General features: G+C 44.6%; 1 protein-coding gene and 3 long non-coding RNA genes across 9 annotated transcripts; 3 read left to right on the top strand and 1 right to left on the bottom strand.

Moving 5' to 3' along the window:
* Nucleotides 1–18875: 18875 nt before the first annotated feature.
* Nucleotides 18876–21653, bottom strand: LOC308190535. The gene is made up of 3 exons (XR_013947302.1): nt 20856–21653; nt 20209–20660; nt 18876–19376 (listed from the first exon to the last, which is right to left on the bottom strand). It is a non-coding gene; the product is annotated as an uncharacterized lncRNA (long non-coding RNA).
* On the top strand, nt 20655–25247 carry LOC308190534. The gene is made up of 4 exons (XR_013947301.1): nt 20655–20799; nt 22488–22522; nt 23062–23106; nt 23433–25247. It is a non-coding gene; the product is annotated as an uncharacterized lncRNA (long non-coding RNA).
* A 9808-nt stretch (nt 25248–35055) lies between these two features.
* LOC308190176 lies at nt 35056–39731 on the top strand. Of its 3 annotated transcripts, XR_013946972.1 has the most exons (4): nt 35056–36387; nt 37996–38294; nt 38835–38919; nt 39007–39731. It is a non-coding gene; the product is annotated as an uncharacterized lncRNA (long non-coding RNA). The 3 variants fall into 3 exon arrangements; XR_013946973.1 differs by having other exon boundaries at nt 38835–39731; XR_013946971.1 differs by lacking the exon at nt 37996–38294 and having other exon boundaries at nt 38835–39731.
* A 1337-nt stretch (nt 39732–41068) lies between these two features.
* On the top strand, nt 41069–121053 carry ST3GAL1 (ST3 beta-galactoside alpha-2,3-sialyltransferase 1). Of its 4 annotated transcripts, none has more exons than XM_080580717.1 (7): nt 41069–41259; nt 94712–95496; nt 104021–104217; nt 107401–107580; nt 112871–112916; nt 115415–115534; nt 117469–121053. In XM_080580717.1, exons 2-7 carry the CDS (start codon nt 95185–95187, stop codon nt 117640–117642), a joined length of 1029 nt encoding a protein of 342 aa, XP_080436843.1. In that variant the 5' UTR covers nt 41069–41259; nt 94712–95184; the 3' UTR covers nt 117643–121053. The 4 variants fall into 4 exon arrangements, with proteins under 4 accessions (XP_080436843.1, XP_080436845.1, XP_080436846.1 ...); XM_080580719.1 differs by lacking the exon at nt 41069–41259 and adding an exon at nt 60372–64147; XM_080580720.1 differs by lacking the exon at nt 41069–41259 and adding an exon at nt 80128–87857.
* The last annotated feature ends 13056 nt before the right edge of the window (nt 121054–134109 follow it).

Below are 134109 nucleotides of genomic sequence, written 5' to 3'. Positions count from 1 at the left end.
GGTCCAAGAGGCAGCACACAGAGAAACTCTGAAGCTATAGATCAGACAAGAAGAAATGCAGAAGTTAAACAGACACCTCTGGTGGCAGCTTAAATGACCCAGAGTCAAGTCTCTAGAGGCAACAAAAGTGTCTGCTGTCACAGGTAAAAACATCTGAGTATTAAGATGCCTTTTACATCAAACTCTGATCTGGTTCCTGCATGGAGAGGTCAGTGGTGTCTCAAGCCACCGGAGAAGCTGCATCAGCAGAAAGTGTTCTGCACCAGGGAAGGCTGGAAACATTAAACGTAAGAAAAGAAGCAGAGATGGAGATTGTTCAGAAGGCAAGGTTGATAAAGAGTGATGGGAAATCAAAGACTGAATTGGTGTGGGGACAGAAAACCAGGGTGAGATAAAAGGCAAACTTAGAAAAAAAATGAAAGGATACTGAAAAAAGAGAAAATGGGGCAGGAGAGAGGGGCAGGGAGATGAAATTGGAAGAGTCTGAAGGAAGTATTATGAAACAGAACACTGCATAAAAAGGAGATGGGGAAAGGAGCAGAACACAGAGGACCAGACAGGAAAAAAAAAAAAAAGACTTTCAGAATAGCAAACCTATCCATACAAATAAGAGGTAAATGGAAAGGGATATGGACCCTTCCACCTGTACAAGCTGAATTTGTATAAAGATATGCCCTACCCAGGAGTAGTCCATCAGCAAGTAGATGGATAGCTGGGACCGATTCATCAAGTGTGTTTCCCTCATGGAAATGCAGATGTTCCCACGTGAGACAACACCTATCCTGGGAACAAAGCAATCACTCTTAGAGAACATGTTTTAGCCTCATAACTCTAAGAGACAAGGATCTGAGAGGGAGGGAGGGAATGAAATTAAAAAGCTCTTTGCCCTCAGCAGGAATACACAGACAGCTTTACCCCAGAAGCTTTTCTCCCAGCTTTTACGCCCAGTTAGGGTCATAGTGGCAACAGGATTGACAAAGTTGGTTGACACCCATTGTTATTCTATCTCAGGTGATGGTTTAATGTCTTGCAAACATTTTTAATTAGCATTTCTGGGAGGTGAGTTTCTTCAGGGTGAACTTCCTTGCTAGCTTCAGTAGTCTGAATGTTAGTGGGAGCCTGTTTTCCCTATGACTAACACTATTTCCATCCTTCTCGTGCATGACATTTCTGGTCCTTCTTCTTGCGCACATTTTCCATCTTTGGTAGTTCTGGTAGGAAAGGTGAAGTAGAGACCTCTCTCTTCACCTTTGGTGGCACTTCTCCCATTCTACCACACTCACATAAAATGTATGGCATCTCAAAGCTTGTTCTCTCTTGCATCTCAAAGCTTTGTAAATAACAAATCTCACACACCAGCCAAGCATGCTAGTCTACCATCTACATTTCCTGGTGGCTTTATGATCCTTCTCCCTTTGAAACTTGTAACCTGATATGGGAACCGAGTTATGACGGGTACCCTCCAACTTGGAGCCCCAAGTCTGGTAGATTTGTCTCTCCTTTCCCTTTTGCAGCTCAGCTCTGCAACCCGAATCAAAGTGCATCACAGCAGCAGAAGTCAAAAAGAATCTTCCACTGTAAATTAACTGGTAAGTTCCATTACCAAGAATACCAGTGATGGCTACCTACTATTCATACAAATAGGTTCTGTCATATCAGTTCTTCTTGAGGTGATCTAAAGAACTGCTTTTCTCCATCCTTTTTTTTTTTTTTTTAACCTACACCCCAAGGCTGCAGCAGCAGCACATGAGCTGAACACACAACCAGAAGCACATCCTTTCCCTCCTTCCAGCAGAAGTACCACCAGGCTGATGGTCCTTCCATTTATATCATCCAGCAGTGTATAGATTCTATAGAAAGGAAATGGCAGCCTGTCAGTCTAACTGTGGAAGTAATTAGGTGTTGGATGATGGTTTTAAATAAAAAGGATCACTGACCAAAGTATTTCCAGAAAACAAAACTGAACAGGATCTGTGCCCTGGGAGGTGTAGGGTTTCTCTCTGGCCTGGTATAGGAAATGCAGGATGCATTAACATACTGCAACACATCCTTTGGTAACATACGTTGCTATCTAGAAAGAAGGCAACACAGTGCAGGTACAAAGGAGATAATTTAAGGAAGAAGAGTGGCCAACAGGGGACTGCTGCTTTCCGAGTCACTGCATCTGATCAGTTAAAACAGCAAAGCAGAGCTACTTTCTTCTATAAACACCTCATACATCAAGTTTCAGTTCTTTCACCCTCCTATCTCTTTTGCTGAATTCTAGTTGCAGACACTGACAATTTCTCAGCCATTTTTTTTTTTCTCACCATCGGTTATGATTATTTAGGCTACCAGCTGCCTCTGGAATAAATATACCTTGTCTTGTACTTATTAAAATAATTAAACACATTCTCTTCACTCCTATTCCTATCTTTATTTATTTATTTATTTGGGTCTGTGAAGGGATTGACACATAGAACCTTTTGAGATTTAAATTTGCAACCAGTTTAGATTCAGATGCTTCAAGATGAAAAGTCTTAAGGAACTGGAAAAAAGTATATCTGATTTTCATTGCAGATTCTGTCCTGACATCTCTCTGGCAGGAGAGGCATATGGTTATGAGGAGTATTTATGTACGGAGTGGAATCTGTAGCATCCTGGATATACAATGGCCATAGAAATTAAATTAAATTATATCTTAAAATATGTAACTCAGGTACTGGGCTTTATCTAATCTGGTTAAGAATAAATAAATAAATAAATTATTTGTGTTAAAATGGATGCAGAACCTAAATAGGATTCTTTGTCTTCCTGCCAGTTTGGATGTTTTGGGTAGCAGAAACCAGTGAGTCAAGCCTGCTGCATCCCACCCTGCTAGAGCCATTTTCTAGGTAAAGAATGTGTCAGATTTACAGTGCCTTGGGAACACACGCAGTAGACTTTTCATGACACAAGCCCCATAGGAGATATAATTGGTTTCAGAAATTATATGCAATAAATCCTTCTGGTTGGTTATTACAGTTAATTGACACTTCTCATAATAACACTTAGTAGTGCCTCCAGTGCCTCCTGCCTGTGTTGTTGCAATGGAAGTCCAAGTTTTGTGCATTGGACTGTCAAAGGCATCAGCAACCCTGCAAGCTCAAGTAAGAAAAGACCAGTGTCTCACACTGAAGCCAGCGGACAGAATTCAGGAGAGGTCAGAAAAAAGCCCTGCACCTTGCTTCTGTGCTGTGAACTGTACAGATGGTGAGGCAAATGATAAGGTGTTTCTTATTTTAGGAAGGCATATGAGTACGCTGTGCTAGAAGCATTTTTATGAAGGGGGGAAGGCTGGTTGTTCTCATTTGCTGATATTTCCACCGACCATCAAAGCAGAATTGTAAAGCTATTCACATTCATGGCTCCCTTTTATTTCCCTCCAGCATTAATTTTTTAGTAATTTCCATACAGAAAATTGCTGTGTACTGCTGTAGGCTGTGAATGGTCAGGATAGGGGGCTTGCCCATAGACACCATTTTCCGAAAAGCAACCAAACCCTCAACATGTACTGTGCATAAATGAAATCTTGTTAATCACCTTTGGACTCTAGTTGCAGGATGATTAGGACACATAGGCTGGGCAGCAGATGATAGTGCTGCGTACTGCAGTTCAGATGATGTTCTCAGGGAAGATTTAACACATTTTGAGGATGCTCCGTGTCAATAGGAAAAGTACTGTCCCTGTATATATTTACAGGACTCAGATGAAAGCACCTGGATTTAGCACATCTCACACGATGTCATCTGCATCCCTGCCATTGCCATCAATTGATCCAAAAATGCATTAGTCTCAACCTTGACACAGGGTTATTGGATCGCATTGTCTGCATCTGAACACAGAGTGAAAGCACATGGAGTGGTTAGAATAGGACAAATGCACATTCCCTCGAGTCTAGCTCCAAAAGGATGCCTGTCATATGCACGTTAGCATTGTTGGAGAATGGCTGTGCTACAGACAGAGAGAAGGAAGGAAAGAAGGAAAGAAGGAGGGAAGGAAGGAAGGAAGGAAGGAAGGAAGGAAGGAAGGAAGGAAGGAAGGAAGGAAGGAAGGAAGGAAGGAAGGAAGGAAGGAAGGAAGGAAGGAAGGAAGGAAGGAAGGAAGTTAATGAGCACGTTTTATCATACTTGATAAAATACTTGCGTATCATATCAATAAAACACATATCATTGTATTTGTGGTAGCTTATAAATACCTTAGTGCCTCACAGACACTGGTGGTATGTCAAAGCCCCAGGTCTGGGTCCTCTCAGCAAGGCTCAGGCATACTATAAGGCCTGAAGGCACACCTGGATCCCACCCCAGCACAAGCTCAACCCCATGTGAACAAACAACAATGTTTACTTGCCACCAGGCTTCACACGCAGGCTGAAAGGAGTGATGAGCAAACATAGGCTACTGTCTGCTCAGTAAGGCTTAGATATAGCCACTGTCACAGAACAAAACTATAGCAGTCACAGTTGTCTTCAGATGAAGAAAGTGTGGCTTTGTTACAGGCTTAGGCCTTTCCTCCACGATGAATACTTCTCACTCATCATTATATCAGTAGGGAACTCCATCAGGGATCAGACAAGAGCAGTTCTGCGCAATTAGTTGACAAGGAAATCTCTTACCCAAACAGTGGTTTAGTTAAGATTTGGATTTAAAACAAATGCAATGAAATGTAAAGGTCAGGCTCAAGAGTATTTCCCCAAAAGCTGGTTCCACAAAGGTTTTGAGTATCCTGTGTTAATAAATCACTTTTTATTTGTAACCTTCTGTTATGCCTATAGCGCATGCTTTCCAAATTTAGACTAAAATGTGGTATATATTTCATAAGAAGTTATGACAGGGCAGGCAAAAATTGGATTTTGGAGCTTACAGTGAGTTACAGCCTTGGATGGTTTAAAAAACACCAGAAGATAAATGGATGATACATGCCTACCATTGTGCATCGATCACTGTGACCCAGCTTTGGGAAAGGGTCTTGCCGTCTTTACTTCATTCCCTGCAGCCCTCTTTTTTTCGAATGCTGCACCGCTTCTATGTGCAATAAGAACCATCCTCAGTGATAAAACAGCAAGAATTTGACTTTTCAGAAATCTAATTTATGGCTGCCAGTGCTGCTCTTTTACTAGTGAATCTTTTGTTTAACTTACCTTGGAGAAGAAAGAAATCAGCAGGTTCCTGTGCTGCTAAACACATCTTTGAAAGAGGGAAGAGGGGAAGGGAAGGGACTGGGAAGATATGGGAAGGGACAAAATCAAATGAAATTTTGTCTTCAGGAAAGGTATATTAGGGAAGTAATCTCTCCAGAAAAGAGCTGAGGGACCTTACTGGCAAAATATGAAAGACGTGTCCTCTCCTGTTCCCCAGTGGTATATGGTTCTTCAGTCTCCTTTGCAGCTCATCCAGCATTACATTCATTTTTAGGAAAAGTCATATAGCAGCAGTCACATATTCTCCTTCAGTATCAAATGCTTTTCCTTTGGGCCTTGAGGCACGTAGTTTTCATTTGCTTGCCGTATATGACTTAAATCACCTAAATGTCTCTCTGATGCTTCATTGTGAAGGGGGCTGGAAAGACAGCCTTCAAGCAAATGAATGTTAGTGGGTGGGCTAAGGACTTCTATCTGACTTGCATACAAGACTTCCATATAGCCTTGTGGTATAACTGTGCAATATGTTTGGAAGTGAGTTGGAGATGAGCCAGAACTGAAAGGTCCTGACAGGATCCACCTTCAGCTAAGAGAAGAGACCCCCCTAAGGAAGATCTAAATAACCTCATCACCGAACTGGAAACAAGACAATTGCTCCAATCTTACCTTCAGCATACTGAACATGTATTAGCAATGGCAAAGGATCACAAATGCCTGAGCTAAATTCAGTGGTCATGTTGTTCATCTGCACCAAGTGAACTTGCAGAGACAAAACCTAACCCACTTGCTTCAGCACTGGCACAGGTTGCCCAAAGAGGTTGTGGAGTCCCCCTCCTTGGAGAACTTCAAAAGCCACCTGGACATGGTCCTGGGCAACCAACCCTAGGTGTCCCTACTTGAGCAGGGGTTTGGACCCCATATGACCTCTAGAGGTCCCTTCTAACCTCCACCATTTTCTGATTCTTTGAGGGGGCTGCAGACAGTCCCTGATGCTTCATCTCCTTCACGGTCCTTCTCTGCCCCTGCTCCCCATGGGGTCCCTCCCACGGGATGCCGTCCTGCCCGAACTGAGCCTGCGGGGGCTGCCCACAGGCAGCAGCTCTTCAGGAACTGCTCCCACACGGCTCCGTCCCACGGGGTCCATCCCCCAGGAGCAAACTGCTCCAGCACGGGTCCCCCACGGGCGGCAGCTGCCCCCAGACCCCCTGCTCCTGCGTGGGCTCCTCTCCACGGGCTGCAGCTCCGGCCCGGGGCCTGCTCCTGCGGGGGCTCTCCATGGGCCGCAGCCTCCTCCAGGCCACATCCACCTGCTCCACCGGGGGCTCCTCCACGGGCTGCAGCGTGGAGATCTGCTCCGTGTGGGACCCGTGGGCTGCAGGGGGACAGCCTGCTCCACCAGGGGCCTCTCCACAGGCCGCAGGGGAACTGCTGCTGCCTGCCTGGAGCACCTCCTGCCCTCCTGCTCTCATGCTGCACTCACCTGGGGGGCTGCATTGCTGCTTCTCACTCCTCTCTCTCCCAGCTGCTGTTTTGTTGTTGTTGATGCTTGCATTTTTTTTTTCTTTCCCTTCCTAAGATCTGCTCTCCCAGAAGCACAACCAGAAACGCTCACTAGCTCGGCTCTGGCCAGCAGCAGGTCCATTTTGGAGCAGCTGAAGCTGGCTCTGATCTGACATGGGGCAGCTGCTTGGCTCTGCTCACAGAGGCCACCCCTGCAGTCCCTCTGCTACAAATTCCTTGCCACGTAAAGCCAATTAAATGTTTAAAAAAAAAAATGAAGATTTAACCAAGCCCAAAGCAGAAGGGTTTTCTCTGGAGACCTGTCAAGTCCGGGTCCTTTCTTTACAACCACAGGAGCAAAGGAACTGCCAAGTGCTGTCATATGCACCTGGAATCACATCAGCCCGCATCGCTCTCAGCATGTGCCTCCAGCACCTGAAGCAAGCAGAGCTGTGGGTAGGTGACGTGTAAGCCTCTGTCTAATGAGACTTAACAGCAGAGTGCTCCATTTTCTTCAGCCATAATCCAATTTCCACATGAGAATAATCCACTCCGGTTTCAGATGGAAACTTTATCCATCAAGGGGAAGAGAGAGGAGCAGATTATCGCCTTACTGAATGAAGTGACCTATTGCTCCCTAAATAGTCCCTTGCCCATGTATTGCTTTAGCTGTTGGCTACATATGGGGAACAACACTTTGTCACTGCTGCTCTCCTTTAATACATATCTATACTCCCCCTCCACTATGATGCTACTCTTACCTGTTCCCCAGCTATCTTTTTAATGTTGCTGTCAGGAAAGTGTGTGATTAAAAAGCAGAATTTGGTTTCCTAATCAAGGAAAGCCAGGAATTTACTTCATCTAGTTTTGCTCAAGACAATTAGCAGAACTTCATTTATGTACTGTCTAAGAGCCTTTGAAACGCCCCAGATTACTGAGGTTAAAGATGAAGTGAATCTATGTTTACAATTTATGAGATTATTTTATTTCCTAGGAATGTGTTGTGCATCTGCTGTTCTTGTGGTGCAGCCAGTGACAACAGAGATCGCTGCATGTCATGGAGTATTGAATTTGTACTGAGCAACAGGCAATTACTTATAGTACAACACATGAACTGTTATGTATGTATCCTCGCTCTGCACAGCAGGATGTATCACTAGGATGTGAAGAGTGGTCCAGGATATTCTTCTTGACAGAGTTTCAGTGGTTTACAACTGCCAGGAATCATCTCCAAGAGGCTTTGCTATAACATTTATAGCAATTAAGACAAGGGACTGTACTGCAGACAGTTCCCATCCTGGCAACAATTGTGGACATGTTTCTGGGGTCTATTTTAAGCTGTCCAAGGACAGCTACACCAAGGCTACTATATAAAGTGCAAGAACTATGACCTTGAATCAAAGGGAGCATAATCCAGGTTAAACTTGCTCTTGGGAGCCTCCTTATGAAAATATGTCATACATTGTTGTTCAGATTCTTACTCCAATCTGCATCTACCTCCCTGAGAACAGAAGTCTGTTGTGTTACTTTCCAACAGTTAAGCTATGCTTTTTGAAAGAGGAGAAGCACACATAAACTTGGTTTGGACTCTGTTGGTGCTCAGTATGAAATTTAGTAGTGAAATAAACACAAAAGTTATAGACAAGGTAACTGGATATATAATGAATTATGGAGAGATATACAGAGATAAGAGCTATATGTGTATATATATTAATGTGTATATATACGTACACATTTCTTGTCAATGATTCTCATTAATTTAGTACCAAAACATGAATCAGATTATCCTCAATTCCCCTGTGTTATAGTACAGGCTGAGACAAAAGACTTGGGGAAGGAAATAGGGAAAAAAGAGTGCAGATTTAAGTCGTGTGCTGGAAGACATGCAGAGAGTCACTGGCAATCCCCTACTTCTCGCACCTTGCTAACAGGAGGATCACTTTGTTCACAGAGATAATGCAGATGCAGTTTATATTAGTAAAACTATGTTGTGGTTGGTGTTTCTTAGTTCCACCCTCTCCTGGTCCAGTGGTGGTACATATGAGTAACGTAGCCTGACAACCTAAATTACAAGTGAGAATATTCTGCCTTGATCCATGTGCTATTATTCACATAAGAACATGCTCCACGCAGAGTCAACAGAGCCCAGGGCAGCAGTGGAAGCAGCCCAGGCAAGAGTTGTAAGAGGAAGATTAGATTAAATTTAATGACATTTTGCCTTGTAAAGATCACACAGATGGAGAGGCCTGTTTTTAAGGAAAGCTAAAGGTCATGCATTGCTAAGGCAGAAGTGAAATTTGTCCATTCTGCTAACCTTAAAATTAAACTGTTAAGAATGTAATAAAATTGGACTTAGAAATGGAAGCATTTTGATTATTTTGAAATGCTTATGCATGAGCCATGTGGGATGCATGTACAGAACCAGGGAAACAGGGAATTTACATAGTGATTAAAACCATGAGTAAGAAGACTGTAAAGTTTACAAGATAGAAACCACATTGTTGTCCCAATGTTTATTACTGAATTGCCCTGAGTTTAGGACTGGTACCTCTTGAGACCACAGTAAAAGCAATGTCTGTAACCTCAGAAGAGTGGGTGCATATGATTAAATCACTGAAATTGGGAAGGATTATAGCACCTTACCCACTGACTTCAGGGGGCTTTGGAAAAACTCTTTTTAGCTTTGGTATGATATATTATTTTTTTCTAATTAAACTCTCTGGTAGATAAGAGTTTGGATAAAGAAATAACACAGTCATCTGCCCCCAAAGGAAAATATACAACCCCATATCTGCATCAGTTTCAATTAGTCTTAAAAAGAAAGGTGAGTCCCTCTAAAAAACTGACCAAGGAGTGCTTCTTTCTCTGTAATAGATAATGACCATGAAAGAACTCAGAACTCACAAAATTAGAGCAGCTCTTTTTTTCTGAGACAAGTATTTACAAAGATGCAAGCATCATTTTAGCCATGCATGCACAGCCTGACCTGATGGATGTCTCTGTTTCACACGCCTACTCATCCTGCATGCCTCCTGCTGAGCCTAAGGCCAGTTAACAAAGGTGCAAATGGCACAGGATTTGGTGTGAGAACCACCAGCACAGGTGTCATACAAGTGCCACCTACCTATTTGCAAGACCTATAGGGGATGGAAGAGTAGGAGATCTTGGAACAGCTCTCCTTGTCATCACAAAATACCAAGCAGTCGCCACGTGACGCGCGATGTTTCCTTGAAGGTTATCAGTTTAATATGATATTTTGACAAGACCACCTGCTGCAGAAAAACATGCTACATATATCATCAGAACAAACTTCTACCCTAAGGGAGGCATATTGTTCCCAGTTGTTTGAAGAAAGTGTAGCCTAATGCCAAAATAAGTATTTTAAGGACTTTTAATATACCAGCATGAGATTAGGCCCCATGGTATTTCTTTGGTGTGATACAGCAATCGAATACTGAATCATTTTCATCCCCTATGGACTCTGATGGAAACTGAGGGTCTCAATTGTCTTCAGAAGCTCAGTGCAAGTAAGGAGGAAAGCTACCAGAGTGAGGACAGACATATGCTCACTATGGGGCTGGGGTCACCAAATAACAGAAATTCAGTTCTTAAATGCATGAGACCTTTTCATACATAAGCAGAACTTATCTTAATCAGGACTTGAAATCCATGCAGCAAATACCAATGAGATAAACTTGGGAGTCTTGTCTTTCAGTGGGGTTCACATACAGCATGGCAGGAAGGAGGGTGATGTTCTGAGTGGTATAGAGCTGCTTACAGCGGGGCTTTCACAAATCACTCAACTATGGGGAGACAATTTACTTCTCTTTCATTGCACTGTGTTTGATCCTGAACTCTAAGATTCACAAGGAGTTACTTCACCATGCATGAAAGTAGAGTGATAAAAATCACAGGCTGTTTCATGAGCTGGTCTTATGTGAAATCGTGGTTGGGATTTGGGCAGTAGAAAAGACGGCATCCCAAAGCATTTGCAAGCATTAACAAAAAAAAGTAAAGAAGGAACTATACATGGGTAAGCCAGACTGTCCCCACAGGGTGTGGCATGAAAAGACCAAGAAAATGGATGTTAAGTACACTTTAGGCTTTTCCACCCTTTTATCTTTGCAATATAGTTGCAGAACTTATTAGAAGACTTCCCACACAGAACTTCAATCCGCAGAGCCCGGAGAGCTTTGCTAAAAATGTCTCACATTTGAGAAGGAACCTGCAGTAGCGTAAGGCAGTGCTCTGCACTCACTGTGTCTGCTCTGCATCCCTGCCACCTCCCCAAACACGCAGAGCTCCCTTTCAATGCAGTCTGTCTTTGATGCGCACCTGACAAGAACATCAGTCTGGTGGAGAACAAAAGATTGGAGGGCTTCCAGGCTCAGAAATAACGGTTTGAATCCAGGGTGCAGCCAAACACACTAAAAGCAAAAACAAAGACTTTACAGCCAACAGGAATTCTGCTTATCAGTTGGCTTTATTTATCAGCTCTTCCGTATCGTAACCTAGATCTTTGCCCATAACACAATGACACTAATAATCATCTGCCAAAAAACTGACACAGACAGCATTTAGGTGTTTTGCCAGTTTATGGGTATTTTTTTTTGGGGGGGGGGGGGGGAACTCTCAAACTTCTAAACTGGTGTACTGGTCTTGACTGGGATAGAGTTAACTTTCCTTATAATAGCTTGTGTGGTGTTATATTTTATGATGAAAAGAATGTTGATAACACAGTGATGTTTTAGTTGTTGCTGAGCAGTGTTTACAGAGCATCAGGGACTGTTCTGCTTCTCACAGCACCCTGCCAGTGAGAGGCTGGGGGTGCACAAGGAGCTGGGAGGGGACAGAACCAAGACAGGTGACCCAAACTGACCTAAGGGATATCCCATACCATGTGGTGTCATGCTCATCTCAGGTTAATGATTGCCTTTTATGTCACTTATTCTTGAGTGTTTTATTTGTTTGTTTACTTAATTAATTTTCTTTCTCTCAACCCATGAGTTTTCTCTCTTTTGCCTTTCCAGTTCTTTTCCCCCCACCCTGCTGGAGGGGAGCGAGCAAGCAGCTGTATGGTGCTTAGCTCCCAAGCAGGGTTAAGCTACAACTATCAAATTCAGAACGAAATTTGAGTTTATTCAAGACTGTAGGTTGCTTATATGGTGGAATTGTTTTAGTGTGTGTGCCTGGTTTAATACAAATAATTCCCTTTGTTTCGCTGTTCCCAATGAGGCTTTTTGCCTCACAAATACAACTGGCTGTAAGGAAATCAGAAAATGAATTCTTCAGTCTTGTGGGCAGTTGACAGTGCCTGTACAGATACACCAAAAAGCCTAGAGAGAGGAAAGACACATTCCTCTTTTCACAACTCATTAGTCCTACTTTGGGGTGGAAATAACTCCTCACATGGTGTGCTGTGCCAGAGCAAAGCCTGGGCTGAAACAGTTCATTGCCAGAAGAAAGGACTTCTTGTAAAATAGGGCTACCTCCTTGCTCCCTACATCTCTATTCTAGTGGGCTGATTGCTCAGGAGCATGACCTGCATACAAACATACTGACCAGCAACATTTTTGCACCCAGCTGGCCACTTGATCCACTTACCCCTTTATTTTCCCATACTTGCTCTTTCCCAAACCCGTTATATCCCTCCCTTTCCCTGCGTTGGTTCCTCCCCTCAACATCCCATAATAAGTTTTGTGCAGCCCCACATGCTCTTCCCTTGAATCCCATAGTGTGTCCAATACCCCAGGAAGTGACCCGGTTGGATCTGTGAGGTGTCCCATAGAGCTGTTCCCACCTCACCATGCAGTAGGACAGCCCCAGTCTGGCCCAGAGGCTTGTGTCCCTGGCTGAGATACTGGGGACTCCCCCAGTGCCCTTGTGCCTCTGGGTTTCCTTCTGTGTGCGATGAGTCTTTAATCACGCAACCTAACACAGTCCTTCCAAAACAGTTCACTTTGGCTGAAGGAAGATCTCAAGAACAAAGTACTGGAGGTGTCCTAGTGCTCGCTGGGCTCTGCAGCTGTGCATGGCAGTCTGTTGCACATGATGTGTGCCACAGTACATCATACAGTGCATGAGCATGAGTGGAGAAGGGTGATGACGTACTGCCTAACTTTGCAGAATGCAGTAATGAAATGCAATTTTTTAATGGCTGTGTGTTATTGCAAAGTCTTGTTTGAAAAACGGCTTAAAGAAGGGAACACTGAGGTATGCCAGAAATTAAAAGAAAGGCCATAGGCTGGACCGTCCTGAGAGAAGGATACTTTCTGGGGGACTTGGAACATCTGGGTTCAGTTAAAAAGTTCTTGGAAATCATGGTCATATGGAAATGATCCATGGTCCCTGCATCATGGAATAAGCCTCTGAGGGGCATGAAACAGTATAGGGTCAGAACCCTGGACCCGCTCTACCACGTGTTATCGCGCACTCTTTATCCCACACTTTACAACTTTCTATACCAGCCTGAGGGGACTGTAGTCTGTCTATCTTCCTCAGTTCGGGCATTAAACCTAAGTATTGATCCTTCTTTTATCTTCTCCCTTGAGTCCAGGTGGAAGTACTACTGCATTTGCTGAATTCATCACTGTGTGCAAACAATATTTACATGACAGCAAATCCATACAACTTTCAGCTAGCAAAAAAAGGAAACTTATTAGGTCCTTGCTGGAGGGCACAGTAGTTCCCTCTTTCTCGTGGTTCAGCACAGATTCTTTGCCCTACATGAAAATGGCCACCACAGCAATTTCCTTGCTGTTTGCTTGCATGTTTGTTTGTTTTTGTTTGTCTCTTTGTTGATTGTTTGTTTGTCTGTTTTTTAGATGGGAAAAAAAATGGATTCTAATAAGTGATTTTTCTCAACAGTAGTTCAATTTTAACTTGTTCTATTTACAGTCAGTCTGGTCCTAGCATATATACCGTATTTCAATAATCCATAGGTTTACATAAATAAAGCAAGTCAAAGGGATGGAAAAGAAAGATAAAGCCCAAGCAGATCTAGTAAAATATTTAAGGGATGGAGGAGGTATCTTGGTCTATCCATGCCTTTCAATCATGAGTTGATGGCACAACACTACTGTGAAGGCTTTGAGCAATCCATTGGTGTGTTTGTAGGGGGTTGGAAGTAAGAGTTGTCCCAGATTAGCAATCTAAGACCATCTGATAGCTCTAGATTGGAAGCAGGACTAGTGGATCTCAAATTAGACACCGAAAACACTTCTCTTCCTGGGAGACTCATAAATTCCTAGAAGACTTCCCAGATTCCCTAGTCGTTGGTCACCTTGTTTTTTGCATACCATAGTGTAGCCTTTAGAGGGATGGAGCTCAGTGTTGTAACTTGAGGACACTCAGGAAAGAAATCTATAGTCTATGTAGCCTATAGAATTTAATTTTGCAGAAAAATACTGATTTAAGATGTTCATGGAGATGTGCCAGGTGCAGTAATCTTTCATTAAACTATAAATTTTCTTGGTGCCTTTGAGGCCTGCTGTGGAACCCTGGGACCCCCTGGTGGGATGGGAGTTTGGAAACCACATGAGGTTACAGGTCTCTCTACTGTAATGGTAGGTGTGAAAGATATAAATCAAGCAGTCCCAAATCCTCAAAACGATGTCAGAATTTTGGTATGTTTCCCAAGTCTATTATAAAGGTTTGGAGGACTTGAGAGCTCCAGGTCGACATAGGATTTTCATACCTTCTATATACGTTCTGAAGTGGAAGGAGGAATCTGGAGAATAAGAGACAAGTTAGCAATATTAGGAACTCTATAAAGAGCCCAAACCAACTGTTGTCTTTGTATAAGAGACATTAGTTCTTCCCATGTTTTCTGGCTTCAGGCAGAGCCCTCTCAGGAACCTGGTGGGAGGAATTTTTCAAGGGTCACAAATGCACCTGACAAACTCATTTGGTGGTCAGATCTGACCAGATGATCACTGAAGATCCTCTCTTTCTAGAACATCACTTGGCAGAGAATTTGAAAATAAAAATTGGAAATATCAAAGAAATTGGAAATTCAGTTTCAGCCGGCAGTATTTCAGATCTTCCTTGCATCCATTTTACTTATGTTGAGAAAGTCATTCCTGAGGTCACGACTGGGGAGTGATCAGCAAGGAAATCCAATTAGACTGGCGTTGATTAACCTGAGTATTACTCTGATAATCATGTTTATTATGTAGCATGGCATTTCTGAACCCTTAGATTGGATTGCCAAATCCATCTCGCACACATATTGGAGGTATCTGAAACAGTCCATCTCCCCCCAAATTTAGTAACCATATCTTTACTATTTTTCTCATACCACTTTATGGGAGAAGATGCTGTCAGGACAGCAAATGTCTGGCTGTGCAGAGGAAAGCAACAGATGTAGTCTGTCTGGCCACAGATCCCTTTTCTGCTCCCTGTTGTCTTGCCCACATCTCACAGCTCAGCAGAGGAGTCCCACACTGATGGGATGAGGCATAAGTCTGTTGATGACCAAATCTCTTCTTACCCAATAAGAGGAACCAGAGCCATTTTTTTTTGTTGTTGTGATTTTAGTATCTAAACATCCCAACAAATCTCCCCTAAGCGTTATTCAAGCTACTGTGACAAATGAGGCTCAGTGAATCCAAGTGTTATTTTTGGTTCCTGTCACAAGCCCCTGCCCTGTCCCCTGCCAGGCCTGCCCCAGGGGACCCTCTGCCCCATGGGCCAGGGGTCCACTCACCCCTTGGGGCAATGGAGCAGCTCTCCAGATCACCTCACTGACTAAGGAAGATCACTGCATGGGATATGGGACACGTCATGGGATGCAGGGGAAGAGCATCTGGGGATTGCACAAGGCTTTTTATGGGATGTTTAGGGGAAAAACCAAAGGCAGGGGAAGGGAAGCATTAGCAAGGTTTGGGAAGGAACAAGTGTCAGAAAATTAAGGTATAATGGGATAAAGTGTCTAGCCAAGTATAAATAGTTTGCTGGGCAGTACACTTGTCTAGTCACACCATTTCTCATGTGTGCAGCCTGTCCTGTCTTTTCATTAGACCCCATTTCTAACTCTTTTCCTGGGTAAGGGACTCTCTACTCTGTGTGTGTATCAGTGTACTGGGGGTCTGAGTGCAGCAACTGGAGTGGGACTAGGGATCTTGGGGCCCACACATCCGTGGTGCAGCAACGGGAGCCAGTGCAGGTGTGTGAACGAGTGTGAGATTGGTAGTGAAGATCAAACTGGACCAGCTGTCAAGCAGGTGACATGGTCTGGGACCAAGTTGGGTGAGTGGGTCTCTGAGGGCATGACCAAGGTTGGAGCTGGCTGGTGGAGGGACCTGGAAAGCCCTGGGAAGCTTTGTGTGTGAGTTTGTGGCAGTCTGTATGAGCACCTGGAGTGGGGCTGTGGCCCTGGGGGCTCATACTTCCAGATGTTATCAGCTGTGGAGACTGGGAGCCAGGGCCAACTACTACACAGACTGCCTGAGCCCAGCTGCTGGAGGGATTACACGTTATGTATGTGTGTGTGATGACACATTACATATGTGTGTGTATACATACTCCCTTCTGCTCAGCCAGAAAGGGGAGCAGGATGAGGTTGTTGGTGCTGTGCATGTTCATGTGTGTGCTCTGAGAGTTTGTTCTGTGTGGCCAGCCATGCCTGTATGTATATATGTGATGTACAGGTGTGTGTGCGTATATGCCTGCCGGGAATGCGTGCTCAGCCTGGCCGCTGGTGGGACCTGGGCTGGGAGCTGCTCCAGCCTCACCTCTCCCAGGCTGCTGGATTCATGGAATCACAGAATCACGGAACAGTTGGTGTTAGAAGGGACCTCTGGAGGTCATTTGGTCCAACCCCCCTTAACAAGCAGGGACACCTGGGGCAAGGTACCCATAACCCTGTCCAGATGTCTTTTGAAGATCTCCAATGAGGGAGACTCCACAACTTCTCTGGGCAGCCTGTGACAAGGCTCAGTCACCCACACAGCACAGAAGTGCTTCCTGATGTTTAGACAGAACCTCTTGTGTTCCACTGTGTGCCCACTGCCTCTTGTCCTGGCACTGGGCACCACTGAAAAGATGCTGGCTCCATCTTCTTTGTACCCTCCCTGCAGGTGTTTGTAGACAATGAAGAGGTTTCCCCTGAGCCTTCTCTTCGCCAGGTTGAACAGTCCCAGCTCTCTCAGCCTTCTCACACAGAAGTGCTCCAATCTCTTCTCCATCTTGGCGGCCCTCTGTTGGACTCTTTCCAGCATGTCCATTCAGCCTTGCCCTAGCTGTAACCACCACCACTGACAGGACACCACCACCAGATACAGCTGGGAGCTGCTTGGTCCACCTCTGGCAGCCCAACGTCACTGCCCCAGCAGAAAAGGCCAAGGAAAGGAAGAAAGGGAAAGCACAGTGATAAAACCCAAGCTGTGGTGGCAGCTGCACACATCAGCCGCAAGCCCATCTGACCTATGGATTTCACAGCCTCTGTTCCCTTCTTTTCTCCTCCATTACCATCCTAGAAAGTTCCTGCTTTCATACAGGAAAATGTGTAATTACTCCTCAAACCTAGCCTACGCTTCTTCCCTACCTCCTTCTCACCTTCTCAAACCTAATCTGTGATCAAATCCACCCACAAAAATCAGATGTCTTTCCAGGGATGAACCTTCACACCACCTTGGAAGAGATTTTCTAGTTCTGTTGTTGGTGAGAATAAAAAATGAATGCAGCTTGTTCCGTGTAGAAGCATCAGTAACACGCTGCATGTACACCAGATTCACAGGGTCACAGAAATTAGAGATTGGAAAGCCCAAGGGAGATAGCTGCTCCAGCTAAGGAGCTGTGCAAAATTGTTGTCTGCACCACATTAAAGCAAGGAAGAGCTCTGGGCATTCCTGAGCTGTCACGTTGTCCTTGTTTTCTTGTCACCTTCTTCCTGAAATGTATGTGCGGGTATTGTCTTTTCCAGAGAAAGTAGTTTATTAATTTTAATGAGCAATCAAAATGTGTGCAGTTGAGCAACAAGCTTAAATTAAAATATTACTCTTATGTAATGAAACATGGATCTTTCACGGTGACATTTAAAGAGCCATGTCTTTATTTTTGGTTACTAAAATTTTAGTGCATGGAGCTGACATGAGATCCATCAACTTACCTGTCTAAGGAGCTGACCCAGGTTAGATATATTTGATTCAGTTTTCAGGCTAGTATGTACTCTTTCATTGTGGATCTAGCCTTAACGCCAATTAAAAGCAGTTGGAAAATCTCTAAATGGCTTTGCCTGAGTAGAACTAGACCCCTTTCAGACCATGTGCTTAAGGTCAGTTGCTGCTCTCAGGTATAAATCCAGCAGAGTGCCACTGAAATCAGTCCAGACGCAGCTGATTTATTGACATGACAGTGGGAGCAGCAATTGACTCATTGCAAGAGTCTGTCTGTGGCCTCAATCCAGCCCTGAGCTCCCAGGCTCCCCATCCCAGGCACTGAAATCAAAGCAAAGAGAATCCAATCTGTGGTTATCTGCTGACTCTCGTTTGAGTTCTTTCTGGTTGAATTTTCTAACGAAGCAGCCATAATGGGATTGAAAAGTGTCTTGTTCCTGGTAAAATTGTTGCCCTGTGTTTTCCTTGCCCTATGCAAGTGGCCAACATTGGAAAGAAAGTGTCCTCCTTCACTTTGCCTTCCTAGCTGAGGGTCAGCCAAAGCACCCCAGCAGTTCTTCACGAAAACCAAGCCCTTGCTCTGTGGCTTCAGCTGCTCCCTCTGTTGCCACCTCCACACTTCCCAGCGCTGGTTATGACTTTGCTGCTTGCTTTGTTTGTGTCCCAGATTCACCCTGCTTCATGGAATTAGAAGTTCAGCAGAGGAGCAGCCCCATACAAGGATTTGGAGGGCTCCTCCTCTGCTGCAACAGATCTTTCTCTCACACTTAAAAGTAGCAGTGCTGGACATTAGAAGAAATCCACAAGGGGCAAGGAAAAGATATTCATTAGCAGTGACTTGCTGATGATGTGGTTTCTCTGTCAAAACCTGTGACCTGAATTACTGCCTGTGCTGCCAGAGGGATTATTGGAAAGAGGATAGCTTCACTGGGAAAAGAAATCAGACTGCTGGGCAGAGCATCTATTAAAATAAAAGGGAAAGTCTTACTTATATCTCAGATAAGCAAAGAGGACGTGATCGTAAGAACATCCTTAATGCTGGACCAGGCTGCAGAATGCAGCTGGTTTATGTGAGCCACAAGTCAGGGATGCTGCAAACTGCCTTAATGCCCTCTTCAGCCAAATCCCCCAAAACTTCGCTCCCCCACCTGCAGTTATTTAGATGCTGCTGTTGTTTCCAACAAGCTGACAGAGATCATAGCCAAAGAAGTGGCATGACAGAGGGCTGTCCTCAGACCATCTCCCATCTTTTGTGGTCATCCTCCAAATGGATTTCTGTGGAGGTTTAAGGCTGCTGGAAGCCTGGAGTCCTCACTCAGATGATGGTCCTGAGGCACTGCCCAAATATCAAGGGTGGATGAACTTCCAGAGCAGCCATGAGCATGACAGCTTGGGTCCTGCCCCACTTCTGGATGGATGCGTTGCCAAGAGGACTATTAACTGGCTCAGCCACGCTGTCTTTGGGTGACACAGGGACAGGCCTGGATGCCCTGCCAGTCCCATGGTATAAAAGCCATTCAGTCCAACCTGGAGAGCACTTTTACAGTCAACAGCAGTAGTCAGTAAAGCATATTTATCACTGTGGAGTCACATATATTTTGCTGCAAGAAAAAACATATTCCTATGTTTTATTCCTAAAACAGATGTTCCTATTACTTTTCCCTTGTTTTGAGGAAAGTAATAATAACAAATAATAATAATAATAATAATAATAATAATAAAACACAGCATTTAAGAATGACCTATTCACGTTGCCTTGATTTATTCTTCCCTGGAGTTCAAGGGACTCCTTGGGCCAGAGGCTCTGCATCTGGCTACAGAAAGTAATTTCACTCAAACTTCCAATGTGTCCCATTCACAGAAGATATTTTGACTACAAATATGTAAGAAACATCAAGAAGGGAACTAATGAATCAACTAATGAGTCAGTCCTGAAGCAAGCAAAGAAGCTGTAAAAGGGCTATTAATGTAATACTAAGTTTAATTAGGCTACAAAATAGCATTGCCTTGCCTTTGATTAATGCTTGTTACAATGTCCTGTCTGCCAGCCCAGATCCCAAAACTGCTTCTCCTGTGCATAAATATTTATTGGCTATATGATATTGTATATAAAGAGTCTGGGGAACAGGGAGAAGAAAAAGCACAGGGAGGTCAGGAAACACAGGTGTGGATTTCACCAAGCAGTCGGCACTTGGCACATGAGTTTAGTAAGGTGGACCCATCAAAGCCTTTTACCTGAATGAATCATTTTAATGACGGCACTTTAGCAATCTCCATATTTATCTTGTGCACCATCTTTCAGGATAAGTCCCTTACTATCCCCAAAGCAAACAGGAAGCAAATTATCAATTCTGCCTTCCTTTTGGCTTCTACTTTCTTTGAGAGCACTGTGAAGATGTCCCAAAGCCTACATTATCAGTGAATTAAAGATACCAGCGTAGCTTTAGGAAAATCCTTAGAGACAGCATCACCGCCCCTTCTAATCCTGGTGAAGGGTGTTGTCAGGGTGGTGGCAAGGAGGCACAGTGATTGAAGCATCTCAGAGGTCCTCTTGCCTTCTGCAGACAGGCAGGCATTGCAAAACAGCCCTTGGGCTGCTCTGCAGAAGCACTGATATCAAACTGCTCAACCTTATCTACTGCAGGCACCAGGGCATAGCATGTCCTCGCTTGTCTGCCTTGTCTCTCAGGTGCCTCTGCGTGTTTCTTTGCAACATCACAGGGACAGCTGAGGAGTGATGGCAATTAATAGTTTTGAAAACTTTGACTGAGAAAGAAAATAACATCAAACTCACCTGAATACCGCTAATGAGTTTGTCTCAAACAGGTGACCCAGGGATATCAAACACTGCAGCTCTTCAAATGCATTTTAAAATCACTGTAAGACTGGAAGTGGATTTTGTTAGTTTATTGCCTTCAATTTTTAGCTTAAGTTTTTATTTTTCTTGCATATAGCATCACTTGATGATCCCCAAAGTTTAGGATACACACTGTGCACAATAAAATCCACAGCAAATATAATCAGGTAAGTCATTAACATGGGTGCTTATGCATCTTTACTAATAAATCACCACTCCTTACCTCAAAGACTTTAACCTATATACAGATAAAAAAGTCTTCTCAGATCATTTTCTCCTCTGATAAATGGAGTCATTAAATATCAAAGGTTTCAATGTTTATCTACTGTAACATTTCTGCCATTGTGCTTCTGTAAATTGGATGCCAATAGGACTCATGACTTTAGCAAGCTGCAAATCTTCCCTCGTGATGTTACCCTTTATAGAGATATCAGAATGTGTTTTCTTTGCTCTTGCTTGTAGAAATTCTTGTTGACTCTTCAAATATTGTGGCTGACTTCAGAAAGGAGTTATATGGGGGGGACAAAAAAAAAAAAAACATTTTTCTTTTGGTGCATTTTGGCATATTTCAACACACTGCCCTGAAAACAGACTGATGGGCATTGCCACTTTTTCCCTCTGTGGTTTTGGTTCTGATGGTAGTTTATTTATACTGAAGGTTTGTCTATAATGGGAGATTAGCTTTGATCTCAGCAAGCCATCTTCCCTTGTCCTTTAAGACAAATCCCCATTGCCGAGTGAGTGCTGGTGTGATGGGAATCAATACATTTGATCCTTCAAATACTATTGCTCTCCTAGTAAATACTATGTACACTACCTGTGCTGATCTAGCACTTTCTTGCAGACCCTTGCACAAAATCCTGCTGTGAGCTGCATCCTCCAATACCAAGTTACACATACTCAGTATATGTCCTGAAGGCATGTGCTAGTTTTTGATACATAGGTTGGTAATGGCCGTAGCATAACTCCTTTGCCCTACTGAGACCTGGGCTAATCTCCAGTACAAACCACCGGTGACATTTTCAATGGCATTCAAATGACACTTTTTAAAGGCTTTAAATCTTTATGGGTACTGACTTAATTGGTCAATATGTAAAAACTTTTATTGTTATAGCTACACACATAGAAACCTGTAACAGTTTGGCTCTCGGTGACTTTAGAATTCATATCTTATCTCTAAAAATGAAAGGCACTGACAAGCTCTAGTATCAGTGAAAGCCTGATACTGTGCTTTAAGTTTGTAAATTCAATAGCTGATTTGATAACTTGACCTAGGAACCAGTAAAGAGATTCACATGAATTCCCATTACCATCTCCATGCATATCAGTTCTTCTGTCCTTTCACTATCTTCTTTTCAAAAAATGTCAGATTCTAACCTCTGTACTAAATACTCTATCATCACTCATTCTCTACTCTGTCTTTTCTGATTAAAATCTATTTATTATATCTATGGAAAACAATTTTGTCAAGATCCATCCACAAATACATACAGAGAACAAACTGCTAACACTAGAATTGAAGGTAAGATAGAACAATTATTTTTCTCTTGCACCTGTTGATTTATTTTCCAAAATATATGCTCTTATTTCAAATTTGGCAAAGTGTTCCAGCTGACTAATGTACATGTGTGTATGTGTGTATTTATGTATATATGTATATAATAATTGACTATTAATAAGTTTCTCTTCTTTCCTGTCATCATAGGTTATAACAGCCTCACAGGCTGTAGGATAAAAATGTTCAGTTCAGATCCTCTAGAATAACACCCCAACTGTAAAACAACAGTGCTCCATATTTTCCGTTTTGCTGAAGTCGGTCTATTCTGCATAAAACATTTAATTTTTTTTTTACTAGCACAGCAACAGGAACCCAAATGGCTTACTGCCCAGGTGAGTCTCTGAGTATCTGACACTGTTGATCCCTTTCTTCCTTTCCTTCCCCTGTTTTCTAGATCACGGAATAATTACCTAATTTGTGCAAAAAACAATATTATTAAGAGAAATAGTAAGAAGAAAACAGATTGCAAATGCATCAACAGTATCCTGGGAGATGTGATCCAAGGAGCAGGTGAAACCTAAAACATTGTTTAAGCTGGCTTTTTATATCACTCTCTGTTGATTATATTATCATAAATGATATAAATACATTAGTAATATTATTATATTACTGTCTGTAGATTGGCACATGTACATGAGGGTACAGGTTATCTGGAAATCCGGGCTATTCCATGGGGTCCTCTGTGATGGACACCATGGGCACCTTTCCTACCTACCACTGGCCACTGGGCGTGCTGGTGGAAGGGAATGTGATGGACTGGGATTCTCTCTCAGAAGGACACACTGCGAGGTTGCACAGGTGCAGAAGCTCAGCCCGGTTATTATGACAGTTCCCTGTAACATACATTCACGCTTTCACTTGCTCTCTGCAGATACAAGGCAAACTGAGATTGAAACACAGGCGATGGCCACACTGAGTAAGTTTCTGGAGATAAAATAACCCAGGAAATAAGGTGATTTGTGACCCCTGTTGGGAAGTGGCAGTTGGCATCAGCTAAGCCTGCCATGTCCACTGATGCCCTGATGAGCAAAAAGTGATAATATGTTGTTCTGTTTATCTGGGGAGATAGGCAATGAGACAGGCTGTAAAAACTGTTAACAGCTACAATGCTGTTGCTGGCAATTCCATCCTTACCCAAAAGTGTATCAGAGGCTAAGTCAATATTTGGACAATCTAAGCCCGTTCATTACTACCTTCTGTAAACCCCCAAAAGCAACATTAATGCATTTACTTTTTCCTCAGTGATTTAAGAAAAAAGAGAACAGAAACATGAAGAGGTTTCTCACACGCTGTATGCTGCATTCAAACTCCATGAAGGAATTCTGTCCTGGTTAACCACTACAGGTCATCATCCAGTGTCAACCTTTCCTTGAATCCTTCACCAACCTTTCCTTGAATCCTTCACCAACTCAGATTAGAGAACAGAAAGAGAGAAAAACTAAGGATAGGAAATTGAAAGGGTTTGTGAGCTACAGCTGCTGGAGCATCCTGGAGGCACAGAACAAACACCTCAGCACCACCTAAATTGCCTTTCTGATGTTTGTGTCTGAGCAGGTCATGTGTCTGAGTGGTCCCCTGTAGATGTTTCCATCAGCTACAAAGGGACTTTGGATCAATGTGAATGACTTCACTAGACGTAACTCATGTAAATGGGTTGAATTCTGCCTCTGCCCAGCTCTAACCCCAACTGGACTGTCACTGAGATGAGACAAACTTCCCTTGCTTCATCCTTATCTGTGACAACCTCTAGGGACCTCAGAGATCCCAACAGCATTTCTTCTTTTGATCTTCTTCCTTCTTTTCAGTACCTTTCTAGTCTTTATTCTGACCCCTAGGTTCTTGGATTAGTTGGACATTAGTTCTTTTCCTAAAGATGACAGGCAAGACTTGCTGTTGGGACAGGAAATGGCAAAACCTGCTAAATTCTGCTCTCAGAACCACAAATTTTGAATAACTGTCCAGTACTGTAGACGCTTGTTCATGTTATGGTTAGTCCTACATGGCTCAGAGCAGTGCTGTGCATACCCAAGCCATACCAGGACATACCAGCTCACATAGTGAAAGCAGCCTAGTCATGCTAGTGATGTCTTTCACCCAGGCAGTTAATCCTCCTGAAAAGCAAGATAAATTAGGTAGGAAAGCCTGGCTGTCTTACTCAGAACTGTTGCAGTATCTTTATGTGTTACTGCACTGCTCTGTGTAGATACCCTTTGACTTACAAGCTTCATTTACTTCACTAAAATTAATGCATCAGCATGCAGTTACTATGGTGATGTGGGCTACCTAACTATCTTAGGCTACGTCCATACTCATGTGTGAGCTGGTTCTTGCTGTGTCTGAAGTTTGCTGGCACCTGACTATAACCAGACTGCAAGCCAAACTGTAAGCATGGCTGGATGAGCAGAGGATATGAATATAACTTAAATAGGGAATTTTGCTCTTCAGTAGTTAAGTAATTGTTTGGGTGTCCCTATGTACCTATGTGCTCCATGTGCCCATAGGGGACAACCACAAAAAGACCTCTGATAAAGAAAGCAGAGACACATCCCCTGTATCCCAGCCCCATTGCTTGTGCACCAGTGTATGCTGCTTTCATTTCACCAGGCTCCTGCCTTAACACGGGAGCTAAGGGTGCTTCTGGGTTTTACTCTCAACTGGAAAAGACAAGACTTCAGAGAAGATGGAATTAACCCAACGGCAAGATCCTCAAAGTCTCTGGAATACCTGGGATGATGAGGCGTCCTGTATCTCCAGGACTTCATGAGATTTAACAGATGCACAATAGTTATATTGGCCCTCCGCATTATAGGGCTCAAACTGTAAGTACCATAAGCAAGAAGAAGACGTCCAAGGGCTTTGATGATCTGTTTGTGGCTAGGAAAAAGGTGAACATAATCAAAACCATGATTTGCTCTTAGTCACCTCCTCAGCTACCGACGGTGTCTGGCTTTACTCTGCTGCTTGTTCATAGTCCCTGGAGTCTCAGATACCCGATCATTGCTATGGTGATTTTATTTCACTGAACCTCTTCTTTAGAAATAAATCTTTGTCCACTGATGGCTTAGTCAGCAATTTGCTTGCCTGATGCAGCTCACTAAGACACATGGCACTGTAGCATATTCTGATAAAGAACAGAGATGCTCTGATTTGCTGTAATGAGGCGAGTCTCCCTGCTATGATGGCACAGAGGTGTTTACTCTATTTGGAGATCAGAGGACATCTGTAGAGCTTCCTACTGACAGCAGTGTTGCTGCAGCAGGCTGTTTGCAGAAGCACCCTATCATTACCCAAACTATCATTACCCAGTGACATAGACAATGGGATCGAGTGCACCCTCAGCAAGTTTACAGACAAACCAAGCTGAGTGGTGCAGCTGATACAACAGAAGGAAGGGAAGCCATCCACAGGGACCTGGACAAGCTTGAGAAGTGGGCCCATCTGAACCGAATGGGGTTCAACAAGGCCAAGTGCAAGTTGCTGCACCTGGGTCAGGGCAATCCCAGACGTGAGTACAGACTGGGAGAAGAACTCATTGAGAGCAGCCCTGCAGAGAAGGACTTGGGGGTTGTGGTGGATGAAAAACTCAACATGAGCCAGCAGTGTGTGCTTGCAGCCCAGAAGGCCAACTGTGTCCTGGGCTGCATCACCAGAGGGGTGGCCAGCAGGGGAGGGAGGTGATTGTGTCCCTCTGCTCTGCCCTTGTGAGGCCCCACCTGGAGTGCTGCGTCCAGGTCTGGGGCCCGCAGCACAAGACAGATATGAATCTGTTAGAGGGGGTCCAGAGGAGGGCCACAAAGATGGTCAGGCCGAGAAAGCTGGGGATATTCAGCCTGGAGAAGGCTCCAGGGAGACCTCATTGCAGCCTTCCAGTACCTTCCAGTACCAGGGAGCTTATAAAAAAGATGGAGAGAAACTTTTTACACAGGTAGAAAGTTATAGGACAAGGGGGAATGGTTTTGATTCTTTTGATTCTTTGATCTGTTTCTGACTTACCTACTGCTTAGGCCTCTAGTCTGGTTTTGGCCAGGATAAAGTTAATATTCTTCCTAGTAACTGGTATGGTGCCGTGTTTAGATTTAAGATGAGAATAATGCTGATAACAGGCTGATGTTTCCGTTGTTGCAGAGCAGTGGTCACCCAGAGCCAAGGACTTTCCAGCTCCTCTTGCTTCCCTGCCAGCAAGGGGCTGGGGGTGCAAAGGGAGCTGCGAGGGGACAGGACCAGGACAGCTGGCCCAGATAGACCAAAGAGATGTCCCACACCATGTGGTGTCTTGCTGTACAATAAAACTGGGAGTTGTCCAGCCGGGGAGGAGGTGCTGCTGCTTGGAGATGGGATGGGCATCGGTTGGTGGGTGGTGAGCAATTGCATTGTGCATCATTTGTTTTGTATATTATTTTTAATGATAATAACTATCATTATTATTGTTATTATTACTATTTTCCCTTCCTTTTCTGTCCTATTAAGCTGTCTTTATCTCAACCCACGACTTTTAACTTTTTTTCTGATTCTCTCCCCCATCCCACTGTGGGGGAGTGAGTGAACAGCTGTGTGGTGCCTAGCTGCCTGCTGGGTTAAACCACAACAAACACTAACCAATGTTGGACCAATACAAATTACCAGTCTGGAAAAAAACATTTTGGGGTAGATTTTGAAAAGTTTCTGTAGATGCAAAAATCTTTCCAATATTAGAAAAAAAAAAAAAAAAGTCTAGGGGGATCAAAGGAAGTTGGATGCCTAAGCAGTTGGGGATTTTAAAATCCCACTTTCTGCATTTTTAGATATTGAGTAGCTTTGAAAAGCACTGCTGAGATTTATGAATATCTTTGAGGACTTTATCTATGGAGATACTTTGGATATCTTTGGATATTCTTCAAATTCCCAATGAGTCTGAAGCACCTCAGGTGCTCTCTGGCAGCTGAGGAGAGAGCGCAGGGTGCTGTGAGCTGCAGAGGCACTTGTGAGAGTCTGAGAGAAATACAGCTCCAGAGTTATGGCGAAGAAGAGGAATGAATGGCTTGAGACATTTTAAAGGTGTTTCCTGGTGATGGGACAGGGGTGAGAAAGTGCAAAGCCCGCAAAGACAGGAGGCTTCCAAACACCGAGTTCCCTACCAACATCAAGGCAACAACTTCAGGATAAATTAGTAGATTGTTTTAACCAGCCTAAGCAAGCACAGTGGTCCTGCAGCACCAAGCCTGCTGGGGCGTGCACTGATGTATCTGAGCTTTCAGCTCTGTCACACCTCTGCATTTCCAAAGGAACTGTCTCCCATGAAACCTCTTATTGCACAGGATGGAGCAGCCCCAGATGGTTAACAACGCTGGGTTCCCTCACATGGGCTTTATCCTCATCCTTCTTTGTTTTGCTTTTTCCTTCAATGAAAGCATTTCTTTTAATGCCATTTAAGCTAAAGAAATCTGGCAGCTACTCCTGTGTGCTGTAAATCTGCTGCCCTCCCAGTGCAGCACAACAATCCCCACCCGCAACAGCAACGGAAACCAAGAAAGAAACCGAAAAGGAGATGAGAATAAGACCTGAACTGCACTAAGAGGTGTAAGTTTTTAAAAATCTTGTTGGACAGTTCATTTTCCAGCACAGGTTACCTGCCATTAAAACTGGAAAGGAATTTCTTCTTTTCTCTAACACAGAGAAGTAATTTTTGTCTCACTGAAATATAATCCAGGTAACTGCCCAGTTCAAGATATTTACTTGCTCCCAATACTGCAGATCATGAGCTACTGCTGTATTTAACTGTTTAAGCAAAGAAAGAGAAAAAAAGTATTTCCCACAATAAGTAGAAGCAGAAGAGTGGGCTTCCAGGCAAAACAAAACAAAACCAAACAGAACAAAACAAAACCAAAAAAAAAGCAAAAAGCAAGCAACCAAAACAAGCAAACAGAAACATCCTGTGCAATCACACAGTGCCTCTTGCTTTATCACTGCATGTCGATGTTGTCTCAGTCTGAATGGCACAATCACCAGTTCACATCAATAATACAAAAAATTAGGTAGCTGTGACTCTTCGTGTTCATTGACCTGCCGTCCAACCCACCCACATTAAGGAAGAACCAAAGGGAGGGTTTGGTTATTCAAAGCACTTCATAGCTGCAAAAGCCTGAACTGGAATAGAAATGCTCATTTTGGGGTGCAGGAACCAAACCACAGCTGGAAAGGAAAACACTTAAAACCCAGAGCCAAGCAATCCTAAATCTTTCTCAAGACTGATGGAAATGTGATATTGAAACAAACAAACAAGCAAAAAAAAAAAAAAAAACACAGGAAGGTCTGAGGAGCCTTGAGTCAGGCATTACGTAGGACAAGAAGAAGAGTAATAGTGACAGTAAGGCTAGAAGTGGTCCTGGTGGTCATCTCTGCTGACCTCGTGCATACTGTACATCAGTGTTTCATCACTGCTTCCCACACCAAGCCCATGGATCATGGCTGAGCATCTTTCAGATGGCACAGAATTGTCTTAAACTCTAAGCTTTGGGTAAAGATGGATAACACCTCACTGCCCTCAGTAAAGGGATGTTAGAAGGTGGGCTTGGCTTTGGCCTGGAATACCTCCCATCTCAATACTCTCGTGTCCAAATTATAGCACAAAAATCAGCACGATTCCTACCTCGGAGGGAAGACGGTGGACCTTGGACTTGCTCAGAAGAAATACTGTCGATTTCTCTCTCTTAGCCAAGAGAAAAGAGAACAAAATAGAAGAGACATAAAGACTCAAGTGTGTTATGCAGCCTATCCCTAAGGAGTTAATTCACCTCATGGAGGGTGTGCGAGCGCATAGGAGCAGGGATCAAGGTCTCCATCCAGCCTGTGCTGAGAGCCAGCAGCTAAAGGCACCCTGCCACGGCTGCGCGAGCCGCTGTCCATACGGAGGGTGGAACAAGAGCTTCTTGGCAAGTACACCAACCGTTTGGTAAACCTTTGCTCTCCTCCTTTTTCTGAAGAATGTCCAGGCCTCACCAGGGCAATAAGGAGTGTTGTAAACAAAGTCCCAAGACTCCTAAGCACCGAGCAAGGCATGAGTCAGGACGCATGCATACTCTGCACCAAGGGTAGGTCTAGCTAGCAGCATAGCTCACTGATTTGGCCTACTTACTAATTGGCCTCATTGTGAGAAACTTTCGTCTTATTTATGTTGTAAATATGTTTAGATTCACCTTCCGGGTACCAGTGAATTTGGGGTTGTGCGCAGGTGGTATAATACGAGCCGTGCCTCCAAAATCTGTACCCATACCTGCACTGGGAGTGGTGCAAAAAAAGGTGGGTTAAGGCGAATTAAAGAGCTCCGAGGCAAAATCTGGTTTGGCCGGCAGGATGCACGAGGTGGACGGAGCCCGATCGCCATCTGATGTGTCTTCTGCTTCTTGACTGCAAGCTGGGCAGCTGAAGCCTCTCGTGAGCACCTCAACATGCTGCGTTCTGCAGGCATGGCCAGCTGCCTGCAGCACCGGTCAACTCAAGTGGACGGCAAATAGCAGCGAGGGCTGGGAATCGGCCCCGCTGGGGGCACCCGCTGTGGGTTGGGTGGGGAGGAAGCTTCGCCACGCATTGTTTTTTCCTCTTGGGTTTAGTCAAGCCAAATGTGCTCCAGAGATTCTCACTGATTTTCACAATAATGCCAAATTCAAAACCCATGAACTATGCCATCCCCAAATCCCCACATCGATATTAAAATATTTCTTTATTCAATACTATAATAAACGTTGGAAAGTTTTTATATGCCTTCTGCTTTCTAAACCTTTGGGGAACATTCAGTACACTCATCAAAGCTATAAATGTGCTTTTTCTCCCAAATAACTAGATCTTCCCCAAATCACCTATTTCCAGAAATGAGGGATTTCAGTAAAGCACTAATGAGAAGCCCATGACAAGACAACACTTCCGATGCACTGTGTTTGCTCAGGTAACAGCAGATTTTTTTTCTCCCTTCTATTTTGTTGTAAATGAAGCCATAGCACACACCAGTTCTACAACTACCACAAAAATATTGCACGTCACATAAGTAATTTGAATGCTTGGCATTCAGAAATGGCAATTCAGCTTTCTAAAGCTGGGCATTAAAAACTAAAAGCTATTTCCAAAAGTCTGGTCATAACTGGTGTAGCCAATGACACCCACAAATACAGAGTCAGAGTTTAAATTTGAACTCTGAAGTCTTTAATTTGTAGAAACACACTCAGCCTCTGCATATGCTACCTTGGGAGATGAAGATCCATCTGAAAAAGTCTATAAATTTGAAAAATAACTCTCATAAAAACTAATGTGATTTATGTAAGCACATTAAGGGGAAAATACCCTGAACAGTTGGTTTGAGTGCTTAGACTTCCTAAACTTAATATTTCCATATGGTTACATTGTAATTTTAGATTTTTAGTGCCTTCTTACCCTTCTCTGTTAAATTTGAGAAACAAATCAAGGTACCAGCACAAAGAAATTAAGATTAAGGAACAAAAATGCCTGCAATGAGTATTTGATTGTTCCCACATGAAGCAACGGTTCTTTCTACAAATTTCTGTAATCCTCTAGGAAACATTATTCCAATTGTCATAGGATTGTTTGTATGATGTTGTGAACAGATGATTATAAAAGTCTTTTGATATAAATAGAAAGCAGTAAAATAAAGGGAGAAGTGAACACCATTTTTTTTTTTTTTAATGCAGGATTATATTAGCTAAGTAAAGATTAGTTTCAAAATACCAGACATGGTTGGAATTCTTGCTGAATTATTTCACGCCTCTAACACTTTCATATTTATCCCACAAGATTTTCACTTTTGCCGAGTCCTTGGCGGCTTTGCAGTGAACCACCCCTAAGCGTGTTTCATCTGTAGCACCAGAACTAGCTTATGTTCCAATTTTTAACTAAAGGTAACAAACATCTTAAAAATGATTATTTGAGCCACCACAAACTGTTGTGTGAACCTTCTCAAATCGATCGAAGCCCACGTTATATCAATTTAACTTAGGTTGATCCCTATCGACTAAAACTAAATGGATATAAGTCACTCACGCAACAGCACAGAGGGATCTGTGTCTGTGTGTCTGTTTGTGGTCTCAGCTCACTGACTACAATACTGTGCAGTAAAAGGTAAGAAAATGCAATTCTTTGTAAGGAACCTCCACTCTGCTATGATTCATTCTTGCCTCCCCAGCCCCGAAACAGAAAACCAACCAAACGAAAAAAACACGGTATGAGCATGTGAGGATGCAACACTGTAAACAGTACAATCTGCCTTCATTGTATGTATGGGACCAGTTTACAGGTAAAGATGAAGTTGATGAGAAACAGCACAGGAAGTCTAGGCTGCAGCTCAGTTCTCTAACATGGCCTGGGCATCTGTGGGGATGCAGATGTAGGTAAAAAAAAAAAAACAACAAAAAAACAAAACAAAACAAAAAAAAAACCTTCTTCAGAAGTGCCACCCGTTTTCCTGAAATTGTCTGCAGCCAGAGGTAGTAAACACAACAGAGAGGAGAAGACAGGGATGGAGAGAGATTAGGGAAGACAGAGGGGAGAGAGGGACAAACCAGGAATGGGGCATGCCTGAGCTGTTCCTACAAGTTGTGGTAGAAGACCCCCAAAGGGAAGAGCAGGGTTCTGATGGGGAAAAACAAACAAAGAAACAAAACAAAGAAACAAAAAGCTCTTTTCATTTCTCCTAGCCAGCAACACATTCAAGTTCCTATTTAGCCTTGCCTGCTGCCCAGGTGAGCAAGCAGCGTGTAATTATGTAAAAGAGATAATATTTATCACATGAGAGGTTAAGCAGGGTTAAGTTGTTGGTCAAGAGAAAAGATTTGCATTACTCCTTTTCTTCAGACCTAATAAAACACTATGGAGTGATGGTTAACACGCTGACATTTAAATACACTTGATTTAAAATAAAGGGAACCAGCCCAGCTACATGAATGCTTTGTCTTTTGTTTCAGAGATTGTGTAATTCTTTGGTTGTCTTCTTCAACTGGAGGAGGAAAAAAAAAAATTAAGGATGGATTCATTGCTCTCTGCTGCACAATTTGACAGATGTTAGTATTTATTTAAAAAACACACATCTGGCAGCTGTCTGGCTGGGCTAGTGGCTGAGCTGGTGTTATTAGATACAGCTGATGCTAGAAAACCAAGTTGGATGGAAGGAGCTGAAGTCTGTGATGCTGCAGGGGATGTTAATATCAGAAAAATGGAAAATGGATATGGAACAAAAATATCAAGATTAGTATTTGCATAATCTAGTCTATTTTTCCAGGAGGACCCTAAGTATTAAGGTGTTTTCTCATTAGTGCTGCGTGTACGTCATCAAGAAGGTACGATCAGTGAAAAACGCAGACTGTGGACAACATGCATACTGAAATCCAGCTATATATCCCTAACCAAATTTTCACTGAACCACACCACTGCACAGTCCCAGGACTTAAGAGGTAGGCGTCCTCATATATAGGAATTAAAGTCCTGCATCTGCTCGAGATGTTTCTAAGTCTCATCTGTGTGAGGTGCAGAGGGGAAAGCCAAGGAAATGATTCAAAGCTGGAAAAATGACTTAGCTGGAGAGTCAGATCCATCTTGCCTAAATACAAAGGTCTTTAATACAGGCATTGACACGGGAGGCAGTCACCACAGGCTTCCTTTGCTGTTGCTAGAGAGAAATAGAAATGCTGTGAGGGACATTTATCTAGTCTGTTTTAAACAGCCACTTTAGGATGAGAGGAACTTCATTCTGGAAAGACTCATTTCTCTGTGCTGCCTGCAAAGGGAGGCAATGGTGAGCAGCGCTCTGTAGCCATCTGTTGGGAAGAAGTTCACATCTGGTCAGAGATATCCCACCTGAAAAAGCTCAGTGTTCTTAATCCATTACAAGATCACAGTTTTAACTTGATTATAGTACCGAGGACCTTCAAATGGAGACATTTATTTCCAGTGGGCATTGTTGTCCAGCAGAGATAAATAAGGATTAACAGCTGGAAGCTGAAACTACCAGATACCTCCAGGTAGTGTTTTATTTATTTATTTATTTATGTATTTAATTTATTTTTGTACAGTGATTGAGAAAGCCTGTTGTCACATAGTAGCAGGAGAAGAGAGCACTTCTTTGTCTCTTTGAGCCTTTGATGTCTTTTTAAAACACCTGTTCAGACCAAAACTCTTTGTTTGACTTAATAAGGGCTAACTGGGTAAACTCCTGTGGAGTATGCTGCTCCAGAAATCAGATCAGATGCCTCATCCAGACCCTTCAGCTGATCCCTGTCTTAAATTTATTTTAAAGGTTGCATACTGAGAAGTCCTTACTCCCTTGCACTCTGCTGGGAAACAAACACACACAAAGAAAACAAATAAAACGGTCAAAAAAAACCAAACAAAAACAAACAAACAAAAAAACCCAACACAACCAACCAGCCAGCCACCCAAACAAAAAATCAAACAAAAAGAACACATGAAAATGTAGTAGGTTCTTTGGTCTACTCAAAAAAATAAAATAAAAAAGAGATGTGATCCTTTTTGACCATAACTATGCCTTACATTATTGTGGGAGTGATAACAAGGATTTGGTCTGCACATTTAGAAACAACTTCACAAGCAGAAAGGGCCAAGTCTTCTGAGGTTCCACCCCTGGAAGCAATGTCTCCTTACTCATATCTCCTTTAAGTGACAAATGAAGATTTGAGGGACTGAGCGTGTTCAGCCCCCTTCAGCTGGTACCAGCGCCCTTAACCATCTAGTTTTTGAGATAAAGAGAGATATTTGCCCTGGGCTATGAGCTTCAGGCTCAGTTCCGATCTTAGAGGATTCAGTAGAATATCTACTGCCTCATGTGGCCTGGTGCCAGCCAGCTCCTCTGCCTCCTGTACAGAGCAGAATTACTGCAGCAGGCAGCTGGGAGATAGAGTATGAGCTGCGCTCAGTCCTGGTGTCTTTATCCATGGTGGTTCCTGCTTTGCTCGTTTTTCTTGGTCTAAAACAAGAAAATATTTTGACTGAAGCTGCATCTCTCTTCTCTGAGCCACGAGAGCACCCCATAAGGGTAATATCTCAGCTCTAATGCAACTGCTCCTCGGGGAGGAGTGGCTGGAGTATAAGGCAGCTGCAGCAGTAAAAGTGTGTGCATACTGGCTAGGTCCTTGATCCATGATGGGGACTGCTAGGAACAATCTCAGTATGAGAGATACAGATATTGCCCAGTGATGGCAGCACATAGGCTTTGATACGGCACAAAGAAGGGAACAGAAAACAGCATTTTAAATGCGACAGGATGCGTGTATTTCTGAAGTCAAGAGGGGAAGGATATGTCGGTGAGAAGATCTATGGAGATACAATGGGAAAAAAAAAAAAAAGGATTGTAACAGCCCAGCATTTTTTTTCCTAGACAATTGCTTATTTTCAGCTCCTTGCTTATGATCTGCATTCCTATGATGTGTACTTTACATGGGGCTGATACTTGGATGGAAATTTTAATAATGTGGATGGCAGAAGAAAGCAAAGACAAAATGAGTGTCCTACAAAATAAAAGATGAAGGTAGATCCCTGCCTGATGCAGATCACCATAGACCTATGGAAGCTGATAAAAAAGCTGATTTACGCTGAGGATGTAGCCCTAGTGTCTGCAGTCATTAATGGGTCAGGTCTCAGTGCTCAGGCACATGGTGTGGGAGCAGCCTCCACCAGGGAAAAATGCTTTCTTGGAATAATGGTGGAAGAGTGGGGAAATTGCAAAGGCATTGCAGCCTTGTATGAATTCATGAAGCTTACTTTGAAGCACATCCTTTTCTAATTAGCAGCGGTGAACCTGGAATGTCAGCCAGTACTGCAGCAGGGTGTTTTTTTTCCCCCTCATATCTTGATCAAAACTTCTTTTGACTTCTCAAACTGCTCGAAGTACAATTGAAGGAAGGAAAAAGACAGTAAAGATAAAAAGTACATTCAGTGACACAAACTAGCAGTAATGAAGGAAACTGAACAGTAGCTCATGTTTTGCTTTAAAAACACTACTGCGCCATACAAGCTGGCCTCATTTTCATTTATTTATTTATTTATTTATTTATTTTTTCATGAAAATCTCTCTTCTGCCAAAACTGAAGTATTTAGAAACTACATTCTGGAACAATAAATCTGTGGGAAACTTTAATGTTGCATAGAATGTGCTTGATTATGCGAACATATTAATAATAACAGATCTCAATAGCACTTCCTATGACAAGCAGTTTCCTATTCGCAGCTTTCTTCGGTCTGGTCATAACCTCAGTGCTCTCGTAGGAGTAAACCAGACATCCCTTTGACCATCAGAGAAGTTAGGAAAGGGTCCTGGAAGGTGGCCTTTGCTGGGATCAGCAGAATCTCTGCCAGGCTGTGTAATGTCTTTCTTACTCTTTTCAGAGCAATTAAACGGATGCCACCTGCTAGTGATGTACGTCCTTGAGCATAAGCATCATCAAGCCACATTTCCTTATATAAGGAGATTTAAGTCTGATTCATTAAGATCAGTTGTTTACTCATACAGGAAACCATATCATAAATTTTTCCCTGGGAATGCATCAAGCCCCATATGTAAACATCAGCGAGTTTGCTCTCCCTTCTCCAGTAGAGGCTTTATTTTTTGCATCAGTTTGTCTTTTTACATACTGGTTAATAACACTATTTTAATTTACAGCCCAAATGTATTCACCTGCAGCTGATACTCATTGCTCCTTTAGCTGCTATGCATTCCTCACTTCCCTGACATTTACTTCCCAATTAATTGACAGCAATCGGGTTCTCCCTCAGCTTTCATTTTGCCAGGCTGAGCAAATCTCATTTGCCCATTTCACGGCTTCATCCGGCTGGCGGCTTAGAGTCATCTTGTATACCAGAATCTTCCCCCTCCTTAATTGGAAGCAAACAAAGAGCTCCTATCTCAAGGCAGATGGTTTTCTTCATTCCTAAGGGTGTGTTTCACTTCACTTCACTTGGTCTAAAGTGCATATTGTCAGCTTCCTCAAATTTGCTGCTTTCCAGCCATGAAGCAACCCCCAGCCCAGATAAGTCTTCCTATATGTCCGAGAGCCATGTATTAGCTAGCTAACTCCTCTTCCTCAACAGTGGGCTTCTCCTTTAGCTTACCTTGGATGACAAGACCCTCTCCAGTTGCATGAAGACATGCTATGCAGCCACGTTTCTGAGCACTGGCTGCAAGCTCTGGATCAGCTGGGAACTGAAGGTGAGCACCTTGCACCAGGCCAAAGGGATGTTCCCAGAGAGATGGAGAAAGCTGGGGACAGTGCAAAGGCATGATAGCCTTGGATGAAGCTTATTTTGAGCCACTGGTTTCTTTACAATGCAGGATGGGCTTTCTTCCCTATTTCTTCACAAGAAGCTATTTTGAGTCCACTTTTACATAATGTTTTGGCTCTGTCTATAACTTCTGATAGCTCCTGCTCAGCATGCACGCACTTTGGCCTATCGGTCTCATTCCACTCTTAGCTTCTAGCAAAACTACCAAGAGTCCAAGTAGTACCACTCCACCTGCTTCATCAAAGATAAATACAACCTACTACGAATCTTCTCTTGAGAATCACTTCCTGTCTCAAATGCACTTACAAATTATTCTTGTTTAATCTCCCGTTGGTAAATACAGGTTGCTTTTTATCCCATTTTTCCATTTATCTCCAGATCTTAAATTAATGTTTCCTCCTGAATTTGTTCTATATCACGCTGGTTTAAGCTTAGATTAACTGTCTTCTCATTTTCTAAATAACTGTCTGTTCAACTTCTTAGATGTAGATTATGATCTGAGTGCAGCCTCCATCTAGTTTACAGAAAGACCATCTTCAAGTCTTTGAGCTCTTGTGTCCACCTCTCATCTCTAATCATTAAAGCAATTCCTTAGTTTACCCAAGTTTGGCCTTCTGAAATCAGGAAAATGTAGCTGTAGTCTTGCTTATGTTTGTTTATCTTGCCATACAACTTAAGAAGAAAAAAGTCATGATCAGTTACTCCCCAGTCATCTTTGATGGCAAGTTCCTCTATAATAGCTCATTTGTTACTATCAGATCTAAAACAGCATTGTGGATGACTTACTGCTGCTTTAGTGAATAATTCTACTAGCTTTTGCTCACAGAAATAATGCAACCTAAATATTTTCCAGTCTACATATGGAAAACTTAGTTTTTCTAGACCGTTACAATTGCTAGATTTTTTTTTTCTCTAGTAACATCTCAGACACTCTGCCTGACGTGGATCTCCAGCCCTGTGGGTTAATGGGAGCACTACCCCAGCACAACGCTCACCTGTCTTCCCTGGAGCAATCCTGTCCACCCCCATTTAGCCCTGCTCAGCTTGTCCCACCAGCTGTAAGGGATTGTGCAATGTTATTTCAACCTTTACACCTGGCAAGAAAAAAAAAATATTTTCTATCCTATGTAGCTTACGATACTGCATTTCTGCCATTGAACATAAATGCCATTCCCCAGTAAATTAAGCTGTGACTAACATCTGTCAGGTGTGGTTCATTGTTTTTCTCATCATTTACCCAACGGATGACTTCCACATGCAATTAGTGTGCTGCTTTGTTAGCGTGTTTAATTTAATATAGCATGTAGAGCCCTTCGTATGTGTGCGCTGTCCTTTGGGGGAAAACATTTGTCTCAAAAACTGCATGGTGGCACAGCTTGTGTGCTTCTGTGACATTCAGGAGAGATGAAACAGTTAGCTGGTACTGATCAGACAAGCACATAAGCCTGACTTTGAAAAGGTTGTTCTGCGTTACTATATTTATTTTGTTTGAGCCACAGAAAAATGCTTCCTTGTCAAAATGTTTCTTTAACAGGCTTTGCTTGCCATCCTTTTTGTGGTCTGGATACTCAAACACAAGTCTAACAGACACTCCAACCTCATCAACATTTGTTTTCTGTCTCTAAGACTAATCTCACCTTCTGGTTTATTCCTGATTATCCTGGGGGACAGCTGAAATGAAATAAAATGAAACGATGCTAATAACAGCACAATCAGTTAAGGCACAAGTTTTTAAGTCTTTGCTTGGGAAAAGCTGAGGATTTGCAGCTGAAGTGGCTGGGAGTAGACAGTACTCGAGGCATGACAGGATCAAGATGCACGAAGATAAATCAGGTGAATTTTACTGCTGTGCCTTTCTGCAGGTGATACCTGCACTGCCTAGAATGGTCACTGATGTTGGGGAGTTTGTGTATGTTACAGGTGTACAAAACACCCCAAAAGTATACCACGTCTGTCCCTCTTTGCCATATGGTTACTTATATTTACCCTCTTTTTTATGTACTTTTGTCATTTGTTTGTTTTGCAGTAAATTGCTTGTGGCCAATGAATGTTTCTACGTGAATTTAACTTCCTGTATCCTGAGAGATGTACTATAGTTTTATCTATTTTAATATCCTCACTGTGTTTTATTCCTATTTCGTGTTTATTATTCCTCTCAGGCTTTATATTGTCCTTGTAGGAAAAAAAAAAATCATTTATCTAAGAATATAAAAGCAAAGCAGTATTTCATTGCTGGGATTTTTTTTTATGTGAGTTTGCTAAGGGCTTGGCTTGAGCTCCAGACTTGCTGCTTATTTCTGCAAATCAAGCTTTTGGTATTTACTGTGTGTTTTTATGTGCTACAGCACTGAAATGTTTTTCTGCCTTTCCCAGATATTTATTGAGAGCAAGTTCTGCCATATCACAACCGCCACCCACAGCGGATGCTCCCATGTCCAGCACTAATGAGTCCTAGAAGGTAAAAATGTGTCACTGTGTAATTGTTTGGCATCGAAGGAAATCCTGCACTGATGTAAAGCTCTCTCAGACACAGTTCTGCATCTAGGTGCTGTGAAGCAGATGCTGAGAGCACTGGCCGTACGTTCAGTCCCACCGAGCTCTTCCATCTCCTTGCCATACAAGCACCAACAGCAACCAGAGGAAGATGCTGCATGCTTTTTTGGGTTCTTTCCTCCTTGATTTTTAAAGCACCTTAACCCCGGAGTCAGATTCTGGACACTGTGGAGGCTGCTGAGGACCTGATCTAAATACCTGTTTCAAACCTCTGAGCAGTTCTCAGCTGCCACAGCAAGCTTAGGATCAGAGGACACCACGGCAGTTCTGAGAAATCTGAACAGATAGGACAGCAGTTCAGTGTTTAGTTTGCAACATAAATAAATAAGTAAATAAGGCAAGATGACCTAACTGGCTGAGATCAAACCATCTATCAAACATGGCAAAGTCAATTGCTATCAGATACCTTTATAAAGTTCACGTTCTTGTTTTCACTACTTATTACATTGTTCTAATGAAGACTTTTGTGTAAAGTAACTGCAGTGCCTCTTGCGCATCTAAATAAAGAATATTGTTCATTTTCTCAGCAGAAATAACATATATGTAGATGACCTGTCTCTCTTACCAGTCAGAACAGAGTTCAGAGTTCAGTTGTGGCCAATAATCCTAGTTTCACGGTTACAAAATTTTTTTTTTTCAGAAGTATTTAATCTGCTTCACAGGCAGCTATAGCAGTCAATAGGTGTCTCTGTACAATACCTAACAAACATGTATGATCAGCTGCGATAAGAAGACAGATTTCCCAGTAAGCCCATCTACATGGAGTTTGGCCTTGGAATGGGGACAGCATTTATATCGCTCTGGCAGGGTCAGCAATCGCTCCCATGATGCTGGCTGTGACGGCACGCAGCCATTGCAGTGCATTTCAGCGTGCACGAACACCTTGGGTCTTATTCAGCCCAAGTATTGGAGGATCTGGGGATGGGGCATCTGTTGGCCATGCTCCCACCCGTGCCTCCTCTTTCCCCCTGCGGTGGTACGGTGATAGCGCTTAGCTTCCCCGCGAGTCTTTCAGAGCAAGCCAGCCATTGCTGAACAGCAATTTATTTACACAGGCGAGGAGAAATAGCTTCTTGGCAACTGCGTACACAGCAAATGCTGATTTTTCTATTTTAACTTCTGCTTCTTGGCCTAGCCGCGATGGCAGTTGGCTTGTTTGGAGGATGGCAGGTTACCTACTGAAAAGAGAGCAAATGCAGGGAGGGCAAACACCAGCCCAAATCTGCTCTCTCCCCTTGGGGTGCCCATTGTTACATCTTGCTGAAACACTTGACACTGGTTTTGGCCTCAAAGAGCTTTCAGAATAATCCAAAGGATTTCTTTTTTAATTGCAATCCCGGAGTTAAAATAGAAATGAAAAGCTGGACAATCCAGAGAAGTGAGGGAGTGGAAACAAGTCGGTGAGGCTGAAACCTGCACGGACTTTGAGCACCCACAGGATAGGTGCCTAAAGCCGGCATTGCGTCAAATAGTTTCACCAGACACTTTACCAGTTGCAAGTATCTGTCTGGGGGTTCTTTAACGACGCTTTTTAATTCCGCAGCATTTTATAGTAACCTTAAAAACGTCAGATGCTGGACGCGAAGAAGGCATTACTTACTATGTGCTCTTTTTTTTTTTTTGTTTTAATCATCATTAATGAGGCAAAACGCGCTCTCCCCACGGGAAGCCCTGAATTTCTCTCCGCTTTCCCTCCTGCGCTCGGCGCCGGGGATCCGCGCGGGCGCAATTTTCAGACAAGGAGAGCTTTTGGGGCGCGGAGGGGAAAACGAGGGGGGGCGAAAGCGTTTCGGGGCGGGGGGGGGGGGGCCGACGCAGGGCGGTGTCAGGAGCAGGTATTTCGCCTCGGTGGATGGGGCGGGGGCGAAGTTTGGGCTGGCGGCCGGCGGGGACGGGCTGTGCGCGCATCTCGCCTCCTGCGCGCCCCGCGCCTCCTGCGCCTCCTGCGCCGCGCAGCAGCCGCGCAGCACCGCGGAGAGCCGCGGAAAGGGGGGCGGAGGGGGGGGGGGGGGCAGAAGGGGGCGGCTCCGCCTCGCCCGGCTCCGAGGAGGAGCCGCCGGGGGCCCCGGCTCCTTCCACGTGGCTGGGGGCGCGCTATATGAGCGGGCAGGAAGCCCTGCCGGGGAGGGAAGGGGAGGGACGGGGGAGCGGAGGCTGCAGCAGCTCGGCGAGGAGCCGGCAGCGATCGGTTCGCCCTTTCCCCGGCCATGGGGTTTGGCCGCCAGCCGGCCCCCGGCGCCCCGCCGTGAGTACCGGGCTCCCTCCTCTTCCTTCTCCTCCTCCTCCCCCGCTTACCTGCAAATCCTCCCGCTCCCCCTGCTGCTCCTCGTTCGCTTAAGTTGGTTGTTATTATTATTTATTTTTTTGGGGGAGGAGGGGGGGTGGCGGTGTTATTGTGATCATCTGGAAGCAGAGGGTGGCCCCGCCGGAGCCCGCAGCATCCTCCGCCGGCCGCTCCGGAGCGGGGCGGCTGCGCCCCATCCCGCTGGGCTGCGCCCCCCAAAAATCCCCGGAGAGGGGCAGAGGTGGGCTGGGGGGCACGGAGAGGCTCCGGGCAGCCCCCTTCCGTGGCTGGGTGGCTGGGGAGAAGCCTAACGGAGTCCCACACCCCGCTGTTTGTATGGATTCATTTCTTTGCTTATTTATTTTTTTCACTTGGGTGGGCTGTGCGGCGAGGGAGGGAAGGCAGTGTTGCTCCGTTAGGGGAAAGCAGGCTGGCTGCCTGAGGTACCAGCACATCCCTGCTCGCAGAATGAGTCTCCAGCGGAGTATAAATAACTAATCTCCGAGTTTGTTTGTTAGGTGTGTTGGTGTTGCGCTGGAGATGTCTCAGCAGCGAGCGTGGAACCTTTGTCCTTGTAATGATTGATTTTAGTTTTGGCAGAAACAGAAAACAAACTAGTTAAAAAATAAAAAAATAAAATGCCTGGATGCATATTTACTCCTTTGAGACTTGCAGGATTTTTCAACTATTTGTCAAGGTTGAGTGTGTATGTGTCCAATACACAGAAATAACTCTTTCATATAATTGTAAGTCTAAATTATATATTTGCCTGCTGGGCGCACATGTTAAAGGAAAAACCTCCCTAATTATGGATCCTTCAGAGAGATTGGAAGGGTGACAAAGCCCTTGTAATCTTTTGGGTCAATTTTCATAAGCTCCAAAAGCTCTTTTTGAAAAGGAAATTAAACTTCAGTGTGGAAAAGAGACAGGAAATTCGAGGATATGAAAAAGAAACTCCACCTTTCGCTCTGATCCTGTCCCCAGGAGTTCCTTTACATTGGTGCCCTTCGGTGACAGAAGGGAAAATGAAGAGCCAGCCGCCTCTAAGCAGCCTTCCTGCCGCTTGGCAGTTGAGAAGATACTCAGTTAGCAGCAGCACGCTCCTCCTGGGGGTTATTGACATGGCTGTAGCTGGAGGGGTGGTCGTGGGAAGCATCTGCTTTGAAACGCTTGGATCTCCGCTCCTAGTGTCCCGCGCGGTCCATGCCAGCCAGGGCCTTCTGCAGCCGATATGTTCATCCCTCCTCAATTTCTAGGGCTTTGTCCAAAGTAATGGATCGGCAGAGCTGCTCTCCGGTTAGAATCTGGGGTTTGTCCCAGGGCCCCTCTCTGGCTTTTGGCAGCGGCCGGTGGCTATCTGCAGGGCATGGCTGTGCTTGAGGTCCCTTCTGGGAACTTGATAGCTTCTAATCTGTTTGAACGCACTTCCAGGCTGAGGCTGGGGGTTGGAGAAGGGAATGACCGGATTAAAAAAAAAAAAGGTGGATTTTGTTTTTTTAATAAGTTAAGGGCACTTGTTTTCTTGATTATCCCTGAAGCAGTAAAAACTCCAGTGTGGGTCCACAGTGAACTTGGTGCTCTTCCTCTGCCAATTTCTCACTTTATTTACTCTATTTTGGTGCTGCTGTAGGATAACATTTCAGCAGGTTTAAATCCTTTGCCTCAGCAAAGACAAAGCCCCAGACTGTGGTCCTCCCAAACCTGTTTTTTTTTTTCCTCAATAACAATAGTTTTTTAAAGTACTCTCCTGTCTGATATACTTGTATTTTACCTTTCTGCTAGTAGCATGTAAGAGCACAGTCTCGGACAAAGCAAAAGGAGAGAAAAATCCAATTCCCTATTCTTTTGGCTCACTCAATTTGTGCACAGTTGGACTGTGCAGTAGAGACAGCTGTTTGTATGAATTTTTCACGCATCCCGACCAGAAAGGTACCTGCAGCCTTGCTTGCAGTTTTTCTTCCAAACTTGATGATATTAGTAATGGTGATAGCATCTCAGCTGAGGAAGGGAACTTTTAACACTAAACATCACTTTGTTTAAGGCTTTGTATCTGCTTATCAATTTGATTTTCTTTTGATGGAAAACTGGGAGTTATTTGAGGGGAAATTAGGGTCATGCAGATAGCAGTTCCATCTTCTTGGCTACAACAGCATCTTTTATCCCAGATACATTGTAAATGCTGTCATTAAATGATAGCAATAATATGTTTTTATTAAGAGCTTCTTTCAAAAGTATTTTCAAAAGTGTGGTGAAGCAGAAATGTGCTTTTGAAAGCAGAGGAGTAAGAGCAAATCCAGCTCCACAGAAAATTTAAAGTGCTGTTAATCCCACCACCTGGTGGAGCTTTTTATGGTGCCAGCTGAGGGAACACAGAATAAGGATGCATTTTTGTGTTTGGTTTTATTAGTCAGATGCTCTGCGTAGAGTTTCTATAACTTTTTTTTCCTCTCCTCACACCAGACTCTCTTACCAGTCAGAACAAACAAATTGTGGCGAGTACAGTTGTAGCCAATAATCCTAGTTTCACAGTTCAAGTTTTGTCAGAAGTATTTAATCTGCTCCACAGGCAGCTATAGCAGTCAATAGGTGTCTCTGTACAATACCTAACAAACACGTATGATCAGCTGCGATAAGAAGACAGATTTCCCAGTAAGCCCATCTACATGGAGTTTGGCCTTGGAATGGGGACAGCATTTATATTGCTCCGGCAGGGTCAGCAATCGCTCCCATGATGCTGGCTGTGACGGCAAGCAGCCATTTCAGCGTGCACGAACACCGTGGGTCTCATTCAGCCCAAGTATTGGAGGATCTGGGGATGGGGCATCTGTTGGCCACGCTCCCACCCGTGCCTCCTCTTTCCTCCAGCAATAGCACGGTGATAGCGCTTAGCTTCCCCGCGAGTCTTTCAGAGCAAGCCAGCCATTGCTGAACAGCAATTTATTTACACAGGCGAGGAGAAATAGCTTCTTGGCAACTGCGTACACAGCAAATGCTGATTTTTCTATTTTAACTTCTGCTTCTTGGCCTAGCCGCGATGGCAGTTGGCTTGTTTGGAGGATGGCAGGTTACCTACTGAAAAGAGAGCAAATGCAGGGAGGGCAAACACCAGCCCAAATCTGCTCTCTCCCCTTGGGGTGCCCATTGTTGCTGAAGTACTTGACACTGGTTTTGGCCTCAGAGAGCTTTCAGAATAACCCAAATGATTTCTTAATGTTCTATAACTTCTATCTATTCCGTACTTTGCAGAAGAGAGCACAGTGTTATCAGTGTCTCATCTAAAGTAGCACTCACCTGTAGGTAGGTGCATCAGCGATGTAAGAGACAGATTTCTTCCTCCCATCCTTCTTTCCCTTACAGCACGCTTTTTATTTTTGCTTTCAAAAGCAGAATGATGCTGGCGTAGAGCACACCTGTAACCTGGACGTCCAAAAGCTATTTATTTTCACTTAGGGGCCTTTCTCAAGTGGAAGAATGTTTTTAATAGCCAGCTCCTCTTTAAAGATGCATTGAATGTTTTCTTTAGAAAGGTAACCTGAGTAATCTCAGTTAGCTTTGTATTAATAGTTTTGCTGTGATTATTGCTATAAAAAATTTCCTAAACAGCCTGTGCACAATCATGTGTGCTGTGAGTTCTACCCATAGGACAAAACTGGAAGGGAAAGGCAGATCTGGAGCCTTAAAGCTTGGTGTGTTGCACAGAAGTTTCATGCTTTTTAGTCCTGAGCAGGTGAGGTGAAAATGTACCTTGGACTGTGTGCACAGTATGATTTTTTTTTTAAAGCCCCTAAATTTGCAACTAATTTCTCCAATCTATCCATAACTAGACTTAAGGAAGGTTGTTGAGACTGTATCTTAATCTGTGGATCTCTGTTCATTTCAACCACTGAAAATAATGTCTAACAACTTACTGGAGAAAGTATCTGACCAGGAAAAGAGAAGCAACAACACTTTCTACTTATCTAAGATTGCTGATAAAAGATAAAAACAAGGGTGTAAATGCCTTTTAATAAGGCAAAGTGTTGAGGGGATGCCTTTGCCCCCTTCTGGTGTATGTAGTCCTGCTTGACTGCATAAGAACCTGTGAAATGAAAACATGAGTAAGTCAGAGGTATGCAAATTAAAAATAATCTTTTTGACTGTCTATGATTTCTCATACCCCAGAGTGGAATTACAACAGTGAGAAATGTTGTATTAGTCATCTTCCTAAGAAGATGTCTGTATGGGACAGGAGACTGAAATGTGCAGGCAAGCTACAGTTTATGCATGGTTATATTGCTTTATTTTGCATTTGTTTTATGGTTTTGCATGTTTATATTGCTTTTATTGCCATAGTATCTGCATCAGTAGGCAAGAGACTAACCCAGGCTGTAGCTTGGGAAGGTGGTAACTCCTGTGTGCCTCTCGAGTTCTGGGTGGTGTGGTCCATCTGGTCCCACTGTTGAGGTGGATAAATGCCTTTGCAGTCCATCCAGAGCAGAGTTCCTCTCTGGGCCAGCCTGGTGTTTGAAGGTAGATTCAGCTCATTGACCAGCAGGCATCTGAATACCACGAATCCTATTCCTGGCTTCAGGAGCTTGATCTCCACGGAGAGCAGCGGGATTGCAGTTGTCTACCTGCAGGCGCCTGTATTTCAGCATCTTACGTATGATGTGACTTTTGTTTCCTAACCATAGTCACTTAGTGCCATTTGAACTGCCCTGGACTATCTGTCCTGGCCTTCTGGAGCTGGTTCAGGAACTTGTTTGTCTCTGACACCTTGTGTCATCATATTTGGACCCCAGGAAGGTGGCTGATTTTTCAGGCATCTCTAGTGGCATTTGAAACCTGTGTTGTTGAACTGAATTGTCCCTTTCAAGAACTGTGGGAGCTAGATATGTTTTCTGGGCACTAATCTTTAACTTATAATATAAATATATTATCAGCTTAAGTGTCTGCACCTACTTAGGAGGTAAATTCATTAGAGAAGGGTTGTTTCCTGTCTCGTGTCTCTGTTCTGGAAAGACCTCTGGACCACCCTGTCATCCATAAATGACAGCCACAGAGGAACCACCATCAGCCTTTTGATCGCCTTTCCCTTTCTTACCTAGTCCTCTCTTTCTACTGGTGTTGAGTTTCCCATGGTGTAGCTTGTAAGTAGTACACTCAAATCACTTAACAGAAATATCCTGTGAGGATGTGAAAAGCTCCTGTAGTTGGGACTGTACAACATGCATAGCTGTGAAAAGCTGTAAAGCAAAGGAAACAGAGCTCTGGGGGACAGGGAGCATTTTGCAGAAGAAACTCCCAATAACAGTGGTAGAAACTTGCTCTGAACCGTGAGTGGAGGTTAGGGATGTAGTCAATTGTAAAAACTGTAGTAATTGTTCACATATAATTCTGGGGGAAAAGGAGGGTGGAACTTAATTTGTTCCTGGCTCTGTAGTGCTTTGAATTGCTCTTGATTAAATTGCTTAATCTGTGCCGACATGTGTGTCCCTCCACTGGGAGAGCGAGACTTTTGCCTGCGTACTAGACAACAAAGCCTTTGGGCAGAGACTGGGCGCATTATTTCCAAGACAGGAAATCTGTAAACCTCATAAAATGACAGCTGTTTCTGTCAGCTGATGGCTGGGTATAGCGGAGTGCAAATGAGGCACAATAGAGACGGTTGTACCCTGCATCTGGTGACAACTGCTTGAAGTGTAGAGTTCTTGCTCTGAGGACATCATCTCAATAGACCTTTTGTTTTTTAGTAGTTCTACTATTTCGTTGGAGGTCCTTTCTCCCGGCAGCAGTTTTTGATGTGGGCTCAGCCCTCTGTAACTCTTCACCCCGAAGAGTTAGAGTGGAGGAGAAAGTGGTGGCTGTGGTCAGAGACTGCAGGGACTAAACGTCACCTTCTGACACAGGATTGCTGCTGACAGAGGTGCCCACACATACTCTGGGTGTCTCTAAAACTCTTCTGAGCCAGACCAGTTGCTATCCAGCCCCTTGGAGGATTGTTCTGCAGAGCAAAAACTGGCACAGTGAAGCTTAGGTATTAAACTGGATGCAAGTCGAAAATGTCTCTGGACTAGATAATTGCTACTGATGTTTTCTCAGGTTTGGTGGATTTTTGCAATTTTAATTTTTTTTTAGCTTTGATGTACCAACACAAAACAAAGGTAGTTCCGTCTAAAGGGCATCACATTATTTCTGGGAGCTGGTTATTCAATCAGTGACTTGAACATATCTGAAATGCTGTATGTGCTGACACATCACAGTACTGTACCAGCTCAACAAAGAAATCTAATTCTATCAAATCTGCCAGCTCAGTTATTATGAGCCTGCCAGGGAAGCATAAGGCATCACCTCCAGATTTTTAGGTAAGAATCATGTTCCATATCTCCAGCTCAAATTCAATGAACACTACACATGGTCAAAACTGGATTTCTTTTTAAGGTACCTGCTTACATTATGGTGCACAAAAGATCAAATTGCAAGATGTCATCTAAGTATTGGGGTTGGCACATACCAGCTGAAGTCCTGCGGAAAGACTTGGCTTGGGATTAGTGTGGAAATAGACTGGTCTTCATCTTGAGACCTCTACAAAATCATAGAAAATAACGTGTAGAGCTACCTACGTCTTGAATTGGAGCTGAGCTTACAGTATGACATTGTCCTCTTTTATGTTGCTCTTAATTTGGTGGCAAAACTGAGAAAAATACTGGTTTATATGGATTCAAAAGAAAGCTAAATTAAACATAATCAGGTCATGGTGAATTTGGTTTTGATCAAACAAAAGGTACTGGGTTTGCCTGTCAAGGTCTTGGTACTAGAGGGACTGCAGGGGTGGGGTCTGTGAGAAGAGCCCAGCAGCTGCCCCATGTTAGATAAGGGCCAGCTTCAGCTGGCTCCAAAGGGACCCTCTGCTGGCCAGAGCCGAGCCACTAAGAGATGATGTTTGTGCCTCTGTGAGAGCAGATTTAAGAAAAACAGGGAGGAAAAAAAAAACTTATGTGCAACAGCAGCTGGGAGAGACAAGAGTGAGAACCATCCCTGCAGCCCCCCAGGTGAGTGCAGCAGGAGGGCAGGAGGTGCTCCAGGCACGCAGCAGCAGTTCCCCTGCGGCCTGTGGAGAGGCCCCTGGTGGAGCAGGCTGTCCCCCTGCAGCCCACGGGTCCCACACGGAGCAGATCTCCACGCTGCAGCCCGTGGAGGAGCCCCCGGTGGAGCAGGTGGATGTGGCCTGGAGGAGGCTGCGGCCCATGGAGAGCCCCCGCAGGAGCAGGCCCCGGGCCGGAGCTGCAGCCCGTGGAGAGGAGCCCACGCAGGAGCAGGGGGTCTGGGGGGAGCTGCCGCCCGTGGGGGACCCGTGCTGGAGCAGTTTGCTCCTGGGGGATGGACCCCGTGGGACGGAGCCGTGTGGGAGCAGTTCCTGAAGAGCTGCTGCCTGTGGGCAGCCCCCGCAGGCTCAGTTCGGGAAGGACGGCATCCCGTGGGAGGGACCCCATGGAGCAGGGGCAGAGAGGGACCGTGAGGGAGCGGCGGAGATGAAGCGTCAGGGACTGAGTGCAGCCCCTGTTCCCCTGTGCTGCTCAAGGGGAGGACACAGAAGAGGGTGTATGAGGGGTGAAGATGTTCTTAGTTTGCTTTTAGTTTTTCACTGCTCTACCCTGTTAGTAATAGGTAATAAATTGTATTAGTCTCCCTGTGCTGAGTCTGTTTTGGCTGTGATGATAATTGTTGAGTGCTCTCCCTGTCCTTATCTCAACCCTTGAGCCCTTTCTATTGTATTTTCTCCTTTCTATTCTATTTTCTCCTTTTTCCCCTCTTTCCCTTTGAGGAGGGGGAGTGAGAGAGTGGAGATGGAGTTCGGCTGCCCAGCAGAGTAAAACCACCACACACGGCATTCTTGCTTTTTGGTTCACTTAATCTTAATTCCAGGTCTATTTCAAACTCTTTGACATGGTCAAAATTATTTCATTTGGAGAACCCAGAAGGAAATTCTGCCTTTAGAAACGTCAGAATAATTCCTCTGAATTTGACATGGCCTGCATTGACACCATTTATGTTGGCTGGTGGCTACATTGAAATTATGCCTGAATTTGGATTTTTCTTTCTAGTATTTGAAATGCTTTTTCTATTTAAGTTGTTAATCTTCTTCAGAAGGTTCACCCAGCTTTTCTCTTGGGGGCAATTCTGTAGATTTTGAATAAATAAAGAAAGGATCAGTCTTGTGGCGTGGACTTCTTAGAAGAATTAGAAGTCTCCCCTCTTGCTCTTTTCTTTCCAGCATCCTCTGCTTTTCCCCTTTAGGTAATACTTGCCGTTTTGGGAAGCGATACCTGTATGATCAGGTCTCCTGTGGTTTCAGACTGCATTTTGCAGATGGATCTACTATTCCCAAGCATTTGGCCTAAATCTAGTCTGAAAATTCACCCTGAAATGTAAAAAAAATGAACTTTTGCTTGCCCTGTACTCTGTTAACAAAAGTTCAGCATCAAACTTACAGAATCAAAATACAGAGTGTGAGAGGCTAAAAGTTTTTCCAGAGCTTGGGGGTAAGTCTTCCTTGTTTCTCTTCTGCTTTTCTCCTTTCTGAATACACACTGAAATATTCTGCAGTCCTAGTGTCCTGGTACCCTCCTGTGTTTCTTATCCCCTCATTTGCATGTCTTCTTACCACTCCCCGTACCACAATTGCTCCTTGCTAGAGGAGAGCAGACTTGCAGGCTATTTCTGTCTCTCCTGCCACTCCCTTTACTCTGCAATGTTTTGTCCTCTGCGTGCCAAGTTCCGAGAGAACCAAGACATGGGAGGGTAGGGGACGCTTAAACTTTGCACCTGAGGTCATGTGCGTGGCAGTGGGAGGATGCACTTGGGCTGAGAACCTGGAACCTCCTCCTGTCTCAGCTCTATTTTGCCAGCTGTAGATGACAGCATTGGACCTTTGTTTCCCGGAGGCTGAATTCATCCTTTAAGATGCACGGAGACTCCAGTAAAGGTAAAAACACTACTCTCTTTGACTGACAGCTTCATTTATGAATCGGGGAACTAAAAGATGATCTTCAACCTCATGGACAGCAGAACTTTAGGGACAGGATATTTGGCTTCAGCAATTTACTGTCAGCCACTCCATTGAGTAGTGCAGTGGTGTGCCAAAGCACGGCAACAAAAATCACCTAAGTTTCTGCTTTGTCAGCTGTGGTGATTGATACCTGTGCTGAAAGAACAGTTTAATTTGGTATTTTTTTCCAGATGGCTGTTGTTGTGGTGCTTTTGCTTGCTTGGTTCCTGAGACCTTACAGAGCAATGGAAAGTGTCTCTGTCAGTCACTCACTGCGACAGTCACAGTAGACTTATGTGAATATTGCAAAAATACACATGCAAAAATAGAAACTGCTTTAGACCAGAAAAGCTAGAGGAAAAGCCTGTAACATGGTAGCAGGATGTGTGAAATAGCAGCTGCTGCACAACTTCTCAGATAGCATGATAAAACTGTAGGGATGCTGGAGCCATCTCAGATGGCCACTTCATTAGCTTGCGAGGTCAATGATACATGTGTATGCTGGGAAACAACCGAACAAAGCAAGCCCATTAAGGAGTGTACTGATTACAGACAAATTTTCCCCAAGGCCACCACACTAGGTTTGATAAGGCTTGTTTAACTGTACATAGTTGTGTGAAATACTCAGGTGCTCTTTGGCCACTTTGAGGAACTGGAAGTGTTTGTGCATCTGTAAAGTATGTGCTCTGTAAAATATTTAAGGACACTGGAGAACTGTGATGCATAGTCCAGACAGAGGAAAAATGGGGTAATTTAGGTCTCTTGCAAATGGAATTTCACTCAAGTTACAGGAAACAAATGTGACACACTGAGATACTGCCTGATTTTTAAGGATATGAGAAAAAACATGGAAGTTTTCAGGGGACGGGAGGGGGTGGAAATACCGATAATATATAGGTCCTCTGAGTGTTGCCGTGATTCTCACAGTTCAGACTAGACATTAGGAAAAATTTCTTTACTGTGGGGGCTGTCAAACACTAGAACAGGCTTCTTAGAGAGGCGGCTGATGCCCCGTGCCTGCCAGTGTTTGAGGCGTTTGGGTAATGCCCTCAATAATGTGCTTTAACTTCTGGTTAGCCCTGAAGTGGTCAGGCAGTTGGATGATCTTTGTAGGTCCCTTCCAACAGAACTATTCTATTCTGACAGTTAAATTTCACTGCCGTGCATTGGGTGTAGATGTCTGGTTAAGACATTTGTGCCCTACCTGGGCTTTTATTAAAGCACTGTAACTCTGGCACGCAGGATGGCCAGTACCTCAAATGGAAATGAGCCTCAAGCAGCTAAATAAGTGGTTGTGAGGCCAAAGAGCAACGGAGCAGGAGATGGATGCTGGCTCTTGAAAAATACAAGGTTGCTGAAAACTACAAGGTGGTACAGTAATTGCAGAAGCTGCTGAAACACTTGCTGATAGCAATGAAACAAAGGAGTTTAGAGTAAGTTGCCTCTCTGCAAGGCAAGAGTCTCCTGTCAATACTGGGTTGAGTATAAATATTGGCTGAGTAAGCTGCTATGTAAGTGCAATTCATTTTGGGTTTTTTAATAGGGGAAAACTGGAGATTTGGATGGAAAAGAATCAATAGGGTACAATTACCATCCCAGCTCGCTTGGAAAGGAATGTCTGTTTTGCACAGCAAGAGAACAGGCTGCTCTTCTCTGCTGTTTTCTGACCTGTTGGAGTAGGAGAGGGGCTCTGTTGTGCCGTTGCTCCCACCTGCCTAAAAGGAGGGCACACTTATCCTTTACCTATAGCTTTGAAAACAGTGGACAAAGAATGCTTTGTAAAGCAAAAATATCGCTAGAATAAGCCAGAAGTGCTGTGTGGTCACTGCTGCTATTGTTTATTAGAGAAGAGCTTCTCTCTGCCCCAGTCTAGACTGTAGCCCTTTGTCCCCGGGGCTTAAAATACACAAATCAAGTGTGCTGATGGGGAAACAATCCCACAAAGTCCCATGTTTGCCCCATTTAAAGTTAATATGTTGGAAAAAGTATAGTTCTTCTGTGGGAACAAGCCTGACCAAGAGCTGGATGTTAGTGCAGCTGAGAGCAAAGCTTCGATCCTCGTTAGGCGAGCTGTCAGGGCCCTGCACATCCCAGCTTTCTTCCTTCGTGTATGTGTGAATTTCTTAATGAGGCTTTGCTCAAAATGTCAACTTCCCTAATTTATCTTGCCACACGCAAACTTAGAGGTTTTCTGTATTTTTATGAAAAATATCCAGCAGAGCTTCATTTTGGGAAAACGGCATTTCATCGAGGTGTCAGTCGGCCCTAAGATTGTTCTCAGAGCCACTAACCACACTTCTGGCATGTCGCTGAGTCTGGAAATTAATACTAGTAGTCTGGCTCTTGTCCGCCAGCAAAATCTTGTGCTGTTACTGTCTTGCTTTGAAATTTACTGTCTGTGATATGCGAATGCAGAAGACATTGGTGTTTATCCTTGATGAGGAGCTTCTTGGGGAACAGACTGGAGGTGGAACAGGAGACCCCCTCCCTGAGTTCCCACTTGAACCTGGTGCGCTTGCTGTGCGTGTTTCAGATTTCCTTGGCATAAATGCACGCACTGGGAGTTGGTTCACCAGGGTGGAGTGTAACTCCACTCTTAGAAGAAACCAATTGGCTTCTCAAGACAGCTCTTCTGCAGGGTGAAGCGTGGTGCTGTTGAAACTGGTGCTGCCTGCTCCTGCACTGCTGACCTCCTTCTCAGTTAAACTGCGAGGTGTTGCATTCAGCCGCCGGCGCCTGAGGGTCAAGTCGAGGGTAAAACCAGGTTAGGCTTGCTCATTTGGAAAAGCATCCCCTTCGGATGTCCACGCCTCTACAAAAGGAACCGCTTCAAATTTGTCAAAGCCCAGATCCCTTTTTAATACTTTTGTATCTAATCAGGTTTCATTTGACAAATGTAGCTCTTAGAGATGGAAATTCCGTTATTAGGGCGCTGACACTTTTCTGAATATTAAAAAACCCTCTTGCTTTTACAGCTGTCAAAATCAATCTTTCTGATCTCCCCTTGAGCTGCCATGCTTTCTTCTGAGCTGATTGCTGCTCCCGGGCAGGTACGTGGCAGCATCGCTTTGGCTGGTGCTGACAATATTGACTTCCAAGGAAATTAAGGTGTTTCTGCTTCTAGGACCAAGCACTGTGTTTGGTTTTTAATCCTCTTTTCCATCAGGAATAAATGCTGCATGACTGTTTCACCTTTCTCCAAGAGAGAATGGGGTCGTGCACGGTAACCTTGAGTATAGACTTGTCATATCTAATGAGCTCATTAGGGCTTGATCAGCTCATTACCTGGAGACTCTTTAGAAGGCAAGACTGAAATATCTTGCGGAGACAGAGCGGGTAGTGTGCTTCTCTCTGAGTCAGCACAGGGCTGTTGCTCAGCACATGTGTTAGAATCGATTGCTGAAGGTCTCATCTGCTTAATGAGACTTGCAAAGCATCTGACATCTCCTGATCTCTAGAGCACATGGCACTTTTATGGACAACCGATGATACGGGTTTCCTTACCCAGTTCCAACAGGACTCTTTTCAGCCTGCATAGCGGAGTACTTTTCTTAGACCTATCTGTCATTACTGTCCGAGAGTCCTGTTAAAGGTACAAAAGGATAAAATTTCCTTTCTTGCAAAGTTACCCCTTCGGATTTCCTCCCCTTCCTGAAGGAAACTTTCATAGATGTGACAGCCTGTGGAACTCTACTTATAGCTCCTATTGAAATTCAACTTCCTGTCCAAAGTTATTGGGATATGGGATTTTTTTTTCCCTCCCTCAAAGGTCAATTTACCTTGCAAAGAGTGCTCAGTGTAACATTTTAAACCTGATGCATGAACTTTAAGGCATGTCACAGAAACCCGTAGAAAGCAACTTAGGTGTTGGGAAAATTAAAGATTAAAGCATAGGTTCTTCAGGAGGTGCAGAACAAAGAAACAGACTTGGCATCCAGAATTAAAGGTGCCCTACAGTTAGTCTGCTCAGCAGGCTGCTTTGGGAGGCATAAGCACTGTAAGCATCGTGGCAGAGAGACTGAACTGCTCCCCATCAAATGAGAATAGTATCCGTGTAGGCTCATGCTATCTTTCTCGGCAGGTGATTTTTGTAGTTCTCCATTTCTTGTGAGACTTGTATCCTGATCTAAATATGAAAGACTTATGTCTTAGCCTCTTTCGCCAGGTTTTCCCATGTGTACACTCAGACTGGTGCACTGGCACAAGCATTATGAATGGCAAAACTTGTGTCCTTTTGATATAGTTGCACAGTAACACGTAGTTCGATCAAGCTGGTAACTTTGGTTTTGATCTTACCAAAAAAAAATAAGCAAGACACTCACTGGCATGCTTGTCTTTTTGTTGCCTGAACCTTCAAAGGAGGTGTCAGGGGAAGGACACAAGTGACTTTCAGATGACATTGCATTCATTTGCAACAGCGCTGGAATTCTTGTTGAGATGCTTCCTAAAGTTGTTAAATGCATCTGGCAAAAGCTCTGCTTATGTTTTCCTTTGATATATGCCCGGAACCAGAGACAGATGCTGTAAATCAAAACAATTAAATGCGTTCATTTCTTGTAAAAGATGGTTACTGTAGTTCATTTCATGGTTCAGGGGTCAGGAGGGGTCTTTAAATACAACTGTGCTCTGCCTGTGTAATTTGATTTTTTTAATATTACTTTTATTTCTAATTGCAAGGCTTACTTAGGAGCTTTGTAGGCAAAATAATTTTTCAATAACAAATGTCTTCTGTTGGGTGTTAGCAGCAGCACTGAGCCTTTGGTCCTCAATTCAGAGGCAGAATGGAAGAAGGATGTGCTGAAGGAGAATTTCTTGGTGCTTAGAAGAATTAGAATAAGCCCAGCAAGCACATGGTTTGTGCTTAGCTCTGAGAGCCTGAATCTGATCCTGCTCTTACTAATCTCTAAAGGGATTATTCCTGATTTACACCATGATGAATGAAATCAGAATCTGGCCCTGAAAGCCTATTTGTACTTCAGACATTGTTTCAAGGCAGCTGACCCATGAGTATGAAAAAGCAGCTTGGCTTCCTGCAAGTTAATTGTTTAAATTTGTCAAGCTAAGTGGACTATAGTTTGTTTAGCAGGGTTTATTTTAAACTACAGATTCTTTATCCAGGGAACTGTATGGCACAAACCAGGGCTAGAATCCATTTACTTCTATTGGACTAATACGAGATGGTAATCAGAAGACCCTCTTTGGTACATCGCAGTGCTCTTTATTTGCATAGTAGCTTTTGTCTGAGGATATTAAATAACTCCTTCGTTGCAATTCTGGAAGCTGTTCAGCCAGACAAGTCTCTTTAATGGCCTGCAGTGACTCTAGATGCTTGCAGTGAAGCAAAAATAAGCTGCTACGCTAGGTCTGTGGTCATGAGTGACATCTGTAAGAAAAGGTCTTCAACCAAGAATGGGGGTGAAGCTGTTAGCTGAAAATACTGGGGTTTCTGAAATAAAGGTTACAGCATGCCTACTTGCTGTGAAGAAAATTGATCTTTCTTAGCACGAGTTCAGCTAGTGCTCACTGAGACAAGTACCGAAGGCAAACATACAGCTTCGGGGTGGGAAAGCACAGGTCGGTCACCTTTAGATCATTGTGGCCAACTGCTTGACAGTCCCCAGCAGATACACTTTTTTTTTTTGATTGCCTACGTGCTCATTTTGAAGGCTGCATTTATATCATACCTGTCAGTATTGTGATAAAAAGGAAAGTGGAATACACCTTTTCACAGGGCTGCTCTAAAGGAAACTAATACCTTATATACCCTTGCGTATGAGCAAGTCGCATTTCTCGTTGCTGTAAGGCACAATTTTGCTGTAGCAATACACTTGTGCATTCCTGGAGAAGAGACTTCAGTGATTCAAACTGAGATGCTGGTGAGTGATGCCCTGAGAAGTTTGCACTAAGAATGAAAACCTGGTAGACTTTGTCTGTAGCTTGTGCAAGCATCCCAGAAAACGATGCAGTGTCCTCTCCTCTGCCAACGTGTGCGTCAGCCTGAATCTGCTTCATCAAAAAGAAGCAAAGCTGGAGCTCCTTTTGGAGCTTTTTCCATTTAATTAAATCACTCTAGAAAGTCTCTTCATCTGTATCTATGATGTAGAGTGAGAGACTTTTTACCCCAATTCATCTCTGCTCTCAGATGGTCCTGCTAAGGCTGACACCACCGCAGATGTAGAGGTGGAGAAACTTCCAAATGCAGCATGTGCCAGATATGAAGTGCACTGCCTTACCAGACTGGTTAATGTTGTTTAGCTGACAATTCTGTAATGTAGAAAAAGCTGCATGTTATTGGCCAAGCACTTCATAATTTTCTGGTATGTCTATAAATGGATGCCAGCAGTTGGAAAAATTAAGTAATTTTTAATTGAAAGGATATGATCAGTAGGTGATTAGTTTGTAAAGTGCCTTGGATGTATGCTGTGCTGTAGAGACAAGCCATCTGGAGCAAGCCTGTGGTTTGGCTTCTGTAATGAGTACTCGCAGACCACGATGCCAAAATGACCAGCTTTATTACGTAGATGAAGATCTTGAGTAATTTGATTCATTTTCACAGATCTAAATGAACTAAAATAGGATCATAGTTTGGCCCAAAGTATTGATTTGCTGCTCTTAACCATTAAGTCAGGATCATCGGTGTTTCTTCCAGTATCCTCAATACAACCAGCCACCACAAATCAGGTTATTGAATTACTTCCTCTCTGTAACTTTTACCAAATTTGTTGTGGCCAGAATTTCGCTCTGTTTTTCGTTACAAATCCCAGAGCTTGCATAGCTGCAGGGTACCTGGGTGATTATGGTTACAGGTTACATATGTGAAAATGCGGGGATTCTGCTGTTATGAAAACTTGGCACTTCTCATCACGTAGGTCATTCCAGAGCCCCCAGAATAGTTGTTAAATCCTTGGGGTGACTTTCCCTCTGACTTGGCAGGGTATGGCTTGTCAGCCAGTGACCAAGTGGCTCTTCAGTTCCTCTCTTTGTTTCTCCAGCTCAAGACTTATGTTGCATTTTGCTGATGTTGTGGTTTAACCCGGCAGGCAGCTGAGCACCACACAGCCACTTGCTCACCCTCCCCAGGGAGAGAATCGGAAAGGTAAAAGTGCAAGAACTCATGGGTTGAGACAAAGACAGTTCACTAGCTTAAGTAAAAGCCACGTGTGCAAACAAAGCAAAACATGGAATTTGCTTCTGATCAGCAGGCAGGTGTCAGCCACTCCCAGGAAAGCAGGGCTCATCACGCGTAAGGACATCTTGGGAAGACAAACTCCATCACTCCAAACATCTCCTGCTTTCCCCCCAGCTGTCATTGCTGAACATGACACTACCACATGGTGTGGCATGTCCCTCTGGTCCATCTGGGCCAGCTGTCCTGGTCCTGTTCCCTCCCAGCTCCCTGTGCACCCCCAGCCCCTCGCTGGCAGGGCAGCACGAGGGGCTGGAAGGTCCTTGACTCTGGGTGAGTGCTGCTCTGCAGCAACTAAAACATCCGTGTCTTATCACCACTATTTTCATCACAAATCCAAACCACAAGCCTGTGTGAAGGAATTTAACTCCATCCCAACCAAAACCGTGAGAGCTGGGCACCAACAATCTGTAAGAGAGATGTGGGACACACAGGGGCCTCTTGGCTCCCACCCCTGCAGCAGCTGTTGGTGGGTACCTGCATCTCTGCTGCCAGTCCTGTAGCTGCTGGAGCTAATTAATCTGAAATGGAGACTGATCTGCAGCATCACACCAAAATTAATCCTCCCTCTTTCCGAAATTATCATTACATGGACTTTTTGCTGAAGTCCAATCAATCACAGTGATGTACAGCGTTAAGCCCCGAATCCGAAGGGCTGCCCTGTATCAGGTCTGTCGGGTGGTGGAAGGAGCGAGGGTGGCTGGAGGGAGGGACTGGAAGAGGAAGAAAGAAAACAATCTTTAAGAAGGTTTTGGTCTGAAGTTGGACGTCAGTGCACCCAGGGAGGAGGGTACATTTAGGAGAAGGGCACAGTCTCCACGGAAGCAGATGTATTGTATTTGATGTGCTGAGATCAAGGTGTCGGAGCATTTAACTGCTCATCTGGCTATCTTATCTTGCACATTTTTTTTCCTCTTAATTTTTCCCTAGTGTTTTAAGAATTGGTTTTCCCTCTGCTTCTGTGAAACATCCTTATGCAAAGCCCAATCTCCTGAAACTTGAGCAAGCTGTTTGTAGCATAACAGCAAAGAGATTCAGGAGTTTTGACTTTGCATAAAAACACTTTGCTTATTTTTTTTTTCCCCAAACTTGTTATTGAGTGAGCAGTATTTTAATGAAGGATTTCATGGAGGGGAAACAAATGCAATTGCTATGGCCTGTAGATCTTTCCCAGATCCCTGAAGGAAAGATTATTTACAGATTAAAGCCCTTACTGTTTCCTGTGTCACTGCAAAGCAAATAATGAGCAGAACTTGAAAAGCTCTGGTATCTTCTGTCTTGGAGTACCAGACCCTCTCAGAACATCAAACAGACATGCTAGTGCATTTTCCTGGTACTAGATGACTACATTTCCTAGCAGATATTCTGCCCTGATTTAATGCTGCTAATGACTGGGTGAAATAGACCAGAAAAGTATGCACGGGTTTGAAATCCCAGCTTCAGTATTTGATCTTTAACAAGTCTGTACAGGAAGAACCTGTTAGAAAGGGGAGCATTGGTTTTTAACTCCCAGGTTTTTCAGGTTTTTATTGTGGTTTCCTCAAAGCCATGCCATCTGTGGGGGGATATACTGCAGGAATCAAGTTCTTGCTGTAAGCACGGACAAGTGGTGTGCTGGCACGTGATGGACAAGCCAACTGTCCCTCCGCAGGAGCTGTGTCACTGGGGTAATTGGGGAGTTTCTTTTTTAAACAGCAGCAGTGAATTCGTGCTTCAAGCAGCCTCAAACAGCCAAAGAGGAATAAACTTTAGGTTAAAACCTTGTGGCTTCATGTCATTACCATCTTCTCTGTTCTCTTTCCCCTGCGGTGACAATGTATTGGGTAACGAGGGGCAAGGGAGCTATGTCGTAGGTGGGAATAATAAAAACTAATAAAAAAGGTCTATGTTATGAGGACCTAGACTAAAACAAGAAATACAGAAACACCTAACTTCTAACATAGGGGAAAGAAAAATAGAGGCAGGTATATAGAGAACACTTGGGCAGACTGAGTGTGGATTTCCTCTGTACAAGGTAGATAAATATACTGACTATTTGGCTACCCATCCTTAATCAAGGAAAAATACACTTCTGGTTAACTGAAGTCTGTTATTTATGACATACCTAGAATATGTCTGTAACCCTTTCTGCTGATACAAGCCTGAGTTGCTCACCTCTGAACTGCGCTTTCCAACAAAATCTGGTAACACTCGGCCTTTTTACCTGCACCCCTGATATAGCCACTGCTTCAGAAAGATGGGTTTCAGTGCCGATGTTGATCTGAGCACACTCTTAACTACGGTGTAGCCATGGGTTGAGCATTGGTGACCTACAGACTCAGGGAAACAAGATAATGTTAACTTCGTTGCAACAAAAGCCTATAATACGATCTGATTCCAGCATTTGAAAGGGTTTGTAGAGATCCATTAAACAGAGACTTTGATCATTTTTACAGTAAGAGAAATGGGATAGATTTTAGATAGGACACTGACTTAAAGACAGGGATTCGTTTCTATATCTGACACGGAAGATCTGGGAAATTCTACTTTGTCTGCTGTGGTCCAGCTCTGGACTGAAATTGTCACTTCCTACATTTTTCAGAGCTAACCTGGTTTTAATTCATGTTTCTTTCTATCACCTTTTAAAATATGCTGTCACACTCAACATTTTTGGAACACAGCTGGATGGGTCTACACGCTTTACTGAAGTATTGACAGTCCTTAGTCATCTACTATTGAAGAGCTGAAGTGCAGATGGTTTATTCCACGGGGAAGTCACAGATGCCAAAAGTTTAAAGTAGCGAAGAACCTTTGAATTTGCAGTATACAAAAACTCGGGTAGCATAAATAACACTGAGCTCTTTTTTCTCTCTTTAAGGATTCTCCATATCCCATGTTGTGCAGACGTGACAGAAGAGATGTTAAAATGTGCCAGAGTAACATTTCTAGAAATTCCACTGGCTTTGGATGGGGAAAAGAGAGCTTAAGACTTGATTGTAAATACACCTGTTTATAAAATAAAAATCTTTAGACAGATGGGTATTTTATGGTACGTGAGCTCTCAATATATGGGAATCTCAATTAAATGATTTTGGTTTTGTAAGCTATAACCTTGTAAACCTTACTATACTAGATGACAAGAGTGAATATGGTTCATTAATAACTCTTGATAGGTAGCAGACATGGGGGCGAGCAGCAGCAGGTGGCTGGCAGCGTGATGAAAGTAGGTGTCCCTCAGCAGGATTTGGTGGCACTGGAGGAGCTGCCTGGCAAAGAGGATGAGCGTCCTTGGAGGGGGTATAAATATGGGATGCTGCTGGCTGCCTTGCCTGTAAAAGCAGAGGCGAAATCCAGCCAAGCTGGCCCTTGAGCAGTGAAGGGTGGTGCATGGGTACAGGGATGGATCAGTCCAGGTGCAAATCCCTGTGGGATCGTGGTTTGGAGGGCTGCCAGGCCCGGAGTAGCTGCAGAGGTGTCAGCCTTTGGGGATGGATGCGTGGTGATCGTAGAAGGTGTTTTCAGGGCCCGTCACCAGGTTGGCAGGGTTTCTGCATCTCTCAGGGCCTAGCAGGCAGCGCGCACACGTAGCTCTAATAGGTGAGGTGCCCGCTGCATCTCCCCACCCCAATATCGCTGGTGACAGCACTATTGGCAGAATCAATACTGTGAAAAATACGCTGCTGCGACCCAATAATTTAAAAACGACCTTGCAGAAAGAAGTACGTTCGCCCGCATCGCCGAGGGAATTGGCGCTTCATTTTCTTTCAAGAACACTTCGGTTTCTTTTAATTAGGAGAAAACCGCTTGCCTTACAGAATGAAAGGTAGTGTGTGGAGTGCAGGCGTGGCGGGGGAGGCAGTTCATGCTCCTTTTGGGGCAGAGAGCGTTTCCCTGTCCTGGGACCTTGTTTAGAGCAAAGGAGATGAGTGTGGGATGCAACCGACCAAGTGCAAACATCTGTAACCTATGCACTGCTGTCAGAGCTGGTTGTAAGGTCTCCTTTTGTAGGATACAGACAGAAGTAGGTACTTCAGCATCTGATTCATCTCACTGTGGAGGAAACGACCCAAAAAGAGGCTATAAGAATTCTCTCTATTGATGGTTAAATTCTCTCTGTTGATGACTTGCTCAGGTGTTGAGGTGTGATGTTAGATCAGGTGGGTGCTAACATGGGATTGAGAGCCTATTCACCTCTCTGCTGTGGGTGTATGTGCACTAGGGCAGGACCTGGGGCATCTACACCGAGGGCTTTAATGTTTGCTTTTGGGGTTTTCTCGTTCTGTGGAGAATTGAAGCCCAAAGGCTGTGCCCGTCGGGTAGGCCGACAGGAGGCTTAGAGCCCAAAGAGGATTGAGTTGTCTGCACCTGACTGAAAGCAGTGCCTTCCTGCTGCTTTCGTGCCCTTTAAAGAAAAATCAATAAATATTTTGGTGTCAGTGTTATCTGTTGAAAAAACCATCCATCACATGAGTGTTGTTCCTTGCAGGTGAATGTGGAAGAGGTGTGGAAGCTTCATTAGGATCTGCTCCTCTTCCTTTGGGGGTGGGATATCACTGGGCTCACTGGCTCAGAGCTGCCCTGCAGACACCACTGCGCAAGTGAGTGAGCCCCACTCACGTAAACAGAGTTAAAACCGTAATAATCAACTGTGCTCAAACGCATGACATAGCAGAAAATTAACCCAGCTGGTGTCTTCCCACTGCCTGACACCCACTTATAGATGTGTCCTCTTAGAGATGAGAGGTCCAGACTGACTTGATTGCACCCACAAGTGCCATGCATGAAGCTTTTTGCAAGGTGTTTGCTTCACACACGAGAAAACTTCCCCGAGTATTTACTGTTTGGTCTTGTGCCCTGCTTGAAAAGATGCTGTCAGCCCCCTGCCATGGGGCAGATGTTTGCATTTTTATTTTTTCTTTCAGAAGTGAAAGAATAGCAGTGTTTAAACACCTGTGAGCTGGTGCTGCTTTGTCAATGTGTAGCTGACCCTGAAACTTGCTGCTGCACTACGGTTTTGAGTAAGCATGAAAAACAGGGTATCTGATACGTCAGATGCTGCATCTCATGCTCTAGGCTGTATTGCTGCCTCCAGAAGGTTGAGGAGATGCCTTTTCCTATATTAAAGAGCCGTTCACAGCTTTCTACTGATCTTCTGAAGCACCAGTTGCTGATGATAACCCAGGGACGGAATTTCTCCTGCACCAATATCTGATTATTTGTAATTTCTGCGGCAATTTCCCTTTGTTCACGCCACTCAGATGCTTTTGTTTGGTGTTTTATAGCAGAGCATTCATGAGCTCTTTTCTCAGTGGGATACCTCTGCTGGGTATGCAAGTCACCCTTGTTATTATAACAGGTTTGCCTTTAATTTGATAGCCCCATTGCTCTTACGCAAATTCACTGTCATTGCAAAAAAAAAGCTTTTATTGACTTTTCTCAAGAAGGGATGGGGGGATGCAGAAGTGAAATTTCTTTAGTAAAGATATGTCATTTCTGCTCTCTGCAGATACCTAAATATGTAACAGAATAAAGCTAAAAATATTGGTCATTCTGTAGAGAATTTAAAGGACCAGTGGCTTGCGAATGCAGCTGTGGGGTGTGAAAACATGGTTCTTACAGAGATTTTGGATTGTAATTCTGCATCACACCTCTGCTGTTCGAAGCTCCGCTCTGTGTCTCTCTGTGTGTTCAGCTCATAATGTTTGGAGTATTTGTGACGAGCCAGACAGCTATAACCTTAGATATGATGTGATCTGAAAATCCTCTGAGACACTGAAATACTTGGAGGCAAGGGAAGCTGTGGCTAAAGAGTACATGATGTAACTGGAAAGTCTGACCACAAAAAGCCTGAACGTCTGCTAAAGGCACTATTTGCTTAATTACTTAATTTGAGACATTTAAGGCAGTATGTAAAAAAACAAAAACAAAAAATAAACCCTAAGTTGCAGGCAGTTCTTTTGAGGTCTAAAATGACTGAGGTGGATGATCAGGAGACTTTCAAAATACAAATGCTTCCAGAAAAATAAACAAATGAAAATTGCTATATGACATTTTAGCTGGCTGTTTTTTAATTATTATTATTATTTCTTATTCTGGTAGCTTTTACAGCAAATCCATTGGCATTTTGGGTTGCTGCAAATGTGAAATGTGTTTCAGGGTGATGCTTTCCGTATTTCTGAGGCTCGTGCCGAGCCATTCATAAGTATCTGGTTTCTCTCAGTCCCCAAACTGCTGTCTGCCTGCATGTGGCTTTGCACTTGGTTGGCTCTCCGGTCCTCTGGCCGCTGCTGTTTCTCAGTGCCAGACCCCAGGGAGTGACGACTTCCCAGCACAAAGCACTTGGCCTGTAGTTCTGCTTTCGTATTGTCTTTTTTTTTCTTTTTTTTTTTTTTTTCTGACCTGCTGCTGATGACCATGTCGAACCCATGCCCTGCTCTGTAGCCTTTCCGCCCTGAAATCTCAAGCACAGGAAGCATCTGGCCATTCCCGTGCTGTATGGGGAATTCTTTTAGCGGATTATCTCCGTTTCATTCTGCTTCATTCTGGCACAAAGCCCTGAAAAAAGAAGTCATTTGACTATCACGGGCTCTGCAGACCCGCATCACCCATCTCTCTCCACTTCTGCGATGCAAGCGATTCCTCCAATTTCTGCCCAGGTGAGCAGCTGCTGCCTCCACCGCCTCAGAGCTGGCTTCTCGGGACAGGGGGAATTCATCAGGTTTGCCTTTCCCCTTCTCATTGCTTTACCCTTTACGTCCCCTGGAAGAGGAACTGCAAGTCATTAGGAGAAGGTGAATCAAAACGCGTTAAACTTGGCGAAGTTTGGAACGGGGATGGAATTTTTGAACATCTGCTTTCAGTATCGATAGTGCGAGGGGTGGTTTTTCCCTCGGCTCTGCGTTTGCAGGCTTTCCATTATGCGAAGAGGGAAGTTAGTTTCGGTTTTGCAGGTGTAAGAGAAAACAAGTGTCTATGGCTTCCTTCTGACTGTGCATCGACTTTTTTATTTTTTTCGTTTGGCGCAACGGCTCTGCTCAGGCTTGGCAGGTACTCAGCCGTCTGCGCTTTCTTTTGTTGAGTCAACAATAAATCCAGCCAGAGGAGAACAGCTTAATGATCTATAGTAGTCATCTAGCCAAAACCATGGCTAAAATATCTTCTTCCCTCCAACCTGTGCAGCTCCTTGGTTTGCCCCCTTTCATCCCAAAGGGGACGGCGCTTGTGTAGGCGGTGGGGTGCTGAGGGTCCTTGTTGCCTGGGTAGGGCAGGCGATGCTGGTGCAGGACGAAGTGGCTGGGAACCCCAGAAAATGGCATGAAGAAGTGGCATGGCCCCTTCATGAAAATCAGGAGAGCCTTCACTTGGCATGCAGTGCCTGTTCTCTGGGTACAACGCGGTCTGCTCGGTTCCAGATAAATGGGTTTTGCTTTGACTTCGGAGCTGCAGGTTTTAGTTGTGTGGTCTGTTGCTGTAGTGATGAGGTAAATGGTGCCATGGTTGCAGTGTTGCACCAAAACACCACCACCTTTTCAGGTTGGGTTGGGCGGCGGGATGCTCTCCCTGCGCTTTAAAAGTCATTTTCTGTCTTTCTTATCAGCAGGATAGGAGAGGCGTTGGGATTCCTAATGCTGAGATCAGAAGCTCTATTCAAAGAATTCAAAACCTCACAGTTTCTGAGGCCTGACTGAGGGGTATTTAACGGCTGGGGCTGCTGACAAACCTCTCTGAGTATGGCTCTGAGGAAGAAAAGCCTGTGAGAGACGTACTTATTCATTACTATGTACGCTCATACATCATAAAGCTTAATGTTTGCTTGAAGCCTGGGTGACAGGGACTCCATTTATGCTGTGTTTGGCTCTTAATCATTATGATAATTTATTATACATCATCTCTAAAAGGTAGATTAAGTCCAAGCATGACAAAACCTCCTATTGGGTTGCTGCTGAGATCTGTCTCATAAAACCAGCGCTGGGCTTATTTTATATATATTTTTCAAAGCAAAGTTCTTGTTTACCTATTACCAAACCGTGCAATTACTTAAAGACGTTGTTTTTCCGCTCAGTGAAGGAGTAAGCCCCAAAGTCGGATCAGTAGGGTCACCCCGCTACCTGCAAACGAGGTCTCTGAGCTTGGCGGCGGTTTGCTAATTACTGCTGATCCATTGCCCGGTGAGCAGCAGTCATTAGCAGGATGCTGTTGGCTGCTGGCATTCCCCAGGCTGGTGGCTGTGCTGTGCTCAGCATTACGGAAATTCTCGGATAGTGACAACCCCACCGTCAGCACGGGTAGACGATAACAGAGAGGACATCCTGACGGAGGCCAGGCAGTTCGCCGTGTGGCCTTTCTGCACTGCGAGAATTTATTTTCCCACTCGGGGCCCCTGGGCTGGACTTTGAAAACGAGAAGCATTTTTTGAGCTTTTGTTCCAACGGAGTGTCAGCTCGCTTGCTCCTGCTGAACCTCTCCGAGTGCTGCAAAGGTGTAAAGAGAAAGCAGCCTGGCTCGCGTCTTCAGTTTTGTTTTTTGTGCTTGCCTGATGGGCATTTTCGGTCGGTCCTGAGCCCGCGGGTCAGGCTGTGTGGCTGAGCAGGAAAGGTCCCACGGTATCAGTGCACACTACAGAGCTGCCTGCAGCTTCCTCGGCTCACTCGGTGTGAGATATCCATCTTCCAAGGGAGTAAACCACAGGCGTGACTCCCCACACAATGACCAACTTTTATGGGGAGCTTACGGCTCCCCGCGAGGGCTCCTCCTCTGCGCTGCTCCTCTTCCAAAGGCAAATTAAACAGATCTATTCCTATCCGACTGAAGCCATTGAGTTACTTAAACAGATTGACCTGACTTAGGCTTATCAATTTCTTTAATGAGGTGTCCTCTGCAACTTCTGCTTGGCTTTTCTCCATCCTCCTCGTTAAAAAAGTTTATTTTGGGATCTCTTTGTTCCAGGTGGGTTCATTGCCAGCCGGTTGGCTGGCTGTACGGCTGACCCTTATCCCCTAATAATGCTTTAATTTTAGCTTTTATGTCATGAGAAATTGAAAGCGAAGGCACTGAGAAATTACCTCGCTTGTAAATTCATGATTTAGAGATCATTTTGACTCTACCCAAGGAGCAGGAATGGAGAGAGGGCTTCTTAACTCCGCCTGCATGGAAATAATCCTGCAGAACAGAAGAGTTTCAAGATTAAGATGCTTCATCTTGCAGCCTGGGTGAGATGCCTTCTCATGATAGCCTTTTAAAATGACAGAATTGACAGATTCCACCCATGCCGGAGGATAACAACCTCCCACTGCAACTTCTTTACCAAGTCGAACCCGCAGGATCAAATGGTGGGTATCTGTGAAGGGCCTACCCAGAGTGTAGGAAAAAATTCATTATTGATGCATAGAGAAACCAATGTGTTTCTCTGGGATGAATATGCACCAAAAAAGACTGAATTGATCCAGGTTTACTCTGATAAAACTGTGCTCTGCTCCAGAGTAGCTCTCCATCTCCCAATCTTTCTTTTGGATGCTGATGGTGCATCTCCTAAAGCTATTAAATCAGTTAATGTTAGCGGGTTGTTTTCTGATTTTTTTTTTCCTTCAGCCAGTAGTTATCACATATATATCATTTACCACCCAGGGCCAGATCCTCTAAAGGACCTGTACGTGCATGAATTCATGCCTTTTTAAAGGCTTCGTTGAAGCCTACACAGAGGCCACCTTTCCTGTGCTCCACATCCTGCCCCTTGAACCTTCTTCACCCAAAGGTACCCCCAAGAGCTACATCCCACCAAGACAAAACCTGACAAGCAGATCTGGCTATTTTCATTTGGGGCACAGATTATTAATCCAGCAGGTGAGATACCGCGATGGAAATCCTCCCAGGTGGAAGAGGAGATGTAACTTGCGTGTCCTGTCTGAGCACTCGGTGGTGGTCCCTCAATCTCCTCTCAACAAAACTGATGCCTGTGGTTGACTTTTCTGCTAAAACCTGTCTTGTCCACACGTGTTAGGCACAACATTGGCAATGCTGAGACCCCAAGGTCTGATCAATGCCTGTTTTTCAGGTGCCTGCTGTGTGCAGCAATGACAGATGCTAAATGCTCAGTCCTGTCCAGAGGCAGTGTTCAGGGACGTCATTCTGAGCTCCTCTGGGGACCTACTACTACTACTACTACTACTACTACTACTACTACTACTACTACTACTACTATTATTATTATTATTATTATTATTATTTTATATTGTTTTCCTTTAAGGCAAAGTCCCTGCAGAGTTTAGGTGGCAGCGTGGGAAGCGTGCTGCTAAGCAGAGGGTATCAGACGTGCAAGTTTGCACTCAGGCATCCATCTTAGTCTCTTTTTGTTGGTTTTAACTCTGACCTTTTCCTGCAGCAGAGTCTATCAGAGCTGTCCAGGCTTAGCAGGGACCACTTTCACCTTCTTCAGTATGCAGCATATATACTGCTACTAGAGGCAGGATCCCAGCTCCAGGGAGGTATCATTTACGTTTATCCTGAGGTTTGCTCATTTGTCCTAGTTGAAATAAAGCCAATTTAACACCAAGTCGCTGCAGAAGAAAAACCTTCTGCTTTGGCAAATAAACCACCTCTGCTTCTGCCGCTCTAGCTTCAGACACCCAGCTGATGCACTGACACCACCACCTCAATCTCAAATGCATGGTTAGAAGAGCAGGGCAGGGAAACACAAGATAAATCTTGCATAATAGATGCCTTCTATATCGAGACACATCTTATTCCCAGACAGGGAGAGGAGGAGGAGTGTGTGAGGCTCTCAGCTTGTCTCTGCACAATCAGGGAACAGAGGAGGATGCAGGGAAGCAGAGGCAACCCCACAGCACCACCATTATAGGTTGCAGACTGTGACTGCAGAGCAGAGATGACTCTTGCATGGCACGATATTTATTACTGACTGCTATTGGATTTTTATAGACCTGATTCAGCAGAGCATTTGCATCTACATTATTTAAGTGAGTGGAAAACCCACTCTGTCTTTATAAAGTTAGATGTGTGCTTAAGTGTCTCGCTGAGCTGGGATTAATTTAGGGAAAATAAATAGCTGCTGGCTGGCTTGGATAGCAAGCAGTCTGGGGCCAGCATTTGCAACCTGACTAGATTTAGCATGTTTCTCTTCTGAGAACCTAACTTCAGATACCTCAGCGCAGAAGTTTATCAAAAATACAAGCGTTAGTGAGAAAATCAGAGCCTTAACTGCATCGAATCCCACTCAGCCCTCCAAACACTAATTTACAGAGTGTTTTCCAAAGCGTGTGGTCCAAACAGTTGGATAATGAATGTAAAGCTGTCCAGAGGGTCATGTATATCGGATTTGCAGGAAGCATTATTGAGTTGTGGTCAAAATGACCACAGATAGACCTATCCTGACTCAAGCAACCATACACAAGTCTGCGTGTGAGCCAAAATAATTTGGAGAAGGTGTTTCTTGTGCCTTTGTGTGTGCCCAACAGGCCTGAGCCTGCGTTCCTCTGCAGGCTCTGAGAAAGCTCCCATTAAAATCAAAGAGGTTTTTGAGTGAATAGGGAGTTTGGGCTGTATCACTGTGGATTTTAGTTCTTTCCATTCATTTTCCTTTGATTATGAGTACAACACTTTATTTTTGCACAGTGTAATATTTTCTTAAAGGCACATTTGTAGCTAATAACATTTATGAAAAGGTAGCTTTGACTGAAACTGCGTCTGAATGTCACTTAAATAATAAATGGGAATGCCATATATTCATTAAAATTTGAACAATGATAACTGTATGTCTGTTAGAGTTCTCTTTTTGATGGATGTGGCCAGCAGCCATTAAAATACAGTGGGAATTTTTGTTTGCAGACTCACAATGACTGATAATAACACTCTTGATAAGCATTTGCAGCTCAAGATGCTGGATTTACAAAAGGGATTCATCACAGCTAACAGAGGCTGTGAAGAATGAAATGTTACCATCATTCAGCTGTACATTTTCTTTATTTTTTTTTGTAGTCATGTGTGTTTGAGAAAGGATCTTTCTTCCCCACCCATCTGTAGAGTTCATTTTGTGCTGGCTCCTATGAGAAGCTACTCAGTTCCCAGAAGGAAAATGTTGGCCCATATCCCCCGTTGGTTTGAACTGGCCGCAGGGTGAGAGGTGAGATGAAGGTGTTTGATGAAGGCATGCGCCTTGCCTAGGCTTCTCTGCCCCTTTTCACAGCAAACCATGCACAGCCAGAAGAGTCGGTAGCAGCTAACATTAGTGTATAGTTTCAAATGATTTACATCTAATTTCAGACCACTGTGACTATAAATATACTATAAACAAATATAAATATAATATAAATAAAGCTGTCCAACAGATCTTTAAAACAAGCCTATCCTTGCTCTGAGGACAAAGCAGTTTTTAGCATCCTGTCCCAGACACATTCCCTCTACCCAGACAGAGTGTATATAGCTACTTGTGACCTCTAGCTAGTGTGCCCCTCTCAGCCTATAACGCAGCACTGCTTTAAAGAAAACAAATCTACTTTTCATCCTATTTTTTAACTCCGAAGGTTTGTAGAATTTAGAGGTGGAAGTGACCTATTGGGGCATCTCATCCATTTTCTACACTCCTCTGCTCTTTTTCCAAGAGTTTGTGTTTCTGGGCTTTTTAATGTTTACAGATGCATTAGCACCACCACTGTTTCTCCAGCTCAGTGATGTGTGGATGTCATTTGGCTCTAACAAGGAGACCCACGCAGCACTTTGGAGCAGGCGAAAAATGTGGAAAAATCCTCCTACGAGCATCCATCCCAGAAAGTGACTTTGCTTAGCTTACAGTAAATACAGCATTCTTTAAAAATACAACGTTCTTTAAAAAATGTGTTTACTACAGACTATGTAACTCATTGCGTAGACCTACAAAGCTGACCCAACAGACAGCGTAGTGCAGTGGCTAAGATGACTGACAGTCAGCTGGCAAACTTGTATTCTTCATTTTGACCTTCAAAAAGTCACTTAATGGAACTTTTCCTTTCCATCCTTGACCATTCTGCAGGGCAAGGTTTATCTGAGCAAGAAGTGCTTACTAAGCATCAGTATAGCATCTACTGGGCCAGGACCCTGAGCTTTATCTCTCAAGCCTGGTCGACTAAAAATAATATGTTGCTCTCCTGAAGAAATAAAGCTTTGGAAGAAGCTTGTAGGGCCAGGTTTTTGGCTGGCACAAAGGATTTGCCAAGGCGTTTTGAGTTTAGCTTTTCCTTTGTCATCAAGGATATAGCATATATATCGCATTGCCACATCATCCTTCAAAAAAGAAAGAAGGGCTATTGTTATGGGGGGCTCCCTTCTGAAAGGGACAGAGGGACCGATATGCCGACCGGACCCAACCCGCAGAGAAGTCTGTTGCCTCCCTGGGGCTCGGGTGAGAGACTTCGCCAAGAAAGTCCAGCGCCTGGTACGGCCCACTGACTACTACCCGCTACTGGTCTTTCAGGCTGGTAGCGATGAAGTAGCAACGAGAAGTCCGAAGGCGATCAAAAGAGACTTTAGGGATTTGGGGCGACTACTTAGAGGATCAGGGGCGCAGGTTGTGTTTGCCTCTGTCCTTCCGATAGGGGGGATCGAAGCTGAAAGGCGTGCTGTTCACATAAACTCGTGGCTTCGAGACTGGTGTGACCGGCAGAACTTTGGGTTCTTTGATCACGGGAAGGTCTATGCTACACAGGGCCTGCTGGCACCGGATGGGATGTGCCTCTCTCGGAGAGGGGTAAGGATCTTTGGTCAGGAGTTGGCAGGGCTGATAGATAGGGCTTTAAACTAGAGTCGAAGGGGGAAGGGGCTAAAACCAGGCACGCCGGTGAAGACCTAAGGGAAGGTACGCTAGAATCAGAGGGGCTGGGTGCCAGTGAGGTCCTTCGGGCAGATCCACAAGGTGCTGAGTGTAAGGAGACACACCTGAAGTGCTTCTACACGAACGCACGCAGTATGAGGAATAAAACGGATGAGCTAGAAGTCCTGGCCCAGTCCTGCAACTACGATATCATCGGCATAAGCGAAACCTGGTGGGATGAGTCCTGTGACTGGGGTGTTGCGATAGATGGTTACAAGCTCTTCAGGAGGGACAGGCAGGGTAGGCGAGGTGGTGGGGTGGCGATGTATGTGAAGCAGGGGCTGGACTGTGTGAAACTTCAGGTCGGAGATGGTAAAGTTGAGAGCCTCTGGGTAAGGATCAAGGGACGAACGAATAAAGGGGATGTCGTTGTGGGAGTCTATTACAGACCGCCTGGCCAGGACGATAGCGCCGATAAATTATTCTTTACAGAACTAAGAGAGGCCTCGAGATTAACTCCCCTTGTCCTTATGGGGGACTTCAACTTGCCAGACATTAACTGGGAGTGCCACACGGCTGACATGAGCAAGTCCAGGAGGTTCATGAAGCACCTAGATGATAACTTCTTGGTGCAGGTGCTAACGGAGCCAACTAGGAAAGGTGCCCTCCTAGACCTGTTGCTAGAAAACAGAGAGGGTCTGGTGGGAGATGTGGTGATTGGTGGCCGCCTTGGTCAAAGCGACCATGAAGTGGTTGAGTTCAAAATTTACGGTGACAGAAAGAAAAGTGCCACCAAAACCTCATCCCTAGATATGGGGAAAGCGGACTTCAGGCTGCTCAGGGAACTAGTCAGCAAGGTCCCCTGGGAAACTGCTCTTGAAGGCCTCGATGTCCACCAGTGCTGGTCATTCTTTAAACGATGCCTCCTAGAAGCACAAGATCAAGCAATTCCTAAATATCGCAAGTCAGGCAGGCGGGGCAGGAGGCCGGCGTGGCTGACCAGGAACATTCTAATGGAGATTAGGCGGAAACAGAGAGTGTTTCGCTACTGGAAGGAGGGCCAGGTGTCATGGAAAGAATACAGGGATGCCGTTCGTGTTTGTAGGCAGAAAATTCGTGTGGCCAAAGCACACCTAGAGTTGAAGCTGGCTGTGTCTGTGAGAGAAAATAAAAAGGGCTTTTTCAGATATGTGAATGGAAAAAGGAGAACTAAAGAATACATAGGGCCGCTCCTTGATAGGGAAGGTCTCCTCACAGACAATGACATAGGCAAAGCAGAGACGCTTAACGCCTTCTTCGCCTCTGTCTTCAATGCCGATGATGGGCTTCGGGACCCAGGGTGCCCTGAGCTAGAGGACTGGGACGGTGGGGATGACAAACTCCCAACCGACCCTGAACGTGTGCGGGATTTGCTACTCCACCTGGATCCCTACAAGTCCATGGGTCCGGATGGGATTCATCCCCGGGTGCTGAAAGAGCTGGCGGACGTCATCGCGGAACCTCTCTCAATTATTTTTCAACGATCCTGGGAATTTGGAGAGGTCCCGGTAGACTGGAAGCTGGCAAATGTTGTGCCGATTTACAAGAAGGGTCAGAAAGAAGACCCTAGCAACTACAGGCCTGTCAGTCTCACGTCAGTGCCTGGTAAAATCATGGAGAAGATGGTTCTCGAACTTATTGAGGCTCACCTGGGGGACAAAGCAGTCATTGGTCCCAGCCAGCATGGGTTTGTGAAGGGCAGGTCCTGCCTAACTAACCTGATTTCCTTTTATGATAAGATCACCCGTATGATGGACCAAGGGAAACCAGCTGATGTGATTTTTTTGGACTTCAGCAAGGCTTTTGACACGGTTTCCCATAGGATCCTACTGGACAAAATGTCCACCATACAGCTAAATAAAAACATCATACGATGGGTGAGCAATTGGCTAACGGGCAGGGCCCAAAGGGTTATGGTAAATGGGGCTGCGTCAGGCTGGCGGGCGGTCACCAGTGGGGTCCCTCAAGGCTCCATTTTAGGGCCGGTACTTTTCAATATTTTTATAAACGACCTGGATGTAGGAATAGAAGGTATTTTGAGCAAGTTTGCTGATGACACCAAACTTGGAGGAGTTGTGGACTCGAATGAGGGTGGAAAGGCCTTGCAGAGGGATCTGGATAGGTTGGAGAGCTGGGCGATCACCAACCGCATGAAGTTCAATAAGAGCAAGTGCCGGGTCCTGCATCTGGGACGGGGAAACCCTGGCTGCACGTACAGACTGGGCGATGAGACGCTAGAGAGCAGCCTAGAAGAGAGGGATCTGGGGGTCGTGGTTGACAGCAAGTTGAATATGAGCCAGCAGTGTGCCCTGGCGGCCAGGAGGGCCAACCGTGTCCTGGGGTGCATCAAGCACGGCATCGCTAGTAGGTCAAGGGAGGTGATTGTCCCGCTCTACTCTGCGCTGGTGCGGCCTCACCTCGAGTACTGTGTGCAGTTCTGGGCACCACAGTATAAAAAGGACATGAAACTGTTGGAGAGTGTACAGAGGAGGGCTACGAAGATGGTGAAAGGCCTGGAGGGGAAGACGTACGAGGAACGGCTGAGGTCACTGGGCCTGTTCAGCCTGGAGAAGAGGAGGCTGAGGGGAGACCTCATCACAGTCTACAACTTCCTCGTAAGGGGGTGTCGAGAGGCAGGAGACCTTTTCTCCATTAACACCAGTGACAGGACCCGCGGGAACGGGGTTAAGCTGAGGCAGGGGAAATTTAGGCTCGACATCAGGAGGGGGTTCTTCACAGAGAGGGTGGTTGCACACTGGAACAGGCTCCCCAGGGAAGTGGTCACTGCACCGAGCCTGTCTGAATTTAAGAAGAGATTGGACTGTGCACTTAGTCACATGGTCTGAACTTTTGGGTAGACCTGTGTGGTATCAAGAGTTGGACTTGATGATCCTTAAGGGTCCCTTCCAACTCAGGATATTCTATGATTCTATGATTCTATGATAGTCTGTTGACTTCACTGATTCTTTCCCCATTCATGTGTTCAGTTCCGATCTGGCAGTGGGAGCTGGAAGGCTCACATCCTTGTGCATTAAACAGGATGCATCGCCTAATTATTATTTTGATTAAATTTTGTGATTAAGTGGTCTGTAATTGTCTGTGGGCTCAGACTTTCCAAGATATTACTCAGAGCTGTGTTGACTGATCATCTGGTCAGGGCTGAGGTGGCAGTGCATTGATTAAATCTTGAAGGGGAAGTGGCACACATCTCTACATGCACTTAAGCTCTGGGGAATTTTGTTATATCTGTTTTTGGTGAGCAATATGTACAAGTGTATCAAGTGCAAAGCTGGATAGGTAATAAATGTCGAGAACGGATCTGCAGGAAGATACACACGTAATATATATTAATGACTCCTTGTTTAATTTCAGAAGAGAAAGAAATACCAGATTCCTGATAAATGTCCAAAGTAAGTACATAAAACAAAGAAATAAATATATGGTAGCAAAGTAACTTCCCTTTGATGACTAATGCTGCAGAATTTTTAAAGCTAGGGAAGAAACAATTTTAGGGGTGATTAAACTGAAATCTCTCGTTCTCTGCCCTCTCAGAATAACCATCCATGCATTTCAAGTATTACTCCTTTAATAGGCTAAGGCATATTGATAAATAATAATAATAATAATAATAATAATAAAAAGCTTATTTTAACAAAGAATGGGCAGTCCAGAAGTCAAATGCTGTTTTTTCCAGCTCTCTGCGGCTTGGACTTAAAAGCTTGAATAGCACCCAGCAATAACAACGTGGAGATGAAATCCACTTGGATAAAAAGTACAGAGCAATGCAGCTTGACAGGCTGAGTCCTAAAGGGCAGCAGTCTTGGATGCAATAGTCTCTCTCATTTTGAATAATTGCTGGGCAACCTGAAATCCAACATTTATTGCTGAGTACAGGCGCATTTGCTGTCCCTGGTGACCCTCTATAAGCAAATGTGCAATACGATTTTATTACGAGGAGCGCGTTTCACACAAACTGTTTGCTTTACAGAATTAAATAAACGCAGACAAAGGACGGTCAATACGATTGTTTTGCCTTCTTGCATTTAAATGCTGTATCCTAGGCAGTTCAATAGCAGGCCAGGAGAGAGAACTGTTCTGTCAAAATGGGTTACCCAGAGGAATTCACCTTTGAGAAGAAGCTCACAAGAGCACCAGAACTAAGGGGTTGCTCCTCTGTAGACCAGCAATACATTCAGATTTATGCCTTCATCTAAGTAGTCAGACGCGATTGATGGCTCGCAGGGATTAGGTTGACTGGGGAAATGTGAGCCAAAAAAATTTGTTTCCAAACTGTAACGGCCAAGCAGCGGAGAAGCTTTGATTTTACTGCCAATGCAGCATTTGAAGAGTGAAACCATATTTGTGGCTGTGGCTGAAAGAGCTTCTGGGAGACATTTTGAACCCGTGCCATGAATTTACGAGCTAGAAACATTTTTCAGTGCACAGAAAAAAAGGACATCTTGGACTAGCACTTGCCTCAGGAGGGATTGAGATTGGTCTTGCCTTTGGGCAGAGCCTGCACTGAGATAGGTATCTCTTCAGTGCAATTAGAGATAAAGGCATCTGTTGCATCCCTTGTCATGATGACAGCACGTTGCACTTTTGTGGAGGGACATTAGGAGCCACTTAAAGCGCCAACTAGTGCCTTATTTGTTGTGCTAATGCATTCCTGTGCTGTTGATTCTCCCTGCTAGGACATCTCTAGACTAGGCAGAGGCAGAAAGCTTAATGTGTTCAGCCCTTTTTCTTTCTACCAGGGTTGTAAGCACAGCAGGGCTAAGACATCCCAAGGCATGGAGCAGGGGCTGTGCTTTTGTCTCCATAAAAAAATTGAGAACCCCATTCAGAGATACACACCCTAAGCTCTAAAATCTTCTCCTTGTTCATATTCTGGTACACACTGATGTTGTTTCTACCCCCCCCCCACCCCCCCCATGTTGCTTCATCGCTGTGCTCTTTGTACAATGATAAGGTTAAATCAAAGGGAGGTATTATAAAATATATATTGTATGTGATTGATAGCGTTGCATGAAAGCAAGAGTAAATTCTGAAATGTTGATTTGCTGTTCAAAGACCAGTGCTTGGGCTTTTTATGAGGCTTGAGCTGAGGAATATAAACCCAGGACGACAGGCACGGTAGGACTGGCTATTCAGACTATACCACCAGACTTTCCTATTACTCGAGGCGCGCGCAGCACGGAGTAGCAGAGAGAAGCCACCACTACTCAGCAAGAAGTTCTCGGCGGCTGCTTCACGTCGTTTGGTGGTGCAGGGATGAGGTGTTCTACGGGTCGAGCTCCTGTATGTGCCTGAGCTGAACCAAGGTATTCTGGTGGGTTTGTCCTCGGCACGGACCAGGATCAAGCCTCCAGCTCCAGGGAGCAGAATGGGCAGAGTGCAGGAGTGCGCAGCCAAATGAAACGGATGCTAACGTGAAGCTGGTCAAGGGGAATATAAAAGGGCTTTTCTTTCAAAAAGTTGGGTAATTGGTGGCCCAGACTTCCAGGAGAAAACGTTTGAGAACTGATTGTGGTAGGAAGAAATTCCCCTGTTCACTCAAAAGCTCCTGGATCCTGCCAACTCATTACTGTGCTGCTGGGACAGGTAGGAAGGGCTTCTTTCCAAAAATAAAGAGGCATTATGCAATAAGCTTAGTTATGTTAATAACTAAAAGACGGATGTACTGCTTACTGTTAGCTTTCAAATCCAAGCAGGCAGTCATACTGATTGTTACGGATTTATTTTTTTTCCTCTTATACAGGGAAACGTGGGGAAGGGCAGGACTCAGTATTTATCATTCTACTTTTGATTCTATATTGCAGCATGATAATTGATGCCAGATCATGGCCCATGCTGCTAGAAGCTTTTGTGTTGACTTTGGGCTTTGAACCAGGGCTGAGAAGCCACATCACGAATCATTCACAGGTCCCCCTGGTAGAGTAAGACCCTTGCAGGGCCAGTTCTGGAGTTCTCAGTGAAAGGAATAAATCTGGATAAAAAGTGCCCATCTTTGGTCTGTTACTTCGTATTTTTCTGTCCTGGTTCTGATGTAGAGGTGTCCTAAACTCAATGCCCGCTGTTGTAAACAGGAGAAATCTTAAAATTCATCCTGAATTTTAAAAAGGGGATATATATATATTTTTTTTTTGATAAATCTGCTGGTAGAAATCATTTGGAAGACTCAGCTGGCTTCACTTGAACTTGGAGCAGGCTCAAGATACAGTCACTAGTCCAGCAGTGAAAAAATCTCTGTGTTTGTTGTCAGCTGCTAAATCCTCCCCCTGCACTCGGGGTTCTTCACACCGCCTGCCTTCAGGCAGTTAATTGTGATGTCTCAATTGGGAGGCCAGTAACTGAGAAGGCGAGGGAGGGAGAAGCTTTGGGGCGAGCCTCTGCACCGGGGTTGCTCGTGGAGAGAATTTGACTTGGAAGTTACAAGTGTGGGTTGAACGTTTGAGATGAAGGAGAGCGTCCCAGCGGCAGGCTCACGCGCTGGCAATTCCTGGGGTGAGGCCCACCGAGCGTGTCCACCTCTGCTCCCCTGCTTCCCAATCCATAGTGACTTGCATTACCCTCTGCAGCTCACTTTGTCCCAGAAAGTCTTTCAAATGCCTCTTTTTTTCTCCTCATTCACTCTCCTTGCTTTTGAACAGATGGCGTTGAAGGACTTGTACCTTTCCCCCCCACCCTCCATCCTTTTTTAGGCTCTCCGTGCCTTTCCCAGCTCTCCTCCTGTCACGGGCGATGCCCCTGACAGCTGACCTCTCAATCCTGTGCCAGCAAGCATTTTTCTTCTCCAGAAACCGATCTGGTACGAGGCTCCCTGACAACTAACCCCCTCCTGACCTCTCGCCCCGGGGTGCCTGCTCAGCCCTTCTGCAGGGGGCACGGGGACGGACGGACGGACGGACAGACACCCACCCTGCGATGCTGTGGGTGGAAAGCATTCACCAGCACGGCAGCACAGGCTGGATAATAAGTGAAAAATCAGCCAGAGAGGCAAAGTGTTCCCTTCTGCAGAGAGAGCCTGTTCTCACCTGGCCTCTTGGAGCTAATCACGGTGGCAGGAGCCATTGTTTATTTTCTCCCATCCTTGTCTTTCTTGTTTTATGGTAAATTAGAGCAGGCAGGCGCGCCATCCATCAGGCTGTAAATGCTGTGGGGTGTTTTGGCTTTGTGCTAAATAATTGTGCGTTTTATTGCTATTTACACATTCATTTTCCTAGGCAATAAAATGCAAACTGCAGGCCCCGATACTTTTCTTGTTTTCTGGATGTATCGAGACAGCCACACAGGCTTCAGCAGCAGCATGCAGCCTGCTGCCATAAATTCACTGTTATTTGAACAGGTCTAACATTTATTTATAATTAATGTCAAAGACCTTACACAGTAATGACAATTATTGATTTTTTATTTTTTTTATTTAAAAAGAAAAATAAATGACTTTTTTTTTTTTTCCTTATTACTGCCATAGCAACCCAATCAAGTTAGAGTGGCTAATCTTCTCCAGGGTGGTTGGAGAAAAGGCTCTGAGAAACTGGTGGTAAAGTTATAAAGCAGCATGCAAACCCTTAACTCTAGGGTCCTTACAGATCGGGGATGTCGTGCTGGAGGAGCAGTAACTCAGACGAGCAGCTCTGATGGTGGGCATCCGTGGAGATGGCTGGCAGAGGGAAAGCTCTGCAGCAGGAGCTGTTACAGCCACTGCAAACCAAGCACGTGTGGAGGTGGCAGTGGGATTAAATGTCCCACTGCAGGGAATGTCCCAAACTCCAGCTGTGGGTTATTTAGCATTTTCTACGTTTGACTGCACAGGGGATTTTCTATCGCGGGCTGGATGCAGTGCTTGCGTGCACTGCAAGGGGATGGAGCTGGGATGGAGAGGAGCCACACACACATGCACAAGGCTTTGTATCGGGACCAAAGGAGCCTTAAAATACATTTCCAGACTTCGAGCCGCCTTCCTGGTGTTAAGACACTGACCATACATTTGCAAAACTAATTCCCCTTGTTGGTAGCCCTTGCATGGCAGCGTGTGCTTCCTTTTCAGTCCTACTGTGGCCCGTTACACCACCGAGTTTGCTGCGGGTGGCATCAGGCTTGGCAAAGAGCGCTGGGAACAGCAGCCAGCTCCATCCTAAACTGATTTCCCCCTGCCGGGGATGGCTGCCTCACAAGTGCAAGGACCCAGCCGATCCAAACCCCTGGTGCTTTACGCATTGGAGGCTAGAAAGGTCTGCAGAGGACAAAGCAATATTTCCATTATTTCTCCAGCTCCTAATGATTTAATTTCAAACTCCTGGGCAGGGAAAGGAAAGGAGCAGGTTGGTGGAGCGGTGGAGTTGGGAGCTGGGGATGGATGCTTTCTGCCTCGAGCACTGTGATGGTGGCAATAGGACGGATGCCCACGGATGCTCCCCCTGAGGCTTCAACCCCGTTTTTCTCCTGAGGGATTCCCCATCGGCTCTTGGGGGTGTTGAGAGGCCAAAACTGTGGAAACCAGTGAGGGGCAGGTGCTCAGCATCACTAGAAACTCAGCCCCCAGCATCTTGGTTACACCAAATGACTGCAAAGAGCACAGAGGCCAAAGTTACTTGTTTGACATCAAGCAGCTGAAAATGCTGCCCAGATTTTGTCACTTCAAGCCTGGTGTTTCCAGGGATTTGTTTATTACAGGTTTTGTTTGTTTCGTCTGGGACAAACAGGATTTTATTTTATTTATTTTTTTTTGCTTGCTTATCAGGAAGACAGCTCTATTTTCATTCCTTACTTAGGTTGGCATTTCTGCAGTTATTAAGATATGTCCGGCCAATTCGAAGCAATGCACAACACCTGTCAGGTCACAGGCCTTGCAGATCAGGGGTAGGTACTGTAAAGATGGGACCACGCAGCAAATTGGCTGTTGGGGCTGCAGGAACAGACGGGATGAACTTCCGTCTGCTGTGACAATGCCGAAGGTGGGATTTAACTCCCTGTTTTCTTTTAAAGCTGCTTCTGGAGGTTTTGGTTCTGCCTGTGCCGAGCAGGGGGGAGACGGGAGCCGCGTTTCACCCCAGGGGTGCTTCGTAGCCCCGGCCCTGCTCTGCAGAGGGGGCACCTGCAATAGCAGCCGTGGAGAGAAAGAGGGGTGATTTCCTTCTCCTTTCTTTCCGCCTTTGCTGTTTTTGTTGTGATTGGAGCTTGGTTTGGTTCAGAGCAGAACTGTGGACTGCGGGTAGGTCTGTGTGTACCTCGCACACTTCTTGCACGTCCCACATAAGGGTTAACTCCAGCGGTAAGCCCGCAGCAGGGCTATAAGCCCTCTCTCAGACCCTTCCTGCTCCCAGCTAATCCAGACAAATCCTCTTTCCTTGTGCCTTCTCCTCTTTTCTCCACAACCTCGGGGCAGAAAGAAGGTGGGGCTAAGGGGAACGTATGGAAACACGCTTTAACCATTTTTAACCACTTTGGTATCTGCGTGAAGGCAAAATAGCCTCCCCCAGGAACAGCGCAGCCCCTGATTTCATGGGGGGGCTACATATACGTGGCTGTGAGCAGCCTGTGTGGTCCTCTCCGTTTAGCTGCCTGCCTCAGGACTTTTCCTATAAATTCATATAAGCCCCCCAACTTTTCCTATAATTCCCAGCACATCGTGTCCTGTAAATGAGGCAAGGGGTCCCAGGCTAAAGCTGTTTCCCTGAGCGTCTGTAGCTGGAAGGAGGGAGACATTCCTGCTCCTCGTCCCCCTGGGGTGCAGCTTTAGCAGTGGGTGGGTGCTCACACACAGCCCACGGCAATGCACAATGATGTTACAAAAAAGTCTGGGTTTCCTGGTTGGGTTTCCTAATGATTCAGGGCCAAAAGTTTGCCAGCATAGCGTTACATCCAATGGAGGGACTTGTTTCAACTCATTTCTGATTGTTACTAAAATGGGACTTTGGGGAAGATGTGGGAGTTGTTTTGTTGTTTTTTTTTTAAATTTTTTTTTTTTGCTATTGTCTAAGCTAGGAATGGTTCTGTACTGATAAAAAATTGCTTGGCGAGGCAGGAGAATGTCCTCTCCTGAGTGTTTTCAGGACAAGTTTAGACAAACATCTCATAAAATGGCTATATGTCACTAGCTGGTGCCGCCTTTGCAGAGGAGGAAGCCTCCGAGCACCTCGCCCAGCTGAGCCTCCTACGTTTCCGTGACCAAATGTCCAGAACCAAAGCCAAACGTCTCCGTGGCAGTCCTCCAGCAGTGCCAGCCACAAGCTGCACCTCTCCGTGTGGCTGTGAGGGCTAAAGCATCCTCCTCAGCTGCTTTTCTGGGTGGTAGCTCAGCGAGCAGAAATGAGTGCATGTATTTGTAAAACTCAGACGAGACGATTTTGCCTTCGTATCCCGTGTGCTGTCACTGTGAGCCCTGGTGCCGCCTGGTTCCCACACTTCCCTCACCATTTCTCATACAGATGAGCGATGCACCAAATCCGCTGTGCATGTAAATCAGAGCAGGGTCGATGAGACTCAGGAGTACGAAGCGCAGGAGGAAGGAAAACGAGAACGATTTCCATCAGCTCCAAGTTTAGAAATATCTCTGATGCTGATCGCTGAAAGCACAGCTTTAAACAAACATCTGGGGGCAATCCCCCAGAGCACAGGACCCCCTGATACTCGCTGGCTGGATGGGAACAGCCCAGCAGCAACAACTACCTTGTGCTAGATGAACCCCTCGTAGCCGTGTGTGATGACGATTTGGGCTGGGGACTCTTGACCCCTCTTGGAGCAACTTGAAAACAACGATGCCCTTGAGCTGATGCTGTCTCCTGCGTAAAAAGCCATTGATCAGTTCTCCTCTAGGAACTTCAGCTGTATTTGCTTCCTTCTGGGTGCAGTCATTATTTTTCTGCATTTACTTTTTTTTTTTTTTGAGTGAGAGAGATGTTAAAAAAAGGAGAGATTAAAAACTCATCCTACCCTGTTTAAAACCAAGCCAAGCAGAACAGCGTATTTTCAAGAGTTCGTCGTATACAATTCCTGACAAATCCTTGAGACATTTTAATTAAAAGTGAAATGACTTTTCTTTTTCCTTTGCTTAATTGAGGCCACAGGAATAAAAATCCTGGAGCTCCCACTTGCAAAGCAAACTTTTTGACACGAATTGACGGCTCATTTAAAAGCAAACCCAAAGCCCCAGGCTGCTGCCGCCCGCAGTTGTTGGGACAGTTAGTTTTTAACACTGTGCCCATTAAAACTTGCCCAGAGCTCTAATGCTAGATCAAGAGGTGACATTTTTCTAAGCCCCGTTTTCAAAGCTACCATGAAACTTTTCATGGGGGTGAGAACAGGAGCCCTGGGACCATTCATTGCAGTAGTCTTTCCTGGCCTGAAACATCCATCCTTCTTCAGGGAGATTAGGTAGCTTTTCTTTCTGTTGCAAGCTTTTATGTGTATTAGTAATATTTGTGTGAATTGCTAAACAGCTTCCATGTTGCAAGACAGGACTGATACTGATCTTCGGTTGACACAGGAGAAAAAATCTTTGTTTTCTGAGACACCAGGTTGTACCAAACGGGCAGATTTTGGAAATTGCTCCTGGGGAACAGTCAGCAGCAAGGAATCCCCCGTTGTCCTTCAATAATCAGCATCCCAAGGACAGAGCTGTTCCCTCTTCCACTCCTTGTTATTGATAAAAGAGTAAATCCAAGCCTACGTTTCCAGCATCTGGCCTGCTATAGCTTTATTTCTAGGCAGGATGAGGTTGGCAGCACTGCACAGGGCAAGAGCAAAGCATTGATGCCGTATATTGCAAGATGATATTGGTGACCATTTTCTTGTGCTAAAATTTCAGTTTTACAGACTCAATGGGCTATAGTATGATACTGACTTAGAGTTCAAAATTTTAGTACTGAATAAACTAAATCTTCCTCTGCTAATTATTTCTGTATAGAGAAGTGATACTCGGAATTTCTCTTTGAACCAGGAAGCCCTTAAATATCTTGGGACTGCTGGCTGCCTTAGCACTCTCCCTTTTTATGTTTTAACCACCCAAGTAAGACAAATGGAAAAGATGCCATAGTTTTGTGCACGCCTGTGTGTATTTCTCCAGCATTCAATTATCAGCATCCACATACTTCAGTATTAACATTTTTAATGCACTTCAGGATGCCCGGTCGAGCTGCTGCATGTGCAGCTCTGATGTATGCAAATCCATTTTGTATGCAGCTCTTGACATATTTTCATATTCAGGATTATGGGAAGCCTTTTCTGTGCCACTCTGATGTATGCTAATCTTTGTTTCTCTACAAACACTTGAAAAGTCCGGACAAAAAGACACAATTTCTTCTTCACCGAGATCCTGCAGTTTTCTATATGCAAGTTGCCACACAATCCAGAGCAAAGCTTCCACCGATGGAACATCATAGGCCTGGATTCAAATTGCCTGCTCGGGGCAACTACTTCTGTCCATCAGGTATTAGGGACAAAAGGCAGCCTGAACCCTTCATTTCTTTCCGAACTGGAAAACTAACTTCACAGCTGGCCTGGGAAGATCCCCATGTGCACAGGGGCTGGATGATGTGTGGGCTGGGAGCAAGAGCACACAGTGCACGTGGATCCAAATAGGTCAAGTGCTCCTATTAAGGGTGTATAAATGACCAATCAATTAAAGTAGCTGCATAATGGCTTTGTAATTCTGGCTTGCAGCACAGGATATTAATTATTACATGCATTACTTATATCTATATGTTTTTTAATGTCTTATTGACTCCTTAGAAACTTCCTGTGACTGCCAGTCTCTCAGAAGCCTGCACAGTAAATGGAAACCTGGAAGTATTATCTTGTACATACCGTAGCTTGCATGGACTGCCAGGTCCAGACTGCACACAGGTGCTAAAAACCCTCTGAATTTTATTGTGGGCAGGTCGACACCAGTGCCTTCATAGCACAGGAAAAACTAAGCTTCATTCCCACGTTTATGAAGGAGCCCCCTGTGGTGCTGTTAAACCTTCTCTAGAATGAATTCAGCGTGTCTGATGAATAAATGTTTAATGCAGAGCCATATCTGTTGGTGTCATTGATTGTAAGAGAAAGGCTGTTGGTTGTGAACAGGAGTTAACAACCCTGCAGTGCCAACAACTGCTTGGTAGCGCTCCCAGGCAGGAATCCCAGGGAAGAGAGTTAGAGATGCTCCAATGGGCCTGGAAACGTTTCCTAGGTTTGGGGGATTATTGACAATACTTTTATCATTATTATCTACCCTTTTATCATTATTATGTCTCTGGATTTAGAATTATAATGCCCTCAGGGTCCCTGCAGTGTGTTAATCACATTCTTACCATCAGAAATCAAGGTGCCTCGCAACATATTCCTTGCAGTGTCTTCCACATGAACAGCTGTATTTATAGTCACATTTCCTTTGGTTTTAATCAAGAAATAGACCGGTGACTATTTTGGGGCTGGATACTCATAGACAAGCAAGCAAAACACCTGCTGTCAATGTGATTGAATTCTACCTTTAGTTTAAAGTGTCCTTTAATCTGAAATAATCCTATATCCTCTTCTGTAATCCTATAAAACTGAAACTAATGCATGTACAGGAATTCACTTCTACAATATTTTTAACTTGCCTCTATTTGTACTACTGCTGTTGCCACCGTTAATTTGTCTTTCTGTATTTGGATTACCTGAAAGTGTTCTTACTGTCTCTGGGAAACTAGGAAGATTTTAAAATATATATATATAGTCAGCCCAAAAGGAATTAAAACTAAAAAGAAGAGGTGAAATTTTCTTAACCTTTCTCCTATGAGTGAAATTAGAACTTTTTCATTTTGTTCTTCTAAATGTTTTGCTTTCCTTTAATTGTTATAAACTACACATTTTATAAGTTTTTTTGCAAGATGAAAACTAGAACTTTTTATTTCAAATGTTAAAGAGTCCTCTTTTTAAAAAAGTTTACTGAAACAGAAAATGGAAAATTATTGTATCCCCAAAATTATGGTTTTAGCAAACTGACACCCCCCTAAGAAAGAAAGAAAGAAGGAAAGGAAGGAAGGAAGGAAAGGAAGGGAGGGAGGGCGGGAGGGACGGAGGGAAAGAGAAAGAAAGAAGGAAAGAAGAAAAGAAGGAAAGTAAAGAAAGAAGGAAGAAAGGAAGAAAAAGAGAAAGGAAAAGGGAAAGAAAAAGAGAAAGAGAAAGAAAAAGAGAAAGAAATTTCCCCCAAATTGTTCTTGAAAACTCCTTACCAGATGCAGCTCTAGGATTGTCCTATCATGATCTATTAAAGAGTTATGCTCAGTAGAAACATATGTGGATGCCCTGGAAATCCCTTTGATAGTTCATGTTTTCCCAAGCAAAAGCTAGCAGAGCTTGATCCCAGACTAAATACCACCTAATGGGATGGGAAGGGTTTGAACATAGAGGTACTCTGTCACCACGGACTCTTTGCCATCAAAGGATGTCAAAGGAATCAAACATCAATTTTTAATGTACCCAGTCTTCTGTTCAGATGTTTTCAAGGACTGTTGGAAGTAGAGCAATTCACAGAGACAGATACCATGTATGACTTTTAGTTTAGGATTTTCACAGGGGATTTATTGTATTTGTTGCCCCAGCTTTGGGCTGTTGATGTGCCAGCTTGTATAAAGACAACACAAAAGTCCCAGCCCAGCCCATCGGTGGGTATTGGCCCACCACAGAATAGCTCTCACAGTCCAGAAGGTTCATCCTATGAGTCTGTCCAGCATTGCCAACTGCAGGATGAGGAAGGAGAAGGATATTTTAAAGTTTGTAGTGATATATTTACCTTTGAGAACATGAAATGTGCCTGTGGGGAAGGGGATTTGGAAAATATGTAAGAAAATGAGGTACTACAAGGGAAGCAGAGTTGTTGTTTTTTTGAGTGTGTGTGAAAAGGAAGGTTCCTCATCCAAAAATCACTTTCTAGCAAGGCAGAGGGGCTGCGAAGGATGTTGCTACCTGCAGCATGTTTTTCCACTGCTGGTTTCCAGCACAGCCCTGGTGAGACCTGGCAGCCTCCAGCCTCTCTCTTGGCCTTAATCTCTGCTCTTCATAGCTTGGGTGGGTGGTTCTTGCTCTGCTGCTCCTAGTTTCAAATGCTTGAACCTAGGGCTGAGCCAAGGCAATGGACCATGAACAGATGAGCAGTGGAGCTGCCCATAAGCTAGAGTTAATCGCCCGTCTCACTGGCCTCTCCCAGTTTATCCCATGATGAAGACACCCAGGGGCTGGTTTGCGAGGGGGGGCTGGTTCACGGGTTGCAGGCATGGCTGAGCGCTCCCCTGGCACCGTCACTGCCTGGAAAAGTTAAGAAGAGGCTTATGTGGGTGAGTTTTGGTACATTATCAGTGGGATGTTTTACTGAGCCTGGCATGATATCAAGCCCGGCACTAGTAACAAAAGGCCATTATACAAACAGCAATTTGCTCACACTATAGCTCCCTCCAGAAATAAATTGATCACGCGTTTGTCTCCACAGTTGCAATCACCTCTGTGTTTCCCAACGATAACTGGGACCCAGGTGAATGTCAGCCTTACACAACTGGTGCCACCAGGGGAAAACCAGGCTCCACGCGGCCTTGCCCTTCACCCCAGACCACATCTCACTTCTCTCCCAAGGCTGAAGGTCAGATGCTCTGAGGAGGTGGCAGTAGGGCACGTGGTGTTTATCAGAAAGGTGACAGGTTGACAGGATCCTGGAATGAATTTCCAGCATTAGCAGCTTTTGACCGGGATCAGCCAGGAGAGCAAACACTTAAACCCAGAGAGTTACTTTTTCCTGAGCCAATTTTCGTGTAAAGTCTAATGCAAGCTCCATTGATCAGAGCAAACTTTGCTTCACACCCAATTCTGGCTGCACCAGTTCCTCAGGAGCTGTCCTGTAGCCCAGCTCCTGAGATGACCTCTGCCACGGACAGGGTAGATAGGTGAGGTCGGAGATTTTGTGCAGAGCAGAACATCTTTCATGGCATTTCTAGTCCCATTCAAAGCAAAAATTCCTGCTTGATTGAAGAGATGAGTAGGAATTGTAGCCCATGGAGGACAGCACAATAATCCTGCATATTAACACCATGGTTTTTTTTTCTAAAGAAAACACCCCTTGCAGGAAATAACACTTGGTGTGGGAGGGAGGGGGAAGCTCTCACTGCTGCAAATGCTCCCACAACACCGGAGGACAAAACCACTTAATTCACAGAGGGAGGAGGCAGGGCTGGCAGCTCTCAGCACCCAAGGGTGCTGACAGCCTCGTGACCCTTCCCAGGCCAGAGCCTCGAGCCCTTTCCTCAAGCATCACGGTAGAGATTCCACTTCCAGATGGCTCAGCAATGCGCCTGATAAGGGCTGCCAAGATAAAGATTTATTTTGAGGTAGCAGAATGCAACTTCCCCACCCAAGTTTTTGCTAATCCTTGACACATCTTGCACAAAAAGCTGTTTGCTTACTCTGACCGCACAGACCTGCTCGGTGTGTGGGCAGGGAAGGCTGTGTTGGAGCACCAGGGAGATCTCCTGCCTACCTGGCCAGCTCGAGCCTGCCAGCAGACCTGCTCACTGGTAAGACACGAGTCATGATATTTTTTTCAGATCTCTAGCACCTAAAATGCCATGCAGCTACGCTCTATGAACCACCTCCAGTTCTCCTCCTATTCACTGCGATGGATGAAACAACGCCCAAGAGCTGGCTCCAAATTCAAGAAACATGGAGGAGTTGCTGCCTTTGGATATGTTTAGAGCAACTTTTTCTCATGGCTTAAATGTTCCTGAACGTGTGGTTTTGTTTTGGTTTTTTGACCTTTTTTGTTGTTGTTTGTTTTTTATTTTGATATAGGCAGTGTTGATATGATTAATTGGAGTTGCCTGAGGTGAGCATTTTACCAATCCAAGCAGTATACCAGCGGGCTACTTCAGTACTGTGACCCTTTTTGACAGTGGTGGTCAAAGAGCTTTGTGCCTCGCAGTGTGGTCAGAGACGGGGCAGATTGTTTTCTCACTGATTAAAAGGCAGGTGGGAGTTGGAGCTGCTTTTCCCTGTCTGTGGGCACTCAGGACAGGAGAACCTCTGTCACCCCTATGAGGAGGTAAAGAGGGACAGGCGAGAGCTACCAGTTAGCTCAGAGGAACGAAACACATCTTGATGTTAATTAAGTTACAGATGGAAAAGAGTAAATTCAGAGGCTCCTAAAATCATAGAGTGGTCTGTATTGGAAAGGAGCCTTCAGTATCATCTAGCCTACCCCCTGTGCCATGGGCAGGGACACCTCCCACCAGGCCGGGTTTATTCAAGCCCCATCTGACCATACTTTGAATAGCTCCAGGGATGGGGCATCCACAGCAACATTTTCCAGTGCCTCACCACCCTCATGGGTCACCTGATGATTTTCCAAAACTGCATCCTTTGGCTTTTGGTGTCCGGGAGGGATGGAGCTCACCTTCTCCTGCCAGTCCTGTGGGGCCAGCAGCATTTGTGAAGTCACACCGTGAAAAGACTGAGTCACAAAGGCAGGGGCACACGCCGTGCTGGGGCACGTGCAGCATCCCCTTGTGTCTACAGACCTCCTCTGGACCTTGACTCCTCTTGAATCCCATCGCCTGGAGGTGGACCAGAGGTCTTGCACGGGCTCCCAGCATTGTCTGTGTAAGGGAGGCTCCTGTTTCTGCCCTGTGTTTAACTGTGAAGGGTTGCCAGGCTGTCTCGTAATTGCACAATACATCTCACGTAGCAAAAGCCGTATGCTCAAAGGTCTTTGGCAAGGTGTCAGACCAATGAAGTGTTTCTTTCTAAATGTCAGCCAGCTCCTGGCAGTGGGAGGTAGCCAGCGATGAGCCAGGGCAGGGCAGACAAGCCTGTGGTTTGGAATAAAACAGTCCCATCCATTGTTCCTTTCCAGGACTTAGCGCAGAACTGAGGCGGAAAATTGTGTGTATTTTTCCAGGGACGGGCTTTCTGCTGCCCCAAGGTGACGTCTTCCAAACTGTTCTGGGCCTCTGTGGGTGCAGCAAAGCAAGACTTAACCTTGCACCCTCGTAGTTCATCCTGGGCCAGCGCTTAGAGACCAACGGTTGCCCAAGTAGTTACTCATGGGGAGCGTGTGTGGGAATAAGTCCCAAAACAGCAGGAAGGATGCTTGAGGAAATATAGCTTGTGTTGCCAAAAGGCTTTACAACAATACAGCTGTCAGTGGCTTAGCTGGGAAACTAATTTGTGTTTGGGGTTTTTGCAGTGGGATGATGGTAGCTGTGCTTCTGAAAACGGGCATTTGCAGTTCTGCTGCTGCGACCTTTCTAGCACGAATTAAAATTGCAGCCAGTCCCAACCCCTTGATGTCTACATTTTCCAACCCTACAATGCACAAAGGGCTGGATGATGGCTCCTGACGGCTAGCTGCGGCAAGTCCCCGTGTCCTTCGCCAGCCTTCTGCGGGGTGACGCACACCAGGGAGGGTGGGGATGTGGTTTCTGAGTGTAAAGCCCTTCGGAACTTTGAACTATTCAAGCAGTGAGGCTGGAAATGCCTCTGCACAAGAATGTTGCTTCCTGTTGCCTTTGCGCTGGTCTCACCAACAGGCTACATCTGGAAAACGTTGGTGGCGTCAAAGTAGGGAAGTTTGTTTTACACCTGGGTATTAATGTGGGTTAGGGACCAGAAGGCTGGAGCCTGAACTGTAGGCGTCTAATCCAGGCTAGCAAAGATCTCATCAAAGTGGTGCCGGTAGAAAGGAATTCTGCTAGCAAACAGGTATCAAAAGCGGTCACATTCAACCATAGACAACTTGGGGAGATGAGAAGTACAGTGATTTTTTTTCTCATTTTTGTAATGATTATTTTTGTTATGCTTTTCCATTTAAGACCCATCATTTAAAAAAAAAAATTGGGAAATGAAGCATTCTGTTAATATTGAAATATTCTCTTCTGACACACTTGCAAAGACATATTTCTAAAGGTTTGTTTCATTTCTGCAATAATTTCAAAATAACATTGGCAAATAACTTGCATATTTAGAAACAAATAAACGTCACCTAGAAATGATTTTATTGTAATCAACATGAAGCATGTAAGTTTGACCTCAGCAAAATAATCACTTGCGTGGCTCAGATTATTTTCTGTCATTCATTCCTGAATGATATTTTCTTCAAGATCTGTATTTCCAGTGAAATTACCTGTGGCCTGTGGCCAATGTGATTTGACACAGAGTAATTCACACCGCTGCTCTCACTTGGCACCGTTGGGGGGAAATCGGACTGGATCCAGCAAATGAAGGGCGTCGAGGCTGGGGCAGCTCCGTGCCCAGGTCCTGCCAGTAGACATGCTGGGCATGTATTCCCAGATGATGCTCACAGGGCAAGCATACAAATATATGCACCACATATATACGTGCGTACATAGCCAGCCACGTAAGTCATGGAAAGACACGTGATCTTGTGCCATCCCCAAATGATCTCCCCTTGCACCCCATACCGTGTCCCATGCCACCAGGCAGCAAGCCCCCAAAGATGCTCTGGTGTTGACCCATCTGGGTGGATTTCACACCTGGGCACTGGGGCTGAGGCTCTCCTGGGTCAGCCCCGGGGCCCAGACAGGGTGTCCCCTCTTCTGAGTCCACACTTCATGTTCTCACCTGCCCTTGTGCCCCTCTCCTCCTTTGGGCTTAAGGAAATGGAGCTCTGATGGGCTGATGGCTCCTGGGATAGGCCCGGGAGCAGCAGGGCAGGGTATTTATTGTTGGGGCAACCCCACTTGCCATTGTCTCTTTGTGCTCCCCTTTGGGTGCACAGACAAGCTTTTTTGCGTAATCTAACAAGTACAGTGAGAATACGTTGCATTTGTAGGTGGAGTTGTCAAAAAAAAATCTCCTGAAGGTGTTATGAATTTCTTTGTATTATCCCACTGAACTGATGTGGTTTTATCCTTGTCTGTTAATGCCCAGCTGGCAAGCAACCAAGGACATTCTTCAGGTTTTGAGTTTGCAATGCAAAGAAGATCTACCCTGAGAGGGGGAAAAAAAAAAAGTTATTTCTGTTCCTCTCTAAAATACGAGAAAACAATGAACACAATCAATTGCAATGGATTGATCGCAGTATATTTTATTTAAGTTCATAAAGCCTAGACAAAAGACTAAGCTCTGCTCTCCTTTATGGCTCTGTAATCACACTGGCACCACTCCTGCACTTTGGTCCCACCATGGAGGAACGTGCCCCGCTGTGTTCTTGCCTGGGAAATGAAGTTTTGCATTTTGGTATTGGAAGTTTGCAGCAGAACTAAGTTATCCGGGCATGTCCGAGGGTGTTGTGCACGAGGGCAAGGGTAAATGTAGGAAGAGGGAGGAGGTGGGAAGGTAACAAGAGAAATCCAGACTGCAGATAAGACCTTAAGCACCCAGTTGCTTAAGGTAGCTTATCCTGCTGCCCACAGACAGGCCAGCCACATGCACGCTGCTGTTCAGCCCCTTTTAGCTCTCAGGAGACCGCAGCTGGACTGAGGGCTGGGCATGTAATTTAAACCTCCGCACCTTTGGTTCCCAGAAATTGTTTCTGGGTCTGCTGCCAAAACGTCCTGTTTGTAGATGTGTCGATGCCAAGGTCATGGTGAGTTATGTTGATAAATACTGCGGCTGCTTGCACGCTGCTTCCTTGCAATGATTTAAATTAACTAGTGCAAATAGGATCGTGAAGCAAAACACGTTCCCAGAGGCTGAGCCTGGCAGGCACCAGCCCCGTGCGATGTCTCACGCTGGTAGCAAACATGGGGCTGCCACTTCAGCATCGTCCTGCCCTTCGTTCTTCTAGCACGGCAGTGTGGAGCCTGCAAAACCTCTTTATAAAGGATTTATGAATACCCACGAGCAGAGGGGACCATAGGACGGTGCTTGGTCTCAGACGCGGCAGAAGAGGGTTCAGCTCAAGGAAGGAAGAAAGAAAATCCTGATCTTGGACCTAACTCGTGTTTTAAGAAAGGAAAAAAATGGTCCTGGTCCAAGTCACAGCAAAGTCGATGAAAGCATTTTCCATTCATTTCAGCATGCCTTTTCCTCAGGCCCTAAATCATATTTATAGTCCCCAGAGTCCTTCTGCCAGGATATATTTATATATATTTTTTTTCTATTGTGAGTACCCATAGGAAACATGAGTGTTCAGGAAACCGGAAAGAGCGAGAATTAAAATAGAGTATGCAGTGTGGAAAAGGGCCATGGGAGTTCTTCTGGTTTCTCACCTTCCCCTCGTGCTATAAAAGGTGGCATGATTAGGAGTTTGGAGACACTGCAGTCCACTGTCTAAACACTGTTTTTTTTTTTGTTTTTTTTTTTTTCCCTTTTTTTTCCCCCCAAATTCTAAATATAAGTTTAACCTAAGCTCAGTTAAAAAAAAAAATAAAAAAATCTGTTAAAATGGGTGTTTACTTTGGAGGCTGTAAGTGTGGTCTTTTATGAACAATACCCCATTTTATAGGCTTTTCCAAGAAAGGCTGGATAATCCCCCTCTCCCCTCCACTTAAAAATAATAGAAGAACAGGAACTGTGTTTACAAACAGTGACTTGGCTCGGCAGTAACAGCAGTAGGGGGTCGCCCCGCCAGCATCACGGCTTTTGAATTATCTGGCCCATAAATGGAGAATCAATCTGCTTCTGGGACTTGGCCCAGTTCTGGGGGGTTTAGAGGCCGTGTTTTTGTTTAGACTAGCAACTACATCCATACCAGTAAAACGAACAACTTTGGGACTGCTCGCTGGCACAGAGGCCAGTTGGTGTGGACAGGGCTGTTAAAATCCCATGCTTACTCTCCAAGGTACGGTGGCAGCATCCCACATGCCTTTTGGGTTGTGATTCCCAAATTGTACCCAGGGAGATCTCTGTTTACCCCAAAACTCACCACGGGTCCCTTGAAAACATCCTTATCGGAGCCAGGCACGCAGGATTGCTCTGTGCCGCAGCGTAATTCACTGCGCGAGCAGCCCGGGTTAGTAAAGCCTTTTGTTATCTGCCCTGACCCACTTGTCAGCCCTCGAGCTCCTGTAGATGCGTTCGTAAGGGGCAGGCTTCAAATAAATCCCAAGGCATTTGGCAAGCAGCGACTGACAGGACGGCACAGCCTGCCCATCACGGGCTGCATGGGGGAAACTCGGAGCAGAGGCTCGCCACCATGATCTGAGGCTCCTGCTTTCTGGTTTGGCTTCACGGGACTCAGTTAATATTTAACCACCGCCTCTAAAAAACAGTCCTGTCTATCTCCAAGCAACCATCTCCAACCCCTGGGACAAGTACCATGGCCTGGGGCAGCTCCTTGCAGCTCTCCAAGAGAAGAGGTGGCAGCAAAGCCCAGCCCAGCCCCGTGGCCACATCTCCTGGGTCTGGGTGAGCCTTGGCTCTGGGGCTAAAACAGGAGGGACCCTGCAGGGAGCAGTTTAAAATGGGAAGTTTTGACAGGTAACAGTTGCAGTTTTGCTCTATCTTTTCTGGCCAGAAGCCTGAAGCTGAGTGAGTGAGACTTCGTTTGCCAGGCTTCTGCTTTTTCACAAGCTGCACTTACTCTGACGCAGATGCTTCTCTGATGTTTTCTTCTTCATTTTTATTTTCTCATCAAAAGAATGTTATTTAAGCAATGGCACTTTGGGGGCTTTTTGCAAACATCCAAAGTTTTAAAAAAAAACCACAAGACATTTTCTTCCCATGAAACAATGGCATTGTGGGAGGAAGGGATCCGGCTTTTGGCTTTTAGAGACTCGTTGCTTGTTTAAATCTCCGCTCTGGGCCCCTCCGCATCCCCCCTCTGCCTGGCTGGGATCTCAGGGGAACCTCTGAGATCAAAACCTGGCTGTACCTAACCTGCCTTGGCAGCGAGGGAAAATAGCAATAACCCATGCAAAACAAAGGCCATTTATCCTTTAACTTGTGCCGTCTGTCCCAGGACGTATGAGCTGTTCTTGCTTGGCTCTCTCCAAATCACAAGTCCAGCCCCAATGCTTTAAAAATGAAGCTGGCTGGGGGAGGAAGAGAAAGGAACCGATTCCTCTTCCTCTCAGTCCTGCTCCTCCCTCCTCTGCCCACAGTTTTTGTTCAGCTGGTTCGCCGTACGAATACTTGGCATACCTAGTGGCTATCAAGGTCAGTTTAAGGGAATAAGGTGATTCATTGCCATTCAAGCGACCGCGAGCTGTAATTCAAATAAAGCCAGAGAGCTGCGGCTAACTCGATACAAAGGGACTCAATGTCCACAGGTCGATGCTCTGCCCTTTCGGAAATTTCAGCCTGCGACTTGTCAGTATGCAAACAGGGCAGCAGAAGTCACTGCCGGCCCTGCGTCCAGGGCTCAGAAGTTTTGGGATGGGCAGCGGAAAGCACGGAAACTAGGTTGGGAGCGATGCCTTTCTGACATTTATTTTTCTGTCTTTTCACGTGTGTGTGTGTGTGTCTGCAGGCTGCAAACTGCTCTCTGTGGCTTAAATGGACATCAAAGCACGTCTCTCTGCTGGAACGGACGTCCCCGACTGGTCTGATCCTTGGTGAACTAACTTCAATGAAAGAGAAAAGAAGAGCCATCCTCTGCTTTCTGTGATTTGGTTCCTTTAATTTATGGCTCGCTCCCACACACAAAAGCTAAATTTTTGTGCTGACATTGCTCCTCTCTAAATCTTCCGGAACGTGGAAGGACGAGGATCTGTCTTCGCTGAAGCCTCAGTTGGAGAGACTTGCCAGCACTGTGAAAAGGGGAAGGGAAATACCCAACTTTGCCTTTTTTCAGCCTATTTGGGGAAAACCAAGCTTCCCCCCCCATGGACGGAGGTATCGGTGGGTCCATCCTGAGCCCCAGGCGGTGACTGGCCCTGTCACCAGCGCCCCGTCCCTGTTGCCTTAGCTTCGGCCCACCTTGTGCTCCGCCAGCGCACAGGGATGGGTACCGTAAGGAAGAGGAACGTGAAGGTGTTCACGTTGGCCTTCGTGCTCATCACCGTAACGTCGTTTCTGCTGAACTACAAGCACCAGGTGACCACGAACACCTGGGATCCTAAACATATCATCACGCAGTTTTCCGAGCACGTCCGGAAACTCATCAAGTACCCCAGGAGGCCGTGCAGCTGTAACACGTGCATTTCGGAGCCGGGACATTCCCTCTGGTTCGACCAGAGGTTTAATTCAACTATGCAACCTTTCCTGACCTCACAAAATGCCTTGATCCCAGAAGACAGCTACAGGTGGTGGCTGGTAAGTGGAAGGCATGTGCGCGTGTGCGGGCCGGGATGCGGCCTGGTGTCAGCACGGCGGGTACGGTGCCGGGCTTCTAGCGATGCTGAGCAGATAGCAATGATAGCATTTTCCTGCCAAAAACGTGTGCAGTCCCAGCTGACGAGGCAGGCAGAGGTGGGACAGAGTGGGTGTTCTTGCTGTTGTTTAGCTTGCAGGCACTCATCGCGCACCTTCGATAGCTCCAAGTTGGAAAAATCCCTGGTAGAGGTAGGGATCTGCACATCACGGCATTGCCTTCTCCTCCCTTTTAGAAATAGAATTCGTAACCTGGATTATTGTGCTTCAGGTGGTTAAAAAGGGCTGCCATCTATTGAGGCAGCAAAGAAAACTTCTTGGGAAGTGTGTAATTCACCTGGGGCTCTCCCGACTGTGAGACATGTAAATAATTACCAGGATTAATCAGAAAGTGATTCATTCCTTGTGTACGAGCACGGGCTGCGCTGTGGGCAGTGACGTAAAGCAGGTCTGCAAAGCACACAGGTGGCAGTGGGTCACGGGGAGGCAGCAGCACAAAAAAAGCACGAAAGGGGAGAAGGAGCATCCTGATATTTTGCCTAATTGAAGCCCCTTTTATGCTTTCTTGAAACAAGATGTTGCATTAAATGAATTTGCTGGCCCCGTCTGCCCAGCTGCTGAAGCATAGGTTCTGGCGGCAGCATCCCACTAAAATCGTGGTTTCGTTATGAGGTGCTTTCCCCCTTGTTTCACATAGTTTAAATAGTTTAAATAGTTTCACATGTCTTTCTTTGAACATGCAACTTGGGCTCCTGTGCCACAGCCCTTAACATGGAGTTTGGGGACGTGGGGACACCCCTCCAGCAGGAACTCTTGCTCACACGGTGGGGGCTCAGGTCTCAGAGGAGGCATCAGGTGCTGCAGGAACAGGGCTGGATCTGATATTTATCACTTCACACTCCCTCGGCTGTTGCATTTCCTCATGAAAAAAAGATGCTAGTGAACTCCAATGTCTAAATAAATAATATCCTAATTTTAGGACAATATCCACCTTTTTGCTATTAGCCTCACATATTCCGGCTGTTGCATCCTTTCACCTGGTTTTTGGCTATGACTGCTATTTTCAGTCGCTTGTGGTTATCCTTGCTGCCCCCACATGCCCTTCCTTAGGTCCTCACATTTCTCATCTGGGCTATGCCAGAGCCATGAAGAGGGAAGGTGGCAAGCTCAAGTTCGGCACTCAGATCCCAATTTGATTTTAAACAGGTTTAAGGTTTGAATGCATTCTCTCTTTAAAAAAAAAAAAAAAAAAGTTTTAAAAAAGGAAGAAAAATGGAACTTTCAGTACAGAAGTCTGACTCTCTGGTTCTCCTTCTTGTGGTGAAACTGAAAAAAAAACACAACCACAGATATCTAACATCAGCTCAACCTGAAACAGATTTTTGGAGAGGAGGGTTCTTTCTTTTTCACTAAATGAAAAGTTAGAGACCTTCAGGACAGCCAAAAGTGTTTTGTTTGTTTGTTTGTTTGTTTTTTTGTTTTCCTATATAAAGGCTGCCATTAATTTTCAGGGCTGTCTAACCCTATTTTTAGCGTTTTCATTCATTTTTTAAATTCGGGTCAAGTTCAAAGGGAATACACTACTTCAGAACAGAAAATCAAAGCAACTTTTTCTTAGGTGGGAAAAGTAAATCTTAGAAGATTTCTACAATTCAGCCAGAACACATGGAATATTTTGGTGCCCCCCTAAAACTGCATTGCTTATGGGAAGTTAGCCACTTAATGAAAATACTTGCTCTTGTCTCGATTAGATGGTGAAAGAGCCCTGTCTCCTCTAGCAGATCATTGTGGGTAAACCAAGGCATGACATGGCCTCAGCTCCTTATTGCAACCCATCTGGGTGACCCTTTCTGAGATGGTCAGAGTCATTTGTACAGCTGGTAATTCCCAGGTACATCCCTTTTTGACATTCTTTTTTAGTCTCGTCTTCAAAGTGGTTCAGAGATTTCTGTCAGTCTTAAAACACGGCTCGTGGCCACGTTTTACTGCCGCTTGCTTTGCTAACTCAGTAATTTGTGATTTTTTTTACTACATTTGTACTCAAAAGATGAGGCATGAGGAGATCTGAAAATGCTAATTGTTGTTTAAGCTTCATTTTGGCTTGCGGGGCTGACTCCAGACAGCGTGATGGATTCGTTATGCTGTAACTGAGGTGAGGGTGACTGGGGCTATGTATTATAAGGCTGTGACGTTGGCTTCATGGCAAGACCCACGTAATATGGACCAAATACACGCAGGGCCCTTGCTGGAGAACTTGGTCTACCAAGCTCAGTCTGCTCTCCCTTCTCACTAACCCTCTTGCTGTATTTGTGAATAGGAATTATTCAGCCAAGTGGTCCCTTAACGTCAGGATCCCTCCTCTTCTAGAAAAGCCATGGCTGATTTCAGAGCCTAATGACAGGTATTTGAGATGAAGTGACTTTGGGGACCAAAGGACCGGGTGGTTTTGCTTGCAACTCTTTGCATGCCTGCCTGGCTGATTCATGGTGCCTTTGGAGAATATATGGCCAGCTGGGTGGGAGATGGCCTTTTGGGGGGAATTCTTCCTGGTGCTTCGAACGTCGAAAAAATCTACGTGGTTGTGCCTGTGTTCACAGAAACAAGGGGACTCTTGGCAGGGCTGTTACTGCTTTTTGTTTGCTTAAATCTACACAGCTGATGAACTCTACCTTGATTAATTCAGTCAGGTTACGAACAGAGGCCCAAATTCTCCTCCTAGGTACACCCCTGCAGATGCTCTGTGATTTTTGTGTCTTAAAGTGGAATTGGAAGTGATCTGCAATTAAAACGGCAGATTGTAACTGGCTTGTTGGAAATTATCTCCTTTCTTCCTTCCTTCTGTCTTTCCTTCCATCCGTCCTTCCATCTTTCCTCTTTCTCTCCTCTCTTTCTCTCTTCCGCCTGTGTTTCTCGGTCTGTCCATCTGCCCTCACTCGTCGTGTCCCTCAGGGACTGTGAGAGTCTCAGTGTTTTGGAAGGCGGCACCTCATGTCACGTGCTGCATTTCTTTCTATTTTCTCTCCCACCTCCCTGAGCTGGCTCCCCTTCAAGTTTTCCATTGTTGTTCTATGAAACACATGGCTGTGGACTCTTCCACTGAATTCAGTAACCTGTATATAAGGGGACAGGACAAAAATTATATGCTGTAACATGGCATAGCATTTATTTATAGTTTTCTTGTTTTATTCTGAGTGGTTTTCTGCATTGTTTTTGGTGGTCAGAAAGTACAAAAAATACGAGATGGGAACCTGCTGTTCTCAATCCCAAACAACTCTGTGGAACTTGATGGATTAAAGCTGCGGTAAATAAAATAAAATCAGGCTCAGGGTTCCCTGGCAATCTTATCTGTAGCACATTGTTCATAAACTACCACGTTACAACAATTTTTATCTTGAGTTATAATATTTGAGGGGTTTGATTTTTATTTTTATTTTTATTTTTTGAAGAAAGCTCTTGGGGACGTGTGATTAGCATATCTAAAAGAAAGTGTTAGCTTTTAGGCTTTATGGTTGTAGGAAAAAAAAAAAAAAAGCACAACATAATATATGGTTTAAAGTTTTTCTCACCAGACAGCAAATGAAAGGGCATCCCCAACACATGCACTGGGAAAGTCGTGGAAGCTGCACTTATTTTTAAGACAGTATCAGAGCTACTTGGCACCTGACTCATGCATTTTGAATGCTCTTTGTAGAAAATTTCCCCAAGTACTTTGATCATAGGGAATCTTCTTTAAAACTGGGACGCTATCTGTGATACTTTAAATGCAAAACCAAGGGCTCAGCACCCCAAAGGCAGCGTGTTTCCTGCAGAAGGCAGTGCCAAATTCAGTCCCAGTGCCTGCTACATGCCCAGTCCCACCTGGTGTCATTCTGCTTGACTTCAAGCAAGTGTGTTTTATTTACATAATACATGCACATTACATTTGTATTTGAAAATGCATGTTTTCTGACAGACACAAATCATTACACAAAGCCAACCCAAACACTTAAAAGCCCCTGTATTCTCCCCCTAAATGTCTTCGATGTATAGTAATTGCAGGACATTAAGTGTAACAATAATAATGTCATATTTTCCAGACCAAGGAGATGTTTGTAAAATTGATGGTCGCCTTTTAACCTCTCCTTCGGTCTGCAAAATGGAGATTACCTGCATTTGCCCCACCAGGATCATGCTAGGATTAATCTTTGTGCAATGTTTTATAGCTGGGAAGCGCTTCCTGAGTGTTAATGCCTCCAAACTGCTGCAGCAAGGCAATTAGTAGCTGTGCAAAAGAGGTTCTCATGGGGTTTTATTCTCTCTTTATCTTTTAAAAACAGTTAAAAAATGGAGAAGCCATGACAAAACAGTATTGCTACACCAGCTTCCCCAGGCTGCCTGGCCATGTGCTTGCAGAAGGGCAGACCCACACCTACACCTGCCCACCACGCAGGTTGTGTCTCAGTCCACGCTCGACACGTTTCCATCTGCACCCAGGCTGCACTAATGATTATGGGTTAAGCAGGATATTTTCTACATGCTGATATATTGGGATCTTGAAGGTGTATCTAATACAGTGCCAAACTTGGCTGTGGATTAAGGATGTACAGGCACCAGGAGAGCTTTCCTTCCAGGCTCTCTTGACTTTAGCTTCCTCCTCGCTGCTCCAAGCAATTAGCTCTGAGCAGCCTTGGCTGAATTCACATCCTCCCCTTGCATCCCCTTAGCTGAGTTTTGGGTATTGCTTCTTGGCAATCACTGGTGGTGTGATGGTACCGGAGAGCCTTGGGAAACCTTCTGAGAAGTTTATAAAAGCAACAAATCCCAAGGTTTGTGGTCATCCTTAAAGGAGGCGTGCACAGTGTGGTGTGAGAAAGAGCAACAAGCTTTTCCTCGGAAAGCTGTTCATGGATTAAAGAAGGAACTGTGTAAACTTTAAGCTTTTATATATATATATATATATATATATATATAAGAAAATGTAAAACCAGCTGGAAAACCTCTGGATGTGAAGTGGGGAGTTTTAAAGCTAAGAGTGCATCTTCCCTGTTAAAATAATTAGGAAACTTCTCAATCTGGACTCTGGACTCAGTATTTTATTTTTAACAATGTAGGGTGAAAAGCTGCCTCTCAGGTGCCAGACAAATATTTTTGGAGGGCTAGAGCTGAAGTGTTAAGTGGTATTTTATGTGGACACAAGGCAGGTTAAGATGCCTTTCGGACTTGGACAAGAGCTTAAACTGCACCATTACACATGGCTGTTGATCGCAAAGACTTCTGAGAAATACAGTCACTTCACCCAGGACACAGGGGTCAGGTATTTAGGTGTATTTAAGCCCGCTTCCAGTAGCTGTATCCATATGCCTACCCCTGGCACACATCTACAGCACTTGGAGGGAGAATGGCATCCCAGCAGGGCCAGGTGGCACCAAACAGGCACTGTGCTGCCTTCTGCACCGCCATGGCTTGATGTGGCTTTTTCTTGCGTGACATGGACAGACTTTCACTCTGCACTGCTGTTCATTTATGGGAAATGCCGGACTGTTGGGAGCTTGTTATAAAAAAAAAATACTCAAGAGAAAAAAAAGTGGACAAAAATTTGGTGTGGGAAAGTGAACTATAATTGGCTTGTAATTATAATGCTATTAAAATGGACTTCTTCAAGAAGTCAAGTAAACATTGTGCAATAAGGAACTGGCTGCACGTTACGTCTGAAGTTTATAAAGAGATCTGTCTTGGAGTTAAACATCTTTATTGCCTGTTCTGCTCCATACTGCTGAAAAGTCAAAGACTTATCAGTTCTGATTGAAGATTAGGCTTGAAGAATATAGTCCAATCAGATAATCACTGCGGAAATGAAAACAGCACTTTTAATAAGTTAGAGACTGGTGTCTTACTGTATGGATGTTCAGCACAAAATCCTCATCCTATTTAAGGCCTTTGATGAAATCTCTGATGTCAGTACTAATCTCTGTTGGAGAAATTCTGTACAATTGAGGGGCTGGTGTTGGTGACCATGTTTTAACTTGGTTGCAATACAGTTACTCTAAATTGACAGCAGCATATCAGAAAGAAAAGTCAGATCCCCGATCTGGGCAAATGGAGGTGCCTATCCATGATAATGCTCCACATCGTTTTCATGCATCAAACAAAAGTAAATACTCCAGTTCCTTTCCTTTACTGATGCTATCATTCTGGCTGAAAAGGCAATTTACCTTAAAAAGAGAGCTCAAATGCTCAGGATTTTCTGAAAATGATCTTCTTCATCTGAATTTTGTCAGGTAAAATCAGTTCAAGAATACTTTTTTTTTTCTTTTTTTTCCCTGAGTAACTATGTTCTTAAAAGTGTTTTGAAGCATGTTTGATGGTTTTCTCTTTCATTTCTTAAAGACAGTTAAAGTCAGATCAACTTTTACACAGAGAGAGAGTATGCACATGGTGTGTGCACATTTGTATACACAAATAACTCAAAACAAGCTCCTTCTGAAAAAGCTGGAGTTTTCTGCATTACACACCTGATGCTGCTCTCTGTGATATCTATGAAACACCTCTGTTTATTTTGAAGGCTGCAGGATTAGGCTACTGTTAAGTGTTTTTCTTATATTCAGAGTAATTTTGAAAATAGGTTAGACTGGATTCATACAGAACACACAAGTGTAGATACGTGAGCATGTGTTTGTAGCATCACACATGTAAATTTAGGAGAAAATAATCCTTTGCAATTAAACAATTGAGCCATCCACCGAATACTCCGAATATGTCGTAATAATGACAGTGCTTGTCTGGGCATCCTCATTACCTTTTTTATTTATGTACAACCATTGATTGCTTGACTTGGCTTTTCTTCTGGGCTGCCCTCAGAGTAAGTTAAAGGAATGGCACGAAGTAAGGGGGTGAGCTGTGCTTGTTATTAATGTATCTGGAAGAAGGCAGTGACTATTTTGGTGATGCCATGACTGGTGTCACTTCTCAGAGCTGCCCAATGGACTCAGAGCTGTGGTAACGCAAGCCCTTTATCTTGTCTCTGCCAGTGCTCAGCTTCAGCTACATCAGAGGAAAAACAAGCCGAGATAATAACAGCTGCTTAATAACTTCAGCCCAGGAAGAGTTTTTTGCTGACTACTTTTAACAGAAGACCACCTTATGCAGTCTATACATGAGTGTATAGGTTAGGAAGGGTTAGCAGGAAGGTTAAGTTCTTGCAGGTAACATTTCTTTGGGTTCTTTGTTCTCAGCCCTTGACCCCAGTGTTGTCCTGTAGCTCTGAGCTCCACGGACCTGTTGTTCCGTTCCGTGCAAATAAGGTTTCTTGACATTGGTCTGCAAAGATAACAGAACTTAGCTGACCAAACAAAATGTACAGGTCTGTATATATTTGTGAGATAGGATGGGAAATTAAACAATTCCTGGTGCAGGTGAGAGAAATACATCAGAAACTAAAGCCAAATTACCCCAGGCTGTTGCTGGCAGTCGTGGGAAAAAGCATTTTTCCTCCCTCCATCCCTGTCACTCTTTGCCCTGGGCTTACAGAGCAAGTGCAGAGCCTTTCGGGAGATGCTCTCTTTGGAGCCATTCTCCTTTTGGGAACTTTTCCTTCTCTTTGCAAGCAAGCAGCACCATGAGTGTGGGCAATGCTTCATGTGAGCCTGCCAGCACCCCCAACATTTTTAGTTGCCCTCAGAGAGCAGATTCCCAGAAAGGGAGTGTCTCACCATCACCTGCCCTGCACCTTGCCCGCACCTTCACCATCCAGCCTTTGTTTCCACCATGCACCACAGAGCTGCTACAAAAGAGTTTCCCTCCATGGCAACGGGCACAATGACCAAGGTCCGGGGTGGTTTTCTTCATCCTGGAGAATTTTTTTAGATGGTTTTACATCTCCAGCTGTCAAAGCTAACTTAACTTTACCAGTTTCCTATTGCACTAGTGGCTGGTTCCTTCACAGTCCGGAACAGCAGAAGTGAGATCTCGCACTCCCACTTGTGTCAAATGCCAAAATTTGTGGGAAGGGTGTCCATGGCTACCCCAACTGGCTCAGCCCTATTTCTGTGCTCCATCAGGTTCCCTTAGAATGTTTTGTCCTTCTTAGGGGGGTTAAAAGAAATCTTATACGTGTCTTAACAGAAGATATCTGGCCCAAGGTGGGACAAAGCTTTTAGACACCAGAAGGACATTTATTCTGCTAGGGTCAACCTTGAGGAGAATGTATGATCTGTTCTGCTGTGGCTAGGTAGAGACTGAGGAGGTGAGGCAAACAGAGGAGAAGGAAGAGAAAAGGAAAACCAGGTTAAAAAAGTTAATGGGACAGGACTTTCCATATTTTTAATTCATACTTTCGCTCCCAGTCTGAAGCCATGTAACATAAACCCCAGGAGACAATGTTTGCAGGAACACGAGCAAGAGCAGTCTTTGAGAAGACATTTGAAGCTATGTCTTGCTCACAGAAAAGCTAGCTATATTGGTAACCTGGAGTGATTTTTCTCCCCAACAGAAACTGCAAGGAGAGAAATCTCCAAAGAATATTAATGACACTCTCAAGGAACTGTTTGGGATCATTCCTGCAGATGGGGACCCACTGCAGGAGCGAGGTACTTTAACGTGCAGACGATGTGCCGTTGTGGGCAACTCTGGGAACCTTCGGCAGTCTCAGTATGGCCAAGAGATTGACTCCCATGACTTTGTGCTCAGGTAAGTGGGCACCACCTCAGCTCCAGGTGTCTCTGCTGTTTGAGATTTACTGGTGTTTTTCAGGATAAATTAGCAAGCAACGTTTCAGGGGCTCTCTAGTGAAATCTGCGTCTTAGGTCCAATCTAAGCTATATTTTATGCCCCTGAATGCATTGGAGATATGGCCTCATGTTTTAGCCTGGAAGAAAAATATGACCTCTCTTGGGTTTAAGTAGGTGTTGATACTGTAGCTTACTCTGCACTGTTCAGAATTGCTTGTGATTAAAAAAAAAAAAAAAATGGAAAAGCTATAATTTTGGATAAACATTATCTCTGCAGCTAGTGCTCACAAGTGATCTTCTGCACACAAAGCTGACTGCGTCAGATTTGACCTTCTTGCACTGGTTCACTCTTAAGCAATGGTAAGGTGGGAAGGCCAAAGTCAGTTGACAAGCAGGGAGGAGACAACTGGATGGCTAGAGCTACTTGTTAGCCAATACTTGGCTATTATTTTCCCACTGAAATAGAACGGGACACTAGGTAGGCAGAGATGACTGCCCAGAGGGCAACCAAGGTATCTGCGTCAACTAAGTTGACCTTGCCAAGCTGTCAGAGGAACTTGTAAACCACAGTGGTCCAACACATTCTCCCTCTTTACACTGCAGTTGCCAGTGCAGAACAATTTGGGGAGCAATGCAGGCAGGTCAGAGGGTCTGGAATGCAAGGACTACTACTGAAAATATGTGAGATTATGCTCTTAGAAACAACATAATCTTTAGCAGGAAGTTGTGTGCTGAAACTGAAAGTGAATCAACAGAAGATTAGCGTTGTTTGAGTTGTTAGACCACCTTAGGCCACTTGGGTTTTGATGCGGTTTGGGTACCTAAATGTGCATAATGAATCATTTCAGGAGTAGCTTGCTTCAGTTGAATGCCTTGCCCTCAGCAATAAGTACCTCCCCAAAAGCAGTCAGCCAACCAAATCTTCAGATACATGAAGGGAAGCAAAGAATCATTAATCCTGCAGGTTTTAAGTGTGGGGCAGCAGAGATGCATCTGTATTTAACTCTGCATCCCTTGCTATGGAGAATGCCCTGTTCCTGCATGGACTTTCTCATCTTGCCTGGCCTACATTTTCAGGTGCAGGCAGGAAAGCCTGACAAGGGGGGATTTTTCTGAATAGTAACTAAGGAGTTACTATTCAAATTCAGGTATGTGTTTCTGCTCTGAGTGTTCACCCTTCCCATAGCTGTGCATCCCCTGCAAGGGAGAAACTCTCTGTGATTTGGAACTTAACCTGCCAGTCTCTGATTTCCAGTTTATCAGTCTCAAGCCAGATATGAATAGATGTCCCAAGGTTTTAGGATTTATCATGGAAATTTGTGCAGAGAAGGTAACCCGTCCGTGTGCTAATCCAACAAACAAAATCTCTGGTGACCCAATAATTCACTTGCAGGTGCTTTGGCAATACAGCCAAGCATGGGAAAGAGCCAGCGAGTGTGAGGAGATACCTTTCCTTCCAAACACCATGTTCCAGGCCACTTTTATTTGTTTAACTGTCTGTTTTCATGACAAAGGGAAATCCCACTCCTTCCTGCTGAGACTGTGTATGATCACTGCCTTCTGCCGTGCCGCATGGCCAGCCCTTGCTGCAGATGGTGGGGAAGGGACACAGACCCCAGGGCAGGCTGTGTACCGTAACCAAGATGCCACCCTTGGCTTTGACTTGACAGAAAGCAAGCCCTGGATCTTATATTTCAGGCTGAGTAATCTCAAGATAAAAATGTAGGAATTTCCATGCTTTGTAGAGCATCTCTACACCATGCAGTGAGGATCCCTGAAGCTGGCAGGGAAGAGACCAACTCGATAACAAGTCCACAAAGGCCAGCAAGATGTTCTACCTATGCTAATAGCTCCCTTTCGAGGGAGTTAGAAGAAACTTAACTAATTCACCTGGGGTAGCACTGCAATAACACAGCCTGGCATTAACTTGTTGAATTGACTTTACCTCCCTGTTAGCTGTGACCACAGCAGTCTGTTGTCCAGCAGTGGATGATGCTGATCATCATCTCATCAGCTACATCCCTTCCTTGCCCTCCTTGTGCTTCTACCAGGAGCTGAGCTAATGTCTCTGCAGGAGACTCCAGGAGACTCCCATGAGCTTCAGAAAAACCCTGTTTTTCTCAGAGCCACCTTGAGTGTTTCTCCTGGTGTTGCACCATGGAGACATGCAAGGTCAGTCACACGTTGGGGTTCTCTAATCTGCATTATGCTGCACCACGAAACCATGTCAATCTCTGCCAGTAGTGAGCTAATGCATCAGGATGGGAAGTGCTCATGTGTCCCCCAGAGTTGCTTTCAGGAGCAAACACAAGCACAGGGGTGTTTCTGCAGTCCCGAGTTCAGAAACCCCCCTCTGTTCCCTATTGCCTTATAGATCCAACATAAAGTAGCCCTGTTTGCTCAGCTTGCTTTGAATGAGCCCTGGTGGGCCCTGGGCTGGTCTCCATACTGGGTCTAAAGCACGTATTGTCAGGCTTTGAAGCTGATTTTCGAGTGCTCCTTATTACCAAAATGGATGTGTCAAAGATGGGGGGTACTACAAAGCAAAGTCTGAGGAAATAAAGTGTCAGCAGAAAATCCTACATTTGTCACTGTGGATTTTGTGCTTTCTTCTGGAAAAAAAAAAAAAAAAGAAAAACATAAGGAATATTTTCTGCTTCTCGTCACACATAACGTGGTTTGTTACCTGCACCCTAGGCATTCACTTGTACAGATGGGGGGAATGAAGCTGCAAGAAGTCAAGTTGATGGACTTCAGGGCAATATTTTTCTCACCTACTGGAGGCCGCAGCATTAGGGTGAGAGGAGATGTGTCCTGATGGGCTCCCTGCTGTATTAACTAGCTTTCTGCTGACTGTAAGGAGAACTCAGGGACGTGCTCAGGCAGACACTTGCTTTGCAGACATACCCAATTGCACACTAAAGCCTAGCTTTTTTTTACTTTTAATTTACCCACTATGGGTGATGGTCATTTCAGCCCACTTGAGGACCGCTGCACCCTGATGAGCCTGCATACAGCATGCAGCCTTGGGAAAATATTTCTGCCACCTCAAACAAGCGATGTGAGGAAAAATCACACGTTTGTACCTACCTAATTCCTGTCCCACTTTCTCACTCTCTTGCTTCTTATTTTTGGGCTGCAGAATGAACCGTGCACCTACCGTTGGCTACGAGTCAGATGTCGGGAGCAAGACCACTCACCACTTTGTTTACCCTGAGAGCTACAAAGAGCTGGCAGAAAACGTGAGCATGATCCTGATCCCCTTCAAAACCCTGGACCTGCGCTGGATTGTCACCGCGCTCACCACAGGCACTATCAACTTGTGAGTAAGAGCAGCCTCAAGTGGATGGGCTGAAAGGGTGGGAGCCCCCCACCTCATATTGCTGTTGGAGAGGAAAGCCCACTCTGGGCAAATCCCCACTGATGAAGTCTAGAGGAGCTTTACAACCCCTCTAAGAGCAGGGGTTAGTCCTGAACACTTCATTTCTAGGAAAAGTGTAGTGTTGTGGTGCAGTCTTTGAGGTGAAGATCCTTGGCCCCACACAGCGATCTCAGAGGAATGAATGGGACAGCTTTTGCTTCTGGAGACAGCCAGTTTGAGCATCAGCTTCCTGAGCTTTGGGGTTCTGTACTTCATTTTGGGTTTCTGTTCATCCATCCCCTCTCTGGTCCCTTGGGAGTAAAGTGGGTGTAGCCAGCATGCCCATACCCAGAGGTACCCAGCAGAAAGCCACCTGCAGAATCAGGCATAGGGCGGGTTATTCATTCAGCGTGTTCTTAGACATCCAGATTATCCCACCTGTGATACTTTGGTGGCCAAACGGTCCTCCAATACACATTATCCCGCTTGCAGAAGAGGACAAAGAGACAGAGAGGGATGCTCAGTTTGCTCATGAGCAGAAGCATGGCACTAAGACATTCATCCAGAGCTTCCTCCCATGGGCAGGTCGATCAGGAGCTTGGTGCATCTTTTGCGGTCAAAAGACACCTACTTTTCCCCAGTCTTCCCACGAAGGCCCTGAACACTCAAGACTTGAAGCATTTATTTGAACAGAGCTATGCCCATCTATCAGAGAGCTAGCTCCATGCCAGAGCATTATTTTACTCACAGGACACGGGGAACAAAAGGGAGGCATTACTCTGAGACTCGTTCTCGGGCTGGAGAGCCCCCTCAGAGCCTTTCAGTTCCTCCTCTCCAGCTCGGCCTCTCGCCCCTTCCCTCCGGCCTGCTTCGGAGAGCAAAGCCGCGGTTCGAGCTGTCTGCCTGGTGTGATTTTAATTTCCTGGTGGGAAATGATCTCCGGTCCAGGTGCTCTGGCACAAACCCATATCAGAGTTCAGACGTACAGGGGGGGACAGTGCTTGAGGGATGTGTTAGGATCAGATCTGGGGCTAATTGCGGGGCTGAGGGGGCCTTCAGGATAGGTTGCGGCAGAGAGAGATGGAAAATGAAGGCTTGACTGTACTTATCGGCTGTCACCCAAACCATCTGGATCTTTTCCAGTGTTTTCAATAGAGGAGAAACAATCCTGCCTCCACCCTTCCTGGGGAAAGCAACATTTCCTCCTGTGTGTGACTCAGGGCCGTAGGGCCCAGAGCAGAGGGAGCGCTGGAAATGGCTCCTCCCGGCCTGCCTTTGCCCACCACAGCAGGCTCTGTTAGTGTGCTGGACTTCAGCGCCCCAGTGTGATCACAGACACCCCCAGGATGGGCCTTCAGGGAAAACAAACAAACAAACAATTGTTCCAAGTGAGGAAGAGGCAAAACTCCCCTGTTCGGTCCAAGGACCTGCAATGAGGAATGGTGGTGAAATGGGAGGGAGTATTTGAGGTCGGTGTGGCTTGGCCCCATAGATGGAGGGCAGAGAGTGACACTGAGTGTCCTCCGCTGGCTTTTTCCTTCTCCTTTTCCCATTCAGACCCTGATCCCTGCATTTGCCTCTGAAAACCCAGCTAAAAACCATGAATTTCTGCTAAACCTCACCACAACAGAAGGGCAATGTCTCTGCCGTGCCAGTATGAAGGTGTCTCAGGACTGCGGCACATGGTGACTGACAGCTGTGCAGAGGAGGCACCCTTCTTTCCTTTGTCACCTGTGTGCCCTAGCCTTAAATTAGCACGTTTTGCCTGGCAATAATGTGCCACACTGGTATTTATTCTCTATTCTTTATGAGTACTTTCAGAATGAAATGCTGTTCTGCTTAATATATGTTTTGGCTGCACCTGAATTTGAAATACGAACAAAGCATATGTTTCTTCTGGACGCCTCCTAGCAGATTCTCTTTCCCCCTATAAGATGGCTTTTCCTAATTCAGAGGATGAAATGTATGACATTTGTACTGTGTATGAGGTTATCTGCTGGCTGTAAAGCCACAACCGCATGGGATTGCTACACATAGACAGAGCAGAGCAGATTATGTTATTCCAGAGAAAAGTATTTCAAGACATTTCAACTTTTTTTCCCAATTTCAGAGTCTCAGAAGATGAAAACCTTGCAAAAATATGTCCCTATTGACTGAGGATTAGACCTCCTTTTACAAAAAGCTTTTTGATGGGACAGCAAATGGAGTTTTAATTCTTCTTTTTTAAATTTTTCTTCTTTGCAAATTGATTTTAGATTCTCTTCACTTCTTAACATTCTCTTAATTTGTAACATTTTTTTTTCATCAGCACTTAATATGTCCAATCATAAGTTGTCACAAAAAAAATAAATCCATCCTCTGAACACACTCATAACTCAGAAAAATCAGCCCACTTGGAAAATCAGCTAAAAAATATCACTGACCTTTTTTGCAAAGCTTAGGGTTTCTTTTTTCTTTCATAAGCTTTATTGATAAAAAAGGTTGAGAAGCTCTGCCCTTAAGCCTGGATCCAAGTGCTATTGGAATTGAGGGAAGGCCCCCAGCTGCCAGCAGCAGCCTTTCAGTGAAGCCCCTTGCTGCATCTTTGTAAAATCCATGTCTGTGCCAGGAAGCCTGCACAGGGCCAGTTGCTGCCACCATCACCCACCCATGTTTCCATCATTGTCACTGCTCTGTGCCCAAACTGCAAAGCCATTCACTGTGCTTCAGAGGTCACAGCAAGTGGGTTGCAGTGGTAAAGCTGAGTGAGCCTTAGTCTGGCTGGAAGATGTAACTGGTTGCCTACAAGGCGGTCACAGGAATAATTAGAAATCGCACATGAACGGAAAAATATCTTTGCCTAATAAGTTGCAGGATACAGATTTATAATTAGATTGTATACATGGGCTTGGTAAGCATCTGGTATAAATCAGTGTGTATTTACCACATGGAAAAAATACCACTGTTTTAAGATTTTGGGGGAAATTGCATAATTAATAAGCTGGAACATTCTGGGGTAATAAAACAAGACAATCATAAACACACTAATCATAACAATGCATTAAACATAATTTTAGACTAATGGTAGAAACCTATGAGGACCCATTAAACACAATGTCAGATACAGTGTATAAGGAAACTACTGACTGTACATTGGTGAAAGGGAGAAAGGATCAAATAAAAATAAAACCCATTTAAAACTTATTTTAGAAGAGAAGAAATATTCACCACCTTACACTCACTTGCATGGCCATCAGGTCTCGTGAAGAGGCTGCATAGTGTCAGCAGAGGTCGGGTTAACCACAACCTAAGTGCACTCATATAGAAAGAAAAGCATTCCTATTCATTAGATTTCTATACAATGTTTGATTTTCTGTATTCTATTCAAATGAAATAATAATTTCCTAAGACTCAAAATCTGTGATTTTTCTTATTTACCTCACAGCAGTATTAATTCATGTAATTTTTCTTCACTGTCCGAAAGAAAAGCCAAACAGCAGATATCCTTAATATTAGATATAATTGATAGCTGAATGACTCTCTCAGACTTCTCCCACTTGATTGATGGATGTCCCATTTCAGAGTGGGTCTGTAAGTCTGATCCAGTCTCTAAGAGGTAATGACCTTCTGCCTGCTCGGCAGCCCAAATTTTACATGACCTTAACAGCAAAGGTCTGCATTTGGCTTTAAGTAACATGCCAGTACGCAATGTAGTTGTATGTAATTCTGCAGCTAAGTTACAGCAGGACTTAAGTATTGCTTCTGAAAAAAATAAAATAAAAATCCCATGATTGACATGACTAATTTACCGTCTGACAAGAGTTACAGTAGTCTCATGGCTGGATTAGAGCTGTCTACAAATACTGTCATGAATGCTTCTTTTGCACCTGGCTATATGTCTGTGAAATATGCCCTCCTTATTTCCTCTATATCACCTTTCTAGAAAAAAAAAATAATTACTATTTGCTTATATAATAATGAGGAGATTTTGCCAGCAAGAAAGCCCTTTCTGTCTTCTTAACCTAAAAAAAGGACATGTGATCACCAAATCTACTTCTACTGACTTTGCTAACCAAAGTCAGGCATGGGAAGCTGAAGGCAAGCATGAGATTTGCTGAGGGCAGACTGAGAAGTCTGCATGGATGTCCCTTTCTCCATTAACACTGCCAAACCTGACATGTCCCATTTCACATCTGCGGGGACTGGGACTCTCATCACCTTTCCCACCACAACCAGCCCAGGGCAGGCAGTGCAGGTGAAGTACCTAAGGAAATGAGGACATTGCTGGGTCACCATTGGTTTGGGAAGACCTGGGCTAATGTTTCAAAGTGCTGATGATCGATGGTTCAAAGAGGCATAAAACCTCACCAACAGGATCCTTGTCATTACCAAAAATCACACATTAAAAATCACACATTCAGATCAGACTAATGGAAGGGCTACAACCTGCCCAAATATTATGCAGGGTATATTTTGAGATAAACTCCAGTTACAAGACCAGTTCACCAGAATTTTCCTACTTGAAACAGCCTCAAGGAGAATTTTTTACAGCACTCATGATGGGCTGCGTGGTGTCAGCATGCGCTGTTCATGGGACACAAGGAACTAAAGACTTTTTTATTTCAAGGCATGACTCATGATTTCAACCCAGTCATAAGGTATGACCTGGAAGTTTTATGCTAGGAAATGCTGGCAGCCTTCCTCATCCCTCTGGGCAGGCAGGGAATAGCTTACTGGCGAGGGGCTGTGTACTGGGATGCCCGAGTTGCACATAACCACAGAAACGAGGAACGCTGCTACCACCTATTCTGAAAAATCATGTGGTAATTATAAGTATTAGGAGAGGAAAAGTCTCCCCCTGGTGGGAAAAGGTTTTTCTGCCATGAAGTTAAATGAAAGCCGTTGCGGTCATCAACATGCAAAAGCTGCAACAGTGATGGTCCAAGAATTGGAAGTTGTGGGCTTCATGGCTGTACAGTATATATTCAACTAAATCCTTGATGTTCTACTGTCAATAAGTACCTTGAAAATTAAAAGATGTGATATCTTCCTATAAACTCTGCTTCAGTGAGAGCTCAGTTTTTTCATGCTGCATTACTTACTTGCAGCCTCGTTTTCCAACTACTTAATGTATTTATTACTTTCAAATCATTTGAATTTATTACTATACCTGAAGAATATTCTTTCTTTCTTTGAGAATACATAAAAATATTAATATGTTGGGCTTTTACTAATCTTGGTCATTTTGTTGTTTTTTTTTTTTTTTTAACAGCACGTATGTTCCAGTTCCACGGAAAATCAAAGTCAAAAAAGAAAAGGTGAGCAATGCTGGTCTGTTAATTTGTTTTGCTGATTAATTTGTTCTGCTGATGCAGTGTGGTTCTTTTGCCTCTGTGGGAGACTGCAAGAATCCAAGGAATTCCTTGACATCATAAAAACTGCACTCAAAATGCACACCCTTTACAAGGCTAAAGGTTGAGCTCCTATGTGCCGTTCAGGGCATTGGTCATTCACTAAATAATTGAGGTCGGGAAGAAACTGTTCTTGTGACTTTGTCATTGCGTAACCGCAGTTTTGAAGGTTGCATTGCTTCCTCTGGTACTGCTCAGGGAGATTTAAGGCGCTCCACTGGTGAGTGGTGCTCACTCTCCACAGCAGTTGTTCTGCTCCCTCCCATTGCAGTCTTTTAGCTGTAAGGACACTCTGAGCTGTGGAAAACCTTTGCTGCTTTTTAAAAATGATTTGACTATTTGATCACGAAGGATGCTTCTTATTCCTGGGTAAGTTCCTTGCAATAAGGAACTAAGTGAACTCTGAACAAATAAAGTCATGTGTTTTCCAGTCAGTGAAGAACTCATGATGATAGTATCAGTGGCTCTTGGGGAAGGACCACAGGCCACAGCTGTAATAAATGTCTGTATATGAGTAAGCAAGCCTGGAGACTGGGTTCAGGCCACGTCCAGGCTGTTTTTGTCCCAGGTGCATTAATACTCCTCCAGACAATGTTCAAGCAAAATTTGGAGGACTGCAGAAACAAGGGAACATTACGTGTTTTTCACAGGGACAGAACTGAGTAATGTGGATGTAATCTCTGCCATGCCACTTGCCTCAAGGCTAAAGAAATCCTTTTGACCCATTTTACTTCACAGCATGGGTGTACAGAGGGCAATCAGTCAGTGAACATCACTTTCCTGAGAAAGCCAAAGAAAGATGGACAAACCCGGTGCCCACCCTACAGCAGTCAGAAGAGGCTCTAGCTCATGCAGCATCCAGACTCATTTCCAGAGTATGCTGTGGTTTAATAGGCATATCCTACTGCTGGAGACAGAGCAGGATGGCCATTCCCATGTTGGACATCTAGCCACCATGCAAAGTCTTTTGTTGTTATAGCTGCATGTTATAACATAACCAAGGCAGGCTGTGTAGGGAGAGGTTAAAGATGTTTCATCTTCCACGGACCTTCCAGCAAAACGAAGGTCTCATTCTCTCAGTTTTTGAAAAGGGTTATTTTCAGAGGAGCTCAGGCTCCTAGTATCTCAAGGGCTGGTACAGTATGATGTCAGTCCAAGAGCATTAAAATCACAGATTGAAGCACATTCTTCATTCAGCAGGCCAGGTTTCGCCAAAGGCTTCAGCTGAGACCTTAAACCAGTAGCAGTTTATATCCCTGTGTTTCAATCGTGGGCCTCTGTGGGGTACTAAATAATCACTCAGCTCATCCCTACCTGTGGTGATGGACACATTAACCTCTGCAGAACCCTTGTGAGATATGCTATGGCAGGTTGTTAAACCGATGTCACAACTGCATAGCACCAGCCTGGGGTATGGCTGGAGGTATGCAACGGCTTCCCAAGCAGGGAGACAAGAATCTTGTATTTCCTCCCGCACAGTGCAATGCAAAACACCCCGTGAGAAGCGATTACACACAGATAAAATATCAGCAATTAACCTCTGACTCTGTAAAAGAAAAATCCCTGCAGCTAACCAGATAGCACTGAAACGCTGTCACTCTAATTACGAACACAGCATGGAGGGAAAAGCGTCTCTGCCTGATTCAGAAAAGACGGTTGAAACCAAGTGCTCCCACCAGTCCTTGGATTCACTGTTCAGTCATGTCTGATCTTAAGTGCAGTTTCCATTAGAAGTCCCCATAGTTTCCCCAGGAGATAACCAAACGTGATGTACGTCTTGCTTAAAAATAAATAAATCAAATCAAAAAATAACAAAAAAATAGCATTTTGAGAAATAGGAGAAATGTAGCTGACACACCCTGATAGGGTTCCTGATAGTTTATACCTGACCTCCGGGTTTTCTGAGACCGGGAAATCTAGAGAGGCCAGGACATGGTTGGCATACTGTGCAGAAGATTCAGTTCCTTGTACATTTCCCCCCTAAATCCAGCATGACATTGTACATTTCCCTTGCTCAGGCCTCAGACTCCCCAAAGCTCACCTATGCTACCAGCAGGGCACTAAAGGGAGGGCTGGATGCCTAATTTCCTTCTCGCTTGCACAATCTCATACCCATTGTTTTCAGGATGAATCACTTAGATTTATGGTAGCATGATCAGGTGGGGTGTTGAGTCTGAGGAAGTTGTGCGTAATTGCACATAGTAAATATTATTAAATGTATTTTAACTACAGGACTGTACAGTTCCTTTTCACTTGACCTCAGGGAATACCTAATATGCCTTTCTTCTCCACTGCCCTCCCACAGTGTCTGTTAGGGGTGAAATGCTGCAGTTTTTGTGTTTTTTTTTTTTTTTTTTTTTCCTAGGGTGTTTTACTAATGAATCCATCTCTCCAATTTTTCCTAGATCCTGGTTTACAATCCATCTTTTATCAAATATGTCTATGAAAACTGGCTCCAGAATCATGGGAGATACCCTTCCACAGGCCTTCTTTCTGTAATATTTGCACTCCACGTATGTGACGAGGTAAAGTCTGGCTATGTTTGGATATATGGGTATCAAATGAGGATGCTGGGACACTGATGCACACTGAGGTGCCGGGAACATGCCCTGGCCACTCAGCCTTTATTTGCTATCTTCTCTCCCATTCATTTCTTCAGACAGATGCAGAGTCCTCAGTAACATTCAGATATGCTCAAGTGACAGCGACCAATTTTTTTAATGTCTGTGAGTAGTAGGGCTTAAGATGTGTTTCAGAGAAATTTAATTAAACATAAAGAATGGAATTCCATTTGGAATTAAAAGACATCTAAATATGGACTGTATCTATGTCTGCATTAGTTGTCTCTGTGCCCATCTCATCAGAGGAAGCCCAGAGTATATTCTCTCTGACTAGGCTCCTAGAGGCATTCGCATTGCCCTGGGCATGCCCTCTACCTCCAGCTGTCACTCCAGGAGAGTGAGAGTCCTGTGTGACATCTGCTCACCTTCAGCAGATGTCTTGACTACCCAAGGACATCTCAAATGGCTCTTACGTTTGGGCAACTACATTGAGGTCTTACCTATGTGGTCAGTGGAGTCCAGAGGCTAATTTCAACCACTTGGCAAGGCATTTGGGGAGCAGCACTGCTCACTGAGCTCAAGGACTGTGCAGTCTGGATCTCCACTGACTGTAGTGGATGCTCAAGCACCTCCATTTGGATATCTAAATCTTAAACATAATCCCACCTGAAGAACTTTGTCTACCAGCTCTTGAAATAGTCAGTTTGGAGAATACAAATGATTTATTTTCAAATCCTTCTCTGTTCCCAAGCTTGTGGGTTTATACAGTAGGTTATGGTAAATGCCTCTGTTGCAGGAGTTACTTGAAGAAATTCCCTCGCTAGGGTTATGTGCGGTGCACCTAGGAGATCAGAGACTTAGCTAGTTAGAGTAAGGCCATTTCAGCTCTACAAAATACCTCAAGCATGGGCTTGTTAGGATGGGGGAGAAAAATCACAATGCTGGCAAAATTCCTGGTCTGGACACAGCTCTGCTGTTAAAAGAGAGCTTTTGTCTCCCTGGCCTGTGTTGCTTGGAGAGGATGATGCAAGTATGCCAACAGAAATACTCCTGATGACACTGGCAGAAACTGTACCGTAGTCAAGGCAGATAGGATGGGGAGCTTGGGTGGAGCCTGGTTTCTGTCGAGCAGGCAAGGAGCAAGCCTTAGACATCATCAGAAATAATTTAAAGACAGCTCGTAATTGGGTGGGTCCAGGAGTTGCGTAGGTTAGGGTGTTTGTTCTGTGATCCATTCATCCCATCAAAGCCAGCCCTATAGCCACACCCAGTTTAAATAAATGTCAACCACGAAGTTTTGAATTTATTACCAGAGGAGACAGGCATAGCCATTGGTAAATGAGCAGCTGGGAGTGGAGAGGCTGTAGGAGTACACACACACGAAAAACACGATTCCCGTCTGCCTCTGATCTCATGGAAGTAACTGCACGTGCCATAAAATGAAGTATCTAAATAGGGCTTGACGCAGGTCATTATTTGGAAGTCTAGGAACAAAACCAAAGATTTTTCTACTCTTTGTGGCCTTAATCTGATAAAGAGGAGATTCCCAACCTAGGTCACTGACCTCCTGAGGTCAAACATCATGCTTAGGGAACAGGAATGTGTTTTCCATATTACTAAACAAAAAGTCATGGATAGGAATTTCCTCTTCTGTCTGGGTGCAGGTGTGGTAGTGGTCTCAGCATAGCTTAGGGTGTGTTGTTCCTTCATCGTGATGTTCCTTGGGCCATTATTCTGTGATTGTATCATGTCAGGCAGTAGAATAATTTCTTACAGCACTGAGGTCCTCAAGTGGTACTGCCTATAGATATACTGACAACCAAGAGAAAATTTTCTGCGTTTTAGATGAAGACCAATTCCTTTCCAGACCATAACAGTAGTTCTCTCTTACTTCCTAGGTGAATGTGTATGGTTTTGGAGCAGACAGCAAAGGACACTGGCATCACTACTGGGAAAACAACGCTTTAGCTGGGGCTTTCCGGCAGACAGGTGTCCATGATGGGGATTTTGAGTTCAATATAACTTTGACTCTTGCCTCCATTGAAAAAATAAAATTTTTCAAGGGCAGATGACCCTGGCCACAGGGACAAGTAGGGGCTGCAATTTCCAACATGCAGCAGAACAAAGCTCAGTGAAGATGATCTGGATGCCAGCTGCGTTTGAAAGTGTGAATCTGTGGTGGATTCGGAGCGTCTCGCTGCTGCAATGCTGACTGCAGGGAGCTCGGCCAAGGACCAGCTTCCACGCTGCACTTGATTTCCTGTCTACAGATAGCTGGGAACTACCAATCAGTTGTGGGAATAGATGACATGCTGAATCACTGCTTAGGCTCTACGACTTGGTTCCTGAATTACTGATGAAAGACCTGCCTGTTGCAATTAGGAGAAACTTGGGCACAGGGACTGCTGTTTGTGTGCCCATTCCTTCCTTGAGTAAAGCAGGAAATCCTTGAAGAACAGTGTAAATGTCTTCTGGGATTTGACACCCACTAGGGTAGCTCTGAACATCACAGTAAGGATTACCTCAAAGAAATTAATTCACTTCTGCTGTTAATCTTCTTTTTGAACCATCTCTTTGGTTTCCTCTGTTACTTCTGGTTTCATGCCCTATTAAGCAAAAATGCTATGAAGTTGCCTGGAGTAGTAACTATTTCTACCATTGCCTCATTCTGCATTGATGGTATCCAGAAAATATGGATCAAATCACCTGTGATCATGTATTGTTTGTTATTGCTTCCTACACAGCCATAATAAGAGAAAAAAAACAAAACTGAAAATTCCAGAAAAAAAAAAAGAAAAAGAAAAAAAAAGAAAAAGAAAAAAAAAAAGAAAAAAAGGCCTTTTTAGCCACTTCTTGTCTTGTTTGGTTATATATAGCTTTTTATTTTTTATTTTTTGGTCAAAATTACTCCAGAATGCTTTTTCTTATTTAATCAGTTTAAGGTTGGAAAGTGGACTATTTTTTCTTTCAGTCGTTTACATGTGCCTTTTATAGTTGTGCAACAGATGTGATTTTTTTTAAAGGTGACAAACCCTAAACTATTTTATTTTTATTTTTTTTATAAGGGGGGAGAGGGGGATTAACCAAAGTGTAGCCTCCATATGGTATACTTTTATAGTCAAAACTAAGAATAACAGCTCCTATATTGTATTTGAGCAAACACAAACAAGGCTAATTTTTGAAGGTAGCTTTTACCTTTTTTTTTTTATGGGATAATATCCAAATGTTCCAAGGAAACTTTTCCTCTTATTTTTTTACAGATTTAGAAAGCGTTATCTCTTTACCGTGTCTCTATCTGAAATGGAAGAAATATCATGGGTTGAAATATAAGATAGTGATGCAATAGTGATGAATCTTTTGCACAGTAGCAGCATCTATGAAGACACAATCTACGCAAGCTTATCCTACAGTGTAAGCCTTTAAGCTGTGCACAGCTCTGGAAGAATGAGTATATTATTGTCAGTACTTCAGGGCAGTGAGAGGAGGGAAGTGACAGTGGAGATTTTACATCCACAGATTTTGCTGGAATCCATATATTTAATCCTCGAGGGAGAGAAATTATGAAATGAAGAACAAAGTTCAGGTAGTGAAGAGTGTGAAACAGTGTTTTTTACTTCCCAATATTGTGAAAATAGGATTCATGGATTATTGACCAATTTTCAGCTCTGGTGAAGCCAGAGTTCTTGCCACAGACTTCAAGGGACTTTAGATCAGGCCTGGGAAAAAAGTGGCATATATCATTTTTAACAGATTATGGTGATTGGGGTTTGTGGTAATTTACAAACCATCATCTAAATGACCCGTCTTTCATGCACCAGTTGGGACGTCATGTCCAAGCCGATGGGTATTTTGATGTGAGCTCAGTGAAAGCCTAGCCCTTCAACCAGTAGTATGCTTCAGTCCAAGATTTGTCCCGTTGTCCAGTTGTTAATAGTGAGCTCCCCTCCAAGACAGCAATTCGTGGCAGAATGATGCAATCAGCTGGAATATACCTGTTTGACTAAATGGACTGCTTTACCCACACGAATATTATTGGACTCAGAGCATAAAAAGAGCCAAGGATGCCAAATGTCTGTGTGAGGAACTGAACTCTCTTTCATGTACACATGTAATCCTTCGGTTTAGCAATATGGAAAGAGTGGCATTTTCAAATCTTCATGATGAAACCAGTTCATGTCAAGAAGCCCTTTCCCAGCACAGTGGCCATCAGAACTACCCACCTGCATGCCACAGGTGGAGCAAATTCAACGGGCTTACTGTCTTCTAAAAGCCCTTTGTAACAAAAAAAAAAAAAAAAAAAAAGTAACATTTCTACCTGAACCATGTTTGTTTGTTTCTTATAAGCATTCCCACTGTTTAAATTGTTGTTACTCAATATGTTTCTAGCAAGATGTCATGCTAATATGACTCAAGGAAAGCAACTTTAAGAGGAAAAAATTTCCAGGGAAGAATCCAACAGTATCTTCACCCTGTGACTGGATTTTGGAGATACTTTTTTGCATCATGAGCTTCAAATATTTTAATTTCTTTTCTTATAGATGGATGCCAGTAACAGGAACATTTCATTGCTATTTCAGTCATTTTTAGAAAGATGTAGAAGAACACTCATGGCGTTTTGATACCCATTTCCTGTTGATTTTTTGTTACAGGTGGCAGCTTGCGATCAAGGAAAATGTTATAAAAATCAATTATCTTCTAGAGTGTGTTGTTTTGAAAGTTTCCTGTTGCTGTCCAAATTAAATTTCCAGTTTTTCCCTGGATATTCTGCCTCTGACAGCACATGCAAAACATCTTGGCTCATACTATTCTGGACGGATTTAGTGTCTTCATCGTGGGACAAGCTGCAATTTCCATTTTTCTTGCCAACAGCAAGTAGTAACTGTGTAACCCTGATGTCCATTTTTTCAGAGCAGGAGGACAGCAGAGGGTGGACCTTTCTAGCTGTAGGATGAGGGGTAGTCTGCACCATCACATTTCCAAGGAACTTTTCCTAGAGTCCTTTAGGTGACTGACTGCTGATGATTCAAATGCCTTCAGAATAAGGAGGTACCAACAGATGATGCTGGAGGAAGAATTCACTCCCACTGCCAGTGTTGAAGACTGTCTGCCTTCCTGCTATAAACTTTGTTGTTCTATTTTGCTTGAAAGAGCAACAAAGGAAAACATTTAGCAACATGTCAAAGCTTCAAACTTTTGAACTGTGTTTGCCACCCCTGAAAAGTCTCTGGAGCACTCCTTGAGTGTCTGTTGTGTTTTTAACCAAAGCCAAATTTCTTGAGCACTTTTTTTCTCCCATGAACAGATTTTCTTCCTATTTTTCTTTGACTACATGATTGATTATGATAATCACTTTTTGTTGTTTTGGTTTGGTTTGTTTTCTGTGATGGTGGGGAGTCTCACTCAATCATTCTTTGACATTTTATTTATTTAATTTTTCAGTATGATATGAATCAAAATAAATTTTTTATTGTAATCAAATCAAAGGTGTTTTTCTCTGTCCACACATCATTCTTCTTCCCACAGTATTTCTATTAGCTCCTAGAACCTCCTGTGACACATAACATTGCAAAGAAGCATTGTCCCACCTTCACTCTCATGACACACTTTCCCCTTCCACCCCCCATAATGAAGGAAACCACCACAATCATTTTTACAAATCATTCTTCACTCCCAGAGTAAAGTTAAAATAGCAAAACTTCAAATAACTTGAAGTGAAGAGCCCCAAGTTCTTCTGCAGATTTAGAAATTCCATTTCCAATCCTAAATCCCATGCAATGGCTTCCTAACCTGCAAGAAGATGCATTTGGGTGTCTAACTCTGATTTGTGGGTAAAGCTCACTTCTCAACCTTCTTTGGGTATCTTTGGATCTTTTTTTTCTAGCTGATCCCAGTCCTACTGCTACTTCCAAGAACTCTCTCATTAGCCACCTGGTCCATCCTCTCCAACTAATACTTTCTTTCATTACTGTTATTCAAACTTCATTGTTATTGGGTGCTTTGAAACAAGAAATGTAATAGTAAAGCTATCCCGGTAGGAGGAGATATGATGAAAGACTCGTTACAACTGGGTTGTGGGAATGTTGATGTGAACTTTTGTGAGAAAAAAGAAGGTACTCCTCCTCTTCTTCCTCTCTTTAAGGAAAGACATTTTCCTTGTCATGTTTTGAGCCATGCATGCTCTGACAGGAGGGCTCTAGGAGTGCCCGCCAGAGGGATCACATCCCTTAGATGACAACAGCAGAGGAACACATGCTTCAGACAGACAGAAAGCTTGTGGTCACAGGCCTCATGCTGCTCAGCTTGTGGCAGGTCTAGACCTCTCTGGAGAAAACTAAAATTTGTATGACTGGTCTGCTAATGGATCTACGATGTACTTAGGTTATATACTAGGCAAAATAAGATAGATTCGGAAATCAGCAACATACGAGGTGACTTGACTCACCTGTCCTCCAGGACTGACAGGCCTGTATTCATGGATGGCCTAGACTGCCCTTCAGAAGAAGGCCATCTAGGAGTTTGACACCTTTGACATTACAAATACCTGCACCTCCTCATCTGCATGACCTTCACTTGGGGCACTCCACCGTAACTATTTCTTGTGGACCTCATAAGCTGTTCGGTTTCCTTATGGGCAATTTCCGTTCATTGTTTAAGGCAGTGAGTGGAGTACAGGTTTAGCAGTGAAATCGATGCAAAGTCCTGCCCCCTGAAATTCAGTCAACCTGTTTGCTTTGTGGTAGGAGCTCAAGAAGTCATCACAGGGCAGCTTCTGTTCAGATATAGGCAATAGTCTGATGGTCACAGTAAGAGATGTTCTCCAGTGGGATCTTCAGAGCACCAAGTTCCCAGGAGCTGCTTCACATTTTGTTTTTCAACCCAGGCTCTAAATGTACCGTACCAGTGAGATACTAGCCACTGCTAGTGGATACAGCCCAGACACTATCACACTTGTTGAAATGAGTGGGAAGTGGAGTCACAGCACCCCGAGGGAAGGTGTGGCTATACCAGAAACTTCAGGCCTGGTTTCTACCCAGAGCTTCTATAACTAGGCTGAGGGCTAACCTGAGCTGGCTATCAAATTGGACTGTCCTTCACAGAGGCTCTGTACCTTCCTACCTGTCACCGTTTAGAGGAAATACAAAGAATTTGCTCTTCTATCATTCTCAGCAAAGCAAAATAACACTGTGGAACAACTTGCTCTTCAAAACCATTTTGCACTTTACTTCATGTCCACACAAAAGTACACTGAAAAGCAGTTTCCAGGTCTAAAGTGATTTTGTCAGGAAGGTAATTTGCATAAAATTACAATCTAAAGACCTCAGGGAGCAGTAAGATATTCAGCAGCAACAATAGCAACATCCAGACAGATGGACCAACCACAGGACTTGGACAAAGGACTTTGCTTATACAATCAACTAAAGAAACAAGTATCCACAAGGGGACAATATGGCTTCAGTTCATGGCATGGGTTTCTCTGATGGCTCACATTCAGGATAGCAATTAAATTCAACAGATGAAAAGGCAAGGAGTCCCTAGCCACCTTTAAAATCTCTGTTTGCACTTGTCTTTCCTACAGACTTTGAGTGAGCAGATCTCATTACATTTTGTTATCTTCAGGCAATGTGATCTAAAACATGGTTCACACAGTTGAAAGTTCTCCAAGGTTAGATTCTTTTATGCAGAGGTAGGTCTCTGTGTTTTCAGATTGATTTTCTCCTATAGAAATAGCATGTTTTTTATCCCTACGTTTCTAGGGCAAATTTGGCTGGCAGATTATAAATATACAGGAATTTGGCTAGACCTGTGACTCTAACACTCCTACTAAGACAGAACATTTCCCAAAACTGTTACTTTTTCCACTTAATCAGATACTCCAGTGTTACACAGCAGGCCAATAGCTGCACTCTCAGCTGCCTCCCTGGCCGCCCAGATGCTAGATCAGTAAGAAAAGCACCCTGGTCTATGCAACACCATGATGTTCCTCCAAAGATGCCCCAACCAAGCCCCCATATCAAGTGTTACATCAAGGAACCCCTTATAGCAGTTTCTATGTTTGGTTTAATACATCCTCATGCTCAGATATCAGAGGGTGTATAAGGGTGAGGCAGGTCCCCAAGAAGCTGACGCAACACCAAGTTTCTGGTACCAAGTGTAGTGGTGGAGTCACAGGCACGGTCGTGGGCGTGACTGATGACGAGTGGTTCATCACTGGGGACTTTGGACAGTTATCCATGGAGAGAAGTTCTGCAGGATGACAGGCTTTCCTATTTGAGGTTTGATTTGTATAGGCAGATGTGGAAATAAACAGAAGCAAAGGTCAAGATAAGCTAAATAAAAATAAAGTCAGTAGATCTTTAGAAAACCACTGGAAACAAAAGTGTTTTCATCGTTTGTTTGGTCAGCCAAAGTAGGTGGTACAAAACTTGGTACAAACCTGTACCAAGCTAACTCAGTTACTAGTTGTTCCCAACTACTTATTCCACAGATAACCCACTGGAATGAGGTGAAGTAACTACTCTCCACTAGCAAGGATGACATGATCCAAACTGAAAAAAACTAGGAGTTTCACCAGGAGGAGTGCAGCTGGAAGCACTTTGTATGTTCTTGCTGAAGTGCCTCTGAACTTGCGGTGAAATCAATGGAGCCTGTTTGATTCTTGGAATAATTTTTAAACCACCATTTCTGACAGCCAGGGGTGATGACAAATCACTGATTATTGTGGCTGTGCATGGTGTTTGCTTCTGTACCTGTATTAGTACAACACCTCCTTCCCCAAAGGCGTGTGCCAGCCCACCAGTCATAGTCTCCTCCATGGTGGTTCCATGGCTTGCAAGGCTGGCACACAGCTACAGGACTTTACAGCTCAGCAGAGAGATCCAGCAGACATAAGTAAACAAAGCCAGAATGATGTTTTTATTTCCTATAATAAGCAAAAGAACGGGAAACGTCAGCATGCATGCAGATTAATGGGTCTCCAAGCAGTGAGATGTGATTAACTCACTTCAGTCAGAGCTGGGGATCTCAGCACCTCATTAGCTCTTTCATTAATAGTTACAGCTAATATCTGATTAGTGTCTCAGCTTAGCCAGTAATGAGTTCTCCATCTTAATGGAGAAGGAGTTTTCCACTGGGTGACGGTGAAAGAGAAAGAGAGGAAAGGAGCCCTCTGATTACCGTGCTCATGGGGCATCCCAATATTGTCTTCACCGACACATCTGTCCTCCCTTTGCCTGTGTAATAACGTGTGTGTGTAGTGCCAAGAGCACACAGCAAGCCTGAGGGAGAGGATCCAGTTCTGGTCCCTGAAAAAGAAATCAGCCCAAGCTGAAGGACAGTAGGAGGGGCAGTGTCAGCAGGTACCATGCTCCTCCCTGGGCTGATGAGGGGCCGTAAGTGACCGGTGATGCACAGAGAAGGACAAAGAAACACTGGATAGAGATGTGAAGCAACAGCTGCTTTCATACGGAGCGTTTCACCCAGTGATTTTAATAATTTCCCCACTAGAGAGTGCTGTTTTCCTGTTCCCAGGAGTTATCGGGCGGTTCCTGGAGCACACAGCTCCCTTGTACCAGCGTGTCGTATCACAGGCTCAGAGCCTGCTCCCTCCTGATGCTACGACTGCATTTACACATCTGTAAGGCTTAAGATTTATTTACTAGATCTGCCTGTTCTGCTCCCTGGATGAGGCCTCTCTGAGAGCTGAATGCAGGAGCCCACTGGCAATGAAACAGATAGGGGAACATCAGGTGGGAGAGGTCCTGCAAGGCTTCGCACCGTGAGGGTTTATGTCAGTGCTGCTATTCATGCAGCTTTTCTTTTGTGCTTTCAGAGGGAACAACACACTCAGCTGTGCATTTGTTGTCTTTTGTACTGACCCTTTAGAAATGGTTGTCACTGCAAAAAAAAGGATATTTTTTTTCCTTTGAAACTTAATTCCCTGACCAGGGACAAATATTTGGCATGCCTGGCTATGTGGCATTGCTCAAATCTTTTTAGTTGGGGATGTAAAAGGCTGCAGTGATAGCAAATTAAAATGTCCTTTGTGGACCATAAATGCAGGTCACTTGTTTCTAACAGGACTTGCATGTTATGCTACCAATATAATCAACTTGTGTAGTTTGGGACTTTTTTTTTTTTGTTTTGTTTTGTTCTCAGCCACAGGACCCAGATGTTAAATAAGAGGCAAATATATTGCGAAAAGCAATCAATGCCACAAATTAATTAGCTGGGTTCGGTGAAAGCAGAAGTCCCATCCGCCCGTGGACTGCCAGCAGCGCGTGTGCTCACCCCTCAGCCATGCCCCAGAGCTGAAGTATTTAAAGCCAGATTGGATGGGATTGGAGCAACCTCATTTGTGAGAGATGTCCCTGCCCATGGCAGAGAGGTTGGACGAGGTGATCTTTAAGGGTCCCTTCCAACCAAACCGCTCTATGATTCTGTGATTACAGCCCAATATAAAACTCACCAGCCTGGCTTGTGAATGCTCACTGTTGCCTTGCTCAGCTTTCATTTGTTTTCAGAGATGTGGCAGCTCATCCTCACTTGTAGCAGGCAGCCCCTGAGTACCAAAATCCCAGAGCAGGTAGGGAGAGGATCTGCTGAGCTTTTGTAGTGGTGGGACTTTTCCCTTCTGAGTATATTGAGAATAATCCAGCCCTGGGTAGGATTTGGGGGTAGTTGGGGTGTGTTATGGTGACTCTGCTCACCTACACTTGGAAGAGTAAGGATATATTTTTTGCCCAATGCTTCCTTCACGAAAATAGAAAGAGCAGTAAGACTCAGACCAACAATTCTAGACCCTGAATAGTCCCAAATTAATTCCTGTGACTACGTCAGCACTGCTGATGCCTGGTGTCCTGGATGCAGTCTCACCTGCACTGCTGAGGACTTGTTCTCTCCAGCTGACTGACCCTGCCCGCACTGCTTAGCACTGAACCTTGCATCTCCTGTATGCCTCAAGTGCTGTACCTATGACCTAAAAAGGAATTATCACCAAAAACTTATGTAAGAGTATGAGGAAAAATGTCAGAGTGTTGCATCAGCCTGACCAGAGTGGGATTTCTATGGCAAAAAGCTGAATGTTTATACTGTGTTCCCAGAGGAGGCATGAAGGGAGTGCTGGAGAGTGCAAAGAGTACTCTGGCAGCTGGCATTTAACAGTGTGCATGTCTGGGGAGACGGTCATATATAGAAATACACAGAAATAAATTTAGGATATAATAAAGTATGTCAAGTACCATACTTGTGACTGAGGGCACAAGTGTACCATGGAGCACGTCTGTACAGCTGAATGTCTTAAAAATGCTGGGAGGCCTTATCCATGCCATCAGCATTTGTCTGTAGATTTGTAAGGCTGGAACCGTATCTGGGCAGGCTGCCTGTCCAGGAGTGGAAAGGTTCTGGTGAACCAGCTGCAGTTGCAGAGTTTTTAACAGAAGTCAGAAAGACATCAGCAGAGTCCCTGGCATCTAGCTGTTTCGAAAGAGATGGGATTTTGCAGAAAGAACAGAAATGTTAATGTTCTTACAGCAGCAGAATTTGCCCCAAGGATGATACAGCTTTAACTCTTTCAGGTATTTGCTTCTTTTGGTTACAGCCCCCTTCAGACCCTCCTCTCCTGTGCAATCATACAAGACACCCAAACCAACACTTAACCTAAACCAACTCATCAGCTCTGCAAGCCTGCTTTGTGCAGAGATGTTATTACACAGCATGTTATTAGTTGGCCAACTTCTCAGTGGATGTACATCAGCTCTTCTTCCCAGAGGTCAAAGCAATCACATCAATTCACGCCAGTAAAACTCATATCACTTATATGACATGCAGAAGGGTCACAGGTGGTCCCTAAAATGATAGAGGAAATAATGTATTTCCTCCTTGTTGCTACAGCAGGACGTCCAGGAGTTTCAGTAATGTAGACTTACATACATTTATGCATGTCAAATGTCCACCTCGCCTTTGCTTTTGGATTTTTTTAATATGTTGTCCTAGTCTTGGTTTTCTCTCTTCCAAAATTTTAGGAGCTGTGGAAGACTTTTAAAAGCTAGAGAAAAATCAAAAGCACCTGCTTTTACAATGTAGCAAAAAGCACAGAGGCAAAGTGAAAATTTTCCTTGGAAAAATTAATCATTTCTGAAGTCCCATTCCCTTTTGAAAGAATCCTCAGCTATGAAGGAAGAGTACAGCAAGGCTGCTTTAGCACAGGTTGCAGAGATTTCACGCTACAATAAGTCATTCTTGCCCTGCACATCAGGCATTAACCATTACCCAGACCACATATCTAATCCTTACCTTGAGTGGACTGTGTCATGCTCACAGTTACAGATCCTTAGACCTGATACAGCATGTGAAAACTTTGCTTTCAAGAAGCCCTCACCCCATAGCGCAAACCTTCCTATTGAAAATTTGTATCGACAGCTCCATTGACATCAATCTAAAGCTGCTTATGTGAAGTTGGTCTGATCCTGTGTTGGCCTGAATTCAGTTTAGGACACGACACGGACTACTGAAGTCACTGGGAAAGCTTTCCATTTTCCTTAGCGGGTATGGATTAGCACTGGAGGCGGTGTCTGTGCCAGCAAACAGAACAAGTCACGGACTTTACCCTGACATCGGTGCTGCCAAACAGAGCACGGCTCCCATCCACCCAACCGGCTGCATTTAGCCCCATGTGCCAGGTACTGCCTGGTGGAGACGGTGCCTGGGCAGTGCCTTGCCTGGGCACGGTGCTGGCTGTCCCAAACCAGACCTGATTAAGCAGAAGGGACAACTTTGGGGCAGGGCTTCGGTCTGTGCTTTGTTTTATTTATAAGTATGGGCCCAACCTGAGACAGCACAAACCCAAATCCTGCCTAGGTGCTCCTGAGCAGTAGGAAAAGTCACTCTGCAGCAGGCAGGTGAAGCCTCCCCAGTGTTTCTTGCCGTCACCAGCACCGTTCCTCCCCACACCACAGCAGGTGTCAGCCAGTTACTGTTAGTTTTGGCTCAGAGACAAGGTTTTGCATTTCTCCTCTTCTATACCAGCATGAGAGACGAAAATCAAAGCCCACGTGTGTTTGCTTTTCCACTGAAGAGTTGGACTGGAACAATAGAAAGTGATTTATGCTGGAAAATAATTGTAGAAAGAAAAAGACACCACAAACTCGGTTCCTACAAAACTGGGAGTGAGTAAGGGAAGGGATTTCGCAGGACACAGATCAGTGAAGCAGCTCATCCAGTTCAGAAGGCTGCCTGGTGTGGGTCTAGGTGCTGTACCAAAGGGCAGAAATGCTATTTCCTGCCTTTGTTCACTCATGTCTCCAGAAATGATGACTTCTCTTGGAAAAAAAAATTCTTTTCATAGCACTTTTAGCTGTAGTGACAGCCCTAGACTGGTTTAGGGAATGGACCAGGAGAGAGCTCAAGCCCCCCATCTTACCCATGGCCCCAATTAACCCCATGGCCAGTACCAGCCTGACCTCAGGAGGAGGTGACAGGTCCCCCATCCCCTCCCCATATCTTCTCTTCGCCATCATCATGGTCAGCTCAGCCTGGCAGACCTGCAAGGTGACCTCGTCCCTGACCATGGCTAGAGAGGAGGTAGTGACCTAAAAGCTGGAAAACATCCTGCTCCGTTCCTCTCCCTTGGCTCCACGCAGTAGCCTCAGGAAAGGCTCTTGCTCATCAGTTTGTTATCGATCCACATCACTTACAGCAGTTGTAATTGCAGAGATGGGAGCTGCAATTAGAGCAGAGTGAACTGCATAACCTGTTACTCTAAGGTGGTTATGACCATAGGACACATATCTCTCACACACAAGTGGGCAGAAGTATTCCAGAGACCACAGGGTCAGGAACAGGATGCTCAGCATCCGATTTTCACTTTGCAAATCATGCCTGGGCAGAGGCCACCCCGTTTTCCTCACCCCACACCTTAGCACACTGGTGTCCCACCTCAATTCTCCTGGCCTGCACAGAACTGAGAGATCCTTTGAACCGCTGAGGAAAGACAGAAAGCCTGGAGGGCAGGACTGAGAACCTCTGACACTCACATGGCATCTGAACAAGAAGAGCCTACTAACACAAAAAGACCCTGCCACACAGTGCACCTCACTAAGCCTGAGAAGACCTGGGCAGTTAGTGTATCCTGATGCTCCATGCTGGATAAAAGCTTAAACAGCAGGTTTTAACTCCAAAATCTTATTGAAAAACAACAGCAAAAGATTTATTATTATTATTTATTTAATTATTTACATATTTATTTTTAGAGCCCCAGCCACTCTACTACTCTGGAGCTTATTTTTTCCCCTTCCCATCCAAGCAGAGCCAGAGCTGGTGGTGCAAGAGAGCAGGACTGTACTGCTGCAATTACAGCCAGGAAAGGGAGAGGCAAAAAATAGAGCAAGCCAAACATGCCCCTCTAAACAGCCAAGAGATGTCAGATTGGATCTCACATTTTGTGTAACTTCACCCTAAATAGTAAAGATGAGGCTGTGCAGCTAGCTGCACAACCGTAGCACTTGACACAAGTGCAAACAGCAGTGGACGGTACTTGTGAGGAACCCAAATCTCTTTTTCTTTGCTAAATGTATGCTTGTGCACTCTGGCATGGCCATTCCAAGCACCTGTAGGGGCCAGCAATAACTAAACTGGAGTATGGTCGCAAACCTAATTAATGGATTACATCGTCCTGCTTCCAGCACACAAACCTCTCTGTGTCTTTATGGTCATGTCCCAGAAGGGTAAACAAGGACACATGACATATGTACAGCCCTGTTTATCCTGCCCCTGACCTGCATTTTGGTCCTGGTTCTAGTCTCCTCTCTGCTAAAAGCTAATGAAATTCCAACGTGTTTGTTCTGATTCCCCACACACACTCCTGCTCCCGTTCCTGAGATGTCCTGAAAATAATTCTGTTAGCAGGAAAATAAACAGGACATTACTCTTGATGGCTTTCAATTGTATTTTCTCTTTCCCTGATGTCAGCCCCTGGCAGAGGCGGGGGGAAGAGGAACTCAGGGCCATCAGAGAAGTTTTTCTGGCACAGACGAGCAACCTGTGTGCTGCCAAACTCTTTGCTATTGTACAGCGTGCACCCTGCTGCTTGCCTGGGACCTGAATAATAGAGCCTTACTGTGAAACTGTTAAAGAAAAAAACTGAAGTTGAGCACAGCGAAGGCGGGTCAAGCAGCAGTGTGAGCTGGGCCCAGCAAATGGGCATTTTTGCCTTCTGTGACAGCTAGTAGCGATGAACAAAGATGGATATTTTTAATGGTTGTTGTTTTTTGGCTTAGTATTGAGAAGTATTAATAGAGACTGAGCAGAAGACAAAGCCCAAACAAGACTTGGATCCTTTCAGATTCCGTTCACAAGGCAGCCTTTACCCCTAGAGACAGGTGGGGTTCCCTGGTGGCCCACAGCCCTGCTGACCACAGGTACCCCTGGGCTCAATTCACCATGGTCCATCGTCTGCACCCAGTCTGGGGCATCCCGGCTCCCACCAGCAGCAGAAGGACTTGCTCTGCACCACAGGTACATTCACACCATATCTTCAGGGGTTTCCCCCCCAGCCTGCAAGAGCTCAGGATGCACCAGCTAGCCATGAGAAGGGAGAAGCAGCTTGTGGGGCTGCTCAGCTGAACCCCTCATTGCGGTGAATATCACCACCTCCCTTCTCAGCCTTTTCTGCAGGTGGCAACCAGCATGCTTTCAGTTAAACCAAGTGGCAGGCTGCAATAAGAAGTGATATCAAGAACGGCAGTGAGGGAGAAAGAGTCTCCCACTTCCTTTCCAGCCCAGACTTTGACCTAGACCATAAGCCTGGCCACAGTGTGCTGGGCCAAAGGCTCAGATGCCCCAGCATCCCATCTGACAGTTCTGGAGCACATGCTTAAGGAGCAAGTTTATTCCTCTTCTTTCAACTTCTGACAGTCAACACACCGAGGAGGATACTATATTTCAATCTGTCCTGTCCTACGTGTATTCCCTTGGGGTTTTTTGGCTCATCCATACTCCAGCGTTGCAGGCATTGAAACAGGACTAAATTCTTCCCATCAATAGAGGGCAGTGCTGGCCTCATTGTCCCAGCACAGGACACGTGTTCCAAGAAGAGATAAAGTGTAATATTTGTTATTAAAGGTTGAGGTCTTTCTGGCACAGCTCTCTGTTTTGGTCTCCTAGTAAACCAACTTAAGAACTGCTGGGGTTACAAAAGGCAGGAGTTAATCAGTAACTCAGATGTTTATCAACTGCACGTTTAACTATTTATTCCTCTCTTGTAATACCCACCTGTTTTTTATCTCCATTTAATGAGTAACTATTGGGAAGGGGATTAAATACACCTGTTCTCCCTACATATTGGGACTTTCGAGGGGTGGCCATTTTGATTCTAAGGAGCTGTATGCAAATTCGTCGACAGAGAAATGAAAACCCAAGTGTTTCAAGAGACAAAATAAATAAACCACCCCCTTAAAGATAAACCAGGTCCTCCTACAGCCTCATCTGGCACATTTCCAGCTTCGCTGCTGTTCTGCAGGCTTATTTCTCCATGTACACCCCAGCATGATTTTACCCCTTGTAAGTTCTCTTAGCATCTCCTGTTGTCTATTCCTTCCCACCTGTTTTCATAGAACCACAGGAAAATAAAAAATGACACAGGAGGGATACTGGGAGTTCATTCCGTCCACGAATAAATCTTCCCTCTGCTCTGTCCCAGTGCTTCCATTTACTGGGAGAGGAGTAAGGAAGTAAATACATTTTGTTGTGCAGTACCCTATGGATTAGATACTTCTATAGGGGAAGGCTCAGGACTGCTGTTCCCAGTCTTGCCATTGCTACCTGTGGGAATGTGAGCAAGCCAACCACTGCCCGTTTGTGTGTAACCCGGAGTGTTGTGCCTGCCTCTTAGCACTGCAATGGTCAATCGGCTGAACAAGAACTGTTTTGACATCTATAAAAGGGTGTTATTAAGGCAATATAAACTATTGCTATCTTCTTATACAATTCTTCCTGTACAAGGGACACGCTGATCCCTCTGTGCCCCTTCCCACCCTGTCGCTCTGAATCCTTCTTCTGCTCCGTGTCTCCCCCAGCCCTCGCTGTGTTTGGCTGCTTTTCTCTGTGTGTGTTCAAAATACAGCCCTTAAAACGCCTCTTTTAGAGCTCATGGTGCCAAAGCTTTGTACGTTTTCATAATGCACTCTTCTCACTACTGATAATGACATGCTCTCTGAGGTTTAACTCCTCTTTGCTCAGCAGAAGCCCGGCAGCTGCTTTCTTTAAGTCACTTCCAGCTTCTCGGTTAGGGCTCTCTCTGCCCCCAGAGCCTCCACTCACCCACATCATCTCCAACAGAGAGGTCAGCTGTGAAGATGGGCATCCTTAAAGCAAAAGCCAGGGGCATAAAAGTAAAGAGGGCAGGAATATTTCTGCAGCCTTTGTTCCTGGTGGTGTTGGCTGAGCCTGAAAGCACACAGCTGGATGCCGACAGCCCAGGCAGAGGTTAAAGGAGTGGTACCACGAGAGGAAGGATGGATTGATGGACATATTCTTCCTGTAAACTGAAAATGCCTGACTACAGACAGCCAGAAACAACAAACCTGTAACTCCACGGGACAAATTTTGTGGTTGCTTTTGAGAGAAGAGACTCTTTTGACTTGGCAATGTTGTTATTAACTTTTTGCTTCCTAGCATTGATTCTGAAATTCTCCTCTATCCCTGCAGCCTATGTTAAACACTAATTAAAACCACCTAGCACAAAAACAGCCCTAGGTTCAGAGTGCTATTTATTAAGCTCCTTAATGAGACAAGAGGAAGAAATATTTTTACGTTGTCAATTTTTATTAACACTGTCAGTTATATGCAGTCAGCCTTGCCAGCTGCCTAGGTGAGGAGGGCAAAGGTAAAGGGTAAACAAGAGGGAGAGATCTGAAAAAAAAAAAAGGGGGTCAGTGATTTTCCATTTGGCATTTGCTGCAGGTAATAGTAGTAACTTGGTCACAGAGAAATAAAGAACAAGCAGGGCTCAGTGCTCTGCAGCACGAACAGAAATGTTCCACAGAATGTGCCCAGAAAACCTGTGACTGCAGTGAGAGGCTGATGGTGTTGCATGGCTTGGTCTTTCTGATATTGTCTCATACTGAGCACCCAAATGCCGTGCAAAGCCATTTGTCAGGTGGAAGAGCTTTGCTCTTAGAAAAACCAAACTTCACATAAAAAGCCAAAGTCATCCCTGGCTGCAAAGTTTCTTCTGTACTTTCTGGGGATCACAGTAACCAGTCTTTTGCAGCAGCAAAATGCTCAACTATAAAATACTTTATTCTCTGCAGAGATACTGCCCAGGCATAAATGCTGTATGGGCTCTCCAAGGTGTTAAACATTAAGCTGTCTGCTACTTCTTTCATCATATATTTCCCAGAAGATCTGAATTTCTTGGAGGTAAGAGACAGCAGTGAGTGCCTGCACATTTATCTGAGTGCAGCATTTTGTATACTTTTGACAGCGCCACACAGTTTCTTATAGAGCTGTACATTCTCTAATTATATACCCAGATGGCACCTCTC

Source organism: Anser brachyrhynchus (assembly GCF_964034855.1).
Source record: "Anser brachyrhynchus genome assembly, chromosome: 2".
Taxonomy (NCBI): Eukaryota; Metazoa; Chordata; class Aves; order Anseriformes; family Anatidae; genus Anser; species Anser brachyrhynchus.
Note: the sequence above shows the minus strand (reverse complement) of the source record. Positions and strands in the feature narration are given on the sequence as shown.

What these genes read in the sequence shown, in the direction of transcription:
- ST3GAL1 (XM_080580717.1), top strand. Translation starts at nt 95,185, where the DNA reads ATGGGTACCGTAAGGAAGAGGAACGTGAAGGTGTTCACGTTGGCCTTC. An exon ending in TCCCATGACTTTGTGCTCAG is followed by an intron (nt 104,218 to 107,400) that starts GTAAGTGGGCAC and finishes TTTGGGCTGCAG; the next exon opens with AATGAACCGTGCACCTACCG. An exon ending in CACTCCACGTATGTGACGAG is followed by an intron (nt 115,535 to 117,468) that starts GTAAAGTCTGGC and finishes CTTACTTCCTAG; the next exon opens with GTGAATGTGTATGGTTTTGG.